Below are 141,392 nucleotides of genomic sequence, written 5' to 3'. Positions count from 1 at the left end.
TTCAGCTCATTCTCTATGCTTGGTATTATAGGACCACGCCCAAGAAGGGTGAGGGTGAGGTGGTGAAGCCATCTGAGATTCAGCTTTCTGGTGCAAATGCAGCAGCTAGAGTTTGAGTTAGCAGGAAGAAGTTTCTGTTTTAGATTTTATAATATGCTTTTATCATTTTCAGTTTTTAAGGTAGTAGAGAGTGCAATTTTGGTTGGTATTTTTTATTTCTATTTAGTTCTTGATAAGTTTTGAGCCTGTTGTAAATAGCAGGGAATAGCTCTTCTCTGACCTAATTTGCAGCTCTTTTCCAATTAATTCAAGATATTTCGCCAATTTCTTTCTTTTAGTTCAGTATTTTTACTTAATTTTTCAAATTAGTCAGCAAGTAGCACAAAAGGAAATAATTAAGGATTTCTATTAATTTAAATTTATTTGTTATATATTTGTGATTAATCTAATTTTAATTAATTAAATTTATTAATTTGAAAATTCTTCATATAATCATCACCAAATTTACTTCTTCATTTATATCATTAGCCAGTTTATTAATACATCTATCTTCCACTTTTAGGCAGTGGCAGAGCCACTTTACCCTTAGTGGAGTCAAATCTAGAAAATTAAAAAAATAAAAAAAATTCAATCCCACTTAAATTTAACATCTCCCTATTAAATTTTATGTTATTTATAAGATTTTCCTTTCGCAATTAGCTAAATTTTAAGTATTTATTTAAGAATAAAAGTGTTGTTTCTTTTATTTAAAACAAAATTATTGCAAACTTTTTAAAAATAATTCATCTTATCTTTCAATTTCTTTTTCGTTTCTCTTTAAAACCCATGCCTACTTGGGAAATTCCAAAGCTTTTTATACCCCCCACAAATGCAACATTCTTACTATTAATTACCTCTAGTCAGGGCTGTAAGTCATGATCCAAACCGATTTTAAATTATGGTTTTAAAAATTAGTGGTTCGATTCAATTTATAAAATTTGAAACATTGAACTATCAGTTCGGTTTATGGCTTTGCGTTAATTATTTTACAGTTAAATCACAGTTTTATTACTTGGATAAATTATATAATTAGTAAACAGAAGGTCCAAATATTGAAATTATATTAAATTATGTACAAATAGTATATTGATTAAACTATAGAATTTTTTTTTTAATAACAAATGTAGACTACTGATATAAATACTTGAATTCTAAATTAATAAATTGTTTAATTTAATGACTCAGTAAATAATTAAAAGTAAAATTTAATATAAAACTGAATCAAATTGGATTCATAGATTTAGTTAGTTTTGAAATACCTTTTATGATTTGTTTCGATTTGAATTACTTATAAACTGTCATTATATATTAATTTGGTTTGGATAAATTTTTAAACTGTATCAAACCTAACCTAACTTGACCAAGAATAAAACTACATCTAGTAACTTAGGTATGACAAAATAAAATGTATGCCATAGTACTGAAAGTTTAGTTATAGCTTAAATGTTAAATTCGGTCACCAAAACAATGAAAATAGAAAAATTTATTAAAATAAGAGTATCTTTTATTGCATGAGAAAAAATTCAAATTGTTATTAGTTTGGTTTATAGATGGATCCATAGACTCAATTTAGATAAATATAATTTACGATTCCAGTAGCATTTTTGCACGTACTTTTTATATATATAGACGACAGATTATATTTTTCAAATTTATTCGACGGTTGTTATGATAGAGACGAGGGAGGCCACCAATAAATTTCCAAACAGTCATAGAAAGCATAGATTGAATTGGCCATGCCACATCACCATAAAAACCCAATTAGCATCAAGCTAAAAGCTATAGACCAACAAATTTCTGTGCAAGGGGTCCTCCTCCCATTACAAGTGGCTTCCCTTTTCACCTTCCATGTTTGAGATATATATAGTGCAGCAATAAGATTTAAAACGTACTTTAGACTTCAACATCTCATTACACAATTGACAAAGATCATAACATCAACAAAATTATCAATTTATCTTCATTAAATACTTGTGAAGAACGAAATAGAACAAATAATAAGCATATGCAAAATATATAAACGATAAACCTTCTTCCATTTCAAGTTTTATAATCGAAGTCCGATAAAATGAAACGTAACATTTCAATGAGTAAGAACCAATATCAAATAATCCTTCTAATCAAATTGATGTCAAAATATAATCTCAACATAAATTTTCATAAGTAACCTCATTTGTTCTTCGAAATTCGAAAAACAAAGCTCAAAGAATAATTACATTTATTAATATAACTTTATTTCAGTAATTTTTTTTTAAAAAAAAAAAATTGTAAATTGTTCATCTAACCTATTGAGTATTGACTATATTCCACCATTTTGACCTTTTGCTTGATACATTTATCGAAGCCCAACCCAAAAACCATGGAAGTTAAAGCCAGGTTTTCCGTGGATCCAATCCATTAGCCATCAATGAAATCCAAAACTCCATCTTATCCTGAGCGTGAGGATGACCTTTTGCAGTAGTATCTCCTACACGTTATAATCCTGACTTCGCTGCCCCACACCCCAAAACCTTATCTACTAATCACTCTCCTGCAATCTCCATCGCTCTCTCTCAAGCACACACTTTTCTTCACTTCTTGCTACATTCTGATGTTATATATATCTTTGCTATCTACTTAAATTTTCTGTTTAGTAATTTCAGTTATGGCAGCTATAATACCCTGCCACTGCTGTTCTTCTCTCGCTAACTCCAAATTTACAGTCCGATCTAGAAACCAATTTCGCTGGGCAAACACTTTGCATAGCAATGTTGCTTGGTGGGCTAGGCGACCAGGATCCGGATGCTCTATTAAGAACTTCAATCAACCTCAGTTTCATAATAAAGAGGTGAGCTTTTTTTTTCAAATGTAATTCTGCTCGTTTTTGCTCTAATTTCGGTTAATTGTTCTGCATTTCAGATTTTATTCTTAAATTTTATTGTGCACAGTTTAATTGGGTGGTGATAGTTGATGGGTATCATTTTTTTTTTTTCTGATATGGACAGCTTTTAATTAGCTTTACTTGATATTGTTTTGGTACTTTAATTCAATCGGACTTTATTGGATTTGGGGATTTGCAATTAATTTGCAGAAATTAGATTTTCTTGTTTTCATGCTGTTTTTCTTCAAGTTTTGTGTTTTATTGGTTGAGCATTGATAATGAATTTTTTTTTTTACCAGAAAGGAAAGTCATTTTCGTTAAAGGAATGTGCAATTTCTCTTGCTTTGGCGGCTGGGTTGATAGCCGGGGTTCCTTCATTGGATTGCTCTAGTAACGCATATGCAGCTACTCCTGCATTGCCTGATCTTTCTGTTTTAATATCTGGACCTCCAATTAAGGACCCAGGAGCATTATTAAGGTATGCTCTTCCAATTGATAATAAAGCTATTAGGGAAGTGCAAAAACCACTTGAGGATATCACAGAGAGTCTCAAGATCGCTGGAGTCAAAGCACTTGATTCCGTGGAGCGAGTAAGATGCCTCATTCCTTTTGGTATTGATAGCATTATAACAAGATATGGTGGATTAGTGCTAATTTGCCAATAATCTTTGTTTGCAATGCAGAATGTTAGGCAGGCATCTCGATCTCTTAAGCAGGGGAAGAGTTTGATTATAGCAGGCTTGGCTGAATCAAAAAAGGACCATGGAGTTGAACTGCTTGACAAGCTAGAAGCTGGAATGGATGAGCTTCAACAGATTGTTGAGGATAGGAACAGAGATGCAGTTGCACCAAAACAGAAAGAGCTGCTTAATTATGTCGGAGGGTACGAACTGCATTACAATCATTACTAATGGCATGATGAGGATTCGTCTTCTTGAAATCATGAGTACTTTAAAACAGAAAAAAAGGGATAAAAAAACATCAAGAACCTAAAGTTTTATAAACAACTCGAAAGGGCAATGGCCAATCCAGATGCATGTTTAAAGTCGAACAGCCATCTAGTTTAGAAAGCCAAAAAAATAGTTATACTATGTGACATAGATTTTCTAAATGTAATGCTGTTGAATCTGATCTCAACCGATGTCTACAATGAAGTTTTGTGGAAGTTTCAAGTTTAAATTCATTATAACTTTGAAGAATACATGTTCTGAAGTTAAAGATTTTTATACATTATGTTGTAAGTTGATCATGCTACCAAGCATTTTCACAGTGAGATTCAAGGGAATAATCTCATGAATTTAACATCTCTGAGCTTTTGCTTATTGGCATATTTTCTCATACCTTGTAATTGAAAACCTATATCTTAATTTTAAGTGATAAAATAAACTCAGCCATTTTTTTTTCTAATTCAATTTATCATCATTGGACGATGCATGAAGCACACTTTTATCCTATAAGAGTTTCTTCCCATCTATGTATAGAGGACTATCATTGGTCATGGTTTGGTTTTCCAAATTTAATGAGATATTTACCTTGATAAATATGAGATAGAATGAGCCCATCATGGGAGGTAGATGGTATTATGGTATCATACTTCTTTTATAACTATCCCCTAACTGTCACAAGAGAAAATTGAGGACTTGGAATAGTTAATCCTCTTAAGATAAACTATTCTCATATATACCCTTGTCATTGACTGCAGCTGAGATCTTCCTGGGGCATTGGATTTCTGCAGTGTTGAAGAGGACATGGTAGATGGGTTCCCTTATGAAATCCCAGAAGAATACAGAAGTATGCCTACATTGAAGGGGAGAGCAGCTGTGGACATGAAGGTCAAGGTTAAAGACAATCCCAATTTAGATGAATGTGTGTTCCACATTGTTCTAGATGGCTACAATGCTCCAATAACTGCTGGGAATTTTCTAGATTTGGTGGAACGGCACTTCTATGATGGCTTGGAAATCCAGAGAGGTAAAATCATTAAAAGCACGTAATATGATCCTTCTTTGCATCTGTAACACTCTCCTTGCTCCCTCCCTCTCCCTCTAATTGTTTGAGGGAAAAATAGCAATCAACCTGACTATGTTGCTCTCTGGTATGATTCTTATGTTTTATTTGACTAATATGATCCAATTAATTGCAGCGGATGGCTTTGTTGTTCAAACTGGAGATCCTGCAGGTCCTGCAGAGGGTTTTATTGATCCTAGTACAGAGAAAACTCGGACAATACCATTAGAAATCATGGTGAATGGGGAGAAAGCACCTTTCTATGGAGCAACGCTGGAAGTAAGCTCCTCTCTGTCTCATCTCATGTGCTTTTTACATTAAACATAGATGATGGTCAAAAAGCAGGGTATGGCTTCAATGTTTTGTCATCTCTGCTTAAAGTGCTTTAGGCACTTATTTCCATAACTTCATGTTTTATGTAATGGTACTTGAAATGACTATTCAAATACATAATTTATGGACCAAATCATCAGAAAAGTGGCTTCGATGACACATTGATAATGGTATTAAAGCTCTCTCAGGAGGTTGAATTTCAAGCTGCAAATTGCATTATATGAAAATTCAAGTATATTTAGTCGTAGTCATAGCTTCTGCATTTGTGTGATGTGCCTGAAGCCCCTTCTATGGAGTGACTATTATTCATGTTGGATTTTTCTCCTTGAAATGGAAAATTTAGAAATGCATTGTGAAATTCCTTTTTTTTTTTTTTTTTTTGCTTCTTCACAATTCACACTATTTTCCCTCAGGAGGCCGGCCTTCCGCAGTCCTTTTGTATCTTTATATAATACTGCTAAAGCCCATGTTCTTTTGGATTTCTGATTTTACTTATCTTGCTACTTGACAGGAGCTTGGTTTATATAAGGCTCAGACAAAGCTTCCATTCAATGCATTTGGAACAATGGCCATGGCCAGAGAGGTGAGAGTTCAAATTTGATTGCTGCTTATCTTTCTCTTTTTCTCTGTCTGTATGTGTTAAGATGGTGATTCCATTATATTGAAGCTTATATAAATTGCCTTTTCTTAAAAATTTCTTTTTCGTTTTTAACAGGAATTTGAGAACAACTCAGCTTCAAGCCAGGTATTTTGGCTATTGAAAGAGAGTGAACTGACTCCCAGCAATGCAAATATATTGGATGGCCGGTATGCTGTTTTTGGTTATATAACTGAAAATGAGGATTATTTGGCTGATCTTAAGGTTGGTGATGTCATAGAGTCAATGCAAGTGGTTTCTGGCCTGGATAATTTAGTTAATCCAAGTTATAAGATTGCAGGCTAGGCCTCTGACACATTTTCGGTAAGTATATCATGAATGAATGAGAGTTAGTTGACCTTTTCCAGCAAATTTGGTGATATGAAGGTACAATACTGCTGTATGTTAGGCAGTTTCCGAACTTGCCATTTGTTTTTTATTCAATTATATCCTTTCATTTTGGAAACGTCTTGGTGTAAGTTAAGAATGTATTTCTTGAATGGAGCCAACTCCTTCATTGATTCATTTCATATTACAAGCATTCTCAGTTTTTTCATGGAAGGCTATTTTCATTTTTTTTTTTTATCAAAAATTTATAGCAAAAATAATACATTTTAGACGAAAGAATTAAATAATTTAGCAGATATATAGTGTAAGTATGTGTTAATGAATTTACTAAAGAGCAAGAATAAAAGATTAATTAGAGTCAAATTTCAGAAACTATATAGTAATTCTCTTTAAAAATATTCAAACACTAATTTTGATTTAAAATTTTAATGAGAATGGGATTGAGTGGAACATGGGTAAATGCAGATTTTCTAAAATAAATTTTAAGCATCGAGTTCAGTATTTGTGTCGAATTTCTTTTAACAGTGAGTTTTGTGGTGTTGAATTTAGAGCTGTCTTTTCAAAGTTGCGTTTGCCGAACATATCAAATGGATTCAGTTCAATTACAAGATCATTCTATACTTCTCCAATGTCTTCCCTAAATCAATGGTAAATTCTGAAAGGAGCCTCAATTTGCCCCTCTCAACTTGCCCTTCTCAACTTTTTGTACAATTATTACTCCAGTTCTGTGCGAAATAATAATAAAAAATAAACAATATTAATATTAATATTAATATTAATTATTAGATAATAGAGACAATTTTCTGTTAAAAAAACATTATCATTTTACTTTTATTCTAATATTTGGCCTTTTTGCTCATATGGTGCAAAATTGTTGGAGAGACAACTGCATAAAAATTGATTGTTATATAGTCAAGAAACGACATTTGCCACCACTAGATCATACTGAGTTTATTTGGCACCTGATGATCAAAACAATTTGATATAAAAAAGCTCATCATACAGGAAAAAGAAAAAAAAGTGTATCTGACTCATCCATGCAATGAATGGTCAGTCAAATAAGATTTTGATAACACAGATTTAAAGAAAGAAAGCTTTACAGAAAGCATAATCCCATCAAAGAAACAGTTAAAACTGCAGGGCTCCCTCTAAGTGTATAGCCTCCGCAGTTTACTATAACCTCCCAACAATCTCTTCAATCGAATAAGATGCCTATTGGAACTTCAGAACCAAACTTTCTGATATCCTCAAAACATTTACGGCCCTCGGCACCTGCGGAAACAAAGACAACCTTGTGGCTGATCACCTGGGATCATACCTCCACCCTTGGATGTGTCAATTGCCTCTATCATGGACACAACCTCTTCCATCTCTGGCCGCCTGTCAGGGTTGGCGTCCCAGCATCGCTTCATTACATTTGCAAGGGAGCTTGGGCAACATCGAGGTATTTCTGGCCGCAGATTCTGTTGTTTCATATAAAAGTTTATATTGTTTTTTCTTTTAGCTTATTACTATAGTAATTGGAAGTTTGCTATAATATATTTTTGCAACAAAAAAGAAAAACAGTTGAAAGACTTCATCTACCTGTCGGACAACAGCAGATGTAACTTCTGAGAAGCTGAGGTCTGGATATGGCATGTCACAGCAGTATATCTCCCACAGGCAGATACCAAAACTGTAAACATCGCACTTTCTATTATATGGGCTGCCATTGAGAACCTGTTTCAATTGCAAGTTATTGACAATAAATAGTATGTCCAAAGATGAAGGAAATCGTATAGGAATTAATATAAGAATTTTCATAAACAATCCCAATATATTGATCATCAACCATATAAACACTTGTCTAAAAGCTGACAAAGGACAACTGATCACATTAAAGCTAAGCTTCGAATTGAAAAATTCTGTTAATACAACTGCTTCAAACAATTTATTTTTGTATAACCATTCAAACAAGGTTCTTTTTGAAAGAAAAATAAGTTCCACTGTGAAGACTTTGATTGAACTTGGCCTCTTTTTCCTGTTTGGATTGTAACTTGCAGAAACTGCTATATCAAGACAATGTGAAGCATCAAAGTAATAAAATTAGAACACTTCTAAGTTACATCAAAGGTAGAAGAACCTTAATCAAAACTCCAGTGTTTTTTAGCAATTATAATCCAAGCCTAACAGTTCTTTTGCAACTAGCCAATAAGTGGCAGATACTCTTTGAGCTTTATCAAAATGCATATACCAGAGGTTATGCTTCATAAGTTGCGTACCTCTGGTGCCATGTATCCAAGTGTTCCAGTTTCTCCAGTCATGTCATTAGGATTTGATGCTTCCATGCGAGCAACACCAAAGTCAGCTATTTTCACTGTACGTGTCTTGTCAAGAAGCATGTTTTCTGTTTTAACATCTCTATGGACAATCTTCTTGGAATGGAGATAGCTCAACCTATAAAGAAATCCCAATAGCAGCTTCAATAAACTTGATCTACATTGTATGCCTCAATTGTAAAGGAAAAATGGAAACATTCATGAAAAAATAAGTTAAAATTCACAGATTTGAAGATCACATAAAAGACAGATGGGCAAAGAGAATTTGACCCTCGAGCAAGATCTAGCGCCAGTTGAATAACCACTTTAAAAGCCAGCTTCCTTCTCCTGTTCTTTATTAGGTAAGATTTCAAAGCACCTCCAGGACAATATTCAACAACAACACAACAAACATTACTTGGCATGCCAATATGACCATTGTCGGTTTGTATGTTCAACTCTGATGATCCTATCGTCGCTCCAATGAACTGCCAAGAGAATATGGCATTACTATTAGCGAAGTAGATAAGAACAGGAGCTAAATAATTAAATGCAAGGTAATTCATACTGAGGATCTAAAACATATACTTCTAGAAAAATGAGAAAATGCAACAGAAACACTATTTTGTGATGGAAACCCTATTAAAATTTAGCAGTATTTGATCCTCCAAGTCTTTCAAATTTAAATGTTATTTCACCTTTCAAAATCAAGACTAGTCAAAGGGTTCATTGAAGAGTTCTAGTCATCTCTGTAATCACACCACTAGCACGATAGCTGTCCTACAACAAGTACCTAAACAGGGGAATATTAGATTGCGTGATTCTTTTTTTCTTGAATTAAATGTTAATTTCTCCTTAAAAATTAATCAGTAAAATGTACATTCCATGAAACCAAAAATAATAGAAAAGTTCTGCCTTTAATTATTTCACAGTATTATACAGCTTAAAGGTGACTGCTCACATGCATCTTTTAAAGCTCAAAAAAGGTGCACATCAAAAAAAGTTTTGCTTCTAAAAATTTATATCCTACTTTCAATTTGACTTTTAAACTTGAAACCCTTATTTGGGAAAAAAATATGATATTATCATGCTACAGTATGTCAATTCAACTCCAAAACAGATGAGAGAAGAAGAGTCAACATCAAATTTTACCTTAGTTACATTAGGATGATCAAGCTTATGCCAAACAGCAACTTCTTGTGTAAAAGCTGCTCTAAGTGAAGCTATTTCAGCATCTGACCTGTGACCCTCCTCCCCCCAATCAAGAAGTTTAACTGAGATTGAGAAAGGAACAAAAATTCAATAAACTGCCAAAATTTGAAAAAAAAAGTTGAAATGGACAGGGCCTTAGGATTTAAATTATGAGTTCACATATTTGCAAAAGAAAAAAAGATAACTTAGCTAAGAACAAGCACACTCCATGAGAGGAAATAAAACACATTAGATTATGTTATGCCTAAATGAAATTTCATAGATCATACTTAAAAGAATGCATTTACAGTTCTGTGTAGCAATTAAATTATGGGATCAGGCCCAAACCATAAAATAATTGGCAAGGATTTAGTTAGATGATGAGATAAGCATCCACTTGCAGCTTTAAAGCTAGATAGAGGATGAGTCAATATCAGCTCGAGTGCCTTAACTCTCTAGCGATATTAATTATCTACAGAAAGTGACATGCAAAGATGAAAGGCAACTAATGATAAATCTGGACACAAGAAAGTTGGGACAACCAAAAAAAAAAAAAAAAAAAAAAAAAAGAGAGAGGATATCTGCCTGCAGCTAACTGTCAACTCATCCAATCTCGTGAAATCACAGATTTTGCAAGGCTAGATCAGTAAGGGTCAATCACTAACTATTTCATGATTATTAAACACAAAAGTAATAATAGCTCAAGAAAAAAAATCTAAAAAAATAATAAAAAAAACTTTTTCCTCTGTTTGGATTGCAGATTTAAGACATGCAATTCAACTAAGCAAAGTGCTTGTGCCTTTCTTAATAGGAAAATTATTTCCTTAATAAATCTCAAATTATCTGAAACTTAACATAAAAGATTTAAATCCCCCCTTTTACCACTTAACACATAAACAGAGAGTCTGAAAACAACAATGTCAAGAAATTACTAAAACAAAAAAAAATAGCCATAACCACAAAAAAGTTCTCTAATTGCTTTCAAGAAACGCAAAACCATTGCGATTTATGGTCTTCAGAAAAAGGCCAAACTATAGCTTATAAACTTGAATTAACAACCATGTTCTACAAAATCAATAGTAACTAATCATAATAAGGTCTAGAAGAGCCAGTGTTACAAACTTCCAACATTTCTGTGTGATATTTCACTGAACATAAGAGGCACAAAAATGGGTTTCCAATCATAACCCAAAAAGACATTGCAATGATTAAAATGTTACATGCATAATCGATGTGTATGAACCCAGATATGAAAAAGAAATTAAAAAAAATAATGAATTTTGAGAACTGGGTAATCTTTTTTGAACAAATTGTTAACTTAAGAAAAACACAAAAAATACCAGAAAGCTAAGTTCTTGCACATACCAGCAACATCTTGGCCATCATAAATGCCACGATGAACAGTGCCAAAAGTGCCACGAGCTATAACACTTTTGATTATAAGCTTAGAAGGGTCAATCTCCCATTCTTGCCTAGTTACAGTGTTATTATTCAAGGTTCTTCGTACTACTACTCCTTCTCCTTCTTCTTCTCCATCTTTCTTGCTCTTGTTTTTCTCCATAGTCCATGCTCTACTTAGATGCCTTTGGAGCTGTTCATCTAAGCTTTTCAGATCTATCTGATCTGCTCTTACATACCCACCTCCACTTTCACTCTTCTCCTTCATTTCTCTTTCTCTCTCTAAAAAAGAGCTGTTTTGCTTTGTTATTGACTGGATAAATCAATGAAAAAGTAACACAAACAAGAGTCTTTCTTTCTTTGCTTATTGGTAGCTGTGTAGATGTTGTAGGTGCAAACGACAAGGACAAAGAGTAACTGCCTGTGGACCTGTGGGTTTTTAGTTTTAGATTTTCAAGTGTTAAGCTGCTGTTTTCCTTCCCCCTTTCCCTTCTCCTTCGAGTCCATCTGTATCTATACTGGCGATTGCGAAGCTGGTGATGCTGATATTACTAATACACAATAATTAATTATTTATCAAAAGTAAAAAATCACTACTACATTTTACCAAAAAAAAAAAAAAAAAAAAAACTACTCTCAATTTTTATTTTAACTCTTTAGATAGTTGGATTTATAAAATTACACATATAATATTTTAACTAGCAAAATTTTTATATTAAATATCATGATTTGTATATTCCCAATTAAACTCTTACCTCTCCCTACATATAGGTTTAGTAGGAATCGAAGTCAAGAATTCTTTCCATATATTCAAACTGCATTATCAACTGAGCCACAGCTCGTAAGTTAATTAAATATTTATTTGATAGTTGAAAATGTGATTTGTTGTTCCAAAAATTTAGTAATCACATTTTAAATTAATATTTTACATGTGAAAGTTAAAAACATTGAAAGATTTATTGTTACTAGTGTGAAGATGTATGCAATATTATCAAAATCATAATTTTAAAGATACAATTGAAACTCCGAAAATTTTAGAGTGGGACAAATGTTTTTACATAAAATATATAGATAAATCTATGTGTTTTGCCGTTAATTATTACGTATGTGTGTGTGCACGTGCGAGATAGACTCAATATTTTTTAAAACATAAAAATAGATGATGCTAACTAATAAGGAAAATGCTTAAATTCATCTATATATTTTTTATAATAAGGCTCGTGGAACTCTTAATTTTTATTTTAGCATATTTTTAACACTTAAATTTATAAAATTGCATATATTAAATACTTCAACCTGTAAAATTATTTTACTAAATGGTTCAACTTATAAATTAAATTGATTAAACACTTTGAATAGTTAAAAAATGCCATAGATATTGTTTCAAAGTTGTACTACAATACATTAAATTTATATTTTATATATGAAAACTAAAAGCCTTAAAAACCATGTTGTAATGGAGAAATGTAGAATGTTATCAAATTTGTAATTTTTAGAGCATATGGGGATGGAAACAAAATGCATATTTATATTTTAATCTGTTTAGCGAAGATACGGATAACAATGAGAAGGTGAAAACTAAAAGGTGATAATTATTGTTTCAAAAATGTACTACTATACATTAAATCAATAAGTTACATATGAAAAGCCTTAAAAATCATGTTGGGTGGAGAAGTATAAAATGTTATCAAATTTTATAACTTTAGGAGCATAGATGGAAGAAGGATTCGTATTTTAAGATGCCTACCCTATTCTGATCCATTTAATAAAGATACGAGTAGTTATCAACGGGAATGGGAAGGATACAAGTTATGAAATTACTATCCGTTCTAAGTATAGGTTTTTAAACTCTTTACTTATTACTTTTTATATTAAACAGTTTGGTCATAGATACTCTATCTCTACTAATAGGAAAAATATATTTTAAATAAATTTGGGTAAGATTATAGATATTATATCCATTTAAAGTTTACTTTAAACAGGTATAGAACGAATGCGTGTAGCAAAATTCTCAACATATTTGGATAGAGATACTTTTTCTTTGAAGAAATCAAACTAAAAATTTCATTAGTAGGAAATTATATACAGATGTAGGGTATAGATTAATATGTTTTTTATATTTTTATGCAAGAAGTCTAATAATAAATCACTTATACAACGAATAAAAAAAACACAATCTTGATTTGAAGTATCTAATTAAGTTAATAGAGTATAATATTTGTGTCACAGACGATCACTTGTTCCACTTCTTCATGGTCTTTCTACAAGTGTGATCTAATGATCTCAAATTTCTTCCTTCTATTAGAGAGGAGATATGCAATTCTTTCTGCATAACTATCCAAATAATAAAATTCCTAAATAAAATCATCATAATCACCATGATTGTAATAACAATAATCCAAAACTAGATCTAAGAACAAAATTACAAGATATGAGCAACAATAATGATTGGGCAATAATAACTCAAATCTATATCAAAATATACACATCTGAAGATTATTTAAAACAAAAAAAAAATAAACAAAAAAAAAAAGGAAAGGATAACCACTGGCAAGCTCCCATCGATAGCCACTCGTGGAAAAAGAAAAAAGAACTTTGAAATTTTGAGAGAAAGAGATAAGATTGACTTTATTTCTTTTACACCAATTGAATAGGGATACCTAAACGAACGCGGATAACAAAATTCTATACAAGTATGCATATGGATAGTTTAGAATTAGGGGTTATTCAATTAATGAGAATGAATTCTGTTATATTAAGGAAAATTATATAAATCTAAATAGGCCTAATTTAAATTTCATATGGATTAAAATATATAATTAATATAGTTAATCATAATTTTCATTAATTTTTTTCTTTATATGTCCTTACTTTTTTTTTTTGGCTAAATTAAGGATATTAAAAACTTACATTTTAATTAGTTATTTTGGTACTCTTTCGATAGTATTTCAAGAGTTGTAATGACTACAAATCATATAAAAATTAAAATTTTAAAAAATATATAATATTATAACTTTAAAAATACAATATAAATATCCCTAAAAAACTTTAAGTACTACAGTAAATATTTATATATTTGACGGTAAAATAGTAGTTGTGGTAATATCATAATAGCTCTGGAAGAGGAAGTCATAAAACAAAATGAGGAATGGGCATGAAATGTGGCACATGGATTTTGCCTGAACAAGACGTCTATCACTCAAATCCTACCGCCTTAAATAATAGGTGGATGAAAACTCCAGTCTCTTCTCTCTCTAATTTTCTAAATTCTAGTTTTAGTCTGCAGCTATCGTTATTTATCGTTATTTAACGAATCTAAATTCTTATCTCTTATTTTTTTAATATCTTTTTCATTTTACCTTCTTTTACTTTAATAAATTTATATCTGTTTTTTTTATAATAAACCTCTTAAATTTTAATATCTTTTTCATTTCACTTTCTTTTACTTTAATAAATTTAGATTCATTTTTTCTATAATATATTTGTCTTTTTGTTTTGTTATTGTTTGTTGTCTCCATATTTGGAGTTTTTTTTTTTTTGTTCCTTCTTTGTGAGGGAAGTCCCTTCTTTGTGATTTAGTACTAAACAAAATTATGATATTTGAATTTATTTGATTTGAGACATTAGATTTTGGTTTGTAGGTGTGGATTTCGATCGATAGAGTTTGATAATACAGCTTATTCCTCTATTGATGCTATTAATGCATAGCGACGGAAACTCATCTGTATTCGTCATATGTTGCAAATTATTAGAAAAATAATAATTATAGAAGATCCAGATGAGTTATTATTTTTACGTTCAAATCAATTAAAGGACTAGTTGCTGCTGTGAAAATTTATATCTTTTGTCAATATTAACTCCAAGCTGAAAGATCTAATATTATATCTTTTTTTAATTTTAATTTCATTCAAAATAATATGAATTCTATTAGCTACTAATATTAAAGTTCTAAGTTATATATCTGGTGTATAAGCTTGTTTGTAATTTTTGATATTATTATTAATAAATTATATTTATAAAAAATTTAAAAATAAAAAAATGAAACAAAAGCTTCTTCCTTTAGTTTATTAGTCGGACCAACAATATTTTTTCTGTCTTTCTTATTTTATGATATACACGGTCAATGTACATTTTGTTTAATAACATTATTATTTATCTTTCTCTTTCATCCATTTCATTTTATTTAAAAAATTAATTTTTTAATTTTACCCTTATTAAGTCAATTTTAATTATTAATAAAGAGTAATTTAATCATTTATAATTATATTTTTTAATTCTTCTATTTTTCAATGATGCTTATAATATCATAAAGATAATATGTTAATTGTATAATTGCTAAATATATATATTGTGTGTGTGCACAATTTATTAAATTCTTTTCATATATAAAGTAAAATTCAATTGAATTTTTTATAATACATTAATCTTATAATGTAAATATTAAAGAAATTAGTCGATGAGGCTATGTCTATTTGACTAGATCCTAATTCTCTTAGAGATGACTTTCTTGTACCAACATCTAGTGGTATAGTTCGAGTAGATATTCGATCGGTTCAATCGGAACCTAAATAATTTAAGTTGAACAAAATGAATTTTACTAAATCAAAATTCTATTCAAAATTAAATCGAAATAAATTGATTTAATTTAAATAATTTTTTAATTTTTTAATTTTTCTTAGGTTTTTTAAGATTCTTTAAAATTAAACCTTATCAAAAATTTTTGATTTTTTTTATAAAATTGTATCCTTTTTTTTTTCCTTTATTATGTGACTGTGAAACTTATTTTCTAATGAACTTTAGAATATATTTCACTGCTCAATTTGCTATTATCGAACAAGTATTAATCAATAATGTGAAGCTTGAAGTTTTCTCCAAGTTTCATTTTTATGGACTATGACTACATACATAAATTTTATCCCATCAATTATTATTTGGTTAGATGGGTAATATACCTCATATTATATATTATTAATTATTTACAGTAATTAATTTATTCAATAAAAATTATATTATCATATAATTTCCTGTGGCATAAATGATGAATATGACGCAGAACCCCATCATTAAGTACAAAATGGTATTCTTTTACATTCATCTACTCTAAAACAAACATTTAATCATAAAAAATAATAATACACAAAATTAGTAAAAGCTGAAACCCTTTGACTTATCACTTAGATAATAATTATTAAAATTATTTTAAGCCTCTTTTAAAATTATCAATTCACAATATTACATCCATTTTTAGCATGTAAAAATTTCATAACATAGAAACATATACTTAAAACTATTAATCCAATAAAACGATAAATGCATATTTTCATCTATTAAGAAAACACCGGACCTATCTTATCATAAAGAGATATTCTTTTTTCTAATATACGCTGAATTATTGTGTCATATTTCTGAAGGAGTGATTGAGATTTATTTTGATTCCATTTCTATTATTTTATATTTATGAATATGGATACAAATGTCACCCAATTATTACGTAAGAAATCATGGGTACAGGATGTATGGATGCAAATGTGTTTGGTGATCTTTTTTTTTTTCCCCTCGATTGGTTACACTATCCCTTATTTGTCAAAAAAAGAAATTTTACATTTATAAAGCACAAAATTGGCACCAACAAAATTTCATGGCAGTATGTCCTTTTTGATACCATAAGGTAGTACTTTACTAACTATAAGGTGATGGACAAAATTTGATGATTGACAAGTCAATTAAGTATTTTTTATTTTATCTATGTATTAAAAATGGTTGTGATTGGACAAAGGTTGTCCATGTCTTGCACCACATGGGACAGTTCATGACATGATTGGATGTTATATTTATAAATTTTATATATATATATATATATATAAAATTTATTCACAACTTCAATATTTAATTTGACTTGTTCAAGACTTAAAACTTGTAAAATTTATCTATTAAATATTTTAATTTATAAAATATCATATTGAACACTTGAACTAATAAAATTAAATTAATTAAATATTTATTTAATAGTAAAAATATGTGAAAATTTTAATTCTAAAAATTATATATATCAATCATATTTTAAATCGATATTTTGCATATAAAAATAAAAATTTTAAAAAATTTTATTGATTTTTTGAAAAATTATATAATATTATTAAAATTTGAAACTTTAAGGCCATGATAGGATTGCCATTAAATTAAAATTATAAAGTTAAGGAGCATTTGTGAATTTGGAATATATAATGCAAAATACTATTAATGGTGATGTGAAGTAGAGAGGAATTTAGAGCCATTTTAAACTAAGCAATTAAGCAAACTAATGCAAAAAGAATCTCATAAAATTTATTTCTTGCACTTGAGAATTTGTGACCAACTTTAGGAACAAACTTATTAATTGGTACCAAAAGTACTAAATTAAGCAGAATGGGTCCTATTTAAGGAGTACTCACCTTGCAAGAAAGTACATATTGAACTCTTCTTGAAGGCAGTTTGATGCCATTGTTTGTGGAAAAGGGTGCTTAAAATGGGTATAGAATTCTCATTAGAAAAAGAAAAGAAAAGAAAGCAAAAGAAAAAGTGGGAGAAATTATATTCTCCTTGCTTTACTTTTTTAATTAATTTATAGAATAACAAGAAATAATATGATAGTAGAATAGTTATTTTTTATTTTAATTGTGCTCAATTTTAAATGCATAATATATACATATACGCACACGTAAAATGCCCTCACGAATCCAATGATAACCAACTCCATTCCAATTCTACACAAACAAGACATATATCTTCATCACAACACATCTAATCAAGCGGTACAATTAAATGCAAGCACATTAATTAAATAAACATTACTACTTCCGTTCCATAATACTTGTCACATTTAAGAAAATAATTTATTTCAAAATACTTGTCACATTTAAGAAAATAATTTATTCCAAAATACTTGTCACATTTATGGTTTCAAAGAGTAATAATATTTTCTTTCATATTTACCATTTGTATAAGACTAATAATTATTACTTCAATTTAATAGTTTTATTAGAGAATTAGTATTAAATTAAGGGTAATATAGTCAATTTACTCAATAATTTAGTGTAAGTTTAGACAAATTTAATGATTTTCTTAAAAAAACGTGAAATTTCAAATGTGAAAAGTATTATGGAACAGAGGTAGTATTATGCAAATGTACAAATAAACACATGTATAATTAAGTATAAAAATAATAAATGTTTATGCTATATATATAAGATTTATGAACATATATTTTTTATTTGAATGTAAGATTTTCTTCTGAAAAATAAATTTATAAAAAATAAAAAAAAAAGTTTGCACTTTTCTAATCTCTAAAGAATATTGAATTTATGAACATACTAGAATCCATTTGATATGTTAGATAAAATCTATATTTTCTTCGCAATAAAGCTATATTTGGATTTATATGTTAGGTAAAAATTTATAAAAATATCGATTAAGGCTTTTTTGCAAGTGTACGAAATCGCAAACAAGTAATAAAGAGTAAGTAGAGTATGGTCCCACGAAAATTATATATCAAGTACCAAAATTTGGTTAACCTATTATTATTTAAACGATAATAAAGAGAATGTATTCGAAAATAAAAAAATTAAAGTAAAAACAATAAGAATGAAATCAAGTAATAAGTTGTCCAAAAAAAAACAATCAAGGTTTAAAAGTTACTAGGAATTTTGACTTCACTTGATTCTATCTAGTTTATCCTATTAGTTTGATAATCAATTTTAATTATTCAAGAAAGAGAAATAACACTAAATTCGCTAATAAGTTCTCTCTTAATGTTTTATTAGTTATTTTAACCAAGTTCAATTATCCGTCTCTCAATGGCGTGTAACCAAACATAGATTAAATCATTAAGTTTTTATGATTATTCAGGAATTCACAAACTAAGGCCTTTAATTTTATGAAAACCTCCGACGAGTCAAACTATCTAGTTCTCGCGTCAAGTTGTTATTCCCATGAAATTTATTACCCTATTCATATCAAAAACTCTAATCCCGATAGTGATTAATGAAATAAATCAATTCAGGGGAGAAACTCTGCCTGGAAGCATTAACATCAATAATAAATTTTACTTGAATAAAGAAAATCAAATTCAATATTATAAATTGGAATTGAATTAAAGTTATATCATATCCCTAGTAAAGAGATTTAGTTCGACATAGTAAGTAAATCAAACTCGATTAAATTTGTAAATAATCCCATAAAGAATGATAAACAAAAAGAGGGTTTAGAAATAAAAACTAGTCAACAATTGGCTTAAGTAGCTTCCTTGAATCTTGACACCAACGTGAATACTTGAAGTCTTAAAAAGAGAGAAAACTATGTAGAAAATAATAAAACAAGAGATAATATACAGTGAATGGATTCCCTATGAATGGATAGTCTCTCTCTTTATATAGATTGTGTGGAATATCTTCGTATTTGTTTAAGTAAATGAATCTCTATCGAGGAAGAAATCTTTTGAAAATAGAAAACTGTTTAGATTTTGTATTTCTTCCTAACTAGGACTTTTCCAGCGTCTAAATAAGACTCCAGCTTTAATAAGGTACATCCCACAATATCTTCATGCAGATTCATGTAGGCAGCACAGGCTTAATATAAAATCTCGGTCCAAATTAAACTCTGCAGCGTAGGACGGGGGTGCTGGGTAGCATACCCTGGGTGTGCTACTTGCTGGAAGTCTTTGACAATTGAGCATCTCTTCAATTTTTAATTGGTTTCCTATAAAAATCCTACAAAATTCTTCCAGATTAAATGAAATATGATTTAAGGAAGCTTTAAATAAAATCATAAATAAAACTAAATAAAAATTAATTAAAGTAATTAAAAATACTAAAAATCCTAATAAAAACTATATTAAAAATATTATAAAAATAACAACTATCAATCGATATCAATTAAATTTCAATTATATATTTTTATATGTCTGGATACATAATTTAATCCTTGAAATTTAATAAAAAAAATCATGTGGCACTCTAAAGTTTAAAATTGACCTTTAATAAGCAAATTAGTAAATAAACTCTCAAATCTTTTTATATATATATATATATATATATACTTTCACAAGGTGTTCAAACCCATGTCCATTTGTATGGTCCACGATAAACCCGAATCCAACTGTCACGCCCAACTGCAACCACCAGAGAAATTGTCTGTTTTGGATCAAGCCGAATCCATCCAATACTGGATTGACATGATCCGCACGGTTTTATCCCACAGGTGGAATAAAGAAATTCCCAGGTGGTTACGCATCTTAAGATTTTCGTTAAATGAGCACGCTTAACTTTGGAGTTCTTCCAACTCTTTAAGTCATTTCACAAAAGGCGCCTCGTGGTGCGACAAGGTTCGGGCACAACGAGGCTCTCACCCTCTCTGGCCCCCCCTTGTAGACAGCGCCTCAGACCAACTCAGCCATCTTTCTCGCTCTCCCTCAGAGGCAAAGAGACTACTAGTCTAGGGAAGCTTACATTGCAAAAGATTGAACAAATGACCTAAATTATGATGATCAATCTCATGAATGCTCTTTGCTACTAAGCTACCTCCATTTTAGTTAAACTTTCATCTTCTTTAATATGGGAGAAACAACAATTTTATTGCAAGTTAGCTATTGGTGTAAACAACTAAGCCACTTAATGACCCAAAAGTAAAAATTAGCAATGAGGCTTTAATTAATAAAATCAGAAAGTGGTTTCAAAATCAGGGCTGTTGCTTATAAAATAGGTGTTGCATATTGAAAACATCTAACAATATCACATAATAATTAAAGTAACATATAAAAAGAATATCTAAGAGCCATTCAATTTTAAAAATCTTTTTTCCCCTTAAATTTGTGAAAGAAAAGAAGAGAGGAGTAATTAGTAAAAGTGAGAAAAAGATGAAAATGACAAATGGGAAAGCATTTGAATCTTTTCCCATGAATAACAGCAATTCATTTGTTGGTGTACACCAACAAGCCCGTGAAGGGCTAACCTTTTTTGGTCTCATGCAACTTCTTTTTGTTTGTAGAGACTTTCTTTTAGGGTTCACGAGACCACCGATTTTCTCAATAACGCCTCTTGTATTTTGACCGCCTTGGCCCTTAGCATGTCTTCTTCCAACAGTCAAATTAAAATACTCATTTTACTGTGTTGTCCACACAAAACAAACCAATTAACTAACCAAACAAAAAGCTTCTTAGATTATGACACTATAAGGCAACAATTTTTGAGCTGGTTTGCAGCGTTTTGGTCAAATTGAAACTCTATCTCTATTAATTATAGCTTAGTAATATATTTTTTTATAATAATTTTTATAAATTGAGAGAGCTTTTTATGAAATATTAAACACTATTTTTAGCTTTTAACATTTAGTGTTTTACCTTTAATTAAATTTTTTTTAACAATTATATTCATTGTTTTTTTCCTCTGAATTTAGCTAATTAAACAATTAATATTTTTTGTCATTTTAAATTGAACAGTTAATTTTACCGAATGCTTTTAATTTAAAACGCTATATAAATAATTAATAGTTAATAGCTAATAATTAATAGAATAATTAACAGTTATTAAAGCTAATATTGTCAAACAAAGCCTGAAATATGTGTTTTTTGAGATGCACGCACGCTGGATAAATATAACTTGTTGAAAGTGCATATAATGTTATAAATCTCTCGTCCAATTAGAAATTTTCTTGATGTGATAGATTTATAAATCTCACTTTATTCATACCTCTACTAAATTTTTTATATCCAATTCCCATAAGTATATAATATATTTTTATATTGAAACGAGGGGTGAGCATATTCTATAAACAATAAATTTTTTAATCTACGTGCTGAGCTAAAGACGACACCTATTTTAAAATGAAGGAAATAATTTTTAATTGAAAAATTTTACCTCCTCAGGCTCAACTCAAATATAGGGAGGTAAATATTTTCTTATAAGAGTTTGAACTTCTTATACCATTTATATCTTCTCAAAAAATAAATAAATAAATAAATAAATAAATAAAAAAACAGAGGAAGAGAGAAGTTATACCATTTGTTCCTAAAGACAATTACTAGATATTTGACATGTTAATCCAATGGCAGGTAATAAATGCCAATGGGACGCTAGCGTGGTTTCGGCCCAATGATTAGAATTGAGATCTTGAAATTCAAAAAGTCCCAGATTTATTTTTGAATCGCATTTATTATTTGTATTAAATTAAATTAAAAGAGTGTAGTACCTGATAATTTTATCATATTATTTTGATTTATATAATCTCAATTATAAAGTACGACTGAGTGAAATTTTTTAAATTTACCTATAGGATAGTAAAATTTTTCAATTTTATCCAAAATAATATATATTTTTATGAATTCGGTCTCTTAATTTTTTTTGTAAAATTTTTTTATTCCCTAGCCTTTAATCATGGCTCCCCCGCTGGATAAATCCCAAAAAAAAAAAAAAAAAAAAAAAAAAAATTGTGAAATCAACAATTAACCGCAAAAAATGGAAAATGACATGTACTTTGGTTTTTGTACATATATTATTATTTTATTCTCCACCGACTAATCCAGCCATCCACTATCTGCACTTCAGATTTTGCTTCAAATCTGAGTCCAATCATTAATTGCTCTATCAATTTCACCGTGTTTTCTTCTTTTTTTCTTTTTTTCTTTTATTTACTTTTTTTTTTATAAAAAAAAAAAACAAGTAATTTCAGACTACTACGTTGTTTTTCTGAAAGCACGGTGCTAAAGGTTTGTTTTCGTGGAACTATGTTTGAATATTTGACTAAATAAGTTTGAGATGATTACGAGATTTAAATCAATTACTCACCACAGATGTATGATTTTAAAAATGTAGATACCTTTCAAAATCCATTGTATAATTAAAAATTTTAATATAATAAAATCAAGTGAAATTTTAAATGCATATTGGACTCAATATTTTGTTAAAACTATAATAAATTAGACTCAAGCCTTTAAATCCTAATACCATCAAATACTAAAAAAATTAATTACTTAAATAAAATATTAAATGACTAGAATTTTAGAATCGTCCTTTATTAATATTTTTCTTTTTCTTGTTCCATCCTTTATTATCATCATTATCTTTCAAGACTCGACTAAGATAAACTATAATGGATTTAGTGGGGTATTGCATATATAAGCAGAGTAGATTTTCATGGATATTTCTACTCCCTTCAATCCATTTAAAACGGTTTTGGGTATTAGTTAAATAGATGTGGAACGGGCGAAAGCATGAGTATGAAAATTTCAAAAGAAATTTTAAATGAATTTGAAATGGATATGAATATCAAAATATTTAAACGGTTTTGAACTTGAGTAGTATAAATTTTGGGGATAACTGCCTCACTTCCATCCCTAGTTGGAGCCAACGAGACTAGGCTTGGTTTTCATGCAATTGGAATGAGCTCTATTTGATTTAAAATTGAAAAATTAAAATGAACTCCATTGTATTTGTGGGGTTTGAGTAATAAAATTTAAAATTTCATTAATTTGTTGTGTTAATTATATTTGTAGTGGTTGAATTTTTTTTTTCTTATTTTGATATTTCAATGAAAAAATTTACAATTGAGTGTGTCAACTATTAAACTATTGTAATTAAGTTCATTCTACCAGATTATTTTGTCAAAAAACTAAAATGGACCATTTTATCCAATAACGATATTAAACATAAAATTCATATCTATTGTTTTATTTTTTTTTTTATTTTATATATCCTCTCTAACAAAAATCTCAAATATTCCTTCTAATTTTCTTTCAATTGCAACACAATATTTGAAAACAGGGAGAAAACAAATAAAAAACAGTAATAATTAAGGAAAATAATTAAAGCAATTGAGTAAAATAATTTATTTCTGGCTAAATGCGCTTAATGTACTAAAATTATTAAAATTTCAACACTTAATGTAAATCTTCCAGACACCAAAATAGAAAAAACAAAAAAGTTCAAAAATCAAATTTATAATTATCCCTTCATTTGCCATAGTTTTTTCATTTGATTTAAAATAAATGTTCTAATTTATGAAATTAATAAATTACCAGCCTATTAGACTAAGTTAATCCTACTGGAGTTATGTCAGGCCCATAAGGAGAAAGCTTCGATAATTTTCACTCAGACCAACTCCTATTAATTTAATTTGAAATCTCAACATAAATTTCTAAATTCTATTATTTTTTATTAATAAATGAAATTAGAAAAATGAGCTCTATATTCCATAGAATTTTTGTTCCATCAATTCAAAAAATGCAAAGGACTTGTTTTGTAAGTTTATATAATTAAATTGAAAGGCACAAAACACTTGAAGACTCTCAAGGAATGGGGGATTGTCCAAATTGGATTTGGAGTATTGTAATCCAAATTCCAATAGCTTTTTTCATTTGAAATAACGCAATGATATATTATAATGTGCGCACTGCTCCACTAAGGGATATATTTGGCATTTGAAAGATAGAATTTATTTATTCATTTATTTGTTTTTGCTTGAAGTGAGATTTGGGAACAGGTTTTATCATTAAAATATCAAATTTAACTGAAACTTAATTGCCTGATTTCCAGAAGTATATTCTCATTATACTTGGGATATGTATAATGAACAAAACTACAAAAATAAAGCTGCAAAAAGAACGAGCTCGGATATGTGTACCTTGCCCTTGTGGAAAACCAAAATCTAAAAAACCACTCGGCTAGAGCTAACTAACCATGAACATACAATTAGACCAGGTATAAAACTATTCCAATATTGTCTCTATCATCAATATCGTCACTATCATCAATAACAAAGGCACTAGACTTGTTATCCAGGAACTTGTGCTGTGATTAGAGGCAACTCAACGATCCGCCGGTGTATATGTGACAGCAAGATCAGCAACTATACAACTCCAATGTTGCGACTTATGCAGCACCTGCATAAGCATCAGAAATGACATACTTAAAGCATGATGTGGTAATTCTGCTAGTTTCTAACAAATGGTGCTGTGCAAAATTTTATTTTACTGTCAGTCATGATCAACAGCTAGCTTTTAAGTCACTATTATACAACGTAGGCATATTATAGTCACAGGGAATCACCAATGAAACTATTCTACTACTTTGTTTTGTGAAAATGTCATTTCTCCTTTATGTCCTTTTCCAAATATTTTTAAGGGGTTAAATAATAAAAACAGCAATAACCTGATGCTACCTCATGTTCGGCGTTTCTTCTTCTCTGGAGTTGCATGAACTTGTGCCTTAATTCCATAAGTTCTCAACTGGAAATTTTCAAAAGCCTCAGATACTGCAGCTACCTGTTACGTGGCAATTGGAAGCAAAAATGTCACAGTTAATGAAATAACATTAGACAGTATTTGTTACAGGAAAGCATTTTGAATTTTACAGACCAGTTCTTTCTTTTTGGAGTAGACCCTCACTATCATGTCTTGATAAGATGTAGGTAGCAAGTGACTGATTCGCTCATCAGGTATAGGAAATTTCTCCTCACTTTCATAATCCTGAACAGAAGATAATAGCAAAAGAAATGAGATACGCTGTAGGACATCAGGAAATAGCAAGGATGCTAATTCAAGATATTACTTCAGTCTGCTCTAAATATTCCTGTAATGTCTATTAGGTTAGTACTGTAAGATGAGAATTTCTCTAGACTAAAGAGATATCACAGATTTACTATAACAGAAAGTAAATGTTATCAACACTTTTGTATCATCCCCAGGAAATGAAGACAATGAAAAACTTGTATCCAACAAAACCAAGCTCTCACGGCAGAGCTTAATAAATTCACTAGGGAACATAACTTGGTCATCAATAACAGTTATAGTTCTCACACATTAAATTGGGTGAAACTTGGTAACGCAACAGTTTTTTTTTTGGGATGTCTCGTGAGTATCCTCATACTCCTTTAGGTACAACACTAATCTCATTTTCGGGTTTGTCCATTCAACTCGAGCGTGTATTACCATTAAAACAACAGGTTTTTACTAGAGAGGTGTTACCTCTCATTTCAGTTTTTACTGGAGGTTTCTGCTCCCACCACAAGTGATTTGTGACATTCCAGATGGTGCTTAACACACACGCCACATGGTACTTTTTGGTTCACAGAGGGACAGTATGAACAGTTCATTCTAAAATCTAGAAGTAAAAGAGAAAAGACAAGCAATAGATAACACAGCACATCCACAATCACATTCACCCTAGCAGGTGTCTCTATAGTTATTCCCATTCTAAAACATGGAGCAGTAATATTAATGCCAATCAAGGCCAAATTTGGACCCAATTAATATTGAGGCTAAACGGAAGAATAGAGCATGAGTTCAGAAAAAAAAAAAATCAGGTCAAGATAGTGGAACTAAGTACCTTGAAAAAATTGATGCTGGAGAAAAGCGGATACACCCAGAAAAGGAGGAGGTTTTGTTTGAGGGGTTGGAAGAAAAAAAATCAGTAGAATGTACCATTCAACATAGAATTAGAAGAAAGAGAAGTGCATTATTTAAATAAAAATATAGGCCCGAAAATTCTATTACCTTTCAAGAGGATTATGCCTTCCACGAGTCAAATCAATTCTAACATTGCTTACTGCTATGTCCTCTTCCTTCAGGAGCACATTACCATTTTTCTGTGAATTGAAAACGTTCAATACACCAGATTTTTTTTTTTTTTTGTTTTTTTGACACAGTTGAAAGGAAACATTTTAAACACATGCAAGCGCATAGTTTTATAGCTAAGGTTATGCAAACACCTGGGAACAAACAATATCCTTTGCTGTGACATCTTTAAAATTTTCCATTTTGTCCTTCGGAACAGCATACTCATTACAGAACTGCCAAAGAGAAATGAAACAGTGTTTTATTAAACTTCAACTTTTATAACTATCAAATACATGATAAAAGGAGCAAAATACATAAAATATTACAACACAGTAGCCATAAGTTTCAATGTTCATTTCAATGAAACATTAGTAGGATCAAAATGAAAAAACAGACATCAATTAGAATTTTTTTTTTTTTTTTTTTTAAGTGATAAATCAGCAAAGTTGATTCCCACCTGGTACAAGTCTCTCCTCCGTATTCGCAGGATCAAATCTCTAGATTCTCTTAATTGTTCATCAGGGGCTGTCTCAATGGTTTTGATTATTGTGTCATCTAACTGAATTTTCAAGAATGATCAATCGAGATGCTGTATCTAAGAGAAATAAATCATTCATAATAACATCTTGTAGAAAACAGATATTGTTACCTTCCAATATTCTGAAGGATCTTGAATGAAAGATGATATTTGCAAATAGTCATTTGCTTTCAACAAGGCATCAACTATCATAAGTTCTATTGCCTGCAAAGTGTCACTATCAGAATAAATATACTGAAATTCAACTACTAAATGGAAAATGAACAAAAAAATCGTGCAAAATATAGTAAATTTATAAGAAAAATGGGTAAAAATAAAAGATTTATAGCTCAGCATGGATAAAGGATTCTATATTAGAGAACAAGAACTAGTCCAGGTTCACACCTTTACTTTTGGATGAGTATAAACTGTGCGATAAAGATCAGCACGAGTGGCAAACAACTTGTGGATGGTAAGATCTGGAAAAACAACCAGTATTAAGCAAAAGAAAATAAAGACCGTAGCTAAATAATTTGGTTGCGTGAAAAGAAGACACTCACAGTCCTTAGCACGATAGCAAATCTCATCGCCCATAACCCGCATTGTCTCCATTAACCTACAAGCAATCTGACAATGTTTAGTACCAGGAAAACTTTTTGAATTTTAATATCCATTTGATCCTTTGCAGGGTATTAGAACATAATGAAGGTATGACGAGAAAATAAGTTAACAAGAGGATGTTAACTAAAACCTTTGGAACTCAAAACTACATCCTATACCACAGGCTCGGCAGTCACGAACAATATAATCGAACCTGCAAATCAATAACATCTCTCACTAAAACTTAAGTACCAAAGCTGAAATGAAGAAAATTAATCCCTGAAATTATTAACACAAACTTTGAAACCTCACTTGTCCACATCAATTCCATTTCGACCATTTGCAACAATATCATACAAGAAGCACTTCTCCTTAGCATCCTGCATAGTAAAAGCAACAATACATATAGCAAATAAAACTAAAATCAACTATCAAGTACACATCTACATCCACAAGTTACATTCACCAAAGTTAATAAAAATATGACCACTGGATAAATAACCAAGGAAAAAGACCTTACGTTTCTCTGTGGAAATTCTGAGCTGGCTAGTATCATCTCCTGAAAATAAATTGAGGCAAGAAAAAAAATAATGAACCATATTCATAAAAACAAATTGGTGAGAGAGAGGAAATTGTGCTTATCATGGCAAAAATACTTTCAAATAATGAATTATACAGCCACTCCACGGTGGTCAGTCTCCTCCACCATAAGGTGGTTATACACCCCATTGGTGGATTTGTGTTTAAAGCTCATATAAAAATCCTATGGCTCGCCATGTACTCAATAGAAAATTAGAAATGATTTTAACAAAATTTCCAAATAGCACCATACCTTAACTCTTCTCATCATGCCAGAGTCAACATCGATATGGTGCTCATCAACAATATGATCAACAACTTTGGCAGACATTTGTTCATGACACCTAGAAAGTACAATTACAACAAAAGTATATAAGAAAAACGACCAGCAAATTCAAAAGCTCTGAAATCCTTTTTATCTAATGGGAATAGAATTTTAAAGAGCATAAATCTCAAGCATCAGATTCACCTAGGAAAAGTAGCTACTTCAAACTTAGACTTCTACATGGGACCTAATGAGTAAGTTGCAATGTACGAGAAAGGCAAATAACCACATGCAGAATTCCAAAAGCTTGTCCTGGGTAAATGGAAAAAAATTAATTGGCAATAGAAGCACAATGCCATAATCATTATATGCATTCATCACATGCATAAAGCATCATTTTGCTAGTAAGACATATTATTCAAGCAGAACTGCAGAAACACATACTATCAGAACTAATGATGATCTTCATTATGTTAGGATAAGTGATTTGAGTGTAAGCCATCTAAGATATGAACGTACCATTTTTCACCATTTATAACCTTGGGGAGAAACTCACGTTCAAACATGTGACTGAAAGGACCATGGCCCACATCGTGCAAAAGTCCTAAAAATTAGATGAACAGATAATAGGACCATAGAAAACAAAAACCAGTTTCAAACAGAGGCATTGCAAGTTAAACACAAAAAATACCTGCAAGCCTCACTGTCCGAACATCAAAGTTATCAATACCAAGCTCCAAACCCTACAATTACAGGAAGTAAATATGAAAGCAAGGTATTTCCCAGATTAGTGGAACAAATACCATTATGAGGAGCATAGCATACAAAAGAAGCTCAAAATAGGTTCCTACATGGTAATTTTTGAGCCTTTCAACAGCTTCACCAGCAAGCCAATACACACCAAGAGAATGCTCGAACCTTGAATGCACAGCCCCGGGATAAACCATGTGGGTTACACCTAGAACACATGTAAAAAGAGTATTTTAATACACTCTATAGCCTGTATTGTAGATTCATGAATTATGACATTAAACTGTCTAAAACATCAAGGGCAGTCGAGTAATTACTTGATGCTAAAGACATGACATAGTTACATAAATACATACACACAGATGAAATATATCATAAACAAGTGGAAATATAACTTCTTGATGACTTTCTTCTAATATTAAGAACAGAGGACTGACCTAGTTGTTTGAGGTCACGAAGCCTGCAATACAGATTAAAACTAAATCATTAGAAATCCATCGTAAAATATTCATAACCAAAATACTAAATACATTATTCCGGAAAGATAAGCTTGCCTTTGAAACTGTTCGGTATCCAAAAACTTCACACATAGCTGGAAGCAAGAACCCACAGAAAATGTAAGAATTAACAATTAAAATCCTCATTATACTTCTAATAAGATTCAAAACCCACAAGTAAAATGCCCAAAAACTGAAAATCCACAAAAACCCCATTGTCGAACTAAAAGTTAAACAGACAAAAAAAAAAAATTATAAAGACAAGATTACAGGATCGAGATAGATGTTGCCATGGACATTATCGTGGACGTGCTTCAGTAATCGAAGATTGTGAGAAGAGGCAAATCCATTGAGGGAAGGCAAAGTGAAGTCTTCATTGCAATAAGCACCCATATTTTCTTCCGGTTCAATCTATCACTGATTGAAGAGTTAAAGGAGAGAAGAAGAACTGGTTATTTGAAAGAAATATTGAAAATATAAGGAGAAGATATAGGAATTTGGAAAAGAGAATCCTTTTTTAGTTGGGTATTCTGTAAAAGTTAGGAAGATTTCGCGGAGAGTGGCAATGGAGAAGAAGTGTTGGTGCCGCCAAATTTGTGTCGCATCTGTAGGAGCCAGAAGGCCAGGAAATAACAAGAAACAACAACAGAACAGAATGTAGAAAGAATCTATGCATAAACTTTCAGTGTTACGGGGCTGGTATTAAGCCATGTGTACCTGCTGTATGATTAAATAAATAATAATAATCAATCAATTGCTTGACTTTTTAGGAACCAAAATAAAATTAGGGTTTTAATCTTGAGATGAAGGTATTTTCTTCATTTATGATTATTATCTAATAAATGTGTATTGTAGTAAGTAAAGAAATGGTTTCTAAATTTAAAAAGTTAATATCTTTGTCAAGATATTTACCTTTTAAAATTTAAACTTGCTTTCCATATTCATTTTTTTATATATGAGTTTAACCCATTTATATTAAATTTAGAGAATAATTTAATTAGGTTTGATCGTTAATTCATTTATAGGTCCAACCAATGAAAAATATTATTTTTAAAAAATAGATGTATTTCAGACCATTAGCTAAAATAAAAATAAAATGAGATCAATTTTAAAAAATCTCTATTATAATTTGTTTGGTTTATGGATAAGCTCATAGATCGAATCTAGACAAAATTTAGAATTGTGTATTAGATTAGGATTATATAAGATTTTAAAAGAATTATTGAGTTTGATGGAATTGAAAGATTTTCTAAGATTTCCACATATGTCACTAGAATTCTACATGAATTTTATAAAATTGATGAGACCTTTTTTATAGATTGTGGTTGGCTTTGATGGAATTACAATAATTTTTCTATATCTAATCAAAATTAATTTCAAAACCTAATTAAACAAATTAAAAGGTATTGGAGCCCAATTGAAAAACTGAAAACAATGAGGTCCAACAAGTGAACGTGTCATTTTCTCCGAAATCATTTTTTCTTCATTAAAATCTTACCGCCACCAACAGTGAAAGACCTGCAATGGCTAGTGTCGTCAGTGACCATCTTGTACTCTTAGAACAGTCATGATGTGGTCAGAAAACCACGGACTTCTCGTCCCTTAGCTGAACAGTGACTGTCTCATTGAAAAATCACAGGTTTATATATATATATATATATATATATATATATATATATAACTGAAAACCAGCAACGACCCCTAGCCAGGACCTACGCCAACTACCAGAGCTTGCACAAGGAGGTGATTTTATATTAATTTAAAATCAATGCACGATCCGTCACTTGTGGCTCACATAGCCTAGTGGTTTACCCACAACAATGACAGATTGTATTCTTCAATTCTTTGACTATTTCAAAATCTTTTTTATTTTTTTTATTTGATTAAAGAATTATTTAATTGAAATCAACTCATAATTTTTTTTTGAAAAAATCAAATTAATTCTAAAAATTTGCAACACCGTAGTTATAAAAGGGTTTGAAGCGAATATGGATAGTGAAATTATTAATCGTAATGAATATGTGAAGTAAAATTACTACCCATAATGGATATAAATAAAGTACGTGTATAGATATTTGGATACGCGCTGCTCGTTAACCGCTATATTAAACAAGTCTAATAGTGGGTACCCGCGGGTACCCTATTTATTATTAGCAAAAAATGTATTTTAAATAAATTTGAATTTTAAGATTCGCAGCGCCCTACCCATTTAAGAGATACTTTACATTAGTTTTGGATAGATACGGGTAGTAAAATTTAAACAGATTCGAATACGGATACTTAAATGATTTAAAATGGATATGAGTACTAAAATTTTAAACAAATACGTTTAAAATTCGCTGATACCTGTTCTACTTCTTCCATCCTTATTAAAGGGTATTGGATTAAGACTGTGTTAGATTTTAAAAGATTTTTGAAATCTTTGGATTGAATGATGGATTTGTGAATGACTCTTTTATTCATACCTAGCACCTTAAAATTCAACGAAATCAATAATTTTATAAAATCCTTTTAAATCAATAATTTTTTTTAATACCATCAAATTTATATGAATTTTTAAAAAGTTATAATTGAATACTATCAGATTGTTTAGATTTTTTAAGAGTCTGAATTGAATACCACAAGCTTTTCAAAAAATTATAAATTAAATACCATTAAATTTTAAAATCTAATAAAGTTTTAATTCAATACACCTTTCTTATACTTAAATTTAAGCGTTTAGGCAGTTTAAAAAGTTGTTTGATTTATTTTACAAGTTAAAAAAAAAAATTTTTGAGTACAGGTTAAAAAAACTTTAAGATATTTATATGTTTTATTGAAATTTCCTCTTTAATAATTCAAAATAATATGGTCAATAACGTTTTAATAACTTAAATTTAATTTATTTTAATATTTAGGTGCATCGAAATTAGGGTATTTAACTACAAAGAGTAAATTTCGTCAAATTACGGGTAAAGTCGTTCCCTTTTCTAACAAAAAAAAAAACGGCTAAAATGGTATATTAATTAAATACTGAGTCTAAGAATTTATTAATAAAACAGTTAAAATGGTATATCAATTAAATAATAAGTGTAGGAATTTTCTAAAATGAGTTGAATACCTGTTGCGACTCAAAACTGTAGGCCGAATCAGCACTATGACTCATGTAAGCTTAAGGCGCCTGAGGTCCGTAATAAGCCTAACTCATTATAGCTTTTTTTTTAACGCTACTTTCAAGAATAATAAGCTCATAATACGATGTTATCAAATCATACTGTTAAATCATATCTTTGGCCCAACTTTTATTTATCAAATAATTCATGCTCGCCTATATTTCATATACCATTCACGTCGTCCATAATATGGGCAAATTATGTCAATCATACTTATAGAGAGTCAAATTTCATATGTTTATTGAACAACACACTGACATTTTTTACATAATAAATTATAATACATGATTCTTTATTTGCAGAGTTCAATACAAAAATTGATACATTGTTATACACAATACTGTACACTCAAATGTTATCAAAAACTAGAAATTTCTACTTTAACTCTGCGGAGAAAGAAGCAAAGCTTATCTAAAACATCATAGTGCCTATCTTCTGAGAAAAATTTAAGGGGTGAGTTTTATAAACTCAGTGAATAATAATAAATAATGCATAACTCAAACGATCACATATGATGCTTTCCACATTTATTATGATGAACACTCGTCCAGTTAAGCACATGTTACAACATCAACATTCATAAGCAATATCACATTCAAGTAATCACATCAAATGGAGATTGGTCAGTGGCATCACAAAACCCTTGACAAGCCGTCATCACATATGACATGTCCTCTCATATGGGTGCACTAGGGAGCCGATCCCCATTTCTGGTCAACTGGTCTATTTCTCACTTGACCAGTCCTCACTTTTTTTTTTCTATTCTCACTTTCTTTTTGATTTCCAACAGTAGGTCACCCTGTGGTTTTGTCAAATCATTCAGATCATATTCATTAGGTGCACACATTGAGCGCCGATCTCCCATAGTTGGCCAACGGTCCCGGATCATCATCACAATCTCATGATGAATCACTTTATCCCAATTCCACATGGATATAAGACACAACTTATCATATACAAGTAGTCCAATCAACTCACACCATATAATATATTGCATAGGATATCAACAAGCTCACATGAATATAATTATGGAATGTGTATAAATATATAATTCTCATATACTTATAATATTATAATTTATATGATAAATCATAATGCAAATAATGTTATTTTTATAATTCAATAATAAAATAATGAAGGCCGAGTATCATTTGTATATATATATTTATAAGATGTGAAATGGTCAATGCATGTATGCAAATGATAGTGTGCATCATTTATTATTACTCACAATGATAATAGATAGAGCAAACTTTAGCTTGGATCTTGAGCAGTAGAAGTGGTAGACAAACTCGGACGATCTAGCTATAATACAAATATAAAAGAAAAACTGCATTAAACACATCACCTTCCTTAAATAACAATTAAGCTACACATATCTACTTAGATATAAGATTGGTTTAATTAATCTTAATTCTATCGATATTACTGATAATATGTCCCCTCAAATAGGACTTTCTACTTGTCCGAATACTAATAACTTAATATACTTATCAATTATTGCTTACCTAGCTCATTTATCGAACAGTCAGTCAATTCAATCATTACAAATAATAATTTCACGTTTAACTCATACCTTATAGGTTAAAATAACCTTCGATCTAACCTCAATCCATACTCAAGTATTTTTACTTTATTTCAATATAATTTATTTCCTTAACCAGTCACTAAATAATAAATCTTTTATATGAATATATATAAATAATCATTTATTTAATTAATATTTACTCAAAACATTAGATCCTCCGCGTAACCTATTTCATCACCGTCTTCATTCCTATAATTCTAATTTCAAAATAACTGGTACCCATTTAGCAATAAATTTCATTTTACTCAAATTATTTTTTATCTCCCGAATGATTCATATAGAACTAAATATTCAACTTATTTCTGTATTTCTTTATTTGGTTTACAGTCCTGAGTTCAATTTAAACTAAAGAACCAATATAATTTAATTATACTTCAATTTGTTTTCCTTTTTATCTCATTCCTTATGACCAAGTATTTAATTATATGTTTTATTCAATTTATTTTTATGGTAGCAATTATAATCTACTCCAATTTAATAAAATTCATATCTTATCCTTAACCATCAATTACTTTAATCAAAATTAATTCAACTCAATAACAATAATTTCTAGATTGAAATTTACGTTAAATTTAATAAACTGAATCATAAATTATATTGATTAAAAATCCGGTTTCGGATGTCCAGTTTACTGGTCTCGAGTTTTTGCCTGCCGGGGTCTCACCGGAGACTCGACGGAATACCGCCGCCGACAACTGCGCATGATGGTCGGGAAATCGACTTCGACGACGAAGCCACCGGGCAAATTGAATTTTCACCAGGAGTCCATATCTGGACTCAGTTTGCAAAGTAAACGAGCTCTTTAGCTGCAAATCACACTGACAGTCACTTCAATGCTGTCGTCGATGGAGGATTCGCGATACTGAGCCAAACACTGGAATTACTGGGGGGGAAATATTCGCGTTGAGGAGTTGAGTCGAGCGAGACCCACTTCAAAGCCTCAAGTCGTCGGAATCGCCTAGTACTGTCGGAAATAAACGGAGGCGCTGCTGCGCCGTTCGCAGATAGGAGAGACTGCAGCTTGCTTGATTGCTGCGTCCACCGGAAGCGAAAGGAAAGGCGGCGATGAAGGAAGGTCGACGCCGGCTGGCTAAAGTGATGGATGAGAAAATCGAAGAGATAGAGACGGTCTGCGCTAAAACGAGAAGAATAAAGAGAAGGAGAAGAAAAAGAAAAGAAAAGGAAGAGAAAGAAGCTTCTAGCGTGTGCTGGGTCATTTTGGTTCGATTCGAACTGATTCAAATCCAACTCAATGGTTGCTTTGGTTTTCAACTGATTTATGGGTTTTTCATCAGGTTTACTAATAATAATAAAACATTCTCTTTTAAATTTCATTGGTTGAAATTAAAAATTAAATTTTTAAATGAAAAGTCCTTGAAAATAAATGTTCGGGTTATTTTAATACCCTGATTTAAATGCAGGTAAATATTCTTCCTCAAAAGAAAAAATGCATGTAATTACTACCTCCGTTAGATAATACTTGTTATAATTGAGAAAATAATTTGTTCTTATCACATTTGTGGTTTGAGGAGTAACAAATTCATTTTTTCCATATTACCATTTATATATGATCAATAATTATTTTCAATTTAACGATTTATTAGAGAATTAATATTAAATTAAGGGTAACATAACCAATTTACTTAATAATTTATTGTAACTTAGACAAATTTAATGGTTTTCTTAAGGAACGTGAAATTTTAAATGTGCAAATATTATAGACATAGATAGTATTAAATAAGTTAATTTTAAGTTATTAAAATGTTATTGACCATATTAGATGGGTTGTTTTAGGCTTTGGTTTGTTTTCGTAAAATAATTTGCAGGAAAATATTTTTCACAATTTTTTATTGTTTAGGATTCAGAAAAATAAGTCAATTGAAAATAATTTTTCTGATCAAAGAAAAATTAAGTCATTTTTTTAAGGAAAATAACTTCTCATTTTCGAGAGGGTAAAACATTTTCCGGATATTGACAAACCTTATAAATCTATATTTTTTAATTTATTAATCATTGTAGTTACTATCACCAGTCACCATTTATCACCGACTACCACTCCCTGCTACTACCACCGGCCACAGAAATCAACACCATGGGCCACCGGCGGTTCACAATATATATATATATATATATATATATATTGCATTCTTATCATATTTAACAATAAAATTTTTAAATTATAAAATTTATGTTATTATTAATATTTTTTATGCTGTTATAAGACAAAGACTTTAATATTTTTAATCAATTTTCAATATTACAACTAAATAATGAAAAATAAGTCATTTGAAAAATATTTTTCAAGAAAAATATTTTCCATGAAAAATATTTTTGAGCAAATTATTTTCTTATAAATTATTTTACAGAAATAAACCGAGCATTAATGTTAGAATACTTGCATTTACTATTAAACTATGTCTTGCTATGCCCATTTTAGATGAATTTGATTCACCGCACAAAATTGTAAGAATAATTTTTTGAATGTACCAGATGAATGGGTGCTTAATATCATATGAAGAAGATTTAGTCTTTGAATCTCGATCCGCATATAAGTTGATAAAAAACATACAATAAACATGAAATAAAGTTATTAAAATATTAAATTTTTTAATTTTGATTTTATAATATAAAAGAAACAAATTTTGATTTTATATTATATGTGTCAAAAACATGTTACAAATTCTTATAAACAAACAAATAAAATCTCCCCAGTTTTATCTTGGTCGGCCCGACTCGAATCAGGCTCATTCAATGCTCAACTCAATTCGATTCGAGTCCAAAAAAGATTGCCCGAGCCAACCGGGCGAATACCCGGTTCCGTGATCATTGAAAGCATACAGCGAAAGCACAGGACTACGCTCTAGTGGATAACAACACATAAATGTGAGGCTAATATCACAAGACGAAACTAACTACCACACTTCACGGCCATGGTGGTTGTGACAAAATCCACTTCACTACCATCTATCCTCACTTCCTGCAACCAAATATCACCATTCCTCCAACATTTCCATCAAATTTACAGCAATTGTAGGAGACCCACTAGACAAAAAGTGCTCAACTCTAATGGGTTCCTTTCTGTTAAAGCTTATATGGAGAATCCAAATTCCATTTCCAGTTTCGCCAACAAAGTCATTGGCTCTCTCCCTGTGATAGGCCTTGTAGCTAGAATTTTCAACGATGAAGGTGGTGTTGGTGGTGATATTATTGATTTCGCAGAGTTCAGAAGAAGAGTGGGCAATAATTGCACCATCAATGATTCTAGAGCTTTCTATGAGTTCCAGGATCGGCGAGGCAAGGTAATTGAGTTAATCAATTTAATTCCTTTGAATCGCCTTAAGCCCATGTGCATAATCAAGTTATAATTAGTCCTTCAGTTACTGAATATGGTTTCTTTATTTTTTGTAATTTTATTTATTCTAGTTGTTATTTTAGTTCACTTGTTTTAGGGTATAACAGTGTTTTAGTAGTTTGGAATTGAGTTCTTGAAGATTTTGTTTCTTATCAGAGTTTTGAAGGTTAAAGTTTTTTTTTTTTTTTTAACTGATTTTGAAGGTTATAGTTAGTCTTTAAGTTCTTGAATTCGGTTTCTGTAATTTTGTGATTTTATTGATTATAATTCTTATTTTAGTTCATTTATTTTAGGATTATAATAGTGTCTTAGTAGTTTGGAATTGAGATCTTGAATATTTTGCTTCTGGATAGGTAGGGGATCCTTTGTATGTTCTATTGTGCTGTTGGCTAGCAGCTGTTGGTGCTGGTCTTCTCAAATCCGAAGAGATTCTGGAAGGGGCAGCACGGCTTCGGATATCAAATGATATTGAGTTTGAAGAGCAGAATTTCATTTCGTTGATGAATGAAGCCAGAGAGGTTGGAAATCTTTTTCATTCCTTTTTATCTTTCTTTGTCTGATTTCTTGAAGTCCATGCTGGAAATCAATTAGAGTAATCAACTCTTGCTTTGAATGGTGTCTGAAAGTGAGATGTCAATTCATTTGGAATTCCATGTTTCGTGTTACGTATAAATGAAATGTTCCGCTTAACCTCTTGAAATAAATTTTATACAATTCAACACAACTAAGCTGAAAGGCTTTTGTTTGTAAATGAAATCTATACTTCAAATTCATTTATATCAAACACGGAGTAGACTAGCTGGGGATTTAGTTTCTAACTCAAATTAAATACCCTTACTTCTATTAATTTATATTTTTCCCAGTACATTAGAAAACGGGAATATTTAAATGGGAATGGAAGTGCCAAGGTTTGAATCCCTTGACGTCCTGCACTACAAGGCAGACACTTGATCATCTTAAACGTACAAGAATTCATGCGTCAAGTACTAACATAAAAACTGCTTGAAAAGATTAAGGCCTCCTAAGGTAAAGATTGTATCATTTCGAAGAATAATAAGTAGTAAATGATGTTGTTTCTTTTTTCACTTTGCAACTTGCCTAGGAGTAGGAATAATTGTGTTTTAGAGTACTTATCAAATAGAGATGTGATAACTAAGTTCCTTGCTGAGAAACTCACTAAAAATGTAGCAATAACTGGATTAGTTTTCAACCTGTTGCCTGAAATTTGATGACATGAGTTCTTATTTCTTAAGCAGGCTAGCTGGATGTGGCCCTAGAGTAAAAGATTTCTTAGCATGAAAAGAGGGGTCTGACTCTGGAACTATTCTACACTTGGAATTTTTCAATTGCTTGTAAATTAAAGATATACAGTGCGGTCTAGTCGTGTGAATTAAACAATACATGCCTTTGGATAGACTAGGATTTCCTACTTCGATAGAAATATACTTCTCTAGTGAAACGTGTATAATTAGAATGTGGATTTGTTTGCAAGACCATATGATATCTTGACTATCAAGATTTTCATAATGTTGTTCCCTTTTCTGATGATGCTCTTTATTTTGATTTACTCTCGAGGCTTTAATTAGTTTTCTGCTAATAACAATGTTTGAACTATAGAAGCGAGCAAAATTAAAGGTTTCAAGCCCTAGTATTCCAATGGAGGTGCGAGCTGAAAAGGCACTCGAGGCAATTTACATTTGCTGCTTTGGGAAGGATCCTATTGAAACAGAAGATGAGAAATTGCTGACTCTAATGCTAAGTGCTGTTTTTCCATCGGTCAAGCAGCCAGAAATAGAAAGAATTGTTGAAGATAAAGCAAAGAAAGTGGCTGAAGGTAGTGATGAAGTGAATGTTCCAGAGCCAAAGAACTTGCCTAAAGAAGCTGTACAGTTACAAATGAAAGACCTCGAATTCCTTAAACAAAATAGAGACACTTAACGTAAATGCTTATTGTTAATACAGCGGTGACTTCTAAGTGAGTGCAAAATTAAAACTTCCAGATGTAAATGCCTGGAGTTTTGTTGCTTGTACTGTTCAAAATATCATATACTCTACTCGGAAAAGGAAAAACGATGAATATCAACAAAAACGGTGAGAGTTCTTACTTTCTTTAGCTGTTGTTGTTACACTTACTAATGAAATTGATTGAATATTTCATCCATTTAGATCTTTCTTGAGATGTTATTCTTTGCAAAGGAAATGTGAAATCGTTATTTCTTCTTCCTCTTCTCTAAGTTGCTCAAAAAAGGCACAAAATCATCTTTATCTTTATGTATTAGACCATAGTAGAAGTCTAAACTGGTCAAATGGGGTTGTGATTTCTCTAACTCACCAAAATCAAGCCCATCCAGCTGATCAACTTTTAGGGCTATAAATGAATGTCGAAATTCAAAGAATCCTATTTCAAATGTAATTAAACCTGTGATCATGGCAGTTAAGAAAGACAACTGAATTTCACATGCCAATTCTGATCAAAGTAGAGGGAAATAACAAATTCATTTCACAACAATAAGAAACAGATAGATGCATAGATCATAAACATTAGGATGGATTATAACCATCCTACATTCACTCATTACAGCTTACTCATCATTTTCTCACGGATAACAGGAAACCTCAATTAGGGTTATTTATTGTGGGACCTTGAAATGCTCACTTGTATTGAGGTGCTAGTTCCCCTTCCTTGACAATGTAATTCTGTGGAGGAAATTCTTCTCCCTTGAAGTATCTGTCAAGCATGTCTTTAACTCCAGCAGCATATCGCAACTGCATAATTTGCATTCAATATGAGTACAATAAATAAAAAAATACAAATGAAGTTCAAACAATGAGGATAAGAACTTGATGACCGTACTTGCGCATCAATTGTGGTTCCAGAAATATGAGGAGTCATAGCTTGATTTGGCATGTAACGCCATGGGTGGTCCTTTGGAGCAGGTTGTGGATACCAAACATCTCCACTGTAGCCTGCAAATTACAGGTAAACAACAATTAGTGACACATAATTCTTGAAAGTCGTGAATGATTTCTTGCATGTTAAAAGATATCCACTCAAAAAACCATGGATAATTTGTTAAATTGCAACAATTATTTATTCCCTGATTCTCTCCAACCACTTCAATATTGTTTCGTGCCACCCCTTTATCTTGGACAAAGAATGAAGAAATTAGAAAGACAAGAAGGAGAAGACTCGTGAACATTTAAATCATGAACTGCAATGTTCAGATATTATATCCTGCATTAAGAAAATATGTTGCAACATTCTTAGTCACAAACATTCTGCTAACTATATTGTTACCTCCGATATGTCCGCTAGAGCAAGCATCAGCAACTGCTTGTGTATCCATGATTGCTCCTCGAGCATTGTTAACAATAAGAACCCCTTTCTTCAACTTTGCAATCCTTTCTTTGTTAAACAAACCCCTGACCAACAGAAGTCAAATGATCCGGTAAGATTGGTACTATGTATTTTATAACAATGATACTAGATGTGTCACACTAAGGCTTTGGAAAGCCAATTACCACAATGGTAAAATAAAATGTGAAAAAGAGTTGTGGGAAATCAAAAGTTCATAGATTTGTACAACAGAGGTTAGAAATTTTACTTTGTCTTCTCCGTAAGAGGTGTGTTGATGACAATTATGTCACATTTGGGAAGCATTGTATCAAGGTCCTCCTCAAATTTTGCTCCTATCTGAGTCTCCAATTCTGGGTCGATCTTAACTCGATCATGATACAGAAGATTACAGTTGAAAGGTTTCAACCGTTGCAGCAAAAGCCTACCAATGCGTCCAGCACCAACAGTTCCCACTGTCTTTCCCTCAAGATCATAGGCTCTGTAAGCAATGCCTGCTACATTCCAATCACCACTGATAACTTGATGATATCCAGGTAAGAAATTTCGGACAAGAATAAGAATTCTCATGAGCTCATCTTCAGCAACTGAAACAACATTGCTTCCTGTGACCTCTGCAACAGTTAGCCCTGCAGCTGCAGCAGCCTTCAAATCGATGTGATCTGAGCCAATTCCAGCTGTAAGGAGCAATTGCAAGTTTTTGGCTTTTTTGATCCTTTCTGCCGTAACATAAGCAGGGTGGAATGGGGTACTTATGAGGACATGGAGATCAGGAATATGCTTTTCAAGTTCTGCGATAAGAAGAAAGAAAACAAGAGAAAAATAAAAAAACTTGGCCTTATATATATCAAAATTATGACTGCAATCTAGGGCCACTGTTCCAAAAGCAGCAATCAGACGATGAAATAATATGCATATATTCTGATCTTCATTATTATAAAATGTATTTCATTGGAATAACTGGTATTAGTCGGTTAAATTTCCAAAGGAGAATACTCTGTGCTTTATCATATCAATGTGATCACACATAAATCATATAATTTACTTCTCCAACATTTTTTGTTGTCATTATTATACTTGGCTCTAAGGCTTCAATCTGTTACTGTAAAGCAGTGAAGAATTGGATTGCAGACTCCTAAATAAAAGGAGGAAATTTGAGAAAAAGAAAAAGAATGAATTCAAAGTATGCAATGATAGTTTCCTCAAGAAGCAGTAAGTGTAAATGTCAGTCAACCCACCACAATCAGGCCCTTCTTTGTCATCAGTGACAATGTATTGATGGCCTTGTGATTCCAGCCAGTCACGTATGCCCAAAGCTCCTTCTACACATCCCACAAAATTGGGATTCTTTGAAGCATATTCATTGGCCTTGTAGAAAACCCCGACAATTTTTTTGCTCCCTGCAGAAGCCTGTTTGCACACAAACAGCAGCAATAACATTAACATAAATGATAAAATCATATCCATCAAGTCACCATTTTCATTTTGTTTAAGATTTCATACATATTAATTTATTATTTGCAGATTGCAAATCACAGTATACTTCTAGAAAATATCATGATAAACAAGTAAAATATAAATATAAAAAACTGATTCAACATTTTTTTTTTTCTGTTTAGGACATTAATTTACTGTGAAAAGATTATTCGATTCCTAAAAAATTTATCAATAGTTAAATTTAAGAAGTGACCTTAACAAACAATTTTTAATCTATGGTGCAATTAAAAATCAAGAATGCAAATATGACAGCAGAAATAAATTAAACTGGATCAATAAGAAGATTACTATTTAGTGCTCGAGGTTTGATCTTAATTACCACTTAGCCTCTCCTTTTTAATAAATATATTAAAAATTTATGCTTCACCCGCTCATATTAAATGTAAATGGTTAAACAATTAAATATAACTTCCTCCGATCTTTTTATATAGAAACAATTATTTTTGCACGGAAATTAAGAAATTAGTTTAATTAAAATTTTTTATCAAATCTTTTCTATTATATGCCCTGACACTATATTAATTGACTATTTGTGAGAATATCTGCCAACTTATTTCTATAAATATATTTAATGACCTAGACCTATAATTAGAGGACGGATTATAGAAATCCCACTAAGTGGGTTAATTTTAACAGCTTAATCAAATGTTTAAATTTTTCCCTCCCATTGTTTTGAAAAAATTGATGGAAAATGAAATTTAATTTTCGTTTTAAAAGTATTTACATTTCATAAAGAAAAGTATGCACAATTTCATAAAAATGGTGCAATTTTTTTTGCAGCAAAGTGCTGCCGTTAGTAGAAATTGCATTCTGAAAATTTACTAGACAATTTTAGTGTCTGACTTATAGAAATTATAACATATGCTCCCTTTTAATTATTTTACATAGAGTAGTTTGTGATAAAATGTGCTCATATAATGTTAAACCAGATGCATAATAACTTTCCTCTTCTTAACTAATGGAACATACATTATGCACACATTTTTTTACCTTACTTAAACATAATGATATAATCATGAAAATTATATAGTCATATAACAAAAGTGTGCCGCAATTAAAAGATTTAAACCCAAATAGTGCAATTAATAAACAAAGCACAAAGTCTAAAGCCTCAATGCTGAAAGCGGAAATTTTATCTCTACTTTCTTGTTTTATAAAATTTGGTGTTGTTAACAAGTCAAATAAAGGACAATTTAGACTATACAATTCAACTATACTCCAAATTGAATAACTTTGTGTATTCGAATACAACATTCAAAATAAAAACTGTGTCTATATATAAGAATTAGAGGGAATATAAGGGAAGTTTATTTTTTTATTGATATTTAATCGATCCTTTATGTTAAAAATTTGATTCAAATAAGGGTAGTACACTAAATATCCTTTTAATTAAAAAAAAAAAAGGATTAACAAGAGCCTTGTTTTAAAGATTTTAGGCAATTTTTTTATTTCTTGATATCTATCCACAACAAGATGAGGTAGAACAATAAATATGGCTGACGTGGAAAGTTGACCCCAAAAACGCTCCGTATCCAACAATCCAAAAATAAGCTGAAAACTTTAGCACTCGCGAATACCGTCCATTCTGAGACCCCACAGGACAAAGGGTTTGGTGAGGGTCGGAGACGGAGTGGAGTCGTGGAGATGGCTTTTGTGCACTGCACACTCTTTCATGTGGAAATGTCTCACACTCACCACTTGTACACAACCACACAAGGCGTTACCTCGCGCGTTAATTTAACGCTTTTCTTTGATTTGGCGTCATCAACATAAAAAAAAAGATAAATACATCACACAGTTTCACACACGCACGCGAGACTCAATCTAGATGTTGACTCGTAGGAAATTATTTCACCACTGTAATCGCCTGATCGGCGAGGAACTCACAGCGGGGAGCTAAACATAGCCGATATCTATGGCCTCTGGGATGGTTGTTTTTCAATTTATTTAGCATATAATATAATAATCGAATTAAATTTTAAAAACTTGATTAAAAAAAAAAAAGAAAGGGCTTTACTTACATGGAGGTCTCTAGCGAGAATTGAAGAGCCGGAAATTGCAGATGAGGAAGTGAAAGCGCGAATCACAGAAGTAGCAGCACGTTTCATGGCCATTTTCGAGCAACACAGCTATAATCGAAGAAGAAGAGGAGGAAAGAAATCGTCGTAACTTGTGAATAAAATCTTTAGTTGCTAGCATTTAAATAGGGGAGTGAGACTGAGAATTCTTGACGTGGCGAACTTTTCTTGGCCTACTGTCTGACAGCTTCCGTTTTCATTACTACATATTATCCCAATTTGCTTTCCCGAATAAAAACAAATCAACCAAATGCTGTGTTTTTTTTTTTTTTTCCTAATCAGTTAAACATTCAATTGATTGTTGGATTAAATTAGAAACTTTGTTGTGAATGAATTCTAAATTTTCATACATAATTCATTTAAGACTTTAATAATTGAAGTTGAATTAGTTCAACTATAAACAATGGTATTTCAATTTGGTAAAGAAAAATAAGATCATTAATAGCAAAATATTTAAATATAATATAATATAGGGTAAATTATTATTTAGTCCCTCAGGTTTTATATAATTAACCAACTAATCACAAGTTTTGAGAAAATATCTAGCTAGTCCCTCAGGTTTAACTCCGTCTAATTAAAAGGTCCTTCCGTCTGAAAAGTTGATTTTTTTCCGTTAATTATAAAGTAAAAGACTAAAATACCCCTCCCCAGCTGACGTGGACCATAAGGGAAAATTATTATCTAGTCCCTCATGTTTTACATAATTATCTAACTAATCTCAAGTTTTGTGCAAATATCTAACTAGTCCCTCAGGTTTAACTCCGTCTAATTGAAAGGTCCTTCCGTCCGAAAAGTTAATTTTTTTCCGTTAATTGAAGACTAAAAGACTAAAACACTTCTCCCTAGCTGACGTGGACTAGTATGAAGCGATAAGGGAGGGGATTGTATAAACTAAAAGAGTAAATAATTTACCCTTTTTCTTTTTACCCCAAATTATCATCATAGTTTCTTTTTTAGAAAAAAAGTAATAAACATAATTTTCTATTTTATTCATATTTAATATGCAAATTTTATCAAGAAACATTACTATTATCATCGATAAAATCTAAAAAAAAAAAAAAAACAAAGTATTCCATCTATTCATAAATACTTTTAATGTTTCTATGGTAATTAAGTAAGTAAATTTATTCTTATAAATTATAACAAAATATTAATTAATTTTATTACGAAACCTTAAATAAGAGAGGAGATGTTATATGATTTTGAAAAATTATAAAAATAATTATTAAATTTAATATAAATAAGGATAAAATTGAAAAAAAAATTAATTACTCATTAATATTCTAAAAAAATATATATTTGCGGAAAAAACACCGGCTCTAAAATAATAGTTATTTATAGATAAAAAAAGTAATTATCTATAGATAAAAAAAGTAATTGTCTCCATCGACTTTATATGAAACTCTTCAATTTTCATTTTTAAATTTAGCGAAGCTAATTTTCCTACTCGTGTAATTAAGCTTAATCTATATAATTCTACATGTGCATAAAATTATAGGGAAAATTATTATTTAGTCTTTTAGTTTATACAATTCCCTCCCTTATCACTTCATACTGGTCCACGTCAGCTAGGAAGAGGTGTTTTAGTCTTTTAGTCTTCAATTAACGGAAAAAAACTAACTTTTCGGACGGAAGGACCTTTCAATTAGACGGAGTTAAACCTGAGGGACTAATTAGATATTTGCGCAAAATTTGGGATTAGTTAGATAATTATGTAAAATCTGAGGGACTAGATAATAATTTTCCCTTATGGTCCACGTCAGCTGGAGAGGGGTATTTTAGTTTTTTACTCTATAATTAACGAAAAAAAACCAACTTTTCGGACGGAAGGACCTTTTAATTAGACGGAGTTAAACCTGATGGACTAGCTAGATATTTTCTCAAAACCTGTGATTAGTTAGTTAATTATGTAAAACCTGAGGGACTAAATAATAATTTACCCTATAATATAATATCTCCACTAATCTTTAATAATTTTTAAATATCTTTATTTATAATCTATAGTCTATTATTAATTATTTCTGTCTATACATATATATATACACATACATGTGCTCATATAAATGTAGTAACGAGGATAAATTATGAGATTTATCAAAAATAGTTTTAGTGAAATTTGAGAAATATTAAAATATTCTTAGAATGGATCAATTAGAAGATTTTAATCAAAAATTCTAAAATATCTTTAGCTAATTAAAAGTATATAATTTTAATTCCGCTAGATTTAACTTGATTAACACATATAACTTATTTTTCTCGCTTTATGAACCCACATAAAAGTAATTATAGCCTAATAAAATCGCTAACCTAAAACTATTTACATTACTTCACTTTTCTTTAATTATCATTTTGATTGGCTATTCGGTTTTCTAATTAAATCCAATCCTATTAATAATTATAATCTTATTATGAATTTTTAATTATTAGTTAATAAATAAAATTTAAATTTAAATTTTTATATTAATTTTTTATTTAAATCCAAATCGTATAAAAAATATATAATACTATAACAGTGAAGTAAGTAAATTCTATACTTGTTATAATAGGTTAACAGGTTACAAATCTATTGTTTAAATAATAGTATTTTTTTTATTTTTCAATTTATAGACTATTTTTTTATTTTTTTGTAATCTTTTTCTTTTTGTTCTTTCCAGATTTGAATAGTTTTTTATCTTAATTTAATATCAAAAATATTTTTTATATTATTTTTATAATATCCAAAAATATGAAAATTTATAACTAATATAATCTAAAAACATGAACTAGAATCAAAATCTAATTAACACTAATTGAAATCTAAATTCACTACACAAAACAAATTTGGAAACTACAAATATATAATTTTAAATATTAAAAAATAATTTTTTAAATGGTTCAGAACTTAAAAATCTTGAAAGTTATAAATAACTACTCAAATGCCCCTGCCTTGCGCGTAATATATAATTTAAAAAAAAAAAATTTAAATAGTATTACTTTTTTTTAAATAGTATTGTTTTGAGTGTTAAAATTGAGAATATATATATATATATATATATATATATAGTTAAATTGAATAAATAATAGATGCAATATATTTGTCATTAATACAATAAACTTATTGTTTGGTTTTTTAATTATTGAAAATAAATCAAAGATTTTTTCATTAATACAATATACTTATTAATCAGTTGTTATGGACTATTAATTGTTGAAAAAAATTGAATAGTTTTTTTTTTTTTTTTTTTGAAGACAAAAAAATAGAATAGTTCTATAATTTAGTTTTTTCAAATTAAATAACCAAATAAAAAATTTGTGAAAATTTAAAAAATAATAAAAAGAGTCACGTAAATAACTACATTTCTTAATATTATGTCACATCATAAAACATTATTCGGCTTTTATATTATTTAGCTCTTTTACATTTATATAGATATATTAGAACAAATTTATCAAAAAATTTATAAATTTAAGTTATAGAATTTTATAATTAATTTTAACATAAAATTAAGAATTCCAGTTATATTTTGAAGATAAATGCTAAATGGAAAAATCCAATAAACTAGACATCAGATTTCTCGAAATAACTTTTACGAATTGAATAACAAAATTTTATAAAAGCTACAACATTTAAAATTTTAATATCTGGTTTGAAACTATAAGTTAATAGATAACCATAGTAAATTATGAGTATCACAATAATTTTAAAATTTTATTTAAATAATTAAACTTTTGAGAATAAAATATTGATTTTTTAAATTTTATTAAGAATTAAGAACTTATTTTACCAACATATTTGGCTACTACATTAATTGAAATATTTATGTAATACATCTTAATTAATACTTTTAATTAAGAATTTTAATTAGTTTAAAACTTCTCGATTAGTACAACATTATTATTTTTTATGCGTACTTATGTAATATTTTATTTTTAGGTCAAAAACGATAGTAAATGCACCAACCACTAGTCTATGCCTTAATGTGCGAAATAATATTAAATTAAATTATAAACAAATATTTTATATTAGGGATCAAATTAAGAATAAGTGTCCAAAAATCAAAAAATTGAGTTAATTCTGTTTAGCTTTGTAGCCATCGAATATTAATGTTTTTTTTGGGCAATTTATATAAAATTAACCTAAATAATAATAATTATTGTCACTACTCAACAAGCAAAATAGCAAGTAACATCTACAGTAAAATACTAAAAAATGCAAGCAATAGTGCAATAAAAGAGGAGAAATGGGCAAGCAACATTATAATAAATAAAAATAAATAAATAAGGCAAGCAACAATAGTCATCCAAAGAAATCAGTATTATTGCTTTAATTAATAATTCCATCAACCGGCATTAATTCCTATTTTCCTAAAATTCTAATTTTTGGGGATTTGAATTAAGTGAACCCAAGCTCGTTTGGTGAGACTTATTTTTATATTATTATATTATACATCCTATTTGATTTTAAATTTATGGTGATAATATATCTAAATTTGTATGTTAGGGTGGTAGAAGCGAATGTTAATTTAGATGTTATTGTAATAAGTCATAAAGCTTGAAATAATTTTATAGATTAAATCCAATTGAAAATATTTTTAACTCAATTAAGAATTCTAATATTAAAAAAAATAATTATTTAAATTGAATTAAAAATTTTAAACATCGATATTATAAGTTGAGCAATTATTGTTAGATTATAGACTATACTATAGATATAGGGTAAGATTAAAAGGAGTAGAAGTTAGCTTAAGCAAAGACGGCTTATTATTTAGGGTCCATTTGGTTTAGCGGTTCATACCGGGTGATAGATGATAGTTGGTGACTAACGACTGATAGCGGTTATTTGATTATTGTTTATGTTTGATAAAATTTTTGTAGCTGTTGTTGTTAAAAAATAAAATAATTATTATAGCATACTTATTTTATATATGATGATGTGTAATATATATATTTCTAATTGAAGGTGAATATATTATTTTTTTATTTTAATGTATTATATAAATAAAAATATTAATTAAAATTTTAAAATAATATTTAATAATATTTTTTAAAATAATTATAAATAAAATTATCATAAAAATACTAATTTAAAAAAAAATTATTAATAATTATTTTTTTATAAAATTAATAAAATTTAAAATAATATAAATACGAATCAACTATCAGCTAATAAAAAAAAATCCTAACTGTAGTATATAGAAACAGTAGCTAATTGTTATTTCTATTAGTTATTAGTTGTTGATTAAAAAAGGATTGTCAAACACAAACACTTAAATTTAGGTGTTAGGTACCAAACAGCTATCAGCTGTGCGAGTATGCTAAGCCGAACACACCCTTATATTAACACAGTTAAATAATTCTGGTTCCACTCTCCGCCGCTTGGACTTGGAGGGTAAAACGAAGACAATATAAGAGTCTTTTCGGCTACCTGTTTCAATCATGGCCGCTAGCATGTGATGTGGCGAATTTCAATTTGCTATTCTCTAAGTACATGATAAACCTCCCCTTGTCGCCACCGTTGGTCGGCCACCATTCTCCATTATTGATTTTTGGTCGTGCATATTTTATTCCGTTTTCTTTATTTTTTGGTTTCCCAATTATGATGTTTATGTCTATTGGATTGAGCAAAGTTATGATCATATGAGATAAAATGTTGTATTAGAGTTCAATTTGATTAAAAACTTTGGAATTTTAAGATTTAATTTAATATATTTAAGTCTCAATCAGGTGTAACCCAGTTAGTATTATCTACCATAGAAGTTATCGCCAATTTGATACTATTTCCGTCTTTTAATACTTGTCACATTTGAGAATATTTAAAAATACATGTCATATTTGTGGTTTTAAAAAATAAAAAAATTCATTTTTTTTATATTTACCCTTTGTATAAGACAAATAATTATTACTTTAATTTAATGGTTTCTTAAAGAGTTAGTATTAAATTAAGGGTAATTAGTCAATTTATCCAATAATTTATTATAACTTAGATAAATTTAATAATTTTCTTAAGGAATGTGAAATTCTGAACGTGACAAATATTATAGAACAATTGTAATAAATATTATTTTGGTCCATTAATTTTAAACTTCAAATCCGAACTCACTTAAAAATTTATGATTGATATTTAAAATATTCAAAATTAATTAAATGTCATTCGATTGTTATTAACGGTGTGTTTGGCTGCATTAGTTATTTTAGGCCCTTAAATGCTACTGTTTCATAATATTAACTTTAACCATTAGTTTCTAACTAGTAGTTGTTCATAAAACGGTTTTAACGAGTGAATTCAGGGAAAGGATCACGGGTATAACTTCTAACTAATAATTATTTATAGAACGATTTTAATTAGTGAATTCTATGGGAAAGATAATGAATTCGAGGGAAAGATAATGTCAAAGTGCATATAATGTTAAAGATAATATCCATTAAACAGTATATAATTATTTGAAATGTTAAAGTGTTTGATACTTAAAGTTTTTGAACTAATTTTCAGCGGTTTGATCAAATCAAAACTCATCAATATCAATTAATTAACATTTTTTTTATAAGAGTTTTTTCGAGGTGTATGAAAATGTTAAACATTACAACCAACTAAGAATAAGAGTTAAATTGGATCAAAAGTTTAAATATTTACTTTTAACCGTTCTAAACAACTTCAAAGATTAAAGTTACTGAAAAAGTTAAATTTGACATTTTTAGTGACCGTAGCCAAATTCATGGGCTTCCAATAAAAACTCATGGGATCGAGTACCGCACCGGGAAAATCTGACGTGCTGCCGTCTGTTTACCTAAATGACAAAGGGAAAGCGAATTGACTCTGCGCTGTGATTGACTTGTAGTCAAAACAAGCCAAGTTTCCAAAAATCGGAAGATATCTGAAAGAATGGACTCAGTGGGATCGTCGACTCGGCGTCGACCGACAGTAAGTCAGCACGAGCAATGGATGGTTCAAGATCAGGTGTTCCAAATCTACGATATCTTCGCTACGATTCCTCATAGCGCCCAAACCCTAATGTAAACTAACAAAATTATCATTAAGTTGCAATTTCATTTTTCACTTCTAAGTTGATTTTCTCAATTAACTGAAGTTTATTTCGGTTTATAGGCTTGAGCTTGTACGTGATAAGCATATAGATTATCTAACCAGAGGACTCCAGCAACTCAGCCCCTCCTTCGTTGTATTGGATTCCAGGTGAATCTCTTTATTTCCTTCAATTTCTAGTTTTTCTATCTGATCGAACTTGAAATTTGAAAATTTTTAGTTATAAATATGGTTGGAAACTATTCAATATCTAGTTATAATTACAAACTATTCAAAGTGATCTGTCTGCTACTCTTATTAGCTAGTTTCATTGAGGAGGGTTTAATTATGGAAATTAGTTTTTGTCACTGACTGCATAATCAGACTTTATGCATTAGTTTACCTGGTATGCCTTAAAATTATTCATATACCCAATTTGATTCTCTTTCTCATTTATTGGCACGCATTGTTGCTTTGTGCAGTCGACCTTGGCTTTGCTACTGGATCCTGCATTCGATTGCTTTACTGGGGGAGTCAGTTGATTTTGAACTGGAAAATAATGCCATTGACTTTCTTAATCGATGTCAGGTGTGAGGCTTAAATAAATTTGCATTGAAACTTATTTTACTTGATGTTATTGCTTATCATCAAAATTCTGGAAATTTAGATGTTGGAATTATTTGGTTACAGCAATTAACTTTATTAAATACCTGGATGAACTTTTAGTTATGTTTGCAAATGTTACAAATCAGTATAATCCTATGTTATATATGTCTGCATTTTCATACTCATATGACTGATATAAAATTTGAAGAACAGCAAAAATAATTGCTTACACATTTGGCCTGGCCTTTTATCTTTTCATGGGCTGTAGCTTTTTGATTCAGTTGAAAGAAATGATAATATCGGATTATTTTTTTTTTTTCAATTTTTTGACTTACAGTTATTGTTCTTAAGGTTGAGTCATGGTTGAGCTAAGATGCTTTTTTTTTTTTTTTTTCTTCTTGGTGATTTGTGATTTCTTGTATTGACAGGATCCAGACGGTGGATATGGTGGTGGACCTGGACAGGCAAGCGTTTTATCTTTTGGCAAGATGGCTCACATGTTCTAATAAATTTATTTCTTTTTTATATTTCCATTATTTTGCGTTAGTTTTATGTGAACTAAACTGACTCAAACTTGACCTATGAAACATGCTCTGTTCCTCTTCTTCAATCTGTCTCTGCCTTTAAAAAATTAATGTGAGATACCAATTAGCTCTATGCAAACTAATAAAATAAATAGTTAGTTCCCTTGTACTTGACTTTCTTTACAATTTTTGTTTTTTTATGCTTCCCAAGAAGCCCAACTGTAAATCTTGTTGGATTATTTAGGAACTGGTCTTATTTATGTTGCATTTTGAGGGACGCACTGTTAATTTCTTGATGTATCTTCATGTCTTGGCTATATTCCTTTGCGGCCTCCTTGAACTAATATAAGTTCACCATAATCATTTGTTGTGTCGTGAGGGCTCTAGTGTTTTTCTCGTGTTGTGCTGATCTAACGAATTTCTGGATATCCTATTTTCTTTGTGAATTAACCATTTTTCCATTGAAATTAGTGGTTGTCAATTTGACATTCTGTCAAGATTAACTTATATTTTCTGTGTCAGATGCCTCATCTTGCAACAACTTATGCTGCAGTTAATTCACTTATTACTTTGGGTGGGCGTAGAGCCTTATCGTCTATTAATAGGTGGTCAGTTGTTGCTGCTTTCAAAGAATAATTGCTTTTTTGCTCAATATAATTTATGCCTTTTGTGATTGATTTCAATGAATGTTTCAGAGAGAAATTGTACACATTTTTGCGGAAAGTAAAAGACCCAAGTGGTGCATTCAGGTGTGATTTCATCTTTCTTTCTGCAGTTTCAACTGGAAAATTGACATTGCATGAGCATCGCAATTGCATACGCTTTGTGTAAATTTTTTTCGCGTTTAGGAGGATGACATTGCATCAGAAATTCTGCAGTGTCAAATGGTCTATTAATATTTATGTATCTTTTCAATTTTACTCGTAATACATTATTGTTTTCTATGAATCTGAATTTCTATTCACTTTACTTAAAATGTTTTGATTTGTCAACGTGGCAGTTCTACAGTTATTCATTTTCACATGGAAATCTTTGTCCAATGAATTTTTAAGATTAGTTCTGAATCTCACTTATTTTTATAACTGTAGGATGCATGATGGTGGGGAAATGGACGTGCGGGCTTGTTACACAGCCATTTCAGTAAGTCAGCTACAGTTAGTTCTTTATAGGAATGCATCGTGTATATATGTGGTACAGTGGTTCTTACAAGAACAACACTCTCAAAATATCTCAATACTTCATCTGAACACATTCTGATGGCCTGAATATCATATGAATTTATTAGGAGTTAAAGTACTTGTTCAACATCTAAGGTATAGTAGGAACTTAAACCCAACCATGTGATTACTTTTCAAAAACAAGGTTGATTTATCACTCTTTTTGTCTATGTGTAAAGTGCAAAAGATTGAAGCTGCATAGGATCAGGTAAGATGGCAATAAAAAAAAAAAAGGAAAAGGAAAACCGTAGAAGGTAATGCCACAAAGCTGATGCAATTCCATTTGTTCTTCCACTATCCTCTGAATTTTGTCAGCAGTCAAACCTGTTGATGCTTGTAATTAATTGACTTTTTTTCTTCTTTTTGATGCTGCAAAATGTCTCTTGATTATCTTGCTTGAGGAATGAATCCTGGACCAATGTTACTATTTAGTTTTGAGTTACTTTTAAATTCGCTAGAGGCAAGGAAATTACAATTGCCCAGCAGCTAGAGTAGACATTGGACATGTCTAGGTTGCGCAATAGTTAAGAGTAGACATTGAGCACACTTAGGTCTTCTACATGTTTTATTCTTCTTTTAGAAGCTTTTTTTACTGCTAATCTCTTTCATTTTCTGATCTTATTTTTGCTTCTATGGTGTTGCTTAACTTCCCAATGTACCTATCCTTTTTTCCCAACCAGGTTGCAAGTATTCTCAACATTTTGGATGATGAGCTGGTTAAGGATGTTGGTAATTACATCATAAGGTTGGTTTTTATTGGCTATTATTATTATTATTGTGGAACTGTAACTGTTTTTCGTTCTCTTTCATTCATATATTCGTTTAGGTTAATTTGGATTGTGTTCTAGAATGACTCTTTTGATGCAAATGTACCTGGCTTATAATCCACAAAAAGCATCTTATTATTGGTAATGTAACCTTTCAGACATGCATTTGCAATTGGAAATTATTGCCTAGTATTGAAGAATACTGCAAATAGGTGCAATTTGGTGTAAGTCCCATTATGATTTTTAATAACAGTTGCAGTCATAGTGTGGTTTAGGTGTGTCAGTGTGTTCACAATCAAAGTGTAATGCTTATGGTCAGTGCTATTGTGAATTTGTTCAGAAAAATTATGGTATCAGCGGTGTTAGTATGTTGCTATCATGGTGATTCACCATTATTATTAGGTATATATGCTACATAATGCTCAATATTTGGAATCATAGACCTCATGTATAGGATCGAGCGTTTTATTTTTAAGGATAGCATAGCTTCTATCCTAGGTAATGATTTTGAATTAACAATACCCACATACTTAGAGCTTATGCTTGAGTTGATAGAAACGTGCAAGCCTAACACCCGTGGAATCTCATCTGAAATAATTTTATGTTTGCTTACTAGAGTCTGTAACTACATTTCACCATTGGGTTTTCTTAATATGGTCATTATTTAGAATTCGAGAGCTTATGGCTCTTACCAGTTGGGTTTCTTTGTTATTCTTCTTGCCCAATGTTTTCCTGTCTGAAGTTACTCTCCTTTATTCATGAATTTCTCTCTTGTTAAGTTGCTTAAAAATCAAGCCTACTCAACGTCTCCGTTTTTGTTACTGGTTTCTGGTTCGTCTGTCTTCTTCCCTGCTTTATTTTTACCTTTCACATTTTAATTTTGGAAGCAAAGGATGCTAAATGACACGGCCAGATTTAGGATTCATTCCACATTTTTTGCTTGGTCCTGCTGTAAGAAGATTAGCCGAAGGTTCCATCACGAGTCCCTGAGAGCTAATTTGGCCCGTGTTGGTCCACATGGGTAGATGTGTGAGTTAGAATATCCAGGCATGAACTTAACGAGGGATGACTTTTGTTTTCTTTATATATACAAGATGAATTAACTAGTTCTCTGGAACCATTCTGAAAAATTGCCTGCATCTTTTGCCAATGGCTGTGTTTACTTACCATCTGTAACTTATCTAGCATATTTTAGTCATTTGTGGTATGGGCTAGTGCTATATGACCATATAATGTTGGCTGATCTGTTGAAAGCTCAATGTGCATAAGGGGAACAAAATAGAATATAAAACTATAAAGAAAATTTCTACTGATTTGAAAGGGACATGACCATGGATAGGTGGTTTAGAAGGAAGATATGATGTTGTTATGATACCAATTGATGTGACCTTGGGAGAACCATAGCTTAAAAGCTAGCAATTGAGATTAGCATAGACCCAAATTCATATAAACTCCATATTGAAATTCCATATTTTCAATGTGGGATCAAAGTCAAATCCTATACCTTGTATTGCCATTAGGATCATAACACTCTTGTTGAATCATCTGCAAGTAGGAATTGATTTGTGTGAGGTGCTACTATCGTACAGAGGAAGGAAGAATCAGGCCCAATAATCTTCCGTTGTCATGCTATTAATTGGCAGCTTGGATCTGTGTTGTTTTCTGATGCTTGTCTCTTGCCCTGTATAACTATGGCAAATGAGTAATTGACTGTGTTTTGCAGATATTCATATGAGATTTACGCTCCAGTCCGTTAGCCTGTTAAAGTTGCTTTATTTTTTGTTTTATTAAATGGATTAGAAAAAGCGCAACAACCTTAATGAGAACAGTTCTTTGCATTCAGATTAATTTATCATTAAGACGTTACATTTTGCTTTGATATACATCGAGTAGTATGCAGTCAACTAAAAGTACTTCTCTCTGACATCCTACTGTAGTTGTCAGACCTATGAAGGTGGCATTGCTGGAGAACCTGGTTCTGAAGCTCATGGTGGGTATGTTTTTGCATACTTGTCTCCTTTCATCTCTCACTAAGTGGCTATTTCTTTTATTTGAGAATATCTTTGCTACTTCCTTGCTCTCATGGATGAGTCATCCTCTGCTTTTTGTCCCACTTGCCCAGCAAAGCCTCTCACAGATTTAATGATTTCATCATTAGGTACACATTTTGTGGATTGGCTGCAATGGTTCTGATCAATGAGGTCAATCGGCTGGACATGGCTCGTTTAATTGTAAGATAATATTTCCTCTTTTATTGACAATTCATAGCATTTTTGTGTAAATTACATTTGTTGTGGTTTTATTTGTCGGACATATCCTTGAATCTAACTATATATATAATGATTTTCATGAGGTGTCTTGGGCTAGTGTTTTGATTGTTGGATGTTGTATTAGGATTGGGTGGTATTTCGACAAGGAGTGGAGTGTGGCTTTCAGGGGAGAACAAACAAATTGGTCGACGGTTGTTACTCCTTCTGGCAGGTGATATTATATCTTTTTTTTTAATTACCATATTTTTTTTTTTCATCTTATATTATATTAACAAAGAGAATTTATCAGGGAGGTGTTTTTGCAATATTACAAAGATTACGGTCAGTTAGCGGTGAAGGCGTGGCATTTTCTGATGCTGAAGCAGGAGATTATGCTACAGATAGCACTTCTGAAGGAGAAGTTACAAATGGAAATTCATCTGAGGCTGATGAACCTGACCATTTTAAGCAGGGAGGTAAGTTCATTTAGAAACAGTAAAGAAAGTGTCTTTATTCCCAACTTCTTCTATTATAGAGATTCTATTTTTAATCAATGACCTACTTTGTAGATCTGTTACTTATCGCATGAATTCTCTCATCTTCTCATTTTAACATTGTCTGTGATGCCTTTCCAGTAGATCATGGAGAAATGGTACCTCCTTTTCACAGTATGGCCTTGCAGCAGTACATACTTCTGTGCTCACAGGTATAAATTGGAGATTTAGTTCTATCTAACAAAATGTGAACTACTTGCACCCGAATCTGTTTAGAATTTTACCATCTGCACCTGAAAGCTGTTTAAATCCATTTAACTGCCTGTATTCATACCCATTAATAATTTTGCTACTCGTATTCTTTCCTCGGACCCATTTAATGATCAAGTGTCATTGACATTTCCAAATAATACGTAACTGGGTAGATGCGGGTGGGGTAGCTATGGGTACAGGCAACCAAGCTAGGTTAATATAGTGGGTAACAGGTAGGGGCTTAGCAGGTGCCCAGATACCCTAAATCTATGCCCTACTTAAACTTGTCACGAGCAGTAATTTTATTACTTCTACTTGTCTCATAGATGTTTATAATTATCTAAATCCACAATAAATGAGTCAAAGCAAGTTGATATCCTAAAATTTTGGCCCCACTCTCATCCCTATAGTTCCATATAATAACAATGAAAAGAGAAGAGAAAATAATAACTGAATGAAGAAGAGGGAACAAAAAGCACATTCAATTGCTTGTTTGCGTACACTTATTCTTTCACATGTTAACTGGCGCTAATTTCCCCCATTAGAAGAAAAATAAAGTTAAAAGCTTTTTTGGTGTAAATGAATTCTATAAAATCAAGTGCTCTTTCAACTCTTTTTGACTACTTTTAGTTCAAATATTTAAATTAGCAGAAATAGCATTGGATGAAGTGGCTTGGTTCCCTGATATTTGAGTAACCAGTTGATTTAGAAAAATTTGTGGTTGTCACTGCAGGAACAAGATGGTGGATTTAGAGACAAACCTGGTAAGGCTAGGGACTTTTATCACACATGTTATTGTCTAAGTGGCCTCTCGGTGTGTCAGTATAGTTGGTCGAAAGACGAGCATTCTCCGCCTCCAACAAGGGCGGTGTTAGGTCCTTACTCTAATCTCTTGGAACCTGTTCATCCGCTATACAATGTGGTCCTAAAGCAATACCATGAAGCTCGTGATTTCTTTTCTTCTTAGCAATATTAATCTGAACTCAGGTCAGGATGCAACAGTACTTTGAAAATTTTGTTCTTCTCATAGATTGTAGAAGAGCGCTAGCTTTGAAGTACTATATCTTAATTGTAGTATTTTCATATTTTGTATTGTGCAGCATTAGGTCCATTGTCTAATTTGACTTCTGATCAATGTTAGTTTCTGCTGTTTCTATATACAATTCATCAGGTCAATTACTACTAGAATTAATAAGTCTACGTAAAATATTTTTCGGAATCAGAAAAAATTAAACCATTTTTCTTTGACTTTTTATTTTCAAAGAGAGAAATATTTTCGGACAGAAAAAATTTATCATAACACTATACAGGCGTTTATTAATATTGCCAATCGCCTGTAGCCAGGTGGTAATTGCTGGTGAATGCCATATAATCTACAATTTTTCTTTTCATATTAAGCAATAACTTTATCATATTTTTAAATATTGTTCTTGATTTATAAATTAAAAAAAATTAATATTTTAAATTAATTTCTAATATTGTAATTAAACAATGAAAAATGAAATAATTGAACATATTTTTCAAAAATAAATTGTTTTTTTTGGAACAATATTGCAACTATCATAACCTATAAATTGTTTTTCAAAAATTTGGTGCCTTTTTTTTTTTATTCATCAAGAAAAAATGGGCTGAAAATTATATTACGAATTACACAATAAAAGTCAAAGATTGAAAGATTTTAAACCTGAGACGTATCGCTCTTATAAGTGAAAAGAAGTCTTAAAAGCCTTTATTCTTCTTCTTCTTCTTTTTTTTTTTTTTTTATTATGTGAAGTGCCTTTATTCTTTATACAAATGAAATATATTCATATGTAACTGATCATGGAAATACACATCATAAGATCATTTATCTTAATTTTTCTTTACAGTTATCCCATTTAAATCAAAAGCGAAAGTGTGTATTCGCACACGAAATTTTATCATGCGAAGATGAAAGGATGACATTTGACGGGTAGGTCAAAAATTCAATTAAAAAACAATTATTCAAAATGATATCACTGTCAATGTTTTTATTAATTTTTCTTATATATGTATTGGACAAAAATATTAAATGTTAATATAAAAAATGAAATGAAAATATTACTGTCAACAATACAGCATAAAAATAAAAAAACTTTAAATTACTGTCAACAAAGACAAATTTTCCAGTAAAAACATTTCAAGGTTCCATACAAAACTCTCACTTGCAATTTCCTTCAACTTTTCCTCTCTCTCTCTCTCTCTCTCTCTCTGTCTCGGCTATTTTATCACTCTCTCAAACTGTAAAACCATAGGCCAAAGAAACTAAGCCAGCAAGCAACCATGAAAAGCCATGAAAACGACCGAGGACAGGGACAGGGACAGGTACAGCAGCACTATGACCATGAAAATGACCAAAAACAACCACCACAAGAAGAAGAACATCCAAAACAACCACACCATTTGCAAGAACTACTTGAACAAGAAGAAGAAGAAGAGAGAAAAGAAGAAGAATTAGAACAAGAAGAAGGAGAAAACGACACCGTTTCAACTTCACCACCAGTCTCAATGCACTCTTCTTCTCCACCTCCAAAACCTCCTCCTTCTAAACCTCCATCACCAGACTCCTCAGGTCATCATACCTCTCACGACTATGACTATGTGTTGTCTCCGCCGCAGCTTAAAGAAGCCAAGTACCAATTTCCCCCGCCAGATCAAACGTCTCAAACCTATGTTTTCTCATCATCATCACCAGCTAAGTCTCCATCTCCATCACCGGAACCACCTCGCATGCCGGTTTCTAAAACCCAAGACGAAGATGCTGTTCAGAAACCAGTTGAAGTAGGTATTCCAGGCGGCCGTGGTGGTGGTAGTAGCAGGAGAAAGCCTTCAATTTCAGAGAGAGAGAAGGAGAATATGAAGAACAAGGCCTTGTTAGGCTTTAGATTCTTAGGATTAGTCTTTTGCTTGGTTTCGTTTTCAGTCATGGCTGCTGATAAGAATCAAGGTTGGGCTTTTGATTCTTTCTATAGGTACAAGGAATTCAGGTCCGTTCTTTTTCAATTGACCCTTTAATTTTAATTTCTTGAACTTCTGCTGTTTTATTGACGGGAAAAATATTTGTTATGTGCTTGTTGCAGGTACTGTATGTCAATAAATGTTATGGGTTTTGTGTACTCAGGACTGCAAGCATATGATCTAGCCTATTCTTTGGCCACCGGAAAACATTTTGGCCGGAATCAGCTCCGGTACTTACTGGATTTCACTATAGATCAGGCAAGTCCTTTTCTTTATGTCATTGTTTACTAATTGCTCTACCTAATTTAAGGCCCATGTCCATACAACTCCTATTTTTTTTGGGTTGGCAGTATTTTTCAATTTGGTTAATTATAGGGGCCACTGAAATCCTATAATGGTGACTGTATTAGGGGGCCATGGACGGTGGACTAATAGGTCGATATTTGTGGGTCATTGTCCCATATTGAGTTGCTTAAGAATAGAATGGGACCATCTGTTGTATTGTTCTTGGTGATTCTTGGACCTTTTTTTTTTCATGCTTTTTACTTTGTGATTCTATGAGGATATTCACTTTTTGCTAGTGAAGGAGATCACTTTCACTACTTTGTAGTGTTGAAACGCTAAATTTTAAAGCAATCTGTTTCTGCAACTGAAGTAAAGTGAGAGGAATAAAGTCACTTTTCATTGATTTGCCAAAACACCTGGATTAGAACATGAAAGATTTATTAAAGTAGCAGAAGGTGGAACTTTAGGCCCTATAACTTTATTTTATGCAGGGAAAGTTATTTTAATTGACGGGCGTCGAATCCGCCAAAAATAATTAACCTGCTCCCCTACAAAATAAAACTTGTAAATATGGTGAGAAGGATCGAACCCTAGGGATTAGCTTTGTCGAAAATAGACCAAAACTGAAAATAAAATTAAAAATAGATATTGAAACGGGGGAATTTAATAATCGAACTAAACGAATTAAAATTAAATCAAAGAAATAAATGCAATAAAATTAAAAATTGAACCTGAACAATTGATAGAAAATTCAGCCAAGGCATACCGCGGATCGAAAATTTGATTCGAGTGATCATTGATTCAAGATTAATTCCTTAATTCATATTACAGACAAGTTATAGCCAGAAAGAACGTCAACCCAACCAATTCTACCGTAGGAATAGGTTGCTAAGATACGATCTAATAACAACCCCTAATCAACTAGCAATCCTAAGTACGACGAAGGATTTAACTGTTAACCGCTTTAAAATCTAATAGAACCCTGTCCAGATTAACAGAAACTACGAGCATCCATTTAAATCTGATTATATTCTTTCTTAATACAACCTAGAAAGTTCTACCCAATTAAGTTATATTAATTACTACTGCATCAACCTAACCAAACAATTACGGATTTGATTACGCCGAATAGCTATGGAAATTTCTACCAAACAACATAACGGGCCCTGTTAAATCATTCAATAGAATTTCGCTAGGGGATATATTTTCCCAATAAATCACAGAAAGGATATAAATGCAATAGAATAAAGAAATTTAATTAAGTTCAATATAATCTCACAATCGAAATCAAACTTCTACCTTGGTTTAGCCTTAACTGAACAGAACGTTTAGCCACACATGACTATGGAAGAAAACATCCTCACAAGAATTGAAAGTTCGGTAGAAATCTCTCAAAAAATTCTGTCAAATTCGTCACAACCCAAGGGAGGCGGAAGATAATCCACAAAAAGACCTAATTTCGACTTAAATAGCCCCTAGAAGGTGGGGTCCACTAATACAATAAAAATACCCACTAAAACCTGTGTCTAATATCATCCTGTGGCTGTAAAACGTGCTGGAATTAGTTGAAGAAGTCGTGACCAGCCAATAATGTCACAATCAGTCCGCTGGTCTGATTTCCTGCTTAGTCTTGCCCAAGGCTAAGAGCCTAACAACTTGCATTTGTGTTCCAAAATTCCAGCAGCTCCTTCCTTGCTCCAAAACATTTCAATTGTGCTCCTTTTTGCTTCATTCATATCAAATCCAACTTTTCCTAGCATAAAAACAATAAATCAAGTTAAACCACTCTTTTAAGCACAAAATGACACCAAATCAACACAAATATAACAATAAAAGAAAATTGGATTTGCAAGTTATCAAATTTCCCCACACTTATCCCATGCTTGTCCTCAAGCATGACTTAGAATTCGACATCTATTCTATATAGGAGACCACAACTTCACAACGAAACTCGATTCAACATATGCAAAAACCGCAAACAACGCAACATCGCAATTGGATATCAAACCGTCAAAATCATCCCATCATCGTGAACTCAATCGAAAAAGGTTACACTAAGAATTCTGAAAACACTCACGCACACATACGAAGCTTGAATCAACAAATGTTTTATCGAGCAATAATCAAAGCATATAAAATACATTTTCGTAGCTTCAAGAAAACAAGATAATGAACAACCATAAGCTCTCCTCGCGGTTCCCTCTCCACTAATGTAGGACAAGTCTCAACTAAGGATCATCAGGTCTTTTATATGGGTTAGGCTAGGGTAATGGTTACAAAAGAAAAGGATAATGTAAGGCTAGAGAGTAACAAGAAAATAAGTCTTTCACATTAAGTTCAAAGAGCAATGCACGTTATTAACTTTAATGTTTAGATGGCAACAAATGCAACTTCACAAAACAAAACATAACATTGTAGCCTTTCCCTCTATTTTTCTTTTTTTTTTTTTTATTTTATTGCTGCTGTTTATTTATTCTTTCTTCCTTTCTTTTTTTTTCTTTTTTCTTTTTTTTTATTTCTTTTCTGATTTTCTTTTCCTTTTTTTTTTTTTCGACATCACAACGACTAATTACATATAAGTCGCTATGACTATTTATTCCAAAACACAAACATAAACACGAAACAAAAATGCATTCGCGCCAAAACTTGAAACTTAAACATGCATGCTCAACAACGATTAAAAAGAGTATTTCCTTGTTCAAAGGTGGTGGGCAAAGAGCTTTTTGTGTTATATGGTTATATTGGGGGTTATGAAAAGAATTTGGAAACACGCATTTAGCATGCTTCGTTGGCTAGAAGGGGTAAGAAGGATGGTAACGTCAAGGTGGGAAAACGTAGAATTTTTTTTTTTTTTTTTTTAGATCGACCAAAGAATGCCTAGATCATTTCCAAAGTCGAGACTCACCTAGGATTTCGCCTCAAGGGAACGTAGAAGAGAGTTCTAGTGTTCGGAAGCTATCCTAAAATTTTTTTTTTTTCAACGATTGCTCTCAAAAACACTTATCAAAAGAGGCTAAGTTTCGAAAACCCGATTTGAGAATTCAAAGTGTAAACAATTTAAACCAAGATTCACGAGTGCAATGACGGTCAATTTCAAGTTATGGTTTTCGCTTGCTAAGTCTTGTCGTCTAGGGCTCTCACAATAGTCAGACCAAGTTTCAAAAGCAAAGTTATCCTCTCTAGATATCCTATAAATTCTAAATCATGTTTAAAGACACAATTAAGTCCCAGAGTAATCCCAAATGCAGCTCAAAAATAAAAAATTTTACTCAAAATATTCATGGGATAAGTGGTAAATAAAAACTCTAGGAGCATTTTTACAAAACAGTCAAAACCGGTCAAGTTTCATACCAAATATGCACATGGCAGCAGCATAAACATAAGCAAGTACTAAGAACAACACATGGCAGTAAAATTAAAAATTTCAGCAAAGATGGTCACATTCCCCTCCCCACACTTACTCCACACATTGTCCTCAATGTGGACTCAAGGCTTAAAATGTAAATAAAAGGTAAAGTTGAAGGAAACTGCCCTGTTGTGAAGGAAACTGCCCTGTTCTAGCCATTAAGAATATTGCTCTTGCTCATCCTGAAATGCAACTGAAAACACAAAAACACAACCAAAAGAAAAACAAAAGAACAAAATGCAAACCAAATGGTTGTTAGTCTGCAAATGTTATTCAGCTTTCTATTACCTCAAAGATGTTAACCAAGCAAAGAGCCAGCAAAGCAAAATCAGTTCAACTTAATAAACAATTCTGCTCAACTATCAATCAAATTTCCAATACTGAACATGGCATTAAAACAACATAGCAAAACAGGCAAGCAAACTTAGTTCAAACAATGACAACAGATTCTAAGTTTTAAGAGCTCATATTCAAAATACTAATTTTAAACCCAATAAATTGATCCCAAATCGCATTGAACACTGAATTTAGTCAATAAAAGCCTAGAATTAAACCCAACTCATAATATTCAGCGATCGAACTCCACTCAGTTATCAATTCCAACTCCAATTTAAACAAAATTCGAATTATCAACAAGCAAGAAAATTATAAAAACGTCCCCTTCAGCAAGTATTGCAAAGTTAAACAATAAAACCCAATAAAAACTTGCGAAACAACAAAACCCATAAATCATAATGTGCTCAAATAACTTCAGCCAACAATCTATAATATAGCTAAGTTCTTCCCTAATTCAAATTCAGCAACAATTGATTAACTAAAAAAAAAAACCCAATTGAAATCAATGACAATGCAGTAAATTGGAGCACAGACACTATCTTAAATCACGATTTCTATTCTAATAGGAAGTAAATTAATACCTGTTGCTGAAGTTGGCACGGAGAGGAATCAGATGAGGAAGGAAGACGCTGCTGTTGGGTTTTGCGTCGCGCTGTAGAGTGACGTAGGATTGGGCTAAGGACGAAAAGAAAGTCTGTTTGGGTTTTAGATCGTCGATCGGAGTGACAAAATTCTTGTCGTCGTTCTTCAGAACTCTTGCCGTCGTTCAAGACTCGCAGCCAACGCAGATTTCGTCCAAAGAGCGCCTGCTGCCCCTGTTGTGCCTGCTGCCCCTGTTTGGGTTCTCTTATTCTCTCTTTTTTTTTTCTTTTTGTTTTCTTTGCAGTTGCCGCACAAATATAACCAGTTATTATTATTATTATTATTATTTTTTACCCAGTATAATAACAAAGTAGCTGAATAAAAAAATAAAAAAAAGTCAAATATACCCTCTTGCTAAAATGAATAAACTCTCTATACTCACCCCAACGAACACAATAAAATACAAAATAAAACAATTTTAACCATGCCATTTAAAAACCCCATAGAAGCTTTGCTATAGACTCTTGAACCCAGAAAAACACAGTGTCCCCAGGTTAGGGACGACACCCTTCATGAAAATTTTTTTTTTTTTTTTTTTCAAAAAAAAAAAAAAAATGAAGAAGAAAAAAAAAAATAATGAAAATTCAGAGAAGAAAAAAAAATAAAATAAAATAAAATGAGGCAAAAACTAAATGCTGGGTTGCCTCCCAGTAAGCGCTTGATTTTAACGTCTCCGGCTAGACTTTCTTGAGCTAATCAGCTGTACTCCCCAGACTCTTCGAGCCTCAAATTCTCCGATTGAGTAGCTCCAAAACCTTCATAAAATGGCTTCAATCGATGCCCATTCACCTTAAAAATTTTATTGGTCTCTAGACTTTGAATTTCCACTGCACCATGAGCAAAAACATTAGTAACAACAAATGGACCAGTCCATCTGGACCTTAACTTACCAGGAAATAATTTGAGTTTAGAATGAAATAATAGAACTTTTTGACCAACTACAAAGCTCTTCCTGGATATCATGCCATCATGGAAAGCCTTAGTCTTCTCTTTGTATATTCTGGAGCTTTCATAAGCTTCATTGCGAATTTCCTCAAGCTCTTGCAATTGTAATTTTCGGTTATCACCAGCTTCACCATATTGCATATTGCAGCGCTGAATAGCCCAAAATGCGCGGTGCTCCAACTCGACAGGCAAATGACATGGTTTGCCATAAACTAAGCGATAAGGTGACATTCCTATCGGTGTCTTATACGCTGTCCTATAAGCCCATAAAGCGTCGTCCAGCCTGACGCTCCAATCTTTTCTATTAGGACTCACAGTTTTTTCCAGTATAGACTTCACTTCCCTATTCGAAACTTCTGCTTGTCCACTTGTCTGCGGGTGGTAGGCTGTAGAGACACGATGCGTAATACCATACTTTTTGAACAGATTCTCCATAATCTTGTTACAGAAATGAGTTCCTCGATCACTTATAATTGCTCTTGGAAGTCCGAACCGAGAAAAGATATGGCTCTTGACAAAATTCACTACTGTCTTCGCATCATCAGTCCGGGTTGCCTTAGCTTCAACCCATTTGGACACGTAATCCACTGCCAACAATATATAGCTGTTCCCGAATGATGATGGGAATGGCCCCATAAAATCTATACCCCACACATCAAAAATCTCACAAATAAGAATAGAGGTAAGGGGCATCTGATCTCTACGACTCAAATTACCTGTCTTCTGGCAATTTTCGCAAGATTTGCAATAAATGTACGAGTCTTTAAACATTGATGGCCAGAAAAGTCCACACTCCAGAATCTTGCGAGCTGTTCGTTGAGGACCAAAATGACCTCCACAAGCTGATGAATGGCAGAATTTCAGAATGGATGGCACTTCCACATCCATAACACATCTTCTAATCACCTGGTCAGAACAAAACTTCCACAAGTATGGATCATCCCAAACAAAATACTTAGCATCTCTCTTGATTTTATCTTTTGCAGCTCTAGTTAAATTTTCCGGTAAAGTACCTGCAACTAAATAATTCACTATATCAGCATACCATGGAACAACTTTTTGGAAGCTAAAGAGTTGCTCATCTGGAAAATCATCGTCCAATGGTGATGGCTTTTCATTCAAAATCAACCGGCTAAGGTGATCAGCAACAAGATTCTCGGACCCCTTTTTATCTCTTATCTCTATATCAAACTCTTGAAGCAAAAGAATCCAACGAATCAAACGGGGCTTGGAATCCTTCTTCTTTAACAAATACCTCAATGCTGCATGGTCAGAGAAAACTATCACCTTTGTTCCTAACAAATACGACCTGAACTTCTCCAAAGCAAACACGATCGCCAAAAGCTCTTTCTCTGTGGTAGAGTAGTTGCATTGGGCATTGTCCAGCGTTCTTGATGCATAGTATATGACATGAGGATTCTTCTCAATACGCTGTCCAAGAACAGCCCCTACAGCATAGTTACTCGCATCGCACATAATCTCGAAAGGATAGTTCCAATTCGGTGGTTGGACTATTGGAGCAGAAATGAGCTTCTCCTTCAACATATCAAACGCTTCTCTACACTCCCCATTGAACACAAAAGGCACATCTTTTTGCAAAAGCTTGCAAAGCGGTTGAGCTATCTTTGAAAAATCCTTAATAAAGCGTCTGTAGAAACCTGCATGGCCAAGGAAAGAACGAATCTCCCGCACACTTGCAGGGTAAGGTAAGGATTTAATTACATCAATTTTAGCTTTGTCAACCTCAATGCCTCTTGATGAAACAATGTGTCCTAGAATCAAACCTTGGTCCACCATAAAATGGCATTTTTCATAATTTAGCACTAGGTTTGATTCTATACACCTCTTTAAGACTTTTGTAAGGTTAGTTAAGCATTCATCAAAACAATTACCATAGATAGTAAAATCATCCATAAATACCTCAATAATCTCCTCTACAAAATCTGAAAATATACTAACCATACACCTTTGGAATGTAGCTGGTGCGTTGCAAAGACCAAACGGCATCCGTCGATAAGCAAATGTACCAAAAGGGCAAGTGAAAGTCGTCTTCTCTTGGTCTTCGGGTGCCACTGGTATTTGAAAGAAGCCTGAAAAACCATCAAGACAACAATAATGAGAACGACCAGCTAATCTTTCCAACATTTGGTCAATAAATGGAAGTGGGAAGTGATCTTTTCTTGTGGCTGCATTTAACTTCCTGTAATCTATGCACATCCTCCACCCATTTTGAACTCTTGTAGGAACCAACTCTCCTTCAGCATTCTCCACTACAGTAATTCCTGTCTTCTTAGGCACTACCTGTACGGGGCTTACCCATTTGCTATCAGAAATCGGGTAAATCATACCAGCATCTAACAACTTCAGTATTTCCTTCTTCACCACCTCCATCATAGGTGGATTCAACCTCCTTTGAGCTTCTCTTGTGGGTTTGCTTCCTTCTTCTAGAAGAATCTTGTGCATACAAGTTGATGGACTCAACCCTTTAATATCTGCTATTGTCCATCCTATGGCCTCTTTATGCTCCCTAAGAACTTGAACCAAGCACTCTTCTTCAACCTCACTAAGTTTGCTTGAGATGATAACAGGCAGTGTGTCTCCATTCCCCAAAAATGCATATTTTAAGTGGCCGGGCAGCGGTTTCAACTCTAACTTGGGTGCCTGCAAAACAGATGGTAAAAGCTTCTCATGGTGAGAAGGCAAAACAATATGGCTGTGGCTGCTTGTTAGGGGCTGATTTGTCTCCATCTCACACACAATTTCCTGTACATTTTCATTAACCAAGAAGGTTTCCTCAATCTCTTTAATACTGTCCATATTAATATTCCTGCAAAGCACTAAATCAAGCTCGTCAACAGCATTTAATTCAAACATTTCTTGTGCTAAAGGATCAATTGCATCAATAGAACAAATACTAGACACATCACTAGGGTACTTCATAGCCTCATAAACATTAAATTCGACTTTCTCACCATCGAACTCCATAGATAATGTGCCTTCATAAGCATCAATTTTTGTCCTTGCAGTGCGGAGAAAAGGTCTCCCAAGCAATAAATCAGCTACAGTCGAGGATTTATCATCCTCCATATTAAGTACATAAAAATCTGCTGGAAAAATTAAATCACCAACCTGAACCAAAACATCTTCTAGCAATCCCACGGGATACACTATAGACCTGTCTGCCAATTGAATAATAATACGCGTTTCTTTCAAGGGACAACCCTTGAAAGATGAGTAGATAGATAAAGGCATGACATTTATAGAAGCTCCTAAATCACACATAGATCTCTTAATCCCTACATTGCCTATTTTACAAGGAATAGCAAACATACCTCGATCTTTACACTTTGGTGGGAGTCTCTTCCTTTGAATCATGGCGGAGCAAACTTCACCCATCTCTACCTTCTCAACACTATCTACCTTCCTTTTGTTGGTACAAAGTTCCTTGAGAAACTTTGCGTACTTCGGTATTTGCTTAATAGCATCCAATAATGGAATATTCACCTCCACCTTGCGAAAGGTCTCCAAAATGTCTTTCTCTTCACTTTCCTTCCTTGTTTTAACCAATCTCTCGGGAAAAGGAGGCTGAACAGTAAAGGTTTGGGGCTGCCGTACTTCAGGCTGTTCGGAAGGCCCATTTCGGTGAATTTCTACCTCCTTTTCAGCTTCTTCCTTAGAACTGCTGCTGCCTTTTTTAGGGGCTGCTGTGTTTAGCTCTTTACCACTCCTCAAAGTGATCGCACTTGCATTTTCCCTTGGGTTTACCACCGTTTGGGAAGGAAGCTTCCCTTGTGTTTCCAATCTACTCAAGGAAGATGCAAGTTGACTAATTTGTTGTTCCATATTCTGCATTCCCTTTCTTGTTTCTTGCTGGAATTCTTGTTGAGAAGTGGCAAGTGACCTCACAATATCTTCCAATGGTATTTTTGGGGGAGGAGCTTGTTGAGGAGGTGGTCTAGCTGGTTGGTATCCTTGGAAATTTTGGTAGTGGCTTCCATAGCTAAGATTAGGATGATTCTTCCAAGTACTATTGAAGGTGTTACCCATCGGTCTTTGGGGCTGCCCGAAATATCCTCCCATAGCGTTAACTTGCTCTTGATCACCATACCATGATGGACATGTGTCAGTTGGGTGATCGCTGCAACATACCTCGCACACACTTCTCTTCACAGGTTGCCCTGCAGCAATAGATTTAACAATAGAGGTTAGTTCATTCAGTTGAGACTGAATGGAAGAATTACATACCTGATATAGCTTCCTGGAGGGTTCTTCAACTTGGCCAAATTGTTGTGAATTGGCGGCCATAGTGGAAATAATTTCTCTTGCTGCGAGTGGAGTCTTGTTAACAAGTGCTCCCCCACTAGCTGCATCAACCATCTTTCTTTCCATGTCAAGCATCCCTTCATAAAAGTACTGTATTAGGGACTGTTCAGACATCCCATGTTGCGGGCAGGCTGCACATAACTTCTTGAATCTCTCCCAATAGTCATAAAGACTCTCTCCAGCCTTTTGTCTAACCCCACAAATTTCTCTTCGTATGATGGCTGCCCTAGAAGCGGGAAAATACTTGTCCAAGAATGCTCGGGCCATATCAGGCCATGTGGTGATGGAACCTGGAGGTAGATTAAGCAACCACTCCTTAGCAGCATCTTTAAGAGAGAATGGGAATGCTCTCAACTTAATTTGCTCTTCAGTTACCCCCTGCGGTCTCATGCTAGAACAAACTCCATGGAATTCCTTCAAGTGATTATGCGGGTTTTCAGTCTTTATTCCATGGAAAGCCGGAAGTTGATGAATCAGACCCGATTTAAGCTCAAATGGCACTTCCAACTCCGGGTAAGTAATACACATAGGCTGCTGCTCTACAGGGGCAGCCTGTAGCTCTCGAACAGTGCGGTTTTCAGCCATAACTTCCTCTTGGTCAATTTCTGCAAGAATCTCTTCCTGCTCTAGACTTTCTTCTTTGGTTTCAGCTGTAAAATCAAGGTGACCAGCTGCTGGACTTTCCGGTTCAGTTCCGGAAATCGATTCGGCCCACTTTCGCTCTTTCGCTTGTCTCCTTAGTGAGCGGGCTGTTTTCTCTATCTCAGGATCAAATAATATTGGCAAATTTTCAGACCTGGTCATTCAAAAAGACAACAAACAGTAAAGTTAACTAGTCCCCGGCAACGGCGCCAAAATTTGACGGGCGTCGAATCCGCCAAAAATAATTAACCTGCTCCCCTACAAAATAAAACTTGTAAATATGGTGAGAAGGATCGAACCCTAGGGATTAGCTTTGTCGAAAATAGACCAAAACTGAAAATAAAATTAAAAATAGATATTGAAACGGGGGAATTTAATAATCGAACTAAACGAATTAAAATTAAATCAAAGAAATAAATGCAATAAAATTAAAAATTGAACCTGAACAATTGATAGAAAATTCAGCCAAGGCATACCGCGGATCGAAAATTTGATTCGAGTGATCATTGATTCAAGATTAATTCCTTAATTCATATTACAGACAAGTTATAGCCAGAAAGAACGTCAACCCAACCAATTCTACCGTAGGAATAGGTTGCTAAGATACGATCTAATAACAACCCCTAATCAACTAGCAATCCTAAGTACGACGAAGGATTTAACTGTTAACCGCTTTAAAATCTAATAGAACCCTGTCCAGATTAACAGAAACTACGAGCATCCATTTAAATCTGATTATATTCTTTCTTAATACAACCTAGAAAGTTCTACCCAATTAAGTTATATTAATTACTACTGCATCAACCTAACCAAACAATTACGGATTTGATTACGCCGAATAGCTATGGAAATTTCTACCAAACAACATAACGGGCCCTGTTAAATCATTCAATAGAATTTCGCTAGGGGATATATTTTCCCAATAAATCACAGAAAGGATATAAATGCAATAGAATAAAGAAATTTAATTAAGTTCAATATAATCTCACAATCGAAATCAAACTTCTACCTTGGTTTAGCCTTAACTGAACAGAACGTTTAGCCACACATGACTATGGAAGAAAACATCCTCACAAGAATTGAAAGTTCGGTAGAAATCTCTCAAAAAATTCTGTCAAATTCGTCACAACCCAAGGGAGGCGGAAGATAATCCACAAAAAGACCTAATTTCGACTTAAATAGCCCCTAGAAGGTGGGGTCCACTAATACAATAAAAATACCCACTAAAACCTGTGTCTAATATCATCCTGTGGCTGTAAAACGTGCTGGAATTAGTTGAAGAAGTCGTGACCAGCCAATAATGTCACAATCAGTCCGCTGGTCTGATTTCCTGCTTAGTCTTGCCCAAGGCTAAGAGCCTAACAACTTGCATTTGTGTTCCAAAATTCCAGCAGCTCCTTCCTTGCTCCAAAACATTTCAATTGTGCTCCTTTTTGCTTCATTCATATCAAATCCAACTTTTCCTAGCATAAAAACAATAAATCAAGTTAAACCACTCTTTTAAGCACAAAATGACACCAAATCAACACAAATATAACAATAAAAGAAAATTGGATTTGCAAGTTATCATTAATATGTAACTTTTTGATGCTTAAGTTACTAGTTCAGAGCTATATGAAAGGAACATACTTTGAAGTTAGAATGAAATATTTGAAGTATGTTTCTGATTATTTATGTTTTGCTGTATCCTTAGACACGAAAAAGTATTATCCTTAGACACGAAAAAGTATTCCATCTTATTCCTGTCTTTTTGCAGAGAACGGACTTCTTGGACCCTTACCATGATACAGATGGTTTTTAACAGAATCCATGTTTTGAAAGTAATGAAGAGATAATTAGAAATCAAATAAAAAAAAAGCAAGAAGTGGTGTCTTTTGAAATATTAGTGCTTGGTGAATGTCTATGGATGTAAGTTGAAAGGTTTGCAGATGGTGAAACCTCTGCTTTCCTCTCTTTTGAAGCATATATATGCAGATTTAGGAGACTTTGGTTTTCAACTAAGAGACAGATTTCTAAAGTGGAAAGTTTAATGGAGAGATGGGATTGATAAAGAGTCTGGTAGACATGTTTTAGTATTCATCGCCTATCAGGCAGACATGCAAGTAGGGCTGTAGGGCAACCCTGCAGTGGTCCTATCCTGGTCGTCGCTTGTAATTTTCTAGTGAAGCTGAAACTTCACCTATTTACTATATGAGAACATAGATCAAGCACTTTAATCGTAATTTTCACCATTCTGTAAGCTACTTCTTACTATAACATATTGCCAAGCTCCGTGTACCTCTATCCATAACTTTAAAGGTGAGCTCCTGCTCACCCTCAATTATCCTGTTGAAACCTTGAGTCAGCCATTGAACCTCCAGGGGAGACAACTAGGTGCACCTGCACTGTGATTACTTTAACTTCCCATTTTATTGTTCTGATTACTAAAGTGAAACTCTGAGCTTTGTGTTTGATATTGTAGGTTTTGACATATCTTCTCTTATCAGCATCAACATCTGCTGTTTTCCGAGTTGACGACTGGGAGTCGAACTGGGGCAAGGACAAATTTCCAGGAATGGCAAGATCCTCAGTGGTATTGTCCTTCCTGGCATTTGTAGCTTTTGCCTTATGTTCTCTTGTATCTGGCCATACCCTTTTTACACCCAAATCTATATAGCTCATTATTCGCGTTCTGTGATTAATAACAGATTCTTATACGGGAAATTTTGTTAAGCATACAAAAGACGTTTTCAAATTATGTACACAAAAGATGACTGTTCACTTGAATCGTGGTTGCTATGTATGGTATTTTGATCAAGGGCAAGCCTAGCAATTTCTTCTTTGGTTTGGATGGAATTAATGATCGAATTCTTGGAGAAACTATATATTTGTAGACATAACTCTTCGGATTTCTTTATGTTATTATTTCCAATTGGGTCATGCAAGCGAGAATGTTGCAGTTCGCCATTATGCTACCAAGTAGGGAGGGATGTTTGTGAACCGCCATAAGCTGCTCAAACCATCCAAATCGATCCAAACTGATTGAAAACTATGGTTTTGCTGATAAGATAATCTTGACCCTTGATTCTTTATTAACTTGGATATGGTCATATGGTGTTTTGCTAGAGATTCGCCCGAAATGAAGCCCGTTCCTGAGTGCTCAAAAAAACGAAAGGAAAAAAACAAAAAATGACGAGTAGAGTAAAACTTGGTCTTTAACACTTCTCTCGGTCTCTAATCAGAACTAAACTAAATTGACTCATTTTGTTTTGGTTTGGCAAACAACTAAAATCGAGAATAATATTAAATTAAGAGTTTATTTGGTTTGACTGTTCATGTCAGTAGATAGTTGATAACAGTTTATTGTAGCTGGTGGCTAGTTGGGTCACCTGATAAACGATGGTGTTTAGTAAAATTTTGACGGTGATTATTGTTAAAATATAAAACATAGCTGGTGGTGGCTAATGGAGTTAGTTGATAAATATTGACATTTAGTAAAATTTTGATGGTGTTTATTGTTAAAATGTAAAAATGATCATTAAAGATATAATTTTTTTTATACATTATGATGTATAATGTGTATTTTTTTATATTTTTAAAGTGAATATACTATTTTTATTCAATGTATTATATAAATAAAGAATATTAATTATAAAAATTATTATTTTGAAATAGCTATAAATAAAATAACCATAAAATATTAATTGAAAAATTTTATTAATAGTTATTTTTTTTTGAGATTAATGGAATCCAAATAAAATAATATCTAAATTAGCAAGTTTACTAAATACCTAATTAACTGTTGAGATAGAGCGGTTGAAACTACTTCTCTCTTAATTCCGTGTATGGACCCTCTAGTCAGAGGCGGAGCTACACGAGGGCTTAAGGTGGTCATGATCCCTTCAGAATTGTTTTTATAAAAAATTATATTTTGATCCTTTAAAACATAAAAAAAATTATATTTAACCCTCTGAAAATTTAAGAAATTTCGTTTGGTTCTCTCGAAACAATTGTCCTATTTCCACATCCGCCTCCAGTACTGAAGCCTAACCTTTTCTGGACCAGCATCAATATTTTACCAAATGGCTAAGGATAGATATCCTGGGGCCGAAATGTCGCAGTTTCTGTCCAAACCCCGATTCCTCATCTTCAATGTTCAACCTTATCTCCCTTGGCATCATATCTCAGTTGAATAAAAGTAGTTGAGCAAATGAAAAAACCACATATTTACACGTGCTGGTATTCTCAGACTAGGAATTGATAGAACGAGACTTTTAATACCGGTCATGAATTCCATCCCCATGGTCCTAAAAGACTGGTTGATGGAAAAAAAAAAAAAATTTTGAAAAACAAAAAAGGCAGAAGGTTATTTTGTTTCTAATTCCCGGTGTGGCTGCTTCAGTTCCAACTAAACAGAAGGATTGGGTTTATAAAATATAATTAGCCAAATAATAAAAATAAATTCTCTGTTTTGACACTTTTTATAAGTTTCTATAAATTTATAAATTTTATCAATTGATACATTGTATAATTATTGTACCTGCGTGTGGCAGGCGAATTACATAATTATATCTTTTTTAATCGATTTAAATATTTATTTTTTTCAAAAATTATTGCGAGTTATATTTTTTAATTGAATAATTTACTTATATATTTTAATTAAATGATGAAATGTAAAATTACGTGATCTCTTGAAATTTTCAAGTAGTAAAGTGAAATATTTATTAGCACGATAAATTAAATTCAAATATAATATTTACTCTCCTGTTGAATCTCATATATCTAATTGAAATGCTTAGTAATTTTTTGTTTACAATTAAATGAGATATAAGCAGATTTAATGCAATACAATATATTTTTATGAATTCAAATTATATTTTAATCTATTAGTTAACCATATTATTGTAACTCCATTAATTACAATGGCGGAACTGAAAAAAAAAAAAGTTATAGGGAGCCAAAAAAATTTCAAACTTTAAGAAGGGCGAAATTGAAAATATTTATTATTTTATAGGTAAAATTTTCTATACTTTATAAAGTAAATTTTTGACAAATTTTAAAAATAAAGGGAACAGGACCACTCACCATCCTTAATTCCGTGGTTAATTATTTATGTACTCCATCTGTTTCAAAATATAAGCTGTTTAAGGTTTTTGTACAAGGATTAAAGAAGCAATTAATTCTCTTAGATTATAATAAACTCAATGGTAATTTGATTAAATTATCTTTTATCTCAAACCGATAATTACTTGTGAAGTATTTATTGTTTTTAGTGTAAACAAGAGCAATATCGGAAAATCATCATTTATTACTTCTTGAAATATACAAAAGGACTTATATTTTGATACAAAATAACAAATCAAAAACGACTTATATTTTGGGACAGAGAAAGTAATGTTTATTAATTATAACCCTATTATATTCCATCCGATTGTAATTTCATTATTCAATTAAAAAATTTAATGATGAAAAAAAAAATAATTATAATAAAAAAAATATAATGTCACATGAACACTTTCAACTTCTAATACTCTAATATGCTGCCATATTAACATCCATAGTTTAGAAATTAATATATTTATATAGATAAAATTTGAAAAAATTGAATAGCTCTAAAGACATGTAACAGTTAATAATTTTTTCAATATATTAATCAGTTGAGAAAACAACTATTAAACTATCATTTAAGAATTCAAAAGGCATTACACAAATTATGAAGTTATAAATTCTTTATGCGCAGAGCAAACTAAAGGTTTAACGAAGGATGTAAAATCTGTCATATGTTTATTGATACTTAGTACAAGTTTATATATACAAAACAGATGCTAAATAAAGAAAGGAACTAAATTACATATTTACAATTAATTTGAATTTTCTGTGATTGTGCTGATATAGAGGAATTGGTGGCCTTGATTAGTTTAGTTTCCAAAATACTAAGTAATGGCTGTAGTTTCACTAATACGCCCCCGCAAGTTAGGTGGTAGTTCAATAACACATAACTTGGATCGATGATGACTGAACAGCTGCAGTGTCTGTGCTTTTGTAAGAGAATCTGCTAACTGATCGACGGAATGAATGTGGTGAACAATCTGCTTTTTGCTGTGAACTTGTTCCCTTACAAAGTGAAAATCAATAGCTATGTGTTTCATTCTGCTATGAAACACAGGATTTTGACAAAGATAAGTGGCTCCTACATTATCACAGTATAGGATCGGCACTTTGAAAGAAGTAATCTGTAATTCTTCAAGCAAATTTTGTAACCAATTTGTTTCTGCCACTGCACTTGCTACTGCTCGATATTCAGCTTCAGTTGAAGATCTTGCCACAGTGTGTTGTTTCTTGGAAGACCAGCTAATAGGAGAGGAACCAAGAAATGTAATATAACCAGAGGTTGAGGTACGATCTGTGGGATCTCCAGCCCAATCTGCATTTGTATAGACATATAATTGAGAAGCTGGAGTGCGCCGAAGAAATAAACCATGGTAAATTGTATACTTTACATATCTAAACAACCTTTTTACTGCCTGCCAATGAGTAATTGAGGGTGTATGCATAAACTGAGACTATTTATTAACCACAAAACTTATATCAGGGCGAGTAAAGGATAAATATTGAAGTTTTCCAACTGCCTCACGATATTGTTGCGCATCAATTTTGCCTGAACCATCATTTAGCGTAAGTAATGGTGTGATACTCATTGGACTTGATATACAATGGCAGTCTTGCATATTGTATTTTTGGAGAATATCAAAAATATACTTGGAATGAGATAAGTAAATTCCCTCTGGTTGATGTAGCACCTCAACTCCTAAAAAGTAATGAAGCTGACCAAGATCTTTTAGTGAAAAATGATTCGACAGAGCATTAATCACATGAGTAAGCGCTGAATTACTATTTCCAGTAATGATTATATCGTCAACATAAACCAAAATATAGAGCATAGCAGTAGATTTATGAAGAAGAAACAATGAGCTATTTGATTTTGATTCGTGAAACCCATATGATAGCAGAAAATTTTTAAGAGCCATGTACCATGCCCTTGGAGCCTGTCGCAAACCATATATTGCCTTCTTGAGTTTACATACATAATTTGGAAAATCTGGATGAATAAACCCCTTTGGTTGTCTCATATATACCTCATCCTCTAATTTACCTTGTAAAAAGGCGTTATTTACATCTAATTGATGTAGAGGCCACTGAAATTTAGCTGCAAGAGTAAGAATTAAGCGAATTGTGGCTGGCTTGACAACAGGACTGAATGTAGAGTGATAATCAATTCCCGATTGCTGAGTAAATCCTTTTGCCACAAGCCGAGCTTTATATTTGTCAATCTCACCGTATGCTTTAAACTTGGTCCTAAAAAGCCATTTACAATCAACAACATTATAAGAATAAGAAAAAGGTACCAAGTCCCAAGTTTGATTTCGAATCAATGCATTGTATTCTTCTTCCATTGCCGAACACCAACGAGGATTCTTACGAGCTTGAGCAACAGTATGAGGAAGGCTAGGTGTATTTGCAACTACAAGATAATCAAAAATTTTCATGGGTTTTGAAAATATTATGCTGAGATCGTGTTGTGACACGAGATTGCAGCAATGGAACAACAGGGTTGGGCAAAGTAAAAGCTTGTGATTCTGTCTCATTTGAACTTAATGAAGTAGAGGAAATGGGCATGCCTGATGTAGGATGGGATTGAGAAGATGCTGAGCTTGAAGACACCTCTGTAGTCGCAGTGCTCGAAGTATGAGGAGTATGTCTAGGTGACGACAGAACTAAATTCAATGGAGAAGGAACAGAGATAGGGGCTGGAATAAAATCATCAGCATGAGAAGAAAATTTTGAAAGCATAGGCAACGGAGAAATGGTAAGCTCATGCCAAGATAATTTGAAGCTATCACATGCAGTATGTTGAAATATGGTCTGGTATGGAAAAATAGATTCAAAGAATAAAACATCCCTAGAAAGATATGTTAGATTTCTGGCATTTCAGTTCCAGCATACTGTTAATATTTTTCTGTTATTTCTTTTTTTTACAGCATCAAATGGTGGAGTTAGTGGCTTAAGTTAGTGGCTGTTTTTTAGCTCTTAGTTGCAGATTTTTTATTCAGTTTTTATCCACCTTATGAGTGGCTTCTAAATAGGAAGTTTGTTATTTCCATTCTTGTATAAATTCTGCAGTATTCTTCAATGAAATATGTGCTGGAATTCTCTATCAATCTCATAAGATTTAATCTGTAAATTCTCTACTGTTGTTTGTTTTAACAGTGGTATCAGAGCAGTTTATCTTACGGGACCAAACTACAACCAAAGTTTTTTTAATCCAAAACTCCAAATGGCATCCAGCAGCCAATCTTTAAACCCGCCTATCATCTTAATTGGTCAAAATTATCACATTTGGTCAGTGAAGATGCAAGCTTTTTTGGAAGCCTTTGATCTCTGGGAATCTGTAACAGAGGATAAACCAATTCCTGCTCTACCAGCAAACCCCACCTTAGCACAAATCAAATCCAACAGTGAAGAAAAAGCAAAGAAATCTAGAGCCAAGTCAGTTATTCAAAATTCAGTAGCAGATTCTGTGTTCTACCGAATTATGGCTTGCAAAACTGCAAAGGAGGCTTGGGACAGGTTGAAGGAAGAATACCAAGGCAGTGATAGAACACGTCAAATGCAAGTTTTGAACTTGAAAAGGGAATTTGAGTCGTTGAACATGTTGGAGGATGAAACAATCAGTAAGTATGCCGATCGAATTTCTTTGATTGTTAATAACATAAGATTGCTTGGTGAAGATTTCTCAGATACAAGAATTGTGGAGAAAGTTCTTGTGACTCTTCCAGAGAGGTTTGAATCCAAGATTTCTTCTCTTGAAGAGTCCAAGGACCTATGTACGATTTCATTAGGTGAACTAATGAGTGCCCTTCAAGCGCAAGAGCAAAGAAGGAATATGAGGCAGGAGAGATTCACCGAAGGAGCTTTCTCTATGCAAAAGCAAAACTCTAGTAAGGGGAAACATCATCCCAACCAGAAAAATAAGGGCAAGCACGATGCTGGAAATAGCAGTGAAAGTTCAAAGAAATCGTTTCCTTCTTGCAAACATTGCAAAAAAACAACACATCTTGAGAAATATTGCTGGTGGAGGCCTGATGCTGTATGTGGCAGTTGTAAGCAGGTTGGGCATGTATCCAAAGTCTGCAAATCCAAAAACAGAGGCTCAAAACCTTCTCAAGCTCAAATGGCAGACGAAAATAATGCACAGGAGGAGCAACTTTTTGCAGTTACTTGCTTCTCAATGAATGACTTCTCTGATGCATGGCTTATCGACAGCGGCTGCACTCATCACTTGTGCAATGATGCAGAGATGTTCAGGACTCTTGATGATACCTACAAATCCAAAGTAAAGGTGGGAAATGGAGAATTCCTAGAAGTCAAAGGAAGAGGATTAGTGGCTGTCTTAACAAAATCAGGTATCAAAACCATTCCTGATGTTTTGTACATACCTGAAATTAGCCAAAATTTGTTAAGTGTTGGGCAAATGCTTGAAAAAAATTATTCACTTCTTTTTAAGGATCACAAATGCACTATTTTTGATCCTTCTGGAGTTGAATTATTTACTGTGAGCATGAAAAATAGAAGTTTTGTGGTAAATTGGGAGAAAGCAGCTGAGCAAGCTTACACAAGTGCTTCGCATTCAATTACAAACTTGTGGCATAAAAGGCTTGGACATTTCAATCAAAGAACAATTGCTGAAATGAACAAGAAGGGTCTGGTGGAAGATATGCCTGAAATTTCCTATGATACTCAAGTTTGTGAGATCTGTCAGCAAGGGAAGCAATCGAAGCTACCATTTCAAACAAATCAGGCATGGAGAGCAAATCAGAAACTTCAACTCGTCCACACTGATGTGTGTGGTCCGATGACAACCAAGTCCTTGAGTGGTAACAATTATTTTCTCCTATTTATTGATGACTGCACCAGGATGTGTTGGGTTTATTTCATTAAACTCAAAAGTGAAGTCTTTGATATGTTTAAACAATTTAGAGCTTTAGTAGAGAATCAATGTAATCTTAAAATTAAAGCTTTAAGATCTGACAATGGAGGAGAATATACTTCTCGCCAGTTTGCTGAATTTTGTAAAAGTACAGGCATTGAACATCAAATGACTGTACCTTACACTCCGCAACAAAATGGGGTGTCTGAAAGGAAGAATAGGACAATAATGGAGATGGCCAGGTGTCTTTTAATTGAGAAACAAATGCCAAACCAATTCTGGGCAGAGGCAGTCAATACTTCTGTCTATTTATTAAATAGACTTCCCACAAAAGCTTTGCAAGACAAGACTCCTTATGAAGCTTGGTATGACCACAAGCCAACTGTACACCATATCAGAATCTTTGGGTGTATATGTTATTATCAAGTATCTGAATCAAAAAGAAGCAAGCTAGACAACAGGGCTGAAAAAGGCATTTTCATGGGCTATGGTTCATCGTGTAAAGGGTACAGAATTTTCTGCTTGAAAACTGAAAAAATAATTTTGAGCAGAGATGTAAAGTTTGATGAGGCTGCTGTTTGGTGTTGGGAGAATCAAAAGGATACTCATGCTAATCTCTTTCCAAAAGAGCAACCTCAACTTGTAGCAGATGATTTGGTGGATGACTTGCCGGTGAGAGGTACAAAGTCCTTAGAGGACATTTATGAAAGGTGTAGCTTGGTTGTCAATGAACCAACAAGCTACGCTGAAGCACAAGAATTTCAAGCATGGAGGAGAGCTATGCAAGCTGAATTAGAAATGATCAACAAGAATGAGACATGGCAACTAGTTGATAGGCCAGCAAATCACAAGGTGATTGGTGTAAAGTGGGTCTTTAAGACCAAATTTAATTCTGATGGTTCAGTTTGTAAGCATAAAGCCAGATTGGTGGTGAAGGGATATGCACAACAATATGGTGTGGATTACCAAGAAACTTTTGCTCCAGTAGCAAGGTATGATACAATCAAACTCCTTCTTGCTTTTGCTGCTCACAATTCATGGCAAATTCACCAACTTGATGTCAAATCAGCATTTCTGAATGGGTTTCTCAATGAAGAGATTTTTGTAGAGCAACCTGATGGTTTTTTAATTCCTGGTAAAGAGGATCAAGTTTATCTTCTAAAGAAAGCTTTGTATGGCTTAAAACAAGCTCCGAGAGCTTGGTATGAAAGGATGGACAATCATCTCATGCAACTTTGCTTTAGCAGAAGTCAAAGTGAAGCTACCTTGTATGTAAGAAATACAGATGATGAGTGTTTAGTTGTTTCAATTTATGTTGATGACATGCTTGTGACAGGTAGCAAACTTGAACTCATTCAAAAGTTCAAGAATGAAATGGAGAAAGTCTTTGAGATGACTGATCTTGGAATCATGAAATACTTTCTTGGGATGGAGGTGCTGCAAACTAATGATGGTTTTTTTATAAGTCAGCAGAAATACATTTCTGATATTTTATACAGGTTTAAAATGCAAGATTGCAAACCTGTAAGCACTCCAATTTCTACTGGTTTAAAGCTAGGCAAGGATGAAAATGCTGAAAAAGTAGATGCAAGCCTCTATAGAAGTTTAATTGGTAGTCTTCTGTACCTTACAGCTAGCAGACCTGACATTCTATTTGCTGTAAGTTTGCTCTCTAGGTTCATGCATTCACCTAGGGAAACCCACTTTACAGCTGCCAAAAGGGTGTTAAGGTATATAAAAGGAACCAGCACATTTGGGATGTTCTTTGCAGCAGTTGCAGGGGAGAGTTTGAAGTTGGTTGGTTACTGTGACAGCGATTGGGGTGGCTGTATTGAAGACTCAAGAAGCACTTCTGGATACTTATTTTCATTGGGCACAAGTTTTTTCAGTTGGAGCTCAAAAAAACAAGAAACTACAGCTCAATCAACAGCAGAAGCAGAGTACATTGCTGCTGCCTCTGCTATAAACCAGGCTATTTGGCTAAGGAAGATGCTAAAAGATTTGCAGTGTGAGCAGACAGAAGCTACAAAGATCATGTGTGATAATATTTCGGCAGTTTCAATCTCCAAAAACCCAGTGTTTCATGGTCGAACGAAGCATATCAAAATTAAGTTTCATTTTATCAGAGAAGTTCAACAATCTAACGAAGTGCTACTTGTACATTGCTCATCTGAAAATCAGCTTGCAGACATTTTTACCAAGGCCATTCCTAAGGAGAGATTTGAAGACTTGAGACAAAGAATTGGTGTTTGTCACCGAAATGCCAAGGAGGAGTGTTAGATTTCTGGCATTTCAGTTCCAGCATACTGTTAATATTTTTCTGTTATTTCTTTTTTTTACAGCATCAAATGGTGGAGTTAGTGGCTTAAGTTAGTGGCTGTTTTTTAGCTCTTAGTTGCAGATTTTTTATTCAGTTTTTATCCACCTTATGAGTGGCTTCTAAATAGGAAGTTTGTTATTTCCATTCTTGTATAAATTCTGCAGTATTCTTCAATGAAATATGTGCTGGAATTCTCTATCAATCTCATAAGATTTAATCTGTAAATTCTCTACTGTTGTTTGTTTTAACAAGATAAACTTTAGATGACACTGGATCAAAACATTGATGACTGTGATATTGAACAGAGAAACCTAAGTACACACATGGTCTTGACCGTGGCTCAAGTTTATTTTTAGCATGAGGCTTCAACCACGGGTAACATAAACATCCAAAAGTCTTAAGTTTAGACAAAGCAGGGTTAGATTGAAAAAGAATTTGATAAGGTGATTTTAAGGCAAGTGTGTTTGTGGGAAGTCTGTTTATTAAAAATACTGCAGTAATGCAAGCAAATGTCCAGAGGTTATAAGATAAGGAAGCTTGGTGTAAAAGGGTGCGAGCTGTCTCGATGATATGACGATGTTTTCTTTCAGCTTGAGCTATACGCTGAGGGGTATAAGGTGGAGAGATTAAATGTTGGATTCCATGTTGGGCTAGAATGTTTTTAAGTGCAAGAAATTCACCTCCACCATCTGAATATACACTTAAAATTCTGGTTTTGAAAAAGATTTCCACTGTATTCTTGAAGACAACAAATATTTGAGAAACTTCACTTTTAGTTTTAATTGGGTAAAGCCATGTGTACTTAGAGAATTGATCAACAAAAATAATATAATATTTATTCTTATCAATGGACTTTAAAGGTGAAGGACCCCAAACATCTGTGAAAACAATCTCAAAAGGTTTATGACTTTATAAAGATGAATGAGAGAATGGTAGTCTAGCACTTTTATTACTGCAACAAGAATTATAATATTGAAACTCATGTAATTTGGAATATGGTAAACCAAAAGAATTCAGAACAAGTTTTAAGGCTCGCAGATTTGGATGTCCTAAGCGACGATGCCATAAACTAATACTTGGAGCAGAGACAACTAAATTAATAGAAGAAGGAGAATTGAATTTTGAAGTCGGCCAGACATACAGATCATTCTTACTCAGCCCGCGAAGAAGAGGCGCCCCCGTGTTCAGTGCCTTCACAACAAATTCAAATGGAAAGAATTCAATAGAGGTGTTATTTTGCTGATTAAATTTAGAAACAGATATCAAGTTGTGTTTAATATCTGGTGCACACAAAACATTTTTTAAGGAAAAGTTGGCAGAGGTTGAGGGTAGAGAAATAGAACCTGCATGTGTGATAGGGGTATTGTTACCGTTACCCATAGCAATACTGTCAGTACCAGAAAATTCATGTGGTGGCATGAGATTCAAAGAATTATCAGTAACATGATGAGTAGCACCGTTGTCGAGCACCCACGGATCAGATTGTGTAGCTGAGGCAAACATCGCCTTTGCCTCAAAATGATTATGAGACTTGGATCGACAAACATTAGCAGTATGACCAAAACGCCCACATAGTTGACATTGAACAGATGATGATGGGCGCCAATGTTGAGACTGAACAGACTGAGCAGGTTGCCATGATTGTTGAAAATGTGGCCTTGGATTTCCATATTGTGAACCACGTGATTGCATGTGATTTGATTACTGAGGTGACCGCTGTAAATGTTGATGATTCCATCGACGCGGTGGTCGTTGACTAGAATAATTTGGATTAGAAGGAACAGAAGATTGTGCTACCTGAACAGTAATAGGAGGTTGAATTTTCTTGGTATCTTCATGTTGGAGAAACAATTCCTGATCAGTTAATTTATCATGAAGCTCTTCAAAACTGATTGGAGAATCTCTAGCACGAATGACTGCAGTGTTAGATTCTGGCATTTCAGTTCCAGCATACTGTTAATATTTTTCTGTTATTTCTTTTTTTTTACAGCATCAAATGATGGAGTTAGTGGCTTAAGTTAGTGGCTGTTTTTTAGCTCTTAGTTGCAGATTTTTTATTCAGTTTTTATCCACCTTATGAGTGGCTTCTAAATAGGAAGTTTGTTATTTCCATTCTTGTATAAATTCTGCAGTATTCTTCAATGAAATACATGCTGGAATTCTCTATCAATCTCATAAGATTTAATCTGTAAATTCTCCACTGTAGTTTGTTTTAACAGTGGTATCAGAGCAGTTTATCTTACGGGACCAAACTACAACCAAAGTTTTTTTAATCCAAAACTCCAAATGGCATCCAGCAGCCAATCTTTAAACCCGCCTATCATCTTAACTGGTCAAAATTATCACATTTGGTCAGTGAAGATGCAAGCTTTCTTGGAAGCCTTTGATCTATGGGAATCTGTAACAGAGGATAAACCAATTCCTTCTCTACCAGCAAACCCCACCTTAGCACAAATCAAATCCAACAGTGAAGAAAAAGCAAAGAAATCTAGAGCCAAGTCAGTTATTCAAAATTCAGTAGCAGATTCTGTGTTCTACCGAATTATGGCTTGCAAAACTGCAAAGGAGGCTTGGGACAGGTTGAAGGAAGAATACCAAGGCAGTGATAGAACACGTCAAATGCAAGTTTTGAACTTGAAAAGGGAATTTGAGTCGTTGAACATGTTGGAGGATGAAACAATCAGTAAGTATGCCGATCGAATTTCTTTGATTGTTAATAACATAAGATTGCTTGGTGAAGATTTCTCAGATACAAGAATTGTGGAAAAAGTTCTTGTGACTCTTCTAGAGAGGTTTGAATCCAAGATTTCTTCTCTTGAAGAGTCCAAGGACCTAAGTACGATTTCATTAGGTGAACTAATGAGTGCACTTCAAGCGCAAGAGCAAAGAAGGAATATGAGGCAGGAGAGATTCACCGAAGGAGCTTTCTCTATGCAAAAGCAAAACTCTTATAAGGGGAAACATCATCCCAACCAGAAAAATAAGGGCAAGCACGATGGTGGAAATTGCAGTGAAGGGTCAAAGAAACTGTTTCCTTCTTGCAAACACTGCAAAAAAACAACACATCTTGAGAAATATTGCTGGTGGAGACCTGATGCTGTATGTGGCAGTTGTAAGCAGATTGGGCATGTTTCCAAAGTCTGCAAATCCAAAAACAAAGGCTCAAAACCTTCTCAAGCTCAAATGGCAGACGAAAATAATGCACAGGAGGAGCAACTTTTTGCAGTTTCTTGCTTCTCAATGAATGACTTCTCTGATGCATGGCTTATCGACAGTGGCTGCACTCATCACTTGTGCAATGATGCAGAGATGTTCAGGACTCTTGATGTTACCTACAAATCCAAAGTAAAGGTGGGAAATGGAGAATTCCTAGAAGTCAAAGGAAGAGGATTAGTGGCTGTCTTAACAAAATCAGGTATCAAAACCATTCCAGATGTTTTGTACATACCTGAAATTAGCCAAAATTTGCTAAGTGTTGGGCAAATGCTTGAAAAAAATTATTCACTTCTTTTTAAGGATGACAAATGCATTGTTTTTGATCCTTCTGGAGTTGAATTATTTAGTGTGAACATGAAAAATAGAAGTTTTGTGGTAAATTGGGAGAAAGCATCTGAGAAAGCTTACACAAGTGCTTCACATTCAATTACAAACTTATGGCATAAAAGGCTGGGACATTTCAATCAAAGAACAATTGCTGAAATGAACAAGAAGGGTCTGGTGGAAGATATGCCTGAAATTTCCTATGATACTCAAGTTTGTGAGATCTGTCAGCAAGGGAAGCAATCGAAGCTACCATTTCAAACAAATCAGGCATGGAGAGCAAATCAAAAACTTCAACTCGTCCACACTGATGTGTGTGGTCCGATGACAACCAAGTCCTTGAGTGGTAACAATTATTTTCTCCTATTTATTGATGACTGCACCAGGATGTGTTGGGTTTATTTCATTAAACTCAAAAGTGAAGTCTTTGATATGTTTAAACAATTTAAAGCTTTAGTAGAGAATCAATGTAATCTTAAAATTAAAGCTTTAAGATCTGACAATGGAGGAGAATATACTTCTCGCCAGTTTGCTGAATTTTGTAAAAGTACAGGCATTGAACATCAAATGACTGTACCTTACACTCCGCAACAAAATGGGGTGTCTGAAAGGAAGAATAGGACAATAATGGAGATGGCCAGGTGTCTTTTAATTGAGAAACAAATGCCAAACCAATTCTGGGCAGAGGCAGTCAATACTTCTGTCTATTTATTAAATAGACTTCCCACAAAAGCTTTGCAAGACAAGACTCCTTATGAAGCTTGGTATGACCACAAGCCAACAGTACATCATATCAGAATCTTTGGGTGTATATGTTATTATCAAGTCTCTGAATCAAAAAGAAGCAAGCTAGACAACAGGGCTGAAAAAGGCATTTTCATGGGCTATGGTTCATCGTGTAAAGGGTACAGAATTTTCTGCTTGAAAACTGAAAAAATAATTTTGAGCAGAGATGTAAAGTTTGATGAGGCTGCTGTTTGGTGTTGGGAGAATCAAAAGGATACTCAAGCTAATCTCTTTCCAAAAGAGCAACCTCAACTTGTAGCAGATGATTTGGTGGATGACTTACCGGTGAGAGGTACAAAGTCCTTAGAGGACGTTTATGAAAGGTGTAGCTTAGTTGTCAATGAACCAACAAGCTACGATGAAGCACAAGAATTTCAAGCATGGAGGAGAGCTATGCAAGCTGAATTAGAAATGATCAACAAGAATGAGACATGGCAGCTAGTTGATAGGCCAGCAAATCGCAAGGTGATTGGTGTAAAGTGGGTCTTTAAGACCAAATTTAATTCTGATGGTTCAGTTTGTAAGCATAAAGCCAGATTGGTGGTGAAGGGATATGCACAACAATATGGTATGGATTACCAAGAAACTTTTGCTCCAGTAGCAAGGTATGATACAATCAAACTCCTTCTTGCTTTTGCTGCTCACAATTCATGGCAAATTCACCAACTTGATGTCAAATCAGCATTTCTGAATGGGTTTCTCAATGAAGAGATTTTTGTAGAGCAACCTGATGGTTTTTTAATTCCTGGTAAAGAGGATCAAGTTTATCTTCTAAAGAAAGCTTTGTATGGCTTAAAACAAGCTCCGAGAGCTTGGTATGAAAGGATGGACAATCATCTCATGCGCCTTGGCTTTAGCAGAAGTCAAAGTGAAGCTACCTTGTATGTAAGAAATACAGATGATGAGTGTTTAGTTGTTTCAATTTATGTTGATGACATGCTTGTGACAGGTAGCAAACTTGAACTCATTCAAAAGTTCAAGAATGAAATGGAGAAAGTCTTTGAGATGACTGATCTTGGAATCATGAAATACTTTCTTGGGATGGAGGTGCTGCAAACTAGTGATGGTTTTTTTATAAGTCAGCAGAAATACATTTCTGATATTTTATACAGGTTTAAAATGCAAGATTGCAAACCTGTAAGCACTCCAATTTCTACTGGTTTAAAGCTAGGCAAGGATGAAAATGCTGAAAAAGTAGATGCAAGCCTCTATAGAAGTTTAATTGGTAGTCTTCTGTACCTTACAGCTAGCAGACCTGACATTCTATTTGCTGTAAGTTTGCTCTCTAGGTTCATGCATTCACCTAGGGAAACCCACTTTACAGCTGCCAAAAGGGTGTTAAGGTATATAAAAGGAACCAGCACATTTGGGATGTTCTTTGCAGCAGTTGCAGGGGAGAGTTTGAAGTTGGTTGGTTACTGTGACAGCGATTGGGGTGGCTGTATTGAAGACTCAAGAAGCACTTCTGGATACTTATTTTCATTGGGCACAAGTTTTTTCAGTTGGAGCTCAAAAAAACAAGAAACTACAGCTCAATCAACAGCAGAAGCAGAGTACATTGCTGCTGCCTCTGCTGTAAACCAGGCTATTTGGCTAAGGAAGATGCTAAAAGATTTGCAGTGTGAGCAGACAGAAGCTACAAAGATCATGTGTGATAATATTTCGGCAGTTTCAATCTCCAAAAACCCAGTGTTTCATGGTCGAACGAAGCATATCAAAATTAAGTTTCATTTTATCAGAGAAGTTCAACAATCTAACGAAGTGCTACTTGTACATTGCTCATCTGAAAATCAGCTTGCAGACATTTTTACCAAGGCCATTCCTAAGGAGAGATTTGAAGACTTGAGACAAAGAATTGGTGTTTGTCACCGAAATGCCAAGGAGGAGTGTTAGATTCTGGCATTTCAGTTCCAGCATACTGTTAATATTTTTCTGTTATTTCTTTTTTTTTACAGCATCAAATGATGGAGTTAGTGGCTTAAGTTAGTGGCTGTTTTTTAGCTCTTAGTTGCAGATTTTTTATTCAGTTTTTATCCACCTTATGAGTGGCTTCTAAATAGGAAGTTTGTTATTTCCATTCTTGTATAAATTCTGCAGTATTCTTCAATGAAATACATGCTGGAATTCTCTATCAATCTCATAAGATTTAATCTGTAAATTCTCCACTGTAGTTTGTTTTAACATGCAGTAATCTCTTTATAATCAGGTCCAAGCCCACTAAGAATTTTTACAATCAATTCAGTGTTATCAATGGGGGATCCAGCAGCAGCTAACTCATTTGCAAAACTACAACTTCACGTAGATAATCTTCAACGGATTTTGAATTTTTTTGAACTTTGGCAAGAAGATCACGCAAAAGTAAAAATTCTGGTTTGAGACTTATTGGCATAGGTAGTGTGAAGATGATCCCAGGCTTGTTTAGAGGTTAAGGCATTTGCGATAAAAGGGGCAATTGTAGGCTCTACAGAGGCAATAAGAGCATTACGAATTAGATTATCCTGACGAAACCAAACCTTGTATTCAGGATTTAACACATCAAGATCAGATTGTTTGATTATTTGGGGAGGTGGTTCAACTGAATCGTCAAGAAAAGAAAGTAAATTATAGCCACAGAGAAGTGTAAAAACTTGAGCTTTCCAGGTTGGAAAATTTGTACTGCCAGATAATTTAATAGTTAGCTGAGATGAGGGGTTAAAAGTTATGATCTGATTATTGTGTAAAGAAATAGAAGGATTACCGATTGCTGCTGAATTGAGGATTGTTGGTGTTTTTGAAGAAGAGGAATCAGTAGGTGTTTCAGGAGCCATGGAAGGAAAGGAAAAAAGAAAAGAAAAAAATAATATGAATTAAGCAGAGGGCTCTGATACAATAAAGGTTTAATGAACGATGTAAAATCTGTCATATGTTTAATGATATTCAGTACAAGTTTATATACACAAAACAGAGGCTAAATAAAGAAAGGAACTAAATTACATATTTACAATTAATTTGAATTTTCTGTGATTATGCTGATATAGAGGAATTGGTGGCCTTGATTATGTTAGTTTCCAAAATACTAAGTAACGGCTGTAGTTTCACTAATACAAACAAGGTGTCTTCCATGCAATCCGATGGCGAGACAATTGCTGTTGGGTCCTAAATGTCCCAGGTTCTGTTCAAACGGCCTGTCCTCATCTTCAATATTTAATCTTATCTCCTTTGGCATGATATCTCCGTCGAAGATAAGTAGTTGAGCAAATGAAACAGACATAGTTTCAACGTGGTGATTTCTCAAACTAGGAATTAATTGAACCCAAAATTTTATGTATCGGTATTAAACAACTGACTCATTCAAAAAAGAAAAAGAAAAAAGAAGAAGAAGAAGATTATTTTGTTCCTAATTCCCAGTATGGCTGCTTCCATTCTAACTAAACAGAAGGCATGGGTTTATCGTGAACATGGGAATTCTGTTGCTTATATGTTGAAATTAAATACAGAAATTGCAGTCCTTGAGATTAGAGAGGATCAATTGTTGGTTAAAGTTGTAGCTGCTGGACTTAATCCGGTGCACATCAAAATAATGAATCAGTATTATGTTTTGCATGGCTGGTTCGATGGCACTGACCACCCTCCTCTTCCTCCTCTTCCTGTAAGACCTCCTTTCATGATTCAGTATATATCCTTCTATTATAAATTATCCGATTTCATATTTTCATAAACCAAACATTGCCTTAATCTTTGGTTGTTCTTCTGTAGACTATTCCAGGGTACGATGTAGCTGTTGTGGTGGTTAAAGTGGGAAATCAAGTCAGAAAGTTTAAGGTAGGAGATGAAGTATATGGAAACATTAATGAGCTACCATTGAACCATCCAAAACAATTTGGGTCAGTAGCAGAATACACTGCTGTTGAAGAGAAGCTGTTGGCTCTTAAACCTAAGAATCTGAATTTTGTTGAAGCTGCTGGCTTACCCTTAGCCATTGAGTCTGCTTATCAAGGCCTTGAACAAGCTGGTTTTCCTGCTGGTAAATCCATTCTAATTTTAGGAGGTGCTGGTGGGGTTGGAACCTCACAATTCAGGTACTCAAGTATATACTTAAATGTCTTATTTTTGCATCTTTTTTAATTTTATTTTTTTAAGTAATGTATTACTAAGAGTTTTTGGCAAAATTAGCTGTTTTTGAGTAGCTTTTCATAAACGTTAAAAAGCTAAACATTAAGTAAATTAACTTCTTAAGCTCTAAAAAGCTAATTCAAATGCTATGTTATCTAACACTATAAAAAACTTGACAAAAGCTACTGACGAATGACCTTAGTTTTTATTGGTTTTTAAATTAATATTGTAATTTCAGGTAGCAAAGCATGTTATTTGGAGCATCTAGAATAGCAGCCACTGCTATGTTGGTGGTGGTGTGCCCACTCAAGTGGGACCCACACAATTATGAAAAGAAAAAAAAAAAAATCAAAGGTTGGCAACCAACCATTGAATGGTTGGCATGCCAGTTGAAAATAATGAAGAGCCGTGCATGAGCAATGCACGGCTCTCTCAAATCTTTGCCTATAAATAGAGGCAGGAGCATTCAGCACAGACGCACCAACAAGAGCAACGAAAGAATAAGTGAGAAAAATAGAGAGTTTTTATGAGTTTTAAGAAAGGGTTCTTAAAACGAAGGGTTTAGAAAATAGTGAAGATTATTAGGGTATTTTTGGGAAACACTTGTGAGTGCCACTATTTTGTATTACTCTCTTTGTAAGCCTACTATTTTTAATAGTGGAAGAAATATTCGGAGTTGGTCCCGTGGACGTAGCCCTAAACAGTTGAGGGTGAACCACGTAAATTTCTACGTGTCCCAATTTTAATATTTTCGCTGCTTAATTATTCTCGTATTTTTATTGCCGGTATCCTAACAAGTGGTATCAGAGCTGATTTCCTAACAAGTGGTATCAGAGCCTGGTTCAGCCGGTCAGATAGCGGTACCGGATCCGTGGATATATTTTGAAAATAAATATACCACGAAGACGAGAAAATTACGACGAGTCCGTTGGTGCAGTCCGCTCGGAAAGACGTTGCAAAATCGACTTAGTGATGAATAGTAAAATAGTAACTCGCAGTTGATGGTGAATAGTTACTATTGACGTTACTGTTGCTGAGCCCGTCACTGTTAAGCCCAGCACTATTCACGTATAGTACTATTCACACATACAGGTACTATTCACGTATAGTACTATTCACATATACAGGTACTATTCACGTGTACAGTTACTATTCTCATATACTGGTACTATTTATATATACGGTTACTATTCACTCAAAAGTCATGGAAGCTAGAACAAGCAAAATGATCAGTCTAAATGGCGCAAATTACCATATATGGAGAAATAAAATGAGAGATCTCCTTATGGTAACCAAAATGCATTTGCCCGTGTTTGGTTCAAGCAAACCGGAAGACAAGACTGATGAAGAATGGGCTTTCGAGCATGAACAAGTTTGTGGTTATATTCGACAATTTGTCGATGATAATGTGTACAACCACATATGTAACGAGACTCACGCCAGAACATTATGGGACAAGCTTGAACAGCTATATGCCTCAAAATCCGGCAACAACCAATTATTTTATTTGACGAAGCTGATGAATTTCAAATACCAAGAAGGTACTTCTGTAGCAGATCACTTGAGTGAAATGCAGGCGACTATTCACCAGCTGTCAAATATGGGCATAAAATTTGATGATAAAATCCTCGGCCTTATGGTGCTTGCCTCCTTACCAGAGTCTTGGGAGACTTTGAAGATATCAATAACAAACTCTACACCACATAGTGGAGTTAGCTGGGAATTTGTTAAAAATGCTGTTTTGAATGAAGAAATGAGACGTAAAGCACAGAATCCTTCTTCATCAGACATTTTTTTAGCAGATGCTAAAAGAAATAATCAGCCCAGAGGGAGGAGCCAATCTAGAAGCTCAAATACAAGAGATAAGAGCAGAGGTAGATCAAACAAATTTGCCAATATTGTGTGCCATCATTGTGGGAAGAAGGGGCACATTAAAAGGTATTGCCGGAAGTTCAAAAGTGATCAGGAGAAGATCAAAGGCAAGGCAAAGAAAGAAGAAAGCAGTGATGATGAAGCCAATGTTATTGCTGAGTTCCACCTGTTCATTGAAGACACTATCAATCTTGCAACCCAGGAGACCAGTTGGGTAATTGATAGTGGGGCTACACTTCATGCAACATCCCGGAGAGAGAATTTTTCATCTTACACACCAGAAAATCTGGGTGTGGTCAAGATAGCAGACGGCAAACTGTTGAAAGTCGTCGGTAAGGGAGACATTTGCCTGGAGACAGAAAATGGTTCGAGATTAATTCTAAAAGATGTCGTGCATGTACCAGACATGCATTCTAATTTAATCTCGATTGGCAGACTTGATGATGAAAATTTCTGTAGCATTTTCAGAAATGGGCGGTGGAAGCTCACAAAAGGTTCCATGGTGGTAGCCCATGGAAAGAAAGATCCAAAGCTGTACGTGATGCATGCGAAGCTCTCCCGAGATACTTTAAATATAGCGGAGGATGACAGTGCAGTTGAATTGTGGCATAAACGACTAGGCCACATGAGTGAAAAAGGAATGACAACTCTGGTCAAAAACAACATGCTATCTGGATTGGATAAAGTCCATTTAGAAAAATGTTCTGATTGTATGGCAGGAAAGCAGAATAGAGTAGCCTTCAAGATTTCTCAGCCTTCCAGAATGAAGAATGTGTTAGATCTGGTGCATTCAGATCTGTGTGGACCATTGACGATGTCATATGGTGGAAATCGATACTTCGTTACATTTATCGATGACCATTCTAGGAAGACCTGGGTGTACACTTTGAAGTCTAAAGATCAAGTTTTAGATGTTTTTAAACAATTTCTAAACTTAGTTGAGCGACAGACAGGCAAGAAGCTGAAGTGCATCAGAACAGATAATGGTGGAGAATACACTGGGCCATTTGATGCTTTCTGCAAAGAGCATGGTATTCGACATCAAACAACACCTCCCAAGACGCCGCAATTGAATGGTTTGGCTGAGAGGATGAACAGAACTTTGATGGAGAGAGTCAGATGTTTACTCTCACATGCAAAGTTGTCTAAAAGATTTTGGGGTGAAGCTCTTCTTACAGCAGTTCATCTTATAAATCGTTCACCTTGTGTTCCTCTTCAGTATGATACTCCAGAACGAGTATGGTCAGGAAAGGATGTTTCCTATGATCACTTGCGGGTGTTTGGTTGCAAAGCATTTGTGCATATTCCTAAGGATGAGAGGTCTAAGCTTGATGTCAAGACTCGACAATGTGTATTCATTGGCTATGGTCAAGATCAATTTGGCTATAGATTTTTTGATCCAATCCAGAAAAAGATGATAAGAAGTAGAGATGCTGTATTTGTTGAAAATCAGACTATTGAAGATGTTGAAAAGACTCAGAAGCAAGTTGCCGATAGATCTGAAGATGATTCAACAGATGTGCAAATAGTTCCTCCAGCAACAGAACAAAGACAAGTTGGAGATGAAGAAAATGTTCCACAAGAACAAGAGCCAGAGTTAGAAAATCCAGAAATTCCTCATCAGAATGAACCAGAAGATGATTTTGATGGTGTTCCTGTTCAGCTACCAGCACCAGAAGGTTCTCAAACATTAAGAAGGTCTAGTAGAGTCAGACAACCATCTACTAGATATTCAGCAAATGAATATGTATTGATGACTGACGGGGGAGAACCTGAATGCTTTGAAGAAGCAATGGAAAGTGAACACAAAAGGAACTGGATTGAAGCCATGCAAGAAGAAATGAAATCCTTGCATGAAAATAAAACATTTGAGCTGGTAAAGTTGCCCAAAGGCAAGAAAGCTTTGAAGAACAAGTGGGTGTTCAGGATCAAGCAGGAAGAACACAGCTCCCAACCACGATTCAAAGCTAGACTGGTTGTGAAAGGATTCAATCAAAGAAAGGGTATTGATTTTGATGAAATCTTTTCACCAGTTGTGAAAATGACATCCATTCGGACAGTGCTCGGAATGGCCGCCAGTTTTGATCTGGAAATCGAGCAAATGGATGTAAAAACTGCCTTCCTACATGGAGATTTGGAAGAAGAAATATACATGGAGCAGCCAAAGGGTTTCATAAAAAAGGGGAAAGAAGATTATGTTTGTAAACTGAAGAAGAGCCTGTACGGCTTGAAGCAGGCACCAAGACAGTGGTACAAGAAGTTTGAGTTTGTTATGGGGAAGGAAGGTTACAAAAAGACCACTTCAGATCACTGTGTCTTCGTAAAGAAATTTTCTGATGATGACTACATTATTCTCTTGCTCTATGTAGATGATATGTTGATTGTTGGTCAGAATTCTGTCAGAATTAATAGCTTGAAGAAACAGCTAAGTAAGTCTTTTGCTATGAAAGACTTGGGACCAGCAAAGCAGATTCTTGGTATGAAGATTACGAGAAATCGAAGAACCAAGAAATTATGGTTGTCACAGGAGAAGTACATTGAGAAAGTACTTCAAAAGTTTAAAATGGAAAATTCTAAAGCGGTTAGTTGTCCTCTTGCTAATCACTTTAAATTAAGCTCAAAACAGTGCCCTTCTACTGATGGAGAGAAGGAAGAGATGGAAAAGATTCCATATGCTTCAGCAGTTGGAAGCTTAATGTATGCCATGGTTTGTACACGGCCAGATATTGCTCATTCAGTCGGAGTAGTGAGTCGGTTTCTTTCAAATCCTGGAAAGGAACATTGGGCTGCAGTAAAATGGATTTTCAGATATCTTCGAGGTACGACCAAAGTATGTTTATGCTTTGGAGATGAGAAGCCAATATTAGTGGGTTATACTGATGCAGATATGGCTGGGGATGTTGACTCGAGAAAGTCCACATCAGGGTATCTAATCACATTTGCAGGGGGAGCTGTGTCATGGCAGTCAAGATTGCAGAAGTGTGTTGCTTTATCAACAACTGAAGCAGAATTCATAGCACTAACAGAAGCATGCAAAGAGTTGCTGTGGATGAAGAAGTTCTTGAATGAACTCGGAATTCATCAAGAACGATATTTGATTTTCTGCGATAGCCAAAGTGCAATTCATCTTGGGAAGAATTCCTCCTTTCATTCAAGATCAAAGCACATTGATGTTAGATATCATTGGATCAGGGATGTATTGGAGATGAAGCAGTTACAGCTTGAGAAGATCCATACAGATGAAAATGGATCAGATATGTTAACGAAGATTCTTCCAAAAGACAAGTTTGAATATTGCCGATTAGCTGCAGGGATGATGGAGAGTATGGCTAACGTCCCCACTTGAGCGTGCAGGGGGAGATTTGTTGGTGGTGGTGTGCCCACTCAAGTGGGACCCACACAATTATGAAAAGAAAAAAAAAAAAATCAAAGGTTGGCAACCAACCATTGAATGGTTGGCATGCCAGTTGAAAATAATGAAGAGCCGTGCATGAGCAATGCACGGCTCTCTCAAATCTTTGCCTATAAATAGAGGCAGGAGCATTCAGCACAGACGCACCAACAAGAGCAACGAAAGAATAAGTGAGAAAAATAGAGAGTTTTTATGAGTTTTAAGAAAGGGTTCTTAAAACGAAGGGTTTAGAAAATAGTGAAGATTATTAGGGTATTTTTGGGAAACACTTGTGAGTGCCACTATTTTGTATTACTCTCTTTGTAAGCCTACTATTTTTAATAGTGGAAGAAATATTCGGAGTTGGTCCCGTGGACGTAGCCCTAAACAGTTGAGGGTGAACCACGTAAATTTCTACGTGTCCCAATTTTAATATTTTCGCTGCTTAATTATTCTCGTATTTTTATTGCCGGTATCCTAACAAGTGGTATCAGAGCTGATTTCCTAACATGCTACCCCTGGAAATTTGGATTTAATTAAAAGCTTGGGAGTGGATTTGCCAATTGATTACACCAAGGAAAAATATGAAGATCTATTCATGATTAATAAATCATATTTATATATACGCCACGCCTTACTAATATCTTGCACTTCCTTACTGCGTACGAGGTTAATTTTCCCTCACAGAAACAACAATATATATTACAAGAACTCTTGAACTCAAAATCAAACTCTAAATATATGGAGAAACTGTGTCCTGAGAAATCATCACATTATAGAGCAAGCATGAGGATTTTCATCACTGAACATGTCACTAGCCTGTTCATCAACAGCAATTGAATACGGTGGCGTTTGGTAATAGCCATAGTCCTCATTACTGTATCCATGCTTTCGGTAGTTGTAAGAGGAAGTGGAGTACTGAGTTTCATAATAGGTGAGTGCAGCTGGTTGGGTTTCTAGTTTCTGCAGACAGTAATACTGTTGGTTGAAGTTATAGTATTCAGGATTATAAGGGTACGGCCATAGCTCTGCTCTTCTTCCTGTCTTCCTTACTGCTTTAAGAACCTTCTTCTGGTCTGCCCAACCCATTACTGTCACCTTTTGCATGGCCATGTCTATGTCTGTATCATCAATTCCTGTACAAACAACAAAAATATAAATTTAGTTACCATAAATTAATTAAAGTTTAAACCCTTCTCTTAAAAGAAGAGGAAGAAAAGGAAATCAATATACACACCATCTACTTTCTGAAGAGCCTTCTTGATTTTGGTCTCGCAGCCAGCACAATCCATTAAAAGATAACAGATGAATTAAGGTTTTCCCCAATGTATTTCAGTTGCTACTGTACAACACTTTAAATAGAGAGAGCAGTTACAATATGATAACTTACAACCTGTAATACTTAGCTATAGAAACGGCTAATCCTTATCTTATCACTTAGGACTTAATACTCCCCCGCAAGATTGAGGTTCCACAACGAACACCAATCTTGTATCGATTTGTCGCAAATATGGACCTTGGCAATGCTTTTGTCAACAAATCTGCCAATTGGTCCTTAGAAGAAACATGAGCAATTCGAATCTTGCCTTTTTGAACCAAATCACGCACAAAGTGTATATCAATCTCGATGTGCTTCATCTTGGAATGATAAACCGGATTGTGACAAGCATATGTGGCTGAAACATTATCACAATATAATACTGGACAAGAAATAGAGCTATTCGAACAACCCAACTCAACCAACAATGATTGTACCCAAACCATTTCTGATATTGCTGATGCCACTGCTCTATATTCAGCTTCGGTTGATGACCGTGCTACTGATATTTGCTTCCTAGAAGACCAAGAAATAGGTACAGATCCCAAATACAAAACAAATCCAGTTGTAGACATTCTATCAATTGGATCACCTGCCCAATCGGCATCCGAAAAGGCATGAAATTGCAAAGAAGTGTGAGGAGACACAAGAATCCCATGATCAATTGTAGACTTCAAATATCTCATCAGACGTTTGAGGGCCTCCCAATGTTTAGCAGTGGGTTTCTGCATAAACTGGGATAATTTATTGACTGAATAACAAATATCCGGGCGTGTCCAAGTCAAATACTGCAAAGCTCCCACCAATTTCCGAAAACCTGTACCATCAACAATGAACTTATCATCATCATTTTTAACCAATATAGCTGTCGTGGCAATAGGTGTTCTAACCGGCCTTGAACCATCCATTTTCGTTGTAAGTAAAAGCCGAGTAATATAATGATGTTGTGATAAGAAAAGTCCATCTTTGCACCGATGGATATCAATCCCCAAAAAGAAATGTAAGGGCTGTGGCTCCTTAAGTGAAAACTTAGAAGCAAGTTCTTTCTCGAATAACCGAATAAAGCTTGGACTATTTCCTGTGAGAAGTAAATCATCAACATAGACTAAGAAATAGCAAACTACACCATCGTTACAATACAAAAACAAAGAATGATCACATTTGGATTGAATAAACCCAAAATCCAAAACACACTTTCGTAAAGCCTGATACCAAGCTCGTGGAGCTTGTCGAAGGCCATACAAGGCCTTCACCAATTTACAAACATGATTTGGCTTAGAATTATCAACAAATCCGGGTGACTGTCTCATATAAACATCTTCCTGTAAAGGCCCATGAAGAAATGCGTTATTAACATCTAATTGTCTGATGTCCCACCTTTTTGTCACTGCAAGTGTAAGAATAACCCGAATTGTTGCTGGCTTTAAAACAGGACTAAATGTTTCTTCAAAATCCACCCCCGGTCTCTGACTGTAACCCTTTGCAACCAAGCGCGCTTTATACTTTGCAATACTCCCATCTGGATTCTTTTTCAACCGAAAGATCCATTTGCAACCCACCAAATTTTGATTCCTGTCAGGAGGCACTAATAACCAAGTTCCATTAGAGATTAATGCATTATATTCATCAGACATAGCAGCACGCCACTCATTATGATTTAAAGCTTGCGAAACACATGTTGGTTCAATAGCAGTAGGTAAAGGATATTTAGTGACTAGATTAAGACGTTTAGGCTTGAAAATATTATTTTGGGATCTAGTTCTCATAGGGTGCATTCGCGCAACAGGATTGGAAACAGAAACAGAATCTGATACAACTTGCAATGGGACAGGATCAGACTCGATTAACTCAGACTCTGGAACAGCTACTTCGACTGGAACAGAAAGTGAAGCAGCTACGTTATTTGGAGAAGGAGTGACAGCTAAACCAGAAGATAACAAGTCAGCAGAAGAAGTGTCACTATTAGAAGAGTAAAACGGAACCGCCTGTACAGGAGGAGCAGAATTGATAACAGAAAGATCATACCAAGAATCGACAGGGGCTGTAGCATTCTCCAGTTTATCTTGACCTGGAAAAATCATTTCACAAAACTGCACATGTCTAGAAACATAAAGTCTACCACTATTATAATCATAACAAAGATAAGCACTCTGGTTGGAAGAGTATCCCAAGAAGATACATGGTTTAGACTTTATATAAAATTTATTTTTAGCATAAGGTCGAAGACACGGGTAGCATAAACAACCAAAAACCCTCAAACTATTATAATTTGGATGTTGACCAAGAAGCTTATAATAAGGCGACAAATAACCAAGAATTGGAGTTGGGAGTCTGTTAATTAAATATGCTGCAGTTTTAAAAGCATAAGACCAGTATGTTTTCGGCAAAGAGGCTGAATGAAGAAGAGTAAGCCCAGTTTCAACCAAATGTCTATGCCGACGTTCCGCTACCCCATTATGTTGAGGAGTGTGAGGTGGTGTTAGAAGATGAGAAATACCATTATTTCGAAAAATTGATCCTAAAGCAGTATATTCACCTCCCCCATCAGTATAAACAGACACAATTTTAGTGGAAAACTTATTCTCAACAAGCTTTTGAAACACGGGAAAGATTGTAGAAACATCAGACTTGAATTTTAAAGGAAACAACCAAATATATTTCGTAAAATGGTCAACAAAAATAACATAATATTTGAACCCATCAACAGATTCAACAGGAGCAGGACCCCACAAGTCTGAATATAATAACTCTAAAGGACGAGAACTTTTTAAAGACGACGTCCCAAACGCGAGTCTATGACTCTTATTACATTGACAAGAATCACAATTAAAGCTTTCACTAAGAGAAACAGGCAAACTGAATTTAGACAAAATATAACTTAAGATTTTCTTGGAAGGATGACCAAGACGATTATGCCAAAACAACGAAGATGCACGAACACTAACACAAGCTTGAGGACTAGAAGCCAATCGGTCTGTAGACAAAGACGACAGACGATACAAGGAATCATTAATTCGCCCTTTTGTTATGATCTCCCCCGTGACCAGATCCTTCACAAGAAAACAATCAAAGAAAAATTCAATGGACACATTATTCTGTAAACAAAACTCAGAGACAGATATGAGATTCTCTCTAGTTTTAGGAACACACAACACATTAGTAAGAGAGCATGTCTTTGAAGGAAAAGAAAGACGCTGTGAACCAACATGTGTAATACGCAAACCTGATCCATCAGTCAAATGAAGCTCATCAAGGCCATCATATGGAGCACGAAGTGAGAGATTCTGTAAATCATTGGTGACATGATGAGTTGCCCCAGTATCAAGAACCCAGCTGTTGTCAGGAGAAGCAGAAGAAGTAACTGAATTTGCCCGTGGTTGAGGAAAATTGTTCTTGAAAAAATTCTTTGCCTTAAAGCATTGTTTTGCTGAGTGACCATCACAAATCTGGCAAGTAATCTTCGACCGACCATAATTGTTCATCTGTCGACCTTGAGAGTCAAGAGGGAAGTTGGACTTATCAACAGAAGCATCATTCTTTCGAAAAGAAGATCCTTTCCGAACAAAATTTGCAGTAACTGGCACCACTTCAAAAGTTGGATCAGTGCGTTTGAGATACAACTCATGTGCAAGAAGCTTGTCTTCTAATTCTTCAAACGAGATTATAGAATCACGAGCACGCACAGCCGCTGCTATTTCCTTAAACTCAGGTCCAATTCCGTTGAGCACATAAATAACTAAATCAATAGCAGATACTGGACTGCCACAAAGAGATAAATCATCAGAGACAACTTTAACCATCTACAAATACTCAGAAACTGACTTGGATTCCCTTTTAAAATTAGATAATTTTTCACGAAGAGAGATGATTCTAGTCGCAGATTTGTTTGCAAAGGAACTTTGAATCCGATCCCAGGCATCAGCAGAGTTATCGGCTGAATTAACCACATGCATAGCAGAAAAACTTGTAGCACCTATAATGGCAGCCAAAATCAATTGATCTTGACACACCCAGAACTCATAATCAGAATTCGGTACCTCCTTCCCATCTTTCTGTATAACCGAAGGAGGAGGAGAAATCGTTCGCTCAACATACCCAAGCAAACCATAACCCCTAAGGACAGGAACCACCTGAGCACGCCAGGAAGGATAATTTTGGGACGTTAACTTTAAAGGAAACTGAGAAGAATTGAATGAAATCAAGGTACGGCCAGAAGAGTGGGTAATATTTGGAACATTCGATGATGAAGCCATGAAATCTAGACATAGAGTCGAAGGAAAAGATAAAAGGGAAAAAAAAATAGAGAGCTAATCTTGGATGATTAGAAATGTATAAGAAAAAAAAAAAACCGTAGTTTTTACGGCTCTGATACCATAAAAGATAACAGATGAATTAAGGTTTTCCCCAATGTATTTCAGTTGCTACTGTACAACACTTTAAATAGAGAGAGCAGTTACAATATGATAACTTACAACATGTAATACTTAGCTATAGAAACGGCTAATCCTTATCTTATCACTTAGGACTTAATATCCATATGCGCTCTCATTTCTGTGATCTGCAACATAAGGAATATAAGCTTCATATTTATGTTGCATTTGCAATGGACACAAGCAATGAAGAAAACACGCAGTACCTAGCAAATGACCGGAGACAGAGAGAACTAACCGTCATATTGTTGGGAGTTTGTGAGAAATCTTTAAGTTTTGGTCTCTTAGATATGTGTTTTTTATGAAAATAATGGTGTATGTATACATATGGAGAGAGATATATATATACATCTTGGGAGGTAAGGCAAAAGAGAAAAGAGGGATAAGAAAGAATAAAATAGTAAATAGTCCCCATTGACTTTTTTTATTTTTCCCTTTTGTTTATATTCAACTTGCTTCTAAGCGACAAAACTTGGGCCAAAGTGCATAGCAGCTGCTTGCAAGTCAGATTATTAGAGGTGGTACCTTACCTTCCATGAGCTCATCATCAATGTCTACCCTTACAAGAAAAAGTGGTGTCCTTTCGTTTCACTTTCTGCTGTTGAATCTAAATTTGAGAATTGTTTACCTATGATTTTGGACGTGGTTATCTTTTTTAATGTATGTAATAATGAAAATTTTAAAAAATGAAAGATATTTTTAGTTAACTTTTTTCCCAACTCCTGAATGCTAAAAATTTATTTAATTAAAATTGAATTAGAAATTTTTACTTTTTTAATTTCTAAAAATGCTCATAGACAAATAATATTCGTTGTGTACTATTCTTTATTTGTTTTTGCTTGCTTGGAACTCTATTACATGTGGTTTTGGCAACCGCGTAGGGACGTGGTCTGACTGACGAGAGATGCATTATGTATAATTCGATTACTTACGCGTAACAACAAGAGAATAATAAAAAAACTTAACAAACCCAACAATTAATTAATTCGAATGTATATATATATATATAGGGAGGTTGAAAGTGGTGTATTGCAAGGTAAATTACTCGAATATGACCTTACTATAAATTAATGGCTATATATATTGATGATGGTACCAGAAAATGAACGGAAAAAGCAACATGAAATGAAATTGATATCCATCCTATTTCAATCTTAGATTGCTTAATTTCTTGGCACTTGTAACGAAGAAAGTTCTTGTTCTTTGACCTTTAATTAATGTTTTTGAATTTGATACGACTGCAATTTCAAAGAGGGTATTTATAGTTTCAGTAGTTTATATATAGTGTCAAAGGGATTGAGACTGATCGTCGAAGCAAGGATGGAATTAAATTTTAAGTATTAAAGAGAGCAAAAATTAAAAAAGAAAAACTTGGTGCAACATGGATATTCTAAAAACATATTAAATTCAAATGACAAAAGTTATAGAGAAGCCAATGTTTGTGCAGATTAGATGGCTCGTCATGGTTCAACTTTGGCTATTATACTCCTTCTCACGGCCTTCTTAGTCTTCTGTTGCATAATATTTGTGGGTTTCCTACCCTAGAAACATACTGATGTAATTTGCGTTCCTTTCTTCTTATTTAAAAAAATGACAAAAATTAAATTTCGAAATATTTTGGAAATCAATAAAAGTATTTCTGAAAATATATGTGTAAAAATAAAATTTTAAAGAAGTTAGAGGCAATGGCTCGATGGAGCCATAAGAGTAGCCTCTCTTGATTTTTGAAAACTTTCTTTAGCTCCCTCTGATTGAAAACTTGAATTTCAGCAAGTACAGGAACCGTACCAGAAAAACGGGGGCTGGAAGATAAACATCTCAACTGGCTCGCTTCTTGGATTTTTCTGGTAAAGCAATCAATTAATTGTCCAGTCCATTGTCATAAGTAGCAATCAAAGTTTTGACGAAGAAAATTAAAATATTTTTATGCTATAAAATTAAGCAGAAGATTGAACATATTTGGTGATTTTAAATTGACTTCAAGTCGTTAATAATGATTTTGGTTGACCTAAAGTCATCTCAAAGCAGTATTGTTTATTGAATTGTTTAATTAGTTCCAATGGTATAAGGTTTGAGGCTGACTATCATTTTGGAGAATCTATTGATCATATGGCAATGTCATCTAAAAATAAATTATTGATTAATTAAGTTCCATGGTTTAGAGCTCAAAAATAAAAGATTAATGTAACTAGCTACCACTCCATGAGGGGGTAAATCATCAATATTACATGTTATTTTTCATATAAATGTATGAATATTGCAAATTTGCAATGACCAGGCATTCAAGATCCGATTTACACAACACATGAAACAAAAAGCTTAGGTGTTTCAGTTTTGCTTGATTAGTTCAATATAAAACGTTTGGTACATCTATATTAGATACTTATGTTTTATATGTATAGAAACATAAGTGAAAACTTAAACTTAGACTACAACTTTGTTTAGCTTCAGAATTTGTCCCATCACAGAAACCCCACAATCAGCATATATTCATATGAGATACTGAATTGTAGAGGCCAAAAGTACTCTCATGCAGGGAAATGAGAAAAACAAGTAGTTAACTCTGTTTGTTACCTATATCTGGCAGTTCAACAATCAAGCATACCTGTAGAGATTGAATTAGAACCCAGTTTACTTTTTGGATCCAAACGCCAGTAGTGTCATCACCCCTCTCCTGTCTTTCTCCTTTTCACACAGGTGCCCGAGTAGAATATTTTTCTGCAGTCACAAATGGCTCAATTCAGTCTGGGACAAAATAATGCTTACTGATAACCAGATGCGAACCTCAGACAATAGAACAAAATACAAGCAGTCAAAACAGGTAAATACAGATCAATCACAAGAGATTAGAAACAATTCTTTTATAGACAGCCTGAAATTACCGCCAAGAACAGGCCACCAGCCTACCACTAGTAGCTTCTTGATCTATTTCTGATTCTATATGGAATTTTTGATAATATTACATACATTAAACTTACTCATAGTTTTCATTAAACTTTCTACTAGTACCACAAGCAGAACTGTGTGTTCTGATGAGAAACAGCATCATAGCGAATGCAGGTAATGTGCAGACTTGTTTTCCAAGTCATCAGCAAAAAAAACATTTACTAATTGCATTAAACATTTAAACCAGGGTAGAGGCCAGTTTAAAGCAAACCAATTCTGGAGGTTAATACAATGCTAGTCACTTTGGTTTCTCCTTTTAAATTTGTCTTACTGAGATGATTACTTGGTATAAATAAAGGCATTATCTCAGTAATTTCAATCGAACAAATTACCTTCAAAGTGAGTGATTAAAAAGAAAGTGAGAAACTAGAAACACATCAGACCATGGCAGAGAAGGAAGGAGGAATTGTCAAGAAGGGTCATGAAGAGGGGCTAAAACTGGCAACTTCTCTTCTTGAGGAGTTTGGACTTCCTTTGGGACTTCTACCACTAGAAGATGTGATCGAAGTTGGTTTTGTTAGGAATACGGGATAAATGTGGATCCTGCAAAAAAAGAAGGTCGAGCACAACTTCAAGATGATCAGCAAGCTTGTCAGCTATGATAGTGAAATAACTGGTTATGTCAGCAAGAAGTTGATCAAGAAACTCAAGGGAGTAAAGGCTAAGGAGCTCATGCTTTGGCCTCCCATTATTGAGATAATTGTTGATAACCCGCCCACTGGTAAAATTCACTTCAAGAGACTTGCCAGCATCACCAAAACTTTCCCAGTTGGGGCATTTGCTGGTGGCCAATAAGTTGTTGAAGGGTCCATCAGGCACCTGCAAAAATTTTATGTGCTTTTACATCTTAAATGTAGTTGTCCATTTGCTGCATTATATTTCCATCCATCATTTTGCAATTCCCTTATCAAGGAGTTGTTGACCAATCAAACCAGTGTTTAGAAAGAAAGACAATAAAATTCAAGATATGATGTTTTTATCACATAATATTGTTAGGCAACTTCATCTCAATTGTACTGGCTAAAGTGGACAAGATCATTAATCTTACCCAAGCAAAACTCTCCCTCTCTGAATACAAAAGGATTTGAATTATTATTGATAAAAAGATTTTGGGCGTGGTAATTCTTCTAATTCCATAGCTAATTTGCTAAGTAAGCCTTTTATAGAGAAATAAGGAATGAAGACTAGTGGATCAAGGAAAACGGATAAGCTATAAAGTAATGCTGATAAAAGTACGAAGTTCATAGAATAAGTGATTTTGAGAAAGTAAATGGCAAAATTCAAGCATGTAGAGAGAGATTCCATGAAACAATCAAACAGAGAACAATACCTCAAGATGAAAGGTAAAATTAGAACTTGAACATACGGGTAAGCTGCAACTTACCAGAATAACAAGAGTGTGTATACAGCATATATTTAAATATTAAATATGACAATGAACATGTCAAAATTGTCATTGAACTCTTAAATAGTTGTAAGATTTACAAAAAAAAAAAAAAAAAAAAAAAAAAAAAAAAAAAAAAAAAAAAAAAAAGAAGGAAATTGATGTTTTTGTTCCTGTAAAAATATAAACAAAGTATCTTGCTCAAGAAAAAGAAGTTAAATTTTCCCTGTACCTTTACGAGTGTTCTCCAAAATTTTCTCTTCAACAATAAAGGTTCCAATAAAAATATTAAAAATGTTCAGCCTCCTTGCTGGAACCTCTCACACCATTCCAGAATTGAAAACATGCAAGTCCAGCAAAGTATTGTAGTGCCCCTTCTCAATTTCATCCTCTTTCACCTGATGAAGAAGGAGGGTCTCAATGACAAAATCTTCCCAATCAAGTCCTTTTGCCCTTGCTTTTCTTTTTCTCTTCCGAGCTTCCAGAAAGCAAAAGTCACTACCAACACCTGAATCAGCATTCCGTGGATGCATAACCCTTTCAATACGAAGCTTTGCAGCATTTATCTTTGCCCTTCTCCTCTCAACTGCCATATGGCCATTAACAAAAGAAGGAGGCATAGGATTTAATCCCACATCTTTTTCTAATATTCGTTTCAGCAAAAGCTTCTTGCTTAAATCTGATTTCCCATCCCACCATTCAGTTGGATGAAGATCAAACACTCTATTCCTTTTCGTACTATTAACTCTTTCAACATTTCCAGCATATTTACCTCTTCCACCCTCATTTAAGAACTTGTCATAAGCCAAGGACAAGCACTCATGTGAAAGCTGAAGCTTATCCACATCATTGTCTCCCATGTTATTCAAGCCTTGTCTATTTCTGACCTCAAAATATCGAGAATCATCACATTCTGTGCTATCATCCTCAACCCCATACTCAACATCCTTCCTCAAACACTGACTAACCACCTCCCCAAAATCAAATTCAATATAACCCAAACCGTCCCCCTGTCCATCAGACTTTGCCATCGACTTGATCTCCATATACCGAATCACAAATGGTGCGTTCTTCACAATATTCTTCAAGGTCACATCCTTCCCCCATGGCAATGCCTGTGCAACTTTCACAAGTGCCTCTAACAACTCCTTATACCTCAATCTACATGTAGACACTGCTGCATGCATATCCCTAGCCACCTCCTCAATTTTCACACACTCAACCCCATTCAACTCTGCCACCAACACTAGCACCGCTGCCACAATAGGCAAGGGCCTTCTCCCTGTGGTTAAAAACCACTTAATCCCACATTGTATCAAAAACACCCCTTGTTCCCGCATTCTTTCAACTTTATCACTGTCAACCCTCCCTGTATCCAATAAATTCCTCACAGCCTTCTCAAATGATGTCACTATATCAAACTCAGGCAGCTTTATATTCAAATGATCAACAACACGCCTTATCATTCTACCCAATTCATAAACATCACAACCAATCACATTACCAATTTCTGCAACAGACAAAGATTTATTATCACTTCTCACTACGATATAAGCACACGCACCTATCAAAACTGGAAACCACTCACCTTGCCCAAACTCACTTTCAGTAACTTTATCGATCATGGACTTAATTTCGCTAACTTTTTTGCCTACTAAATCCAATCTGAAGGTTATTTCATCAATAAGCTTATTTGCCTCGTAAAGTTTTTTGTCTCGGTAATTTAAGACACTACCAGTACCTGAAGTTCCCAGACGAATTAACACGCCTTCTGGACCATTGATGCCGCCGGTGCGAGCCTCATAGTTATCGTATTCTTGGACGGTGCCACATGATTCGCATACCAGGTTGCCGGTGCTGTCGTCGCGGATTAGGGATCTGTCTCCGCAACTTATACATGGCATGACGAGAGAGGTGTGCGTTTATTGTGTTTGGTTGCCAAGAAAATTTGTACTTTCCGCAAAAGTTTGGCAACCTGAGAGCGAGAGTGGAATGGAGTTCAATACAAAAGAAGGACAATCCAGACGAAATTGAAATCGAGAGAATAAATAACGAATGACTGGAAATTTTTAACAGTTTCATCTGAAATTACAATAATACCCATACCCTCACCAATGCACTCTTTTCCAACTCTAAATTATGAAGATCTACTTGTTTGTTGATATATTGAATATTTAATTATTTTAATACTGTAATTAAATAGGATTAACAGTAATTAATTATTTCTCGTTTGGACTACAGAAAATAGCCATGAGACTTCTTGGTTACATCAAAGCTATTACTATTACTCTGCAATATCCTATAGCTGTTAAAATCTATTAACTTTTATGTTCGTTCACAGCTTAGATGCTGAGTATTGATTTATTTTATTTTATTTTATTTTATTTTACAGCTGTTTCGTGCAATGCAAAGGTAAATTTGCCAAAAGAGAATAATAAAAAGAAATTTAGAACTTATAATGACAGCCACTGTTCAGTCAACTTGGCATTTCTATCCACCTATAATTCCAAGGATTTCACTGCTTTCTGTTGCACCAAATACAATACGACTCTATATGAAGCATTCATCTAATCTGCTTTTATGCAGCTGAAATGCAGGATTAACCCATGTTCCACAGTTGCATTGCATTCCCGCCCAGTTGAAGGAACCCAAGCGTGGTTTGCAGCCCATGCACTGAAGTTTCTCTCCTACAAGGCCTTCTCCAACAAACCCTTCTTGTACTGATCAATACAAAAATCAATTTAATTAGTGTTATAAATAAAAACAATACCATCTGCAATGTATAGTAGGATAGTTACAGTTTATGGTCACCTGTTTGCATCCACTTCATGGGCTCTACAAATATGGAGGAGCATTCAGTGGTTCCCTTCTCCTGGGGGTCACCACTTCTCTTTTTCCATTTGAAGCATTGCTCTCCCTTTCCACGCTCATGAGGAACTATGTTCTCTTCTGATGCAACAATTCTTCGACATTTTTTACAGCGGTAAATAACTTGAGGTTTTGGGACAGAGTACAAATGAGAGTTACTGGCTCCTATCTCAGGCCTTGAAACAGAGTTATCCATTGTTGTCATTGCTCACATTTGCTCAATCAGAGGCATTGCTCATCTAATCAAGAAACAAACGATAGATAAACAAAGCTATAATAGGAAACCTAACAGAATCATAAATTTGCAATTACTCATCCTTGTCAAAGTTGAGTAATTATTAAGAACTTAACCCTGCATTATTTTACTCCCTATTAGATTTATCATAGAAACCATCAACTTTAGAAGTACGTTTTCCTCTCTCATTCAGTGCTTGAAACCCAAACCTTTTTCCACCAAAAATAATTCCAACATTCTGTCATGCGGAAAATTGATTTCTTATAAATATCAAACTACTTTTCTCTGTATTGCTTTAGTAAGTGAAGCAATATACAATTTTCAGAATTCAAAGCTCTTCAACACATGAAGTACACCATAAAAATCTGTAAGGAAGTTAGTGTTAATAGGCTAGAGGTCTTCCAGAAATTCAGACCAGCCCCAAAACTTATAATAATTTCCAGAACTCAAATATGAAAAAGAACAAAAATATAGATAAAGCATCAAAACGGTGAAAGTAAGGGAGACTTTTATTTTTCTCAAAACTGAAAGATAAACAAACTTTGCATAATCCCAATTTTGCTGTAAAATTTGAAAAAAAATTATTAAATAAATTTCTCTCGCGTCTCTCCCTATATATATCCCCACAGTTCACTGCGCATTTACCATTGTTTGCTGCGCGTTTACCATTGTCTGCCTCTCAAGCCTTAAGTTGAAAGATGAGTGCACAATAGTATTCTATTAAAATTAATTCCTATAGTAGATAAACCAAAACAATTTATTAAAAAACACAATATCGCAAGAAAAGGAAACCCTTGACATGGAAGAAGGAGAACTTGAGAGCTGGTTTTACATTAAAGTCTGAGGTTAATTCTAGGGCTATGCGATTACGGTTACTGAAGATGCAACAATAATCGGATCAAAACAAAAGACATAAAAAATTAAAATGAGGAATAGAGAAAGGTTACCTTGATCGGGGCTCCTTCACTGGTCCAATTGCTAGGGTTTTTCTTCTGCACTATTTTAGGAAATTTGTTACAGAGGCAACAACGACATAGTTTAAACTTACTATCTGAAATCCAAGTCATGATAATCTTTAAGCCAAGTTTCAAACACCTCATCAAATGATGTCGGGCGTGCAAATTTTGCTTCGTCATTGCTATGACATGTCATAAACCCTCACCCACATAAGTCAACGCAGACACGCCATCTATGATCCAAAATGTGCAACGGATCCCACGTCATCAAATGGCGCCAAGTGTCCGCGCATGCCACGTCAAGTAATAGCTGTGCGACACGCCATCAGTGGATGACAGGTCACATGGTCCCAAGTGTACAAATCTTACAACGTAAAAATTAATTCTGAAACACGTCATCAAATGTAGCCAGGTGTCCAAGTGTGCCACATCAAAGAAATAGTTGTGCGACGGGTTATCAGTGGTGACAGGTCAAATGTTGCCAGGAGTACAAATATGACCATATCAACGAAAATACACGCCATCAATTGATACTTACTCATTCAATTTTAAATCGACATATCATCATGTTGGCCAGCTGTACAAATTTCTCCACGTCAACTTTTAGACACGTCATTATGTACTGTTTTGTCATCAATCAGTGTTAAGTGTTCTGTCTTGCCACATCATACAGAAACACCATCAGTTTGATATTCCCATGTAAACACGAGAACTTCACCTAATTGTGCCAGGTGTTCGTTATTGCCGTGTCATGGTGGAACATATCATCAGTTATGGATTACGTCATTTAATAAGCCAGCTGTACAAACATGCCACGTCAATATTTATACACGTCGCGTTATCTCCATGCAATCAATCACTACCAAGTGTCTTAGCTTACCACATCATATACACACGTCATCCGTTTGTGTCGGGTGTTTACATATTGCAAAATCAGTTTTGACACATCATCGAATATTATGACACGCCGCCAGTATGAATCCACGTCACCACTAATCTGCCACATGTTAACATGGTCTTTTAAACACGTTAGCTTGCCATCAATCACTACCAAGTGTCTTAGCTTGCCACATCATATACACACGTAGTCCGTTATGGACCACGTCATTTAATAAGGCAGCTGTACAAACTTGCCACGTCAATATTTGTACACGTCGCATTATCTCCATGCCATCAATCACTACCAAGTGTCTTAGCTTGCCACATCATATACACACGTCATCCATTTGTGCCGGGTGTTTGCATATTGCAAAATTAGTTTTAACACATCATCGAATATTATGACACGTCACCAATATGAATCCACATCGCCACTAATTTGCCACATGTCGACATGGTCTTTCAAACACGTTAGCGATTAAGGTAGACATCCGAATAAATCGTCCGACGTCGATAAAGACGTTGGCTTTAGCAAATGCCAGTGCAAATTAAAACAAAGAAGCTATTTAAGCAATGAATAGTAGAGCCGATGGATCGGTGAAGATCAGCCGGTTTTCTCTAGTACCTTCTGATTTTATCGGGAAGATCAACCAGTGAAGATCAAGTTTTATTTGTAAGACTAAAGAAAATTAGGTGAATTATTTTATTAAGAAAGACAATGAACCAGTCGGTTATGAATAAGAGAAACGAATTGTTTACGGCAGCAACTGTTTTTTTTTTTTGGCCGTTATGAAATGCTCTCTTGGAGGTTTGTTTAATGCTCTCAAAATTCAATCTAAGAATTTTAGTGATTGTATATATTAAAAAATGAGTTTTAAAAATAAAATAGTTGTTAGGAAGTCAGAATTTAGTTTGCAGAGTTTCGTTTAAATTGTAATAATTAGACCAAACCGACAGGTTTTAAAAAATTTAACTAAATCAACCCATAAAATGTAATACAATTTACAACCAATCTCTCTCTCTCTCTCTCTCTCTCTCTCTCTCTCTCTCCGTCATATTAGTGAGAAAAAGTAATTAAACCAATAATCATTTTTGAACAATAGAGAAATTGTTTTCCTGTCGATCACGTTGTTCATTCTAACCAATAATAAAGAAGTTCCAACCAGATGGAAAGCTGCAAATTTAAGTAGGCGACAAGCTTTGCTTTAGGAATAATTAAAATGAAATAATACGTTAATTGGATATAAACTTGCACGGCTATCATTCCAAGCTTGCAGAGCAGCATGGAATCTTTAATTTCATCCACACAAATTATACTGTACTTGATGGTATCTCAACGATGTGGATATCTTGTTAAAGAATCAAAATACTAATTCCATTGTACAACTAATAACGTACAACTATATTCTTACGCTAATACAACGTATAATATTGTTTGAAATAATGTTGTCACTGTCGTGAGTCTTAAAATTTCTAAGCAATAATTGTCTAAACTGTTCACTGGTTTTGTTAGTTCTTTAGAAATTACCAATAATGGATATGCATTACAGAGAGAATATACTATCATCTCCCTAGCTCGCGAACTATAGTCTCGTTACTAAGCCACCTTTCGAACACGGTTACAAAAACGTAAGTACAGATCCTTTGTTAAATAAGTTTGATAAGCAAGTTCGAATTCAGCTTATTAAATTCATCAAAACAAATTCAAACGAAAATTTTCTCAAGTCAAGTCTTTGTCTAGTGATAAGCTAAGATAGGAACAAATAATATGCAAATATTGAACTTGATACTAGTCGTTAAGGAAGGTATTTCTCCATCAAGGTTTACCTTCCGTGCTATATTAGTCCTACTGTATCTCCCTTCGAAGTCTTTGTCATTTCATGTATGAAGAAAACCTGTTTCACATCAAAGAATCAATCATGCCAAAGTTTAAGTTATTTTGAATCAAAATTTTGAATTGATGAAATCATGGAATCTTAATTTCATAACAACACCCTAAATTATCAGAAGTATAATAGATGTTTTTGATTAGTAATGTAGAGTACCTTTTTTTTTTTTTTTTTTTTTTTGATTGAACCAAATCCCATGATTATTTATAAATGGTAAGTATATAATTCTTTCTATGAAATTTTTTTTTTCCAAGATCATTCTCAAGAGAAATCTAACATCATCTCTTTCAATTTTTAGTTTTATTATTCAAAATAATATAAACAACTCTTTTAATTTGTTAAATCTTGTAAGCAACGTTGAAAGGTACAAGTCAGTCACTATAGCTGACTACACCGAGAGAGGGACAGGTTGGTCTATAAAGTGCCAGATACCCATTTTAAAATAGCTGCATCCATTCAAAGATTCCTTCTGTATAGTTATAGATACTCTCTTGATACTATGACTAAAAAACAAAGCAAATCCATATTTCTGGTATTTGTGTTGAACATATTAACCATATGGGCTACACAAACGGTTTGTCGTCCTCTTAACGAAGAATACATGTTAAAGAGGCATGAAGAATGGAGAGCCCAACATGGACGTGTCTACAAAGACACAGCAGAGAAACAGAAAAAATACCTGGTTTTTAAGGACAACCTTGAACGTATTGAATCCTTTAACAATGGTGTGGACCGTGGATACAAGCTAGGACTCAACAAATTTGCAGACTTAACAGATGAGGAATTTCAGGCCATGCACCTTGGTTACAAGAGCCCACCCTCCAAATTAATGTCCACTTCAAAGTCCAGATCCTTTAGGTACAGAAATGTAACTTCTGTGCCAACTACTATAGATTGGAGAAAGGCCGGTGCTGTGACCCCTGTCAAAGATCAAGGCTCCTGCGGTGAGTGCTGATATAATCTTAATATGTAAGGCAGAAGTAGACCTAGGATTTAGAACCTTAACTTGTCATACTATGAGACAGACTCAACCACTGTCCTATTGCTAAATAAATACACATGAAATTGAACAATGATTTTGATCTTAAAAATCATGCTATTGATGCATAACAGAAAAGAGCAATCCCCGCACCACAAATGAAAATTCGTTTCTAATAAATCATTTTTTAATGTTTAATGCATAGGAAGTTGCTGGGCATTCTCAGCAGTGGCAGCAATGGAAGGGATCACAAAACTCAAAACTGGCAATTTAATATCTTTATCAGAGCAAGAGCTCGTAGATTGCGACGTAGCAGGTGAGGATTATGGTTGTGACGGAGGTTTCATGGACACTGCTTTCCAATATATCCTAAAAAATGGAGGTCTCACGAGTGAGGCTAATTACCCCTACCAAGGAGAAGATGGCATCTGCAGCAAGAAGAAGACGGCAACTTCTACGGCTAAAATAACTGGATATGAAGATGTGCCATCTAACAGTGAAAAGGCTCTCTTGCAAGCTGTGGCAAACCAACCAGTTTCTGTTGCTATTGATGCTAGTGGGTATGACTTCAGATTTTACTCTTCTGGTGTCTTTAAAGGGGACTGTACTACCGATCTCAACCATGCTGTTACTGTAATTGGGTATGGTAGTAGCAGTGATGGTACTAAGTATTGGTTGCTAAAGAATTCATGGGGCACCGGTTGGGGTGAGAATGGGTATATGAGGATGCAAAGGGAAATTAGTGCAAAAGAAGGCCTCTGTGGCATTGCCATGAAAGCTTCGTATCCAACTGCTTGAAATTGAACAAGGAGAAGCATAATGGCAATAAATCCTATTTGATGTGTTAGTATCAGGAAATTTATAGGCTGTAAAATGTTCTGCTATCTGTGCTCATTCTATCTTTCATGCAGTTGTATAATTTCAGCAATATGTGTTTACTATCCATGCATAAAGGTTCATTTATTTTAGCTATCAAGTACCAACCTGTAGTGTAAGCAACTAAATTGCTATCAAAATTTGATATGACTTTTCAATTTTTTCAGGGAACATTGAGCAGAAAAAGAAAGGCATTATTGTCATGCGTTTGAGATCTGGTTAGACACTGATTAACACAAAAATAAGATTCTATATTAGATGAACTCTGAATTTGTTACTGTTTCTGCCTTTCAACAATGGTTGCTAGTTCAAGGACTAGTTAGATAAGAACCTTTGACCTCATTAAACAAAACAAGAACTTTGACGAAAATGACTACTGCTTGATATTCCGTGTTGTTCATTTCATAATAAACAGACATTAAGTCACATAAAAACAAGCTAACTAGCCACTCTCCCACAACTGCATTCCCACTAGAAACCCACTATTAAAAGTGGAATATAAACACATGCCTAAAGAAACAACTTAATTACATAAATATAAACTGAAATAAAACAAATCAGACAAATTCAAGTCTTACCCCCTTTGCTCTTCCTTTTTTGATGCATGTATCTCTTGCAAACCCATAACCCAGCTGCTGCACTAGTTTTGCTATCTTTCTTCAGCTGGTGTTAGACTGTTAAGACAAAGGAAAAATAAAAGAAAAAAGAAAAAACAATGCAAGAATTGATAAATTAGATATGATCTAGTATGGCATTAAAAGAGCAATTGTAATAATGAGTATAATGCAGTTACCAAAACAAACTGGCTTCAGTATCCTTGGTGAAGGTTGAATGCCTTGCACAGAGAAACCACAGGTGATCAAATTCTGAGCTCACAACAAACTCACAAATATGCAATGGAAGGATCCGTTTACGACCATCCTCAACAACTGCAAGAGAGACCACCACATATATGATTAAAATCTACGTGATTGTGCAAAATTGTAAGTTTTAGATAGACACTTGACAATATTGTTAACAAGTCAAAACTGATTTGTTTCACCATATATGTGTTAACATCCAATATGCACAAGTCCAACTTATTTGTTTCACCATCAAATATGATTAAAAATTTTGATTAGAATGCTTCTAGAAATTCACAATGAATAAAAAAAACATAGAACTTCCAAAGCAAATAGTAGACAAAAGCAACTTTGTTTATCATAAATCCAACAACAACGGCCTCTAGATTGCATTATTCATATTTTTCTGAAGAATCATAATCAGAATCAACTAATGATAAGCTTTAAGAAAATAGAATCATAATATATTGTAACGTCCCTTCTCGGTCTACCCGTTAACCCGAATGAACCGAGCCGAGATGCTACAATCTGGTTAAACCTATGTTCTGTCATGCTGATATCATCCTGTAGGCTAAATATGATGTCATGCTGTTGCTTTCTACATTATTTATATACAGATATGTACTTCATATGTACAAGACTTTATACTATTTTTCAAAATGAAATGGGCCCAACTATGTGCCCTGTACATGCCATGATCAGTATAGACAGAACCAAAATATCAAAATGAGTAGCTACCCTGAAGACTGGGTCTTCAAAAGATGAACTGCAGCAATTGTAAAGATGACTCTCTACGGTCCAGACCCAAAACCTGCGAGTTAAAACAGGTAACTCGCTGAGCAAATAAACTCAGTAGGTATCTCAATTAAAGAAAAAAAACAAATAAATAAACATGTAAGCACACATATCTTTATACTTTCATGATCTTACCTGTTGTTTCTTATGTTGTATGAATTATGTAACTTTTATGAAACACTGTTTGACTTATGCAACTTTTAGTAAACAGCGTATAATTTATAAATACTACAATCTCATAACTGTATGGCTCTATAAGGTTACAGTGAAACCTAAGTGATAAGAAGAACTGTATGAAACTGGATGAATACTGCATGGCTGGGCTGCTATGACCCGTATATAAATCATATCCACTCAACGGCCTGTAGCCGGAGTATCAAACTGTATGGGGCGCAGATCTGCTATCCTATATCGCGACATAGTCTTATCTACGTGGTTTCTACCTAACCTTAGTGGAGCATATTATCTGTATTGTCATAATACAAGAAACATATTAAAGTATGCATAAAATTTATAAACCATATTGTTTACCTTTATGTTGTCTCCTTCTGTACGTTGCTAACTTGTTTCAAGCTTTAAGAGCATAGACATATCTACTAGTCGTTTTACTCACATATCAAACTAAATTGTACATTTCTATATAGATTATGTTTCCTTATTTATTTCTTCTAATTTATAACTGCTAAATAAAATCTTCTAATAATAATAATCATTAAGAACAATACTATGAATGCTAATACTATTCGTTGAGTAGTATTTTATCATGATGAGAATACGAATAATAATAATAATAATAATAATAATAATAATAATAATAATAATAATAGTCATATTACGAATAATAATAACAATACTACCAATTAAAACAGGTAACTGGCTCTCTACGGTCCAGACCCAAAACCTGCGAGTTAAAATAGGTAACTCGCTGAAGAAATAAGTTCAGTGGGTATCTCAACTAAAGAAAAAAAAAAAAAACATGTAAGCACACATATCTTTATACTTTCATGATTTTATCTGTTGTTCCTTATGCTGTATGAATTATGCAACTTTTATGAAACATTGTTTGACTTATGCAACTTTTAGTAAACAGCGTATAATTTATAAATACTACAATCTCATAACTGTATGGCTCCATAAGGTTACAGTGAAATCTAAGTGATAAGAAGAACTGTATGAATTTGGATGAATACTGTATGGCTGGGCTGCTATGACCCGTATATAAATCATATCCACTCAACGGCCTGTAGCCGGAGTATCAAACTGTACGGGGAGCAGATCTGCTATCCTATGTCGCGACATAGTCTTATCTACATGGTTTCTACCTAACCTTAGTGGAGCATATTATCTATATTGCCATAATACAAGAAACATATTAAAGTATGCATAAAATTTATAAACCATACTGTTTACCTGTATGCTGTCTCCTTCTGTACGTTGCTAACCTGTTTCAAGCTTTAAGAGCATAGACATATCTACTAGTCGTTTTACTCACATATCAAACTAAATTGTACATTTCTATATAGATCATGTTTCCTTATTTGTTTCTTCTAATTTATAATTGCTAAATAAAATCTTCTAATAATAATAATCATTAAGAACAATACTATGAATGCTAATACTATTCGTTGAGTAGTATTTTATCATGATGAGAATACGAATAATAATAATAATAATAATAATAATAATAATAATAATAATAATAATAATAATAATAATAATAATAATAATAATAATAATAATAATAATAATAATAATAATAATAATAATTGATAATAATAATAGTCATATTACGAATAATAATAACAATACTACCAATTAAATGTGTACCTTATATTAACCTACAATCATATTTCCATTACCTGTCTATACCATAACTTATAATTCCTACTAATTATATTTCTTAAAATTTCGACAATTAACATATATAATTAGTAGCTAGAATTCTTATTTATCACTGATATTCATGAACTCTATTTACCAATGTTCAATTTAATTCACTTATCAATGTAATTCACTTAAATACTCAAGTCATTCAATGATTCGGGATTTATTACCAATGTTCAATCAATTCACTTATCAATTTAATTCACTTAAATACTCGATTAATTCAGTGACTCGGGATTTAGTCAAAAAGTTCGAATTGAGTCTTAGAGTGTACCGACCGAAAATCGGACGATGAATCCACAGTCTACACGAAAAAAGGAGAATTCTGCCATTTTGGTGCCTCGCCGGAGTGTCGCCTGCCGATCGCCGGACCGCCGCAGTCGCTGTCGTGCACGGTGGCCGAAAAATCGCGGATGCCCAGAATGGACCATTCTTCACACCACCCCACTCATTTTTCATCGAGGAATCCATTTTTGGTATTAGTTGCACGAGATCGGCCCTCCATCTGGCCGAAACAGGCCCGACAGCAGCTTGGTGCCTCCATTAATGGTGGTTTCACCATTTTTCATCGGATGCGTGATTTCACAATGGAAAAGGGTTCGCACAGAGGAGGTGAGACGATCGGCACTGCTCGTCCAAGCTGCAGCCGCCGCAAATGGCGTGGATAGCCGACATCTTCATCGAGCGACGTTGAGTTCAAGTCGCGATCTTCCTCGATTCTGGCCTCTAGTCTGTGAATCGACACCACTAATGAGCTCCTCGTCGGGAAGTTGAAGAAAAAGGGTTTGGTTGCCGGAGTCCGTGGCAGGTGGCCGGAGATCGCAGTGAACAAAAAAGGAGAGGCTGTCGCGCGCGCTGGAGGAAAATGAAGGAGAAGAAAAGAAAAGAAAAGACAAGAAAAGAAAAATCTGGAGATTCGAGACCATTCCGGTTCGATTCGAATTAGTTTGATCCAATTCAATAATTTGGCTTGATTCGCTTGGTTTTCGGGTTTTTCCTGTTATTTTTGGGACCGGTTTGATTTATTTTCATGCCTACACTTTATACTTTATTTCAATTAGACTTTATTTCAATTAGGTCTTAATCCTTATCTTTCTTTTTTTTTTTTTTAAATTGAATCGATCCGACTCGACTTGACTCTCTACGTGTAACGACTCGATTCAGTAGGATGTCACATGTATTATATAACTTTTATTGTTGAAAAGAGTTATGACATTGTTAAACTCGAAAAACCCAAGATTTCAAATTAAACCCACAAAAAACACAAACCACAAATCAAAACCACAGAGTAAAAAAAACCACAGATAATATCACTCACATATTACTGGCGAGCTTCATTGGCATCATTAGTTGAAGGAGAGGATTCAGAAGAAGAATTCTCTTTCCTGAAAGAGGGCAGAGGGTTCGGGCCCTGATAATCCAACCTAGAGCGAAGAACGAGAGACACGCGAGAATTGATGTGCCCCAAGCGTGGGAGTACCATCTGCTGTACTGCTTGATTGCGAATCTCCACTACTCCCTCAGCGTCGTCGAGTCGGGATTGGTCGCATCAGGTGGGTTCGGTAGTGGGCCTTTTGGCCAGAGAAATTGGCGTTAGTGCTTGAGTTGGAGTTACCGTTTCTGATTTCTGAAGGAATTTTAGAATTAGGAGGAGGAGGAGGAAGGTTTTGAGATGTATTGGGGTTTTGGGAATCAACCATCATCGATTTTTTTGGGAATCAGCCATCATCGATTTTTTTACAGTGACAAAATGCTCTGGTTCGGTGCTTCAAGAGTTACATTTGCAATTTAAGCTGGTTGGCTTACGTGTCTATCTTCATAAATTGCCACCTGGCGCGCATTTCAATGTTTCAAAGTAAATAATGGCCGCTGTAGTTTTGCCTTTGGTGTAGAAACTTTAAAGAGAAGATAGAGGGAAGAAAAGAAACATACCTTATCTTTCTAGATTGGATGAATGTAAAACGAGAGAATCCTTCTAGTATTTTATCTCAGTGATGGTAACACCATCAATTTCTATAGATGGAATGTCAGAAATCTTGGGCCAATCTTCAACATTTTCCCGTTCACACCTTTCTTTCAGCATAGAACAACCAGAGATAATTAGAGAAGTAAGGGACAAAGGTAGACCTTCTACTGCCAATGACTGGAGCTTACGGCATTTCCAGATCTTCAATTCTCTGAGAGAAGATAGGTGTTGAAGCCCCTTGTAGTTTAAAGACTTTAGATTATACTTGCCAATAGTTAAGTTTGCAAGAGAGTGAAGCTTCCTTAAGTCCCATTGCATCCGACCAGCAATGAGTTTCTTGCAACGTTATACCACAAGTGATTCTAATTTGGAGGGAAGACCCCCTGCTGGGAACGATTCAAGTTCATGACAGTTGAAGATCACCAATTTCACCAGGGAAGGGAGGATGGAGTGCATACGTCTAGGCAGCTCTGTCAAAGCTGGACAGTTACTGATAGTCAATTCTCTCAAAGATGCAAAGTATTGAAGCCCATTGCAGTCCAAAGATTTCAGATTCTTATAGCTTGAGATTGTGAGAGAAGTAATAGTTGAAGGCAGCAATGTGTCTTGTGGGAAGGATTCCACATCTTCAATTGTGCCAATAAGAAACTGTGACAGAGACGGAAGCCTTTGTAATTCCCAGTGCAAGCGTCCAACAAACAGTTTGTTGCTGATGGATCTGAAGGGATTGCAACTTCAATATGGCAAACCTCCTTTCGGGAAGGACACAAGTTCAGCACAATGATACAATCTCAAATCTACAAGAGAAGGTAGTTGGGAATGCATACAGTCTGGCAGGGCTTTCAAATTTAAGCAATCCCTTAGCTCAGGGAATGTCAAATTGGGGGCTACTATTCCTCCTCTGGAAAAAGATACTAAAGTGGGGCAGTTAGAGATTACCAATGAGCTAAGACATCATCCAGATCCGCAAATGAATTCAAGATTTCGACATTCATTGATACCAAGTGTCTTTAGATTAGGGAACAACTCTAAATGGAAGCACTTCAGGGAATGGCAATTTCTGATTTCAATTTCATGTAAATGAGTGGCAAGACTCCCCATTTGCACCAGCAAAGAATCGAGAGGGTGTAATTGGAATCGTTCAATTTTGAGACGTTGCAGGCCAGAAGACATTTTTCTGAACCATAAATTGCGAGAGTCATCCACGAATTTGATTAAAAGAAAGACTGGAGACCTCGGGAGTGAAGCCTGAAGCTGTTGGCATCCCTCAATCTCAAGTGTTGTCAATGAAAGGAGATTACTGCGTAAGGTATTGGTTAAGTTGGGACATTTTTTGATAGAAAGCTTTTGAAGAAGAGGGAAAGCTCCATCACCATACAAAATCCGTTCACGCCATTGTGGCATCCTTTCAAACCTTAAAATTTCAAGGGATCCAAATGGATTTTCATGCTTGTGCAATTACCATAGAACTCAGGACCTATAGAGACTACTCCATTGAACGCTTTGATAGAAAGAACTTTTAGAGACAACAACTGCCCAAGTGGTGGTAAGAAGTGGCAATATTTATGTTAGCATAATATTTAATACCATAAATCCCATGTTAGCATAATCTTAGGCTTGACTCTAGGCTTGATACTTGGCTTGATTCTTGGCTTGATTCTTGGCTTGATTCTAGCATTGATTCTAGCCTTAATTCTAGGCTTAATTTTAGCATTGATTTTAGTTTTCTCTTTCTAGTTTTTTCATGTATAAATATGTGATTTCATTGTACAATTAGACACAACAAAAACATAAATTCTTTCTTTAATAACATGGTATCAGAGCCAAAGAAGGGCTGATTTCTGCTTCTGCACTTTCTGCATTCTTTGTATTTTTTGCATTTTCTGCACTTTCTGCTCCTGCACTTTCTGCTCCTGCACTTTCTGCTTCTGTATTTTCTGCATTTCCTGCACTTTCTGCTTCTGCACTTTCTGCATCTCTCAGTCAAATCTGAAACTCACGTCACCTATCAAGCTCCTTCTCTAATATATATAATTTTTTTTCTATTTCAACATTTGTGATTCCTTTTCTATTTGGCCTCCACTCCCAAATGGAGACATTTGAGATTGCAAAACCCATTGTAACCATTTTGAATGGCTCAAACTATAATTTGTGGGTCTAAGGAATGAAAAGTTTTTTGATTGGTCATAAGCTTTGGCGTATTGTTACTGGAGATATCATAAAGCCAACCAAACAGCAAGATGAAACTTAAGCCAAATTTGTTGATCGCCTTGAAGATTGGGATGGTAAAAATCATTAGATTATTACTTGGTTTCGTAATAATTCTGTTGCATCTATTCACATCCAATTTGCTAGTTATGACACTGCAAAAGAAATATGGGATTTCCTAGCCAATCGCTATCAAACTACTGGACTTGCTCATTATTTTCAATTGTGAACTACTCTTCATAATCTCAAACAAGAATATGGCCAATCTGTGAATGATTTCTTGCTCAAGTTCAACCGATTTGGAATCAAATATCTCAAGCAAAAATCAGTGAAGATCATCTTCATCTTATTCAAGTTCTCATGGCTCTTCGACCTGAATATGAAGTTGTCAGAGCCTCTCTACTACACCGACATCCTCTTCCTACATTGGATATGGCTATACAAGAAATCATTTTTGAGGAAACTGTGAACCCCTTCCCCAAAAGCACATATAGGCATGTGATGCATATGATGAATGAGAAGAAATGCACGTGAGTGTGTGAGTCGCCACCTTGTTTAATTATTTTAGGGTAAACTAGGAAAAAACCCTATGTGACTCCATTTTTAATTAACCTAGTTACTAGATTAATTATCCCAATGATTAAGGCACAGTCTGCGAACCCGAGGTGGATCCCGAGACTATGTCATGCTGATGAACTAACCGATGGATGAATGCTTTGCAAGGTGAATGATGGATTAATGAAATGTTTGAGTGATTTTGATGATTTCGACTTGCCACCCGGGGTGAAATCCCGAACGTGCCTACGTACTTCCGTTTGAATGGAAGATCAAAGTCAACGTAGTTCGATAGGCCTTCTTTGAAGGGCTTTGAATGGGTATGCTTTATGCATGAGTGTGTATGCTTTGTGCATGATTTTGTGTATGCTTTGTGCATGAGTGTGTATGCTTTGTGCATGAGTGTGTATGCTTTGTGCATGAGTGTGTATGCTTTGTGCATGAGTGTGTGTATGCTTTGTGCATTTTGTGTAGGCATTTTGCCAAAAATTGATTGATTTAGGCATTTGTGCCAAAATGGTTCATTTAAACGATTTGTCGCTTAAAAGATTGATTTTAAGGCATTTTGCCAAAAATGTCGATTTTAAGCGATTTGTCGCTAAAATGGTTGATTTTACGGTTTTAAACCGAAAATGATTGATTTTGAGGCATTTTGCCAAAAATGTCGATTTTAAGCGATTTGTCGCTAAAATGGTTGATTTTACGGTTTTAAACCGAAAATGATTGATTTTGAGGCATTTTGCCAAAAATGTCGATTTTAAGCGATTTGTCGCTAAAATGGTTGATTTTACGGTTTTAAACCGAAAATGATTGATTTTGAGGCATTTTGCCAAAAAAGTGCGATTTAGGCGATTGTCGCCAAAATGGTTGATTTTAAGGCCTTTGGCCAAAATGTGTTGTTTTAGGCAATTAGTTTGCCAAAAATGTGCGATTTAGGCTTTAATGCCACGATTATCAATTAATCGGGCGTTCGAGCTTAATCACAATTTATTGTCGAAACGTGATCGATTAAGGTTTTTTAGCCACAATTATTGATTAATTGGATTTAAGCCAGATTTATTCGAAATAAGGCAATTGAACCGTAGTTATTAATTAACTAGGCTCTTTTAGCCAATATTGTCGGATTTAAACTTTAATACCACGATTATTGATTAACCGGGCATTTAAGCTTAATCAAATTAATTAAGGCAGTTTATTTACCAAAAATAATGACGTGGATGCATTTATGCAATTGTAGAATTATTAAGAGTAGAAGAGAAATATGCATGAAGTGCTAAAATTAAATAGGCAGAGTTTTGTTTACATACCTGATTTAATCGACGACCGCTTCTTAACTCCAGATTAAGCTCCTCGCTTAGGAAATATTAATTAATTTTAATTTGTTTAATTTTAATGTTCAAATATCACAATAAAAATGCAATAAAAATTAAATTAAATGCAAAAAGCGGTAAAGAAAACGCAAGGAGCGTGAGAGGGAGAAGGATTCGTCCGTCAACACAGACAGGGGTGTCAAAAACAGCCTGAAAATGGTCTATTTATAGGCCATTTTCGGGTCCCGGGCGGTAGCTGCCGCCTGGCATGGCGGTAGCCACCGCTCAAAAATCTGGGCGGTAGCTGCCGCCAGGCTAGGCGGTACCTACCGCCCTGTCGGTGGGGCGACAGGCCTCGCCCGCGCAGGGCGAGAGGCCTCGCCCGCGCGCGGCGCGAGGGGCCTCGCCCGCGCGCGGCGCGAGGGGCCTCGCCCGCGCGGCGCGGGAGGCCTCGCCCGCGCGGGGCGAGAGGCCTCGCCCGCGCGCGGCGCGGGAGGCCTCGCCCGCGCTGGGCGCCAGGCCCCGCCCGCGCTGGGCGCCAGGCCCCACCCGCGCTTGGCGTGGGCTGGCGCCGCCGTGGCCGGTGTGGCCACCGTGCCTCGCTTCGGGAGCCTTTTTGGGAGTTTCAGACTTCCGAAGAATATTCCGGGACCTGTTCCGCGATCCTCGTAAAATTCCGGACGTTTCAAGTACCATATTGACATATTTCCGGTGAACTTCCGAAATGGCCTCCGGTCCGGCCGGACTGTTTGCAGTCCGGGAAAATTTGCAGTCCGGACTGTAGCAAATGCACTGTAGCACAATTAAATTTGCTGTAGCAAATTCATTGTAGCACAGTCAAATTTACTGTAGCAAAGTCAACCAACAGGCTTTTTGAGCCTCAAAATTTGAGTATTCACAGAAACTCGCCTTAATCTTGACAATACTCAGAATTCTCAAATAGCTCTTGCTACTACTCGTCCATCCTTTCAAAAATCTGGCAGCCACATCTGTAAGAATTGTAATAACATGGGTCATGTCTTTGCTAATTGTCCTACTGTTGAGTGCAGATATTGTCATGCTCTTGGTCATATTCTTGAAAATTGCCCAACTCATCCTCCACGACAAAAGAGTGGGGTCTCTAAATCCAAGAATTTTTCGAACCCCGTTTTTAAATCAGTCACTGCTGCTGCCACTGAATGTTCTCCTACTCTCACCATAGGAGATATTGAGGCACTACTCAAACAGGTTATATCTTCCAAGTCTCCTGCTGCCATGTCTATCACCTCGGGTAAATCTTGTTGGCTTTTTGATTCTGCATGTTGTAATCATATGACAACTGATATTAACCTTTTGTCTTCTACCCCACCTGTCTCTTTCTTGCCACCAATTCATACTGCTAATGGTAGTCAAATGAATATTACTCACACTGGTCATGCATCTGCCTCTAATCTTAGTCTTCCTGAAACCTACTATATTCCTAACTTGGCCCTTAATCTTATCTCTGTTGGTCAGTTATGTGAAGCAGGTCTAAATGTCAACTTTTCTCCTTTGGTTGTCAGGTTCAGGATCCACAAACGAGACAAATTCTAGGGAAGGGTCGCAGTGTGGGTCGATTATTTGAGCTTGAATCTCTTCATCTTCCCCAAAAAGTTCTTTCCGCTGCTACAACCACCAACTCTTCTATTCACCAATGGCATCTTCGTCTTGGTCATGCTTCAGCTAGAAAAATTCAGCCTTTAATTTCTCGTGGATTGTTAGGATCTACAAAGTTTGAATCATTTAACTGTTTACATTGTCAACTTGCAAAACAACCTGCCCTATCTTTTAATAATAGTGCTTCTATTTCACACTGTTCTTTTGACTTAATTCATTCTGACATTTGGGGGCCTGCCCCCATTTCTTCAGTAAATGGTTTTTTGTTATTTTGTGTTGTTTATTTATGATTATTCTCGTTTTACATGGATATTTTTTATAAAACATCGATCTGAATTACCACAAATTTACATTTCATTTGCTAATATGATTAAAACTCAATTTTCTTCTGTTATTAAAATTCTTCGAACAGATAATGCTATGGAATATCGGGTTCTACCTTACTACAATTCCTTAGTCAACAAGGCACTGTCGTTCAACGCTCATGTCCTTATACTTCCCAACAAAATGGACGCGCTGAACGAAAACACCGTTAGATTCTTGATTCTGTCCGTGCTCTTCTTCTTTCTGCCTCATGTCCAGAAAAATTTTGGGGAGAAGCGACTCTTACTGCTGTCTACAGTATAAATAGAGTTCCTTCATCAGCTCTCCAAAATTTATCACCCTTTGAAAAATTATTTGGTAAACCTCCTGACTATTTCGTCCTTAAACCTTTTGGATGTGCCTGTTTTGTCCTTTTACAACCCCATGAACGTACAAAATTGGAACCACGTGCACGGTTGTGTTGTTTTCTTGGGTTTGGGATAGAACACAAAGGGTATCGTTGTTGGGATCCTATTTCAAATAAATTGCGTATCTCTCGTCATGTTACCTTCTGGGAAAATACCATGTTTTCAACCCTTTCTAAATTTCATAAATCTGTTAATACTGATTCTATGTTTTTCACTGATCCCTCAATTGAATTGTTTCCACGTTCTGATATAAGTGACTCTGATACACTCAACATTCGACCCTCCCCACCTATTCCTATCGAATCTGCTTCAACTGCTGATCCTGAACCTACATCTATGCTTGCCCTTGACACCAATCTTCGTCGTTCTACCAGGGTAAGAGAAATTCCACATCACCTTAAAGATTTTCATTTTTATTATACTATTGCTACTCTTCATGAGCCTCGCTCTTATTGTGAGGCAAGTACTAACCCTCATTGGCAGCAAGCTATGACTCAAGAACTCCAAGCTTTAGAGAACACTCATACTTGAGACTTAGTTGATCTTCCTCCTGATAAGACACCTATTGGCTGCAAATGGATTTATAAAATTAAGACTCGTTCTGATGGGTCTATTGAGCGTTATAAAGCTCGTTTAGTAGCCAAAGGATATACTCAAGAATATGGTATAGACTACGAAGAAACATTTACTCCAGTGGCTCGATTAACATCTGTTCGTACTCTGTTAGCTATAGCTGCGGTTCGTCACTGGAAACTTTTCCAGATGGATGTCAAAAATGCTTTCCTTCATGCTGATTTATCCGAAGAGGTTTATATGCATCCTCCCCCTGGTTATGATTCTCATTCTAAATTTTGTAGGCTCCGACGAGCCTTGTATGGTTTAAAACAAGCTCCTAGGGCCTGGTTCACAAAATTTAGTTCCACTCTTGCTCAACTTGGTTTTGCCTCTAGTCCTTATGATTCTGCATTGTTCATTCGTCGAACTGACCATGGTATTGTTCTTCTTCTGCTTTATGTTGATGATATGATAATAACAGGTGATGATGCCTCTGGTATCTCAAAATTACAACGATATCTCAGTCACCATTTTGAAATGAAGGACCTTGGCTCTCTCAGCTATTTTCTAGGTCTAGAGGTTTCTCATAACGCCGACGGCTACTATCTTTCTCAAGCAAAATATGCATCTGATGTACTTTCTCGAGTTGGCATTACTGATAGTAAGACTGTATCAACTCCTTTGGAACTCAATTGCAAGCTTACTCCTCTCAATGGCACTCCTCTCAATGATCCTACTTTATATCGGCAACTTGTTGGTAGTCTTATTTATCTCACTGTGACTCGACCTGATCTCTTATATGCTGTTCATTTGGTTAGTCAATTCATGTCTGCCCCTCGTTCATCACATTTTTCTGCAGTTCTTCGAATTCTTTGATATATTAAAGGCACTCTCTTTCATGGTTTACATTTCTCTGCACACTCCTCTTTGGTGTTATCTGGGTATTCTGATGCTGACTGGGCTGGTGATCCCACAGATCGTCGTTCTACTACTGGTTTTTTTTTTTTTGGGAGATTCTCTTATCTCTTGGCGAAGCAAAAAGCAAACGGTTGTTGCTCGTTCTAGAACTGAATCTGAGTATCGTGCCATTGCTGATGCTACATCTGAACTACTTTGGTTACGATGGTTGTTATTTGATATGAATGTCACACAGTCTTCTGCTACTGTGTTACATTGTGATAATAGAAGTGCTATACAGATTGCTCACAATGACGTTTTTCATGAACACACAAAACACATTGAGATCGATTGCCATTTTGTTCGTCATCATGTTACTCAAGGCACTATTCTTCTGATCCCTATCTCCTCTGCTAATCAAAAGGCCGATATCTTCACTAAAACTCATCTTCCCGCTCGTTTTCAAGATTTACTAAGCAAACTCAAGCTGGCCTCCACTATACCATCTTGAGTTTGAGGGAGGGTGTTAGCATAATATTTAATACCATAAATCCCATGTTAGCATAATCTTAGGCTTGATACTTGGCTTGATTCTTGGCTTGATTCTAGCATTGATTCTAGCCTTAATTCTAGGCTTAATTTTAGCATTGATTTTAGTTTTCTCTTTCTAGTTTTTTCATGTATAAATATGTGATTTCATTGTACAATTAGACACAACAAAAACATAAATTCTTTCTTTAATAACAATTTACATCCACTCAGCTCCATGAATACCACATCTCCCTGAGAAATTTGATGTAGTATATGATGCTGTTGGTATGATTTTGTTCCTGGTTTTGAAATGGGTTCATTTCAAAATAATTGAAACTAATTTCTTGATTCATTTTTTTAACACATTGAGAATTTTAAATTGCATGAGATTATTAGGGTTTAATGACTAATTATTGTAAAAACGAAAACAGGAGAAGTTGAAAGGGCGGTGAAGGCGGTGGGAGAAGGTGGAAGTGTAGTGGAAATAGTATGTCCAATAAATCCTCCGCCTCCAGCATTTTTATTCAAAGTAACTTCAGATGGTTCATGCTGCAAAAATTGAACCCATATTTGGAGTCTGGAACGGTGAAACCAGTACTTGACCCGAAAGGTCCATTCCCATTTTCACAAGCTAAGGAAGCGTTTTCCCATCTTGAGACTCATATGGCTGTTGGAAAAGTTGTGGTTTATTTGGAAGAAGATGAAAACAAATTAATCAATTAAATCAGTATTTGGGTTTCTGCTTTATGTTTGGCAATGGTTAATTGGTCATATACCGATGTATTGTAGTGTATGACTTTGCAGTGAAGCCTATTGGCAGGGAATAATAAGTGGTTTTAATCCAAATTTTTATTCTGCGTCATAAAACCAAATTTTTATTTTGCGAATATCTCGTACTTTATCGTATAATTATAATATATATGATGGCCGTAGCATAAATAAAAGAATATAAAGCAGTTCTTTAATAAATAAAGTTAAAATAATAAAAAAAAATTGAAAGAACAAGTTAATTAGGTATGTTCTCAATAAATGAATTTTTTTTTTTTTATATAAGTTCATTATATCATTTTCATGTTACAGAAATTTTATTATATAAAGTTTATTGTTCCTAATGTGTCCATTCATCACAAAACCTTTATTATAACATGACCATTGTAAAACACAAAGTACAAACCTAAGAACTGCTTTACTTCATGGAATTGGATACACCACAACTTTTCCAATAGCCCTATTAGTCTGAAGATGGACAAAAGCGTCTTTAGCTTGTGAAAATGGGAATGGACCTTTAGGATCAAGTATTGGCTTCACTTTTCCAGACTCTAAATATGGTTTCAATTTTTCCAACATTGCCCCATCTGAACTTTCTCCAAAGAAAAAAGCTGGAGGAGAAGGATTTAATGGACCTGCTATTGCCACTACACTTCCTCCTCCTTTCACTGCCTTCACTGCCCTCTCAACTTCCCCTGTTTTCATTTTTACAGTACCATTAGTACTTCATTTTCCATGACAAAAAGCAATCAATAGCACAGATAAAAGCAGAAATGAAATCATACCAACTGTATCAAATACTACATCAAACTTCTCAGGGAGATGTTCATATTTTTCTTTAGTATAATCAATTGGCAAATCCACTCCCAAGCTTTTCAATAAATCCAATTTTCCAGTGCTAGCTGTGGCTGCTATTCTAGATGCTCCAAACACATTCTTTGCTACCTGTAATTGAAATATTACTGTTAAACCATTATAATTAACTAATGCTTTACATATAAAATATTTAGAACTCTAATTAAATACCTGAATTGCTAGGGTTCCAACTCCACCAGCACCTCCTAAAACAAGAATAGATTTACCACCAAGAAAACCAACTTTCTCAAGGCCTCCATAAGCGGTTTCAATGGCTAAAGGTAAGCTTGAAGCTTCAGCAAAATTCAGATTCTCAGGTTTAAAAGCCAGTAGCTTCTCTTCAACAGCAGTGTATTCTGCTACTGACCCAAATTGTTTTGGGTGGTTCACAGGATCCTCATTAATGTTTCCATATACTTCATCTCCTACCTTAAACTTTCTGACTTGATTTCCCACTTTCACCACCACACCAGCCACATCATACCCCGGAACAGTCTACAAAAGAACAACCAAATACTAAGGCATCATTTGGTTTTTGAAATCATATAGAACAAACCCTTTTTTTATCAGCAAAAACATAACAAACCCAGCTCTAAAAATCAAATTAAATAGCATAACTAATGCGCCAAATAGTTAATTTATAATAAATAAAAGGGTATTGAGTAATAAAAGAGTTCTTACAGGCAGAGGAGAGTCGGTGGCTTTGAACCAACCAGCAAATCTTTTAAAGTCAATTGGATTAAGTGCAGCGGCTACAACTTTGATCAACACCTGATCTTCTTTAATCTCAGGGACAGCAATATCTGTATCTAATTTTAAGATATCAGCAGCAGAATTCCCATACTCTCTATAAACCCACGCCTTCTGTTTAGTTGGAATTGGAGCAGCCATTGGAGCTACAGACAAATTAACTTCCTTTTTTTTTTTCTGACTCCAAAAAGAAGAAGAAGATTATTATAGTGAACGGAGTTGGTAGGTGTTTGTTACGTGAAATGTTTGTATCAAGACACACCGCAAGCTAGGTACATTTTCGCAGTGAATTGAGACGGGTCTGTTGCTTGGGTTAAAGTAAATTAATTAAAACCTCTAGGAACTTCCATGGATTCACTCACTCGTGACGTCAAAGTGTGGACTAAGGCTATGTTTGTAAGTAGGTTCTTTAATCACTCCACTTGTATATTTTCAATGTGGGATCGGATGTTTTATTTGAATCATTTTTTATTTTATGGTTAGGTGCTCTGTTGAATGCATTGGGTGCTTCCTTTTTCTTTTTCTTTTTTTGTCAAAGAATAGAGAGCAAAATCCCAAAGAAAACAAAACTAACACATCTTAGCACCCGCTACAGCATATTGGACATGCCTTTTAATTTGGTGTAATGTCCTTATTACAATTCTTTTCAGCCAGAGATTATGATTAAAATAAATAAATAAGTAGACACAATTATGTATTCAGTAGTTAAAAATTCATGGATTAAGTGGACACAATTATGCACAATACACGAATTTTTGCTTGAAGTTTAGACGTTAAATTATGTATTCAACCAATTTGTGAATATAATGAGTGAATTCATGCGATTGTATAAAAACTCAATTAATTAAAGAAATAAAATATAAAATATAAAATTTTAAATAAACTTCAATATCTTTCTTAGAAAAGAAATATGTGATTATTAACGAAATGCATTATTCAACAGATAATTATAAATTTTTATGTACGTAAAATTATTTTGGAATTGGATTCTCTTCTCTTTTTGCCCCATTGATAATTGTCTTTCATAACCTCTTTTGCATAAACATAAATAAGTGTAGTTGATTTGATGAGGATTCTCTATCATAAGTTACAGGTGGACATGAATTCATGAAAGACTATTTCTAATATATTATATATAAAAGAAATTATATATTACTCATTAAGGGTATCTAAATGAAAACCTATAAGATCTTTTTCTTTAATCACTAATTGAACATTACCAAAAGTAATCATATATATAAAAAAAAAAGAATTTTTTGGTTACTTGCAAATTTCTTTCATCACGTTCACACCTTCATTATCACATTTAAGCAAGTAATTGACCTCAGACAGCATCAACGGTTAAATTGAATCGATATGAAATATCTAGATAGTGAAATCTTTTATTAATTTAATGCTAAGTATTAAAAGAGAGATATGAAATATCTAAATTAAGTTGAATCGATACAACATTATGAGATTTGAAATTCAATTTACACTTGAGTTAATTTTGAAATTGAAATTTGGCTCAATTTAATATTCAAAGTACACCAAATTTGATTTGTCTTGATTCTATTAATGCTAAAAATTAAATATAAATATACTATTACAAGTAAATATATTTGCTAATTAATGCACTCAATTCAAACTTTAATAAATTTGAAAGCAAACTCGAATTAATATATTTATAAAAAATGATATTTTAACAGGTTTATGAATTTTAATTTCAGATACTATTATTTGTGATTTATTTTGATTTTTGAGAATAGAGTGAATAAGTAGGAAAAAAAAAAAAAAAGAATTTGCATTTCTATGTACAATCAAATTTTTGTACCTTTGATGAGTAAATTTATTAGTAAGATAAGATAATTAAAATTAGGCTTTCAATGAAAATGGAAAGATAATAAAAAAAATTAATGAAGAAAAGAATTTTTAATTAATATATAGTTGCAATAATTAAATAAAAAAAGAGTAGGATTTTTAATTAATATATAGGTGCATAATAAGAGTAGGATTTACTTATGGGATTCATTTTAATTAAGTTATTTTTACAAACGTTATTTCCTTTACATTGCAAATTATATTTTTTCACATAAATCTTAAACTTATTAAAGTTTATCTAATTATTCTATATATTCTTTTTTGTGTTTTTTAATATTTCCGATCGTTAAGTTACTATCACAAATGTTATAAATTTTTTAAATATATATGTTCCCATACGTTCTTCTTTTTCAACATAATAACATATATAAGTAACAATGTCAATAAATTACGCAAAAAAATAAATAAATAAAAACATATATAAGTAACATATAGTTGATTTTTTTTATACGTAGAATTATTTTTGCATTGATGATTCACCTTATTAACCTCTTCTGCCTAACGTAAAAACATATAGTTGATTTGATGAGGATTGAAAATCAGCTTTAAGGTCATTCATGCCGTTAAAATCATATATGTTAGCTAGTATCTACTCCATACAAAATGCTTCTTGTTTTTGACTACTAGACAACACCAGTAAGCAATTCTCCTTTTCTTTTCTAAAATTAAACTAGAAGCCTTAACATAAATTATATTACCTTTTTAATATATTGAAGTCTACTTAGATTCGTAGATCTTTTAATTTTAGAAAACTTAATTATTTAAATTATAAAATAAAAAAATATTAAATAAAATTAAATATTTTTCTTAAGTTAGAAATATATGATTGTTAATGAGAATTATTCAATAGACATATTATAAATTTTTATGTGTCGTACAATCATTTTGAAATTGAATTTTCTTCTCTTTTTGGCCCTTTGAAAATTGTCCTCAGTGACAGGGAACTATGGGCTCCCTGGAATTTTAAATAAAAGTTTTTAACGGTAAAAAATAAACACAATATCCATTGGTTTAGTGGTAGGAGTGCAATGTTAATTTTTTTTTTCTTTTTTTTTTTTATTTAGATAATATTTTTATTTTGATAGTTTTCCTTTCAACACACTATTGAGTTTTATAATTTTTCTTTTTAATAGATTAAATGTAAATTCTACTCTAAAGCTAAAATCTAAGTGATTTATTGACATATATATTATAGAATACATACTATTCTAAGATTAAAATCACTCCTCATAACTCATAAAGAATATTTTTTTAATGACAGAATATATTACTCATATTTCATTAATTTGATATTATTTTTATATTTTTGTCTAATATTTTCTTTGCTATTCGTTTTTATTACTTGCTTTTTTAAAACCTAAACGGTTTTTATTACATATATAAGAAATTATATATTACTCATTAAAGATATCTCTTACAAGGATCAAAATAAAAATTTATTAGGTCTTTCTCTTTAATCACAAACTGAAAATTACCAAAAGATAATCACATAAGAAAAGTAAGAATTTTTATTATTTGCATTTATTTATAAGGTTTACACTTTCATTATCCCGTCTTAGCAAGAAATTGACCTCAGACAGTGGGTGAGCCAAATAATGACTTTCCAAATTTATAAGCTTATCTTTCTATATCTAGCTAATAGAACAATAAAATTAATGTAATTGTCAGTTTATGTTTTCTATTTACTTGTTACAAAGAAATGAGAAGTTGAGGAGTCCAATCAAATTTAACTTTTTCAAAGAAAACATCTTTCAATCCCATCAAAATTAAAGGCCGAAATCTTTTATTAATTATTAATTTAATGATAAGTATTAAAAGAGAGATTTTAACTTGAATCGATCTAACGGTATGAGATTTGAAATTCCTAAATTAATAATTTTATTAATTATTAGAAGAGAGATTTTATTATTGATCTTTGGTTTAACCATTGACAGTTGTTTAATTCCCCCACCACTGAAGAACAACTAAGGTTGTTTTGTTAGCTGTTAAGGATTAAACAACTAAATGTAGCTATGGGCCAATCCAGGATGGGAATTAACTCGAGAAAAATCATCTCAGATTAGCTCCAAACTGGTAAGGCTATGTCAATTCCGATGCAATTTCAGTTCACTTATATATATATATATATAAATCAATGAAAGAGAATTGAGAAATGAAGGAGAAATTGGGCTTTGGCCCAATATTTGCTAGCAGGTTTAACATGATACTCGTTAGCCTAGCCCATCTAGGCCCACCTTAAAAAAATTGTCTAGGCTAAGGCTTACCTAGTGTATGTGTATCACTTTGTGATTGTCTTACTGAGCTTTCAATTTGTAAATAGGTTCTTTAATCACTCCGCTTGTATATTTTCAATGTGAGATCGGATGTTTTATTTGAATCATTTTTTATTTTATGGTTAGGTGCTCTGTTGAATGCATTTTAACTTTTAGCTATTGGGTTCTTCTTCTTCTTTTTTTTTTTTTTTGGGGTAAGGAATAGAGAGCAAAATCCCAAAGAAAACAAAACTAACACATCTTAGCACAGGCTACAGCATACTGGTCATGCCTTTTAATTTGGTGTTCCTGATTACAATTCTTTTAATTTGGTGGACACAATTATGTATTCGGGGGTTAAAGTTCAGGGATTAAGTAGACATAATTATGAGTCTGTTCGGCAATACTAGCTATTTTAGTAGCTGTTAGCCGTTTTAATAGTTTTTAATTGTTTTAGTAGTTGTTAACTGGTAGACGTTAGTGGCTAGCTGTTACTTGTTTAAATAGTGATTGAAAGCAAAAGTGTTTGATAAAACAGTTGTTTAATTGACAATAAATTTAAAATGACAAAAAAGAACATTTAAATATTCATCTAGAATTTTCAATTAAATTCATTATAAAAAAATAATTTCACTATACCTAAATTTTCAAAACTTAAGGGAGCAAAAATTGAAAAGTTTACTATTTTATGAATAAAATGGGAGATTGTTAATATTTTAGGGGATCAACATTTTAAATTTTTAATATTTGAGTTTAAATGCAGATATATAAATAATATTTTTTCTTTTACTGTCAAATATAAATGAGCCAAACATAAAGATAATATAAATCACATAATGTAATAACAGAAGGATTTTATATTAATTAAGGATAATGATAAGGATAAAAATAAGATTGTAACAAAAAATATAGTAAAAAAAGTGAAACGCTAAACATTAGATAAAATAACGTTTTAGAAAATACTCTATAAATCTCTGAAAGTTACTCTGTATATCAAGTTACCGAACACAATAATTTACAAAAATAGTGTTGTGAATAGTTTAAAACATTAAACGTTATTCTAAACACTACCGCTGAATACGCCCTATGTATAATGCAAGAAATTTTAGTTAAAGTTTAGGGGTTAAATTATGTAATTAACCAATTTATCGACACGATAAGTGAATTCATGCAATTATATAGAAACTTAATTAATTTAAAGTAAAATAAAAAAATGTAAATATTAAATAAACTTAAATATCTTTTGTAGCATAGAAATATGTAGTTATTGATGAAAAGCATCATTCAATAGACATACTATGAATTTTTATATATGTAAAATCATTTTGGAATTGATTCTCTTCTCTTCTTGGCTGATCGATGATTGTCTTTAAGAATCTCTTTTGCATCGAAATACTGTAGTTGATTTGATGAGAATTGAAAATCAGCTTCAAAGTAATTTATAACGTTAAAGTCATATGTTAACTAGTGTCTACCCCTTAGAAAATGCTTCTTGTTTTTCACTACTGGACAACACTGGTAAGCTACTATATGAGTTTATTGGACTCCACTCTCTTGTTTCTTTTCTAAAATTAAACATAATTCATATTACTTTTTTTTAATACACTGGAGTCTACTTAAATAGTAGATATTTTAATTTTAGAAAACTTATTATTTAAATTAAAAAATAAAATAAAAATGTAAAAATTAAATAAATTTAAATATATTTTTTAGAATAGAAATATGTGGTTATCGATGAGAAACATCATTCAACAAAAATACTATAGATTTTTACGTATGTAGAATCATTTTGGGATTGGATTCTCTTTTCTTTTTGGTCCATTAACGATTGTCCTTAATAACCTCTTTGGCAAAATATAATTAAAGACGAATAATTGATTTGATAGGATTGAAAATCAGCTTTTAAGGTAATTGATGCGATTAAAAGTCATATGATAGCTGGTGTTACTCCTTACAAAATGCTTCTTGTTTTTCACTACTAAAAAACACCGGTCAACAACAAGGTGAGTTTATTGGATTTCATTCCACTCTTCTTTTTCTTTTCTAAAATTAAAATAGAATCCTTAACATAATTTATATTAATTTTTTAATATATTGGAGTCTACTTAAAGGATAGATCTTTTAATTTTAGAAAAATTAATTATTTAAATTAAAAAATGTAAATATTAAATAAACTTAAATATATTTCTTAAGATAGAATTATATGGTTATTGATGAGAAGCAACATTCAACAAATATACTTTGATGATTTTTATGTATGTAAAATTATTTTGGATTTAGATTGTCTTCTCTTTTTGGCCCATTGATGATTGTCCTTAATAACCTTTTTTGGCATAAACATAAAGATGTATAGTTGATTTGATGAGGATTCAAAATTAGCATTAACGTAATTCATGTCGTTAAAGTCATATGTTAGTTTGTATCTTATGCTTCTTGTTTTTCACTATTAGACAACACTAATAAGCAACCGTGTCAGTTTATATACGTAAAATAATTTTGAAATTTTATTCTCTTCTCTTTTTGGACCATTGATAATTGTCCTTCATAACCTCTTTTGCACAAACATAAATAAATATAGTTGATTTGACGATGATTGAAAATCAGTTTTAAGGTAATTCATGCCATTACAGTCATATGTTAGCTAATGTTTACTACTTACAAAATACTTCTTATTTTTGGCTATAAAATAATAGCAGTCAGCAACCACGTGATTTTATTGAGCCCCATTCTCCTTTTTTCTTTTATTGATCCCCATTTCCCTTTTTTTTTTTTTTTTTTCTTTTCTAAATTAAACTAGAAGTTTTAACACAATTTCTAAATTGCAAGACAAACAAAATAATCCATAAGAGAATATGATTCTCTATCATAAGTTACATATGTATATGAATTCACATGAAATACTATTTCTAATATATAGGAAATTATTTCCAAGTATCCATTCGCTCTAATCCATTTATTACATATTGAAGTAATTATTAGGGACCACAGTAAGTAGGGTTCGGGTCAGATGGTATAATACCTATATCTAAACCCAATCACATCCCCAATTTTCATATTTTATCCAATATCCTATTGCGTAGGAAATGTTATCCCTATCATCAAATCCAGTGGGTTTGGATATATCCATAGTACTACAAGTATCTACGGGTATCTATTATCCACATATACCTATTTATTCACTTATTTAAATTGTTTAAAAATTAGATTATATTAAATTAAAAAATTAAAAGTATTTATCCAAATTATTTATATAATACATAAAAAATATGAAAAATAAATTAATACATAAATAAATGTTAGGACAATGATAAATTAAAATGTTAATTTCAAAATTATTTTTCTTATCGTAATATTTCACTTAAATGTAATGGTAGTAGACTAACCAAGTGTAATTATAACAAAAATTAATTAATAGAATAACTAAAAAACTCATATATACAAAATCATTAAACTTAAAATATTATGATCTGAGTCCTCCAAATTACTATTATCATTATGATTTTTCTCCATTATTTCAAATTGAAGTTTAAATCAAATGTAGACATTAAATTTTAAATTTCAAAACCTAAAATTTTAAAAATTTGACCAATTCAATGAAAACTAGAGTGAAATTATTTTGCAATGTACAGTTATAATTTATATAGATAATTTACTACAAATAAACTAATTTATTTAAAATAATTTATATAAATATTAAACTTTTGAAGGGCTAACCATCAATTTCACCCCGAACTTCTTTGAATAATTGCGATTTTACTATAAATCAAACTTTATATCCTGAATACCCTGAACTTATCAATCTAGTAGTAATTAAATTTCTTACATGATTTATCCGTACACTTTTAGTCCTAGATTCCGGTAAAGTTATATATATTATAATATTATTATTGTAAAACTAATGATTCATATCATAAACCAATTTATGGACCCATGTTTTACTTGTAGAATAAAATAAAAATACAATAAAAACTATTGTGCAAGAAGATAAATGAAGAAAAGAAAAAAAGGTTTATAATGATCAAATTGACATAGATGAAAGTTAACATAACAATGATATTACTCTCTTTTATTTAATTTTATTATGCAATAAGCGAATTGACAATAATTTTATTCTCATTTATGAATCCAACATCAAACTCCGGCATTAGACATTGGGTTTTATTACTGCCTTACAAGGTTGATACTCCAACTCTAAATCGTCAATGTATGCAGATTGCGTTGGTGCAACAAGTTTTTAACCGGCACAACAACATGTTAGGCAAAAAGCATCACAATTTAAATTTTTGCAAGTCTTTTCGCATTTGATCATACATTCTTTGGGATTCGGAGGACACGGGCCAGGCGGATGCGGACAGTAGACTTGTGCGAATATGAGGGGCACCATAGCCAAGAAAACAATGAAACAAGCCAACACAATTTTTTTCTCCATCGCAACTTAAATTCTCTACCACAGTATAGATGTTTATTAAACTTTGCCTCAATACATGATAAACAACTATTGTTCTTATATATATATAAAGTGGCAAATTGTAACATATATATGTTACTATATATGAATTGATTATTGTAATAAATACATAAACATTTTAATACACGAATTTAATTCTTCCTCTTTTACATTTCAGATTTCTTTCCTTCTTATTTTCAATTCCAATTAATCTAAGGGAATAAATATCAATTTGGTCC

The 141,392-nt window shown here is 33.5% G+C and overlaps 16 protein-coding genes, 1 long non-coding RNA gene, 1 other non-coding gene and 3 pseudogenes across 23 annotated transcripts in view; 11 read left to right on the top strand and 10 right to left on the bottom strand.

The window, feature by feature from the left end:
• Positions 1-324, top strand: part of LOC149492479 (bidirectional sugar transporter SWEET6b-like) — a 1,664-nt gene extending 1,340 nt beyond the window's left edge. The window contains exon 6 of the mRNA XM_089716015.1: positions 1-324. This exon is cut by the window's left edge and continues 34 nt beyond it. Within this exon, the coding sequence (XP_089572141.1) occupies positions 1-116 (116 nt within the window). The 3' untranslated portion in view covers positions 117-324.
• A 2,186-nt stretch (positions 325-2,510) lies between these two features.
• On the top strand, positions 2,511-6,432 carry CYP38 (cyclophilin 38). Its single transcript, XM_012226399.3, has 7 exons — positions 2,511-2,866; positions 3,199-3,489; positions 3,583-3,782; positions 4,635-4,870; positions 5,043-5,185; positions 5,751-5,822; positions 5,955-6,432. Exons 1-7 carry the CDS (start codon positions 2,684-2,686, stop codon positions 6,180-6,182), a joined length of 1,353 nt encoding a protein of 450 aa, XP_012081789.1. The 5' UTR covers positions 2,511-2,683; the 3' UTR covers positions 6,183-6,432.
• A 758-nt stretch (positions 6,433-7,190) lies between these two features.
• LOC105641784 (serine/threonine-protein kinase 54) lies at positions 7,191-11,594 on the bottom strand. Its single transcript, XM_012226386.4, has 6 exons — positions 11,078-11,594; positions 9,674-9,795; positions 8,813-9,009; positions 8,486-8,660; positions 7,809-7,943; positions 7,191-7,687 (listed from the first exon to the last, which is right to left on the bottom strand). The coding sequence occupies exons 1-6, from the start codon at positions 11,376-11,378 to the stop codon at positions 7,481-7,483; spliced, it is 1,137 nt and encodes a 378-aa protein (XP_012081776.1). The 5' UTR covers positions 11,379-11,594; the 3' UTR covers positions 7,191-7,480.
• Positions 11,595-24,665: 13,071 nt separating this feature from the next.
• On the bottom strand, positions 24,666-30,611 carry LOC105641775 (uncharacterized). Of its 3 annotated transcripts, XM_012226375.4 has the most exons (20): positions 30,172-30,608; positions 29,959-29,996; positions 29,842-29,864; positions 29,506-29,612; positions 29,346-29,397; positions 29,174-29,258; positions 28,643-28,733; positions 28,331-28,369; positions 28,123-28,190; positions 27,962-28,024; positions 27,771-27,826; positions 27,616-27,689; positions 27,343-27,435; positions 27,151-27,252; positions 26,846-26,926; positions 26,631-26,722; positions 26,464-26,479; positions 25,494-25,604; positions 25,298-25,400; positions 24,666-25,019 (listed from the first exon to the last, which is right to left on the bottom strand). In XM_012226375.4, exons 1-19 carry the CDS (start codon positions 30,292-30,294, stop codon positions 25,299-25,301), a joined length of 1,416 nt encoding a protein of 471 aa, XP_012081765.1. In that variant the 5' UTR covers positions 30,295-30,608; the 3' UTR covers positions 24,666-25,019; position 25,298. The 3 variants fall into 3 exon arrangements, with proteins under 3 accessions (XP_012081765.1, XP_089572803.1, XP_089572802.1); XM_089716677.1 differs by having other exon boundaries at positions 25,288-25,400; positions 27,616-27,826; positions 30,172-30,611; XM_089716676.1 differs by having other exon boundaries at positions 27,616-27,826; positions 30,172-30,610.
• Positions 30,612-37,503: 6,892 nt separating this feature from the next.
• PDE329 (calcium homeostasis regulator) lies at positions 37,504-40,154 on the top strand. Its single transcript, XM_012226364.4, has 3 exons — positions 37,504-37,940; positions 38,347-38,511; positions 39,611-40,154. Exons 1-3 carry the CDS (start codon positions 37,572-37,574, stop codon positions 39,929-39,931), a joined length of 855 nt encoding a protein of 284 aa, XP_012081754.1. The 5' UTR covers positions 37,504-37,571; the 3' UTR covers positions 39,932-40,154.
• A 316-nt stretch (positions 40,155-40,470) lies between these two features.
• FDH (formate dehydrogenase) lies at positions 40,471-45,128 on the bottom strand. Its single transcript, XM_012226353.4, has 6 exons — positions 44,867-45,128; positions 42,587-42,758; positions 41,599-42,139; positions 41,292-41,416; positions 40,848-40,960; positions 40,471-40,759 (listed from the first exon to the last, which is right to left on the bottom strand). The coding sequence occupies exons 1-6, from the start codon at positions 44,957-44,959 to the stop codon at positions 40,646-40,648; spliced, it is 1,158 nt and encodes a 385-aa protein (XP_012081743.1). The 5' UTR covers positions 44,960-45,128; the 3' UTR covers positions 40,471-40,645.
• Positions 45,129-51,625: 6,497 nt separating this feature from the next.
• ERA1 (Prenyltransferase family protein) lies at positions 51,626-59,192 on the top strand. 2 transcript variants are annotated; one of them, XM_012226344.4, is made up of 14 exons: positions 51,626-51,913; positions 52,005-52,091; positions 52,403-52,508; positions 52,955-52,990; positions 53,573-53,655; positions 53,746-53,799; positions 54,139-54,190; positions 54,948-55,012; positions 56,972-57,028; positions 57,193-57,265; positions 57,429-57,515; positions 57,594-57,759; positions 57,922-57,989; positions 58,763-59,192. In XM_012226344.4, the coding sequence occupies exons 1-14, from the start codon at positions 51,783-51,785 to the stop codon at positions 58,994-58,996; spliced, it is 1,299 nt and encodes a 432-aa protein (XP_012081734.1). In that variant the 5' UTR covers positions 51,626-51,782; the 3' UTR covers positions 58,997-59,192. The 2 variants fall into 2 exon arrangements, with proteins under 2 accessions (XP_012081734.1, XP_012081729.1); XM_012226339.4 differs by having other exon boundaries at positions 51,628-51,913; positions 57,919-57,989.
• A 994-nt stretch (positions 59,193-60,186) lies between these two features.
• LOC105641718 (CASP-like protein 4A3) lies at positions 60,187-74,381 on the top strand. Of its 2 annotated transcripts, none has more exons than XM_089716742.1 (3): positions 60,187-61,019; positions 61,128-61,263; positions 74,046-74,381. In XM_089716742.1, the coding sequence occupies exons 1-3, from the start codon at positions 60,331-60,333 to the stop codon at positions 74,238-74,240; spliced, it is 1,020 nt and encodes a 339-aa protein (XP_089572868.1). In that variant the 5' UTR covers positions 60,187-60,330; the 3' UTR covers positions 74,241-74,381. The 2 variants fall into 2 exon arrangements, with proteins under 2 accessions (XP_089572868.1, XP_089572867.1); XM_089716741.1 differs by having other exon boundaries at positions 60,190-61,034.
• LOC149492478 (uncharacterized) lies at positions 62,522-65,930 on the bottom strand. The gene is made up of 2 exons (XR_016318982.1): positions 65,614-65,930; positions 62,522-64,889 (listed from the first exon to the last, which is right to left on the bottom strand). It is a non-coding gene; the product is annotated as an uncharacterized LOC149492478 (long non-coding RNA).
• On the bottom strand, positions 66,371-73,147 carry LOC149492477 (uncharacterized). The gene has a single exon (XM_089716401.1). It carries the CDS (start codon positions 71,744-71,746, stop codon positions 66,371-66,373), a length of 5,376 nt encoding a protein of 1,791 aa, XP_089572527.1. The 5' UTR covers positions 71,747-73,147.
• LOC119370136 (small nucleolar RNA R71) lies at positions 71,055-71,161 on the top strand. Its single transcript, XR_005177709.2, has one exon. It is a non-coding gene; the product is annotated as a small nucleolar RNA R71 (small nucleolar RNA).
• Positions 74,382-79,898: 5,517 nt separating the features above from the next.
• On the top strand, positions 79,899-90,090 carry LOC149492476 (uncharacterized). Its single transcript, XM_089716453.1, has 3 exons — positions 79,899-83,828; positions 85,425-85,563; positions 86,078-90,090. The coding sequence occupies exons 1-3, from the start codon at positions 79,899-79,901 to the stop codon at positions 90,088-90,090; spliced, it is 8,082 nt and encodes a 2,693-aa protein (XP_089572579.1).
• Positions 90,091-91,585: 1,495 nt separating this feature from the next.
• Positions 91,586-131,084, top strand: LOC149492473 (2-methylene-furan-3-one reductase-like; annotated as a pseudogene).
• On the bottom strand, positions 98,171-99,058 carry LOC105641672 (heavy metal-associated isoprenylated plant protein 28). The gene is made up of 2 exons (XM_020682575.3): positions 98,790-99,058; positions 98,171-98,688 (listed from the first exon to the last, which is right to left on the bottom strand). The coding sequence occupies exons 1-2, from the start codon at positions 98,842-98,844 to the stop codon at positions 98,321-98,323; spliced, it is 423 nt and encodes a 140-aa protein (XP_020538234.1). The 5' UTR covers positions 98,845-99,058; the 3' UTR covers positions 98,171-98,320.
• Positions 105,607-109,755, bottom strand: LOC105641690 (plant-specific TFIIB-related protein PTF2). Of its 2 annotated transcripts, none has more exons than XM_089716491.1 (2): positions 107,863-109,755; positions 105,607-106,018 (listed from the first exon to the last, which is right to left on the bottom strand). In XM_089716491.1, exon 1 carries the CDS (start codon positions 109,532-109,534, stop codon positions 107,951-107,953), a length of 1,584 nt encoding a protein of 527 aa, XP_089572617.1. In that variant the 5' UTR covers positions 109,535-109,755; the 3' UTR covers positions 105,607-106,018; positions 107,863-107,950. The 2 variants fall into 2 exon arrangements, with proteins under 2 accessions (XP_089572617.1, XP_089572616.1); XM_089716490.1 differs by lacking the exon at positions 105,607-106,018 and adding an exon at positions 106,579-107,065 and having other exon boundaries at positions 107,863-109,754.
• LOC105641682 (uncharacterized) lies at positions 106,631-107,065 on the top strand (annotated as a pseudogene).
• On the bottom strand, positions 110,063-111,837 carry LOC105641699 (putative inactive dual specificity protein phosphatase-like At4g18593). Its single transcript, XM_012226298.4, has 3 exons — positions 111,681-111,837; positions 110,442-110,737; positions 110,063-110,350 (listed from the first exon to the last, which is right to left on the bottom strand). The coding sequence occupies exons 2-3, from the start codon at positions 110,701-110,703 to the stop codon at positions 110,181-110,183; spliced, it is 432 nt and encodes a 143-aa protein (XP_012081688.2). The 5' UTR covers positions 110,704-110,737; positions 111,681-111,837; the 3' UTR covers positions 110,063-110,180.
• On the top strand, positions 114,908-116,404 carry LOC110011047 (senescence-specific cysteine protease SAG12). The gene is made up of 2 exons (XM_089716757.1): positions 114,908-115,401; positions 115,642-116,404. Exons 1-2 carry the CDS (start codon positions 114,957-114,959, stop codon positions 116,232-116,234), a joined length of 1,038 nt encoding a protein of 345 aa, XP_089572883.1. The 5' UTR covers positions 114,908-114,956; the 3' UTR covers positions 116,235-116,404.
• Positions 121,155-121,533, bottom strand: LOC149492475 (uncharacterized; annotated as a pseudogene).
• LOC149492474 (uncharacterized) lies at positions 124,368-127,475 on the top strand. Its single transcript, XM_089716758.1, has 3 exons — positions 124,368-124,465; positions 126,772-127,142; positions 127,414-127,475. The coding sequence occupies exons 1-3, from the start codon at positions 124,368-124,370 to the stop codon at positions 127,473-127,475; spliced, it is 531 nt and encodes a 176-aa protein (XP_089572884.1).
• A 147-nt stretch (positions 131,085-131,231) lies between the features above and the next one.
• LOC149492472 (NADPH-dependent alkenal/one oxidoreductase, chloroplastic-like) lies at positions 131,232-132,924 on the bottom strand. The gene is made up of 4 exons (XM_089716702.1): positions 132,526-132,924; positions 132,016-132,339; positions 131,775-131,934; positions 131,232-131,684 (listed from the first exon to the last, which is right to left on the bottom strand). Exons 1-4 carry the CDS (start codon positions 132,733-132,735, stop codon positions 131,413-131,415), a joined length of 966 nt encoding a protein of 321 aa, XP_089572828.1. The 5' UTR covers positions 132,736-132,924; the 3' UTR covers positions 131,232-131,412.
• Positions 132,925-141,392: the final 8,468 nt, after the last annotated feature.

This window comes from Jatropha curcas, chromosome 11 (assembly GCF_041381405.1).
Source record: "Jatropha curcas cultivar XTBG-Jc1 chromosome 11, XTBG_Jcur_1.0, whole genome shotgun sequence".
Taxonomy (NCBI): Eukaryota; Viridiplantae; Streptophyta; class Magnoliopsida; order Malpighiales; family Euphorbiaceae; genus Jatropha; species Jatropha curcas.
The sequence above is the reverse complement of the archived record's forward strand: the minus strand, read 5'-3'. Positions and strand labels throughout refer to the sequence as shown.

What these genes read in the sequence shown, in the direction of transcription:
- LOC105641699 (XM_012226298.4), bottom strand. Translation starts at nt 110,703, where the DNA reads ATGACAACAATGGATAACTCTGTTTCAAGGCCTGAGATAGGAGCCAGT. An exon ending in CATGAAGTGGATGCAAACAG is followed by an intron (nt 110,351 to 110,441) that starts GTGACCATAAAC and finishes TGTATTGATCAG; the next exon opens with TACAAGAAGGGTTTGTTGGA.
- FDH (XM_012226353.4), bottom strand. Translation starts at nt 44,959, where the DNA reads ATGGCCATGAAACGTGCTGCTACTTCTGTGATTCGCGCTTTCACTTCC. An exon ending in CAAAGAAGGGCCTGATTGTG is followed by an intron (nt 42,140 to 42,586) that starts GTGGGTTGACTG and finishes TTCTTATCGCAG; the next exon opens with AACTTGAAAAGCATATTCCT. An exon ending in GAACCACAATTGATGCGCAA is followed by an intron (nt 40,760 to 40,847) that starts GTACGGTCATCA and finishes CAAATTATGCAG; the next exon opens with TTGCGATATGCTGCTGGAGT.
- LOC105641775 (XM_089716677.1), bottom strand. Translation starts at nt 30,294, where the DNA reads ATGGGTGCTTATTGCAATGAAGACTTCACTTTGCCTTCCCTCAATGGA. An exon ending in CAGAATTTCCACAGAGAAAC is followed by an intron (nt 28,191 to 28,330) that starts GTAAGGTCTTTT and finishes TTTACTATGCAG; the next exon opens with GATGCTAAGGAGAAGTGCTT. An exon ending in ACTCCAAAAAGAAAGAACTG is followed by an intron (nt 25,401 to 25,493) that starts GTCTGTAAAATT and finishes GCCACGTAACAG; the next exon opens with GTAGCTGCAGTATCTGAGGC.
- LOC105641672 (XM_020682575.3), bottom strand. Translation starts at nt 98,844, where the DNA reads ATGGATTGTGCTGGCTGCGAGACCAAAATCAAGAAGGCTCTTCAGAAA. An exon ending in GGCTCTTCAGAAAGTAGATG is followed by an intron (nt 98,689 to 98,789) that starts GTGTGTATATTG and finishes TTGTTTGTACAG; the next exon opens with GAATTGATGATACAGACATA.
- LOC149492477 (XM_089716401.1), bottom strand. Translation starts at nt 71,746, where the DNA reads ATGACCAGGTCTGAAAATTTGCCAATATTATTTGATCCTGAGATAGAG.
- CYP38 (XM_012226399.3), top strand. Translation starts at nt 2,684, where the DNA reads ATGGCAGCTATAATACCCTGCCACTGCTGTTCTTCTCTCGCTAACTCC. An exon ending in CACTTGATTCCGTGGAGCGA is followed by an intron (nt 3,490 to 3,582) that starts GTAAGATGCCTC and finishes TTTGCAATGCAG; the next exon opens with AATGTTAGGCAGGCATCTCG. An exon ending in CTGCTTAATTATGTCGGAGG is followed by an intron (nt 3,783 to 4,634) that starts GTACGAACTGCA and finishes GGATTTCTGCAG; the next exon opens with TGTTGAAGAGGACATGGTAG.
- LOC110011047 (XM_089716757.1), top strand. Translation starts at nt 114,957, where the DNA reads ATGACTAAAAAACAAAGCAAATCCATATTTCTGGTATTTGTGTTGAAC. An exon ending in CAAAGATCAAGGCTCCTGCG is followed by an intron (nt 115,402 to 115,641) that starts GTGAGTGCTGAT and finishes TTTAATGCATAG; the next exon opens with GAAGTTGCTGGGCATTCTCA.
- LOC105641690 (XM_089716491.1), bottom strand. Translation starts at nt 109,534, where the DNA reads ATGCCATGTATAAGTTGCGGAGACAGATCCCTAATCCGCGACGACAGC.
- LOC105641784 (XM_012226386.4), bottom strand. Translation starts at nt 11,378, where the DNA reads ATGAAGGAGAAGAGTGAAAGTGGAGGTGGGTATGTAAGAGCAGATCAG. An exon ending in TGATGGCCAAGATGTTGCTG is followed by an intron (nt 9,796 to 11,077) that starts GTATGTGCAAGA and finishes TCTCAATCTCAG; the next exon opens with TTAAACTTCTTGATTGGGGG. An exon ending in ATCATCCTAATGTAACTAAG is followed by an intron (nt 9,010 to 9,673) that starts GTAAAATTTGAT and finishes TTCTCTTGGCAG; the next exon opens with TTCATTGGAGCGACGATAGG.
- LOC149492472 (XM_089716702.1), bottom strand. Translation starts at nt 132,735, where the DNA reads ATGGCTGCTCCAATTCCAACTAAACAGAAGGCGTGGGTTTATAGAGAG. An exon ending in CCACCGACTCTCCTCTGCCT is followed by an intron (nt 132,340 to 132,525) that starts GTAAGAACTCTT and finishes GTTCTTTTGTAG; the next exon opens with ACTGTTCCGGGGTATGATGT. An exon ending in TTGGAACCCTAGCAATTCAG is followed by an intron (nt 131,935 to 132,015) that starts GTATTTAATTAG and finishes TTTCAATTACAG; the next exon opens with GTAGCAAAGAATGTGTTTGG.
- LOC149492476 (XM_089716453.1), top strand. Translation starts at nt 79,899, where the DNA reads ATGGCATCCAGCAGCCAATCTTTAAACCCGCCTATCATCTTAATTGGT. An exon ending in GAAATGCCAAGGAGGAGTGT is followed by an intron (nt 83,829 to 85,424) that starts TAGATTTCTGGC and finishes AAACATTAGCAG; the next exon opens with TATGACCAAAACGCCCACAT. An exon ending in TGTGAACCACGTGATTGCAT is followed by an intron (nt 85,564 to 86,077) that starts GTGATTTGATTA and finishes TCTCCACTGTAG; the next exon opens with TTTGTTTTAACAGTGGTATC.
- LOC149492474 (XM_089716758.1), top strand. Translation starts at nt 124,368, where the DNA reads ATGGCTCTTCGACCTGAATATGAAGTTGTCAGAGCCTCTCTACTACAC. An exon ending in ATACAAGAAATCATTTTTGA is followed by an intron (nt 124,466 to 126,771) that starts GGAAACTGTGAA and finishes TTGAGTATTCAC; the next exon opens with AGAAACTCGCCTTAATCTTG. An exon ending in TGCCATGTCTATCACCTCGG is followed by an intron (nt 127,143 to 127,413) that starts GTAAATCTTGTT and finishes TTTGGTTGTCAG; the next exon opens with GTTCAGGATCCACAAACGAG.
- LOC105641718 (XM_089716741.1), top strand. Translation starts at nt 60,331, where the DNA reads ATGAAAAGCCATGAAAACGACCGAGGACAGGGACAGGGACAGGTACAG. An exon ending in TATAGGTACAAGGAATTCAG is followed by an intron (nt 61,035 to 61,127) that starts GTCCGTTCTTTT and finishes TGCTTGTTGCAG; the next exon opens with GTACTGTATGTCAATAAATG. An exon ending in TGGATTTCACTATAGATCAG is followed by an intron (nt 61,264 to 74,045) that starts GCAAGTCCTTTT and finishes TTGATATTGTAG; the next exon opens with GTTTTGACATATCTTCTCTT.
- PDE329 (XM_012226364.4), top strand. Translation starts at nt 37,572, where the DNA reads ATGGTGGTTGTGACAAAATCCACTTCACTACCATCTATCCTCACTTCC. An exon ending in TCCAGGATCGGCGAGGCAAG is followed by an intron (nt 37,941 to 38,346) that starts GTAATTGAGTTA and finishes GCTTCTGGATAG; the next exon opens with GTAGGGGATCCTTTGTATGT. An exon ending in TGATGAATGAAGCCAGAGAG is followed by an intron (nt 38,512 to 39,610) that starts GTTGGAAATCTT and finishes TTTGAACTATAG; the next exon opens with AAGCGAGCAAAATTAAAGGT.
- ERA1 (XM_012226339.4), top strand. Translation starts at nt 51,783, where the DNA reads ATGGACTCAGTGGGATCGTCGACTCGGCGTCGACCGACAGTAAGTCAG. An exon ending in CATAGCGCCCAAACCCTAAT is followed by an intron (nt 51,914 to 52,004) that starts GTAAACTAACAA and finishes TTCGGTTTATAG; the next exon opens with GCTTGAGCTTGTACGTGATA. An exon ending in ACTTTCTTAATCGATGTCAG is followed by an intron (nt 52,509 to 52,954) that starts GTGTGAGGCTTA and finishes TTGTATTGACAG; the next exon opens with GATCCAGACGGTGGATATGG.